At 46.5% G+C, this 106,028-nt stretch overlaps 1 protein-coding gene across 6 annotated transcripts; it reads left to right on the forward strand.

Moving 5' to 3' along the window:
- Nucleotides 1-2,265: 2,265 nt before the first annotated feature.
- On the forward strand, nt 2,266-67,530 carry CD82 (CD82 molecule). Of its 6 annotated transcripts, none has more exons than XM_037900097.2 (10): nt 2,509-2,646; nt 31,597-31,602; nt 34,816-34,897; nt 42,849-42,921; nt 46,777-46,901; nt 50,448-50,522; nt 58,409-58,516; nt 62,423-62,611; nt 64,350-64,433; nt 64,981-67,530. In XM_037900097.2, the coding sequence occupies exons 3-10, from the start codon at nt 34,835-34,837 to the stop codon at nt 65,053-65,055; spliced, it is 792 nt and encodes a 263-aa protein (XP_037756025.1). In that variant the 5' UTR covers nt 2,509-2,646; nt 31,597-31,602; nt 34,816-34,834; the 3' UTR covers nt 65,056-67,530. The 6 variants fall into 6 exon arrangements, with proteins under 6 accessions (XP_007060784.2, XP_037756025.1, XP_043404252.1 ...); XM_043548317.1 differs by lacking the exon at nt 31,597-31,602 and adding an exon at nt 13,524-13,684 and having other exon boundaries at nt 2,553-2,659; XM_043548316.1 differs by lacking the exon at nt 31,597-31,602 and adding an exon at nt 20,984-21,033 and having other exon boundaries at nt 2,555-2,659.
- The last annotated feature ends 38,498 nt before the right edge of the window (nt 67,531-106,028 follow it).

The raw sequence follows: 106,028 nt of genomic DNA on the forward strand, positions 1-106,028 counted from the left end.
ACACTGGCGATTCTGTCAGTGTAACTTACGTCGTTCAGAGGGGTGGTTTTTTTCACACCCCGAACGACATAAGTTATACCAACAAAAGTGCTAGTGTAGACATAGCTTTAAGTTGACATAAGTTTGTAGTGTAGACATACCCCTAGCGCAGACATGGCCTAAGTTGACAGCTGGACATTTATGAGGAGATTTCAGAGAGACAGATCAAAATTTTAGTTGTGACAGAAGGAGAGAAGCCAGAGACTTGTTGTCTATGTCTCTCTCTTTCCTTCTCTAGCTCCTGTGCACTTGTACAGCCAGCGGTTTTGTTTATTTGTTTGTTTTCTTTCTTTCTTTTTAAATTATGGTTGTATTTACATAGAGGTTCAAGTCAAGTGTGTACAACCAGTGACGGGAGAGAAGGGCCAAGTGTTAGTAGTTAAACATGAGTCACTGGGGAAAACAAGTTTACTATAGATCCCTATACAAAAACTGCATGCTAGTGACCCTGTGAAATGTCCAAAACTTAGGCAGACTCTTAGTCCTCATTTACACACAGATTTTGTACCAGTTTCACTATTTCTATTAGGGATGTGAATTTTTACTGACACAGTTATACCAATACAATCCCTAATATGGATGCAGTAATACCAGTAACCTGGTCTACACTAGGAAATTAGATCAGTATAACTACATAGCTCAGGGGTGTGAAAAATCCACCCCCGAGTGATGTGGTTAAACCAACCTAACCCCCGGTGTAGACAGAGCTAGGTTGATGGGAGAATTCTTCTGTTGACCTAGCTACCAACTCTCTGGGAGGTGGATTACCTACGCAGATGGCAGAACCCTTTCTCTTGCTGTAGGTAGTGTATTCACTGAAGCGTTACAGCAGTGGTGTGTTTTAAGTGTAGACAAGCCCTTATACTGGTAAGCTTATACCCCTGCCCATACAGAAATAAGCCATACACATATAAGCACCTTTGTTCTGATGTTTAACTGCAGCCACTCTGGGGATTGTACCATTTAAACTATACTGGTATACTTCAAGAGATACAATTTTTGTGTGTGCTAACGTTTACCAAATGTAGATCATGTTTACACTAGGAGCACTTTACCAGCGTAGGAGTACCGGTATACTATACTTGCAAAGCACTCCTATGTGTAGACAGCAATTATGAGGTATGACTGTAGCTCCCATAGACAGTCTCGAGCTACCTTTAGCTAGCTTGGGAACCAGTAGCAGTGAAGCCATGGAAGCATGGCTTCAGCGTGGGCTAGCCAGCCAAGTAATTACCCCGGGGTTCTGGGTGGGCTTGTACAGCCTATGCTCTGTGCTGCCACTTCACTGCTCCAGTACCTAAACTAGCTAGGTTAAAGCTAACTTGGGTATGCCTGATACTGCAATCACACCCTATGACTGCAGTGTAGACGTACCCCTAGTGTATGGGACAGAGCTAAACTGGCAAAGCTGCACTTTGTACGGTACATTAAAACCACCCTCCAGGTGTGAAAGAAGCTGAACTGGTAATCTATACTAGGGACTTGTGCAGGCTTAGCTGTGGTCAGTCAGGGATCATCCACGCCCTTAATCGACATAGCTATACCTGCAGAAGTCTGTAGTGTAGATGTAGCTGTAGAATCAGCTGTAGAGGTGGGAAGTAGGAGACACAAAGCAAACCCAGAGAGGAATGTCTCTGGTATCAATGTGACAGAAAAGATGATGAGGTGTTTTCTGCTCTGAAATATATAAGGCAAAGGGGAAAAGATATTTCTGGTAATTATTAAAAAGGATAAAATACCTTCACTAAAGAGAGAGAGAGAAAGAAAAGCTATGGTGCCAACTCTTGTGACTTTATCACAAGTCTTCAAAGGATTGGCGTTTATCTTAAAGCCCCAGCTCCTGGAGGCATGTGATGAAGTGAAAATCCCAGCTTTCCTCCCCAACCTTTTTTTTTTTTTTTTTTAAAGTAAGTTTCTAGCCCTCAGGATTCCAGTGGAAAGCCTGAAAACCTGAAGCCAGTGTACTCTAAGACAAATCAAAACAATCCCAATTATGTAGCTAGGTATGTAAGTACAACCTCCTGATTTTTAAACCAGTTTCATAATCTTGGGGGCCTGACCCAGGAGGTTTGAATGCTTGGGATTGGCAGTACTGGAAAGAGAGAGCAGCAGGCTGCCCCTGTATAGCAATTCCCCCGTCGCCCCCCTCCAGAAATCTTCATGCTAAGGGCGCCCAGACCCACGGCCCAGCAGCCCCTTTTACTAGGGATCACACTCCAAAGGCAGCCGGGTGACTGCGCGTTCTGGGGGCAGCGATTCCTGCCCTTCAAGGCACAGCGTGGCAGGGCAGGAAAGGACCCGCGCACTGAACCGGGCCGAGCTGGCTGAGCCCTGATCGGCGCCGAAAGCCGCTGGGGGAGGGAAGGGTTAAAGCGGGCTCGCAGTCGACGCGCAGCTGCCCGAAGCCACTGGGTTGGCTGGCTCGGCTCCAGCCTGGGCTGGGACGGGGAAGGGTTAAAGGGGTGAGGCGACGTCTCCGACCTGCCCCTGGGGTTGGCGGTTGCAGCTGACTCCTCCTGGTCCGAGGAACTGAAAGCAGCCGGGGCAAGCCAGTAGCCACATCGACTGCGTCTCGGCGAGGGGAAGGACCCTGTTACGCGTCGCTCGGTGCCAGCTGCAGGTGAGAGCGCGGCGCCCTTCCCCGCCCCCCAGCAGGCGCCGCTCGCTCGCTCCCGGGCCTGGGCAGAGCCGCTGCGGAGCTGGGGGAGAGCCGGGAAAGGGGCCGCGCTTTGGAAACTTCCCGGGAAAGTGACCGAGAGAGTGCATGGCGGGCGAGATGGGGAGAGGGGTCTGCAGCTGTGTAGGGGTAGGGGTACCTGCCCCCGGGGCACGGAGCTCTTCCCGGGGTTTCTCAACGCTCCCCAGCAGCTCCGGCTCCTTAACGGCCGTGAAGTGGGGTGTCCGGGCCCCGTAGCCGAATGTAAATGGGGCAGGAGCGCCGGGTCTCCCCGCTGCGTTCAGCGACCTCTCCGGCTTGTGCTACTGACAATCCTGCTGGGGCCCCCAAAGGGGGGGGTTGCTGATGCTCCAGGAGACCCCAGATTTCCCGGGGGTGGGGTCTCTGCCCCTAAGCAGAGTTTGCCCCCCTCCCGTGGAGGGGTTGGAGAGCGGTGGGCTGTGCCCTCCTCCTCCTCTCCCCCCGCCAAGTGGAGGCATTGAGACCCGTAGCGAGTAGCAGGGCTGGTTTGTTTTCTCTTGATCTGGGGCCAAACGCGATGGGCATTTCGTGGAAGGAGCTGCTGGTGTTGTAAATCAGCTCGGTGGGATCTCTTCCCCCCCCCCCCCCCCCGCCAGCTTGGGAGATTCCCTAGCACAATCCCCGCGTGTCTGTGTGTGTGTCACTGGAGCTGCAGTTGCGCCTGCCTCCCGGAGCGAGGGGGACTTTCCCAGTGGGCGAGATTGGACCGAAGCGTATCGAGGCTTTCACAAGCTGAGTGGTGGGAAACTCCGTATGAACTTTCCAGAGAAAGCGGAGGACCAGAAAACCCCGTGGACAGCCCGCCCGTCTGAGAAGGCGGGGGCCCTGTGCCTGGGGACTGTGGCGTACTTCTCTGGCACCCCTTGCACGGAGGGCAGCCCCTCCGGCTAGAATCCAGCCCGTGGGCCATTTACTTCGCAGGGCCCGAGAGCGCACTAGGGGCTGCCAGTGGGAAGGAGCGATCCCAGCCTGGAGGGGCTTGAGCTGTCCGAGGCGGCAACTAGCCAGCAGCGATTATGGCTCTTTCTTCAGCTGCCTGTTTTGGAGGAAAACTTTAAAAGATCTGCGTTTAATGGAGTTTGTCTTTCGGTGCAAGCGGGTACCATTGCAATGCTAGATCTATATATAAATAACCTCTCGCTAACGTTTAGTAAATGGAGCTAATTTGACCTGCCACAGAGGACTCTTCCTTAAGAAGGTTATTTACTTCAGAACACTTCTGTCTGACGCTTGGCCAAACAGCTGCGTCTGCTGGGAGCTGCCTTTACTTTGCCATGCTGGCTTCATTAAAAGCTGTTGTTCCTGGTGTGGGTTTAAACTCAAGGTAGCGATGGCACTGTAATGGGAAAGGACTGCCCTGAATGAAGGTGGACTTGTAGCTGCTCCAGGAGGGTTTCTCCTGCTGGAATGCAGCAGCTGCTGCCAAGTTACTAGGCCTTAGCTGTGGTGGAGGCAGGTGCTCTGATCTCATTCAGCCATGCCAGCTTATTCCAGAAGCTAGAGTTGGAAAAGTCCCATTTTACTACCAGTGCAGGATTGTTCCCAATAGTTCACAATGCCTTGTGCAGTCTGGTGTAAGGATATCACCTGAGGCTCCTCCCATCAGCCTGTCGCCTGTGATTGTTATCCAGCCTAATAAATCTTGCTTCCTGGGGTACAGAGCCGTCTAATCTCTCTCCCTTCTTGATGTTTGCCTCTCTGCTAACACAGGTGATTATCATGGTGTTTCTTCCACCAGCCAGTCTTGTTAATTGTTTCTTACCAAGCTAGCTCACTTGTTCCCCATATGTCATTCCCTCCACAGCTTCCTGATTGCTCTTTGGCCTGATCTTTTTCTAAACTCCAACTTGTGTCAATATCTTGTAATGTGGTGCCCAGAACTGAATACTGTATGCCAGATGTAGTCTTGCTAGAGCTATATAAAGTGGCACTGTTGCCTTGCTGTTCAGTGATGCTACTGTATTCTGCTGCCTCGCAGAGTACCCTACAACACTGTGTAACCTCAGAGTTGCAGACACCTCAGGAATGGAGGTGGTTCGTAATGCTGAAAAGTTTGTAACTCTGAACAAAACATTATGGTGGTTCTTTCAAAAGTTTACAACTGAACATTGACTTAATACAGCTTTGAAACTACTAGGCAGAAGAAAAATGCTGCTTCCCTTTATTTTATTTTTTTTTAGTAGTTCACATTTAACACAGTACTGTACTATATTTGCATTTTTTGTCTCTGTTGCTGCCTGATTGTGTATGTCCAGTTGCAAATGAGGTGTGTGGTTGACTAGTAAGTTTGGAACTCTGGTGTTTGGAACTCTGAGGTTCTACTGTATATACCACAGTGGCTTCAGTCTAAAGTGCAATGGAAACCTTGACCTAGTAGTCAATCTAAGCTTTTTCAACTGTAATTTTCAGTGTTGGTGCTAAAAGAAAAGGAGTACTTGTGGCACCTTAGAGACTAACCAATTTATTTGGTGCTGAATGCTTCAGAGGAAGGTAATTGTAGGATACCAAGTAGTCTGGGACCCTTTGATTTTAGAGATGACATCTGTGTCCTATCACAGTGATTAAAATCTGCTGGGATGCTCCGCAACTGTCCAGGACCACTGGCAGGACATTCTTTGAGGAAGCTTGCTTTTTGAACTTTCTCCTTATGATGACCCACCGCTTGCCCTAGTCTTAAACTATGCCTTTTAGACTGCAAGGATCACCTGTTCTTTCAGGCTTTTAGTTATCACTAAGGCAGGGGATGCGTACGCTACTTTTTTGGCATAACTTATCTGTTTAGCTACCCAGATACCTCGCAGTGGAAATCATGCAGGAACTTAAATAGTTGGTAGGTTTTTTCTGACCCAATTTGGTGATCAGCATATGGCTTAAGAAGCTGTACGTTATCCTGCCTAGTATTGCTGCACATGCTGCCTTTGTTCAAGTGAATGTCTGATCCTTCTTTTTGTCTGGAACTGTGATGAGCTTTTTTAAAAATTGCCTTAGTGTCCTGCAGCTGAGAGCTCCACAGGCCACTTTTTTTTTTTTTTTTCCCTTGGCTCAGTATGGTTATTCCTAACCCTTTTAAAATATATTTGCCTTGCCTTGGAGTCTTCCGGGGCGTAAGTGTGCCACAATTATACACTAATGGTACTTGGGTGGCTTTGTTGCCTTGATAATGGGACTCTAATGCTGTTCAATGTCCTAACAGGATCTGCAGAGATTTGTACTGAATATGACAAATTCCAGAAATGGTCCAGCCTGTTGCATCTAAAAAGGATGTTGCTAATGGTAATGGCTGAGAGCATCCATTGTAGTTCAATATATAGATGTTGGCTGTGAATGATCCACTTTGCCCTAGGAGTTGTGATGAGTCTGTTACAGTCTGAGAGAGGACTCACGGGAGTTACATCTAAATCCCACTGCAAGGCCACTGGATTCTGCAGGACTTTGGGAACTCTGTGGCAACTTCACTTTAAACAAATGGTAGTTTGAAAAAAGAGCAGCCCCTGTATATTTTGTCCTTTGTTCCCATGGTTTTCAGAGACAAGATGGGTGGAGTAATGTCTTTTATTGGACCAACTTCTGTTGGTGAACTAGAGGAGTTCTTGGATACACACAATTCTTCTACAGGCCTTTGGAATATTGGAGACTTTACAAGATATATCTTTGAATCTTTCTTTTAACTCAGGGACAGAGCTTGGGATTTTGGCAGCTGGGGCTCTGTCCCTTGCCCACAACACTGGGGCACTAACACAGTAGTGACTTCGGTCCAAGAGTGCCCATTACAGAATCACCAGTGCTGCCACTTGCAATACCACGGGTTCTTTTGGACATCTCCCATTCAAGTACTGAACAGGTCTGACCCTGTGTAGCTTCTGAGAACATAGCCTGATTGGCTGCACATGTGGATTCTGCACAAGTGCAAGTCTGGGACTGTAGGAAGGCTTCACAATCCTGGGATATGTGACAATTCCTCTCTACACAGGACTCGCACTTTGGGATACTACCATCTCCCCAGGCTGCCTCTGTCTGTGGGGGGGAAATGCTGCTTTTCTTCAATCTCTGATACTGGAGTCTGATGATACAGTGAAGTTGAATTAGTATGCAATACTCATGCTCACATGCCTTCTCAGAACTCTGAAAGTCAGAAACTCGTGGCTAGATTCCTACAGACTAGTGAGATTGATCTATTTTATAATGCCACAACTTCCATGGCAGAAATAGTATTGCAAAGAACTGTGGAGAGGAGGCTAGTGTTTCAATGACAACTTCGCAATCCCAGTAATGGGCTGGTGTTGCACATATTGGTGTATATAAGTATCTGATGACAAACTGGCTGCAAAGGTGACAGATCCTTGCTGCTTTATAGGATGGCTGAACAAGCACTGTACATGCAGATGCTAATGGGACACGGACCTGTGGAAAAGGAAGCAAATTGGCTTGGTTGTGCTCTGGGACACTTCCAGGTGGCACTCTTGTGGGTGTCCCAAGCACAGGATACTAGATTTGGTTGGAACAAGTCACTGGAATATTATTGCCATTCCTGCACAGGCACAAACTGATATAGGGGTCTGGTACCAAGTGTCTCACTTGGAGCAAGAGTTCCAGCCCTTCTGTAAAAACATGAGATTTGTGTTCCTGAGGTACCTTGATGCTTGTTCACATTGGGATGTGTAAACCGCCCCCCCCCCCCCCAAGCACTGGTTAGTCACCCTGAAAGCCAAGGTCAAGATTCAGGGACAGTCCCCCATTTAATGGAAGTGGATGGCTTTTTCTCTTGCTTCCTCTTCTGTTATCAATAGCACATGTGTAATTTCCTCTATGGGGGAGGAGTCTTTTGGACTAGAAGAACAGTTCCACTTAAGCCAGCTGGTTTAGTCCAGACCCCAACTTGACTTTTTGGTTGATCTTATCTATTGTGCTGACCAGCAGCAGTTCCTGGGAAGAACACCCAGGGCTGTGTGTATGACAAGGTCTCTACTCACATACAGAAGCAGGAAGTGTTTACACAGTGCTGTGAGTATGGGTTATTAGTAAAAAGAAAAGGAGTACTTGTGGCACCTTAGAGACTAACCAATTTATTTGAGCATGAGCTTTCGTGAGCTACAGCTCACTTCATCGGATGCATACAGTATGCATCCGATGAAGTGAGCTGTAGCTCACGAAAGCTCATGCTCAAATAAATTGGTTAGTCTCTAAGGTGCCACAAGTACTCCTTTTCTTTTTGAGAATACAGACTAACACGGCTGTTACTCTGAAACCTGAGTTATTAGTGTGAAACTGAAACTGTGGTTGGGGCTAGGGAACCTGCTCCTCTCAGTATGGGGTGAACGCAGCTGGATGGATGCCTGAGGCATTCACTCAGTTTCATACCCATGCATGTGACAGACTGAGATGAAAGCTTTGTGCTTGGAGAAAGCTTCCTCCATAGGGCTAGCCCTACACAATTGCCTGGAGTCTCCTCCCTTGTGAAGACTTCACAGCTTTAACGATGCAGCTCATCTGGACTGTTCTTGTTCCAGTTAGCATGCCACTTTATTTGGTCTCTCAGCACAGGCAGGTGCAACATAACCTGTTGCACCTGTCTGTGCTGAGATGCCTTACCAGGGCCTCTTCAAAGCTCAGTATCCAGGTGCTTGCATCTGCTCTTCTTCTCTGGGTGCCTCCTCCTTTTGTTCTAAGACTTCATACAGTGTGACTGAACTTCATGTGGAGTTCTTAGCTTGACACTAGCTGCTCCTCCTCCTCCTTGCTGTGAAGATGCTTGAATTGGGGACAGAGCTTGAGACATGTGTCACAGAGGAGCTTTAAAGTTATATCAGCGCTACAGCCTATGTCAGTAAAACTTATGTCGCTCAGGGGGTGAATATTCCATCTCCCGAGCGACATAAATTACACTGACATAAGAGCTTGCGTGTGCACAGCGCTATGTTGGCAGGAGAGCTTCTCCCACCAACATAGCTTCTGCCACTCATGGAGGTGGGATTTTTATGCTGCTAGGAGAGCCCTCTCCTGTCGGCATAGAGCATCTTCACCAGACACGCTGCAGCGGCGCAGCTGTATCAGTATAAGTTACACAGCTTGCAGCAGTGCAGTTGGAGACATGGCCTAAATTCTGGCCTGCTTCAGAACAGTCTCAGGCTTGGCAGGCATTTTATATCCTGCTCCCTTCCTGTGCTTCTGTGGGGTCCATCAAAGTGTGAAGCTTTAAAAGAGGAGGATCTGTAAATAAATCTGAGATTAAAGTGGGGGGAAGGGGTATTCAAACTACTCCTGGAGCAGATTAGTCCCACAGAAGGCATTGTTGTTGGAATGGTCTGTAAATATGTCTGTGGGACAGGTGGTGATAGGCTTGTGTCTAGGTCTTTGCATGGACCCTCAGCTTTCACTCGGCTAACACATTCTTCTCTTCCTTTTAAATATGTAAAGATCTAGTTTTTGGTAAGAAACTTAGGTCAAGGGTCTATGGTAAGACACCTCATATCTCTGCCTTTAAAGAGTTCTTCATTTGCATCTCATCAGGACCACAGGTTCACATCTAAATGGCATGTTACCCCTACACTGGCCTGCCCCAGAGCACAGTATGTTGGGATATGTAGTCTTTGTAAGACACATTGCCTTCATTAAAGATGTAAAGGTGGGGGATAAACCTGGCCCACTGGCTTCTCCTCTACCTAATTCACTGTGTTAAAGGGTAAAAGTCCAGTTGACAAAACTAGAAGAAAAAGGGGATTCTGTGGACTCCTATCCCTTTCATTTAGGGCTATCAGGAGTGGGAACTCCTCCATCAGCTGATAATTAAAGATGGATGTTTAGAGGGATAGTTATAGGAAATGTCTTCCCTTTGGAGACCTTTGTTTAATTATATGGGTCCAACAAATCTAAACCTCCAGCTCTTCAGGTAACTTGTAAATATCTCCTGAATGATGAGATTAAGAAGAAGCCTAGAGTAGATGTTTAAAGGCAGGTCTCAGCATGGTAAGAAGTTAATGGTGGGGGCACCCAGGCACTTGTGTTAGGGCTGATGGTCAATGTACTATGGAACAGGGGCTGGGTAGGGTAGCACTGGCAGAACTGATTAATACTCTGCATAGGATACTCAAGAGTAGGGAGGATTGTAAAGACAATGGCTGACTTAAAACTGGGCAGCATGATAAGTGTAATGCAAGGTACTGGGAAGAGTGATTTGAACACCCTGTGCAGACTGAAGGTTTCAGAATTCACTATAATCTCCCAGAAGAAAGATTGAGGGGTTACTGTGGGCAATTTACAAAGATGATTGCTTACTGGGCAGTGGCAGTCAGTCAATAAAACATTAGGTTGTCAAGACAGGGATTTAGAACAACATAGGAAATGCTATAAACCAAGGGCAGCCTCACCTTGTGTCCAAGTTCAGTCACATCTCAGATATGGGAGAAATAGAAAAGCCCTTAAGGAGGGTAGTTGAAACTAATTCAAGGCAAAAGAAGGGGAGGGAAGAGGCAAACAGTCTTCAGTGCCTTGTACCTTCCTAGGGAAAGAGGAGGCACAGACAATAACTGGATATTCCAATTTACAGGAGGACCTGTAGAATTCAGACAACCACACTAGAACTAAGCAAAAGAAAATACGTTACATGATATTTGTATTGAACATGTGAAACTTGCTGCCCCATGTTGAGGCAAATAGCAAATCTGGTATCTATAAAGCCTAACAGCTGGAAAGTGCCAGTTCATTAGGGATTACAGAACTTGTAATAAAGCTTCCAGGGGCCATCCATGCTCATGTGTCAGAGCATAAAGAGGTGACCAGCTGGGGTCAGGAAGAAACATTTCCTAACTACTCTGCAATATAGCATTGCACAACCGTGTGTGCTAGAGGTTTATCCCTGTTTGTGAAGGCTGTGGCCACTGTTGGGGATGGAACAGATTACTGACTTGTTCCAATATGACAGTTTCTGTGATTGAGAACTGGAGAATACCATGTCTGGCCTTTGTAAGGATATCAGGGCTGCTGGCTGTCCTGTAAAAGGAGGATCATTAGCTATTGAGATACAGGCTTCCCTATTCAGGGCTGAAGGAAGTCGCCTATCCTTTGCATATGTGACTTCAGAGCAGCAGGTGAGCAGCTTGCCATCTCTACTGCAGTTAGAATGTACTGTGTGAATTGGCAGCCTAGATGGCTGGCTTGTGAGCAAGCTAAAGGTGTTTTGGGATGGGGAGTAGGTAAATCTCCTGTGGGGAGCCACATACCTGAGCAGGAACTTCACTTAAGCTGTCTCAGCTGTTGACTGCATCCCCTTGCTTCCATACCTTAACTGCCTATACAGAAACCCTCTGTTACCTGTCATGGAGTGTGACTGACTTGAACTGCACCATGTTCCTTTGTGCTAAATCCTTTGGAATGTCCATCTTGCATTCAGCGACGCAGTAGCTCTCATGCAGGCTAGAATGAGAGCACCGAGGGGCATTTTAGACCTTCGCAATGCGAGCTATCTTGTAGTGTTTCATGGGGATTCAGTCTATTAGTGAGCTTCTGCCAGGAGCTAGTTTCCATTTGGTCCAACACTGTGGAGTGGCATAGAGATCTGAGAAAAACTTCCATATGCTAGGGCAAATCAGAGATACAGCCTCTCAGCTGCAGGGGAGTTCTGCTAATCTGGGCTCAGAAATATGAGCATCTTGTAAGTGGCCATGTTTTTTTCTGTTCAGGTAGAAATAAGCAAATGTACAGCCCTATGCTATATAGGGGGCAGGATATAGAAATAACCCATTAAACATGGATGCCCAAACTTTGATAAGATCCACGTTGGCTGCTAATTTGCATTAGGGTTTAGATTTACACAGACATTCTTCAGCCATAATGTGTGCCTCATTATTTGATGGATGACTAGAAACTTGCGTGTCTGAGATGTCGAAGGTGACGTAAAAGCTGAACTGCATGGTGTGTGTTTTTTGGCTCTACCCTCGTACTAAGCTTACACAGAAAGTGACCATAGGCTGGGTTTAAGATGCTGCTGGCTGGCTGGGCTTTGTGCTGTGCTGCAAGTGGAGAATCTCCTGGTTTAGCTATTATTGGACTCTTGGGTAACTCCCGTCGATGAGGTCACCCAGCACGCTACACACAAGGTGTGTTAACCAGGAACCAAGAAGCTTTTTCATCAGTGGCATTACTGTTATAAACTTGCCAGTTTTCAGGGAGAAATGTGGCCTCTAGTCTCTGTTCTAAGTTTCACTGATATCTCAGGCTAGCTGGGCCAGGTCTTTAGCTGGAGATGCATGTCAATTGCTGCAGTTATGAAACTACTTCCCTGCTTGTGTATAAATCAGATAGGTATGGAACTCTCTGGGTGTGAACCTGGTGATGGGCCCAGTCCCTAGCCTCACCATTGTAATTGTGCAATAATTCTGTAAGGTTTACGTGCTCTGCCTTGCCCCGCAGCCAAGACGTTCTATCCTTAACCCTCACAGAGCTGGCCATCCAGATATGAATGTTGGTATGCAAGTTGTATTGGGTTGCAAGCTGGTTTGCGGGTGTTTTTTTTTTTTTTTTTTTTTTTTGGGAGGGCTAAGTGGGACCAGCTCATCCTTCCCTGTAGGATAGGATGTGCTCTTGTGATGAGACGTATCACCCTCTTCTTCCATGTGCCCAGTCCCTGAGTCAGGCTTCCCTTTGTCCTCTGCAACAAGGCAGCATGGTTTAGTGGACTGGGTGCTGTACTGGGACTAAGGACGCTACTGACCTGCAATTACTTCACCTTTTGAGTCTCTGCTCTCCTCCCCACCCTCTTAAATAGAAGAAAAAGATCTTTTAAGCTCTTTAGGGCAGAGACTGTCTCTTACTAGCACAATGGGAGCAGTGCTACAACAATACAAATGAAGTTCTTAAACTTCATGGCTCTAGCCTTCAAAACTCTGCTCTGCAGCTCTGATTTGTCTGTTCTCTCCCCCCCCCTTCACTCTCCAAACACTTTCCCATGCTGCTCACCTGGTGTAAAAGGCCCTCCCCATCAATCTATCAAGCTGCCACCCTCTTCCTGCATTCAAGATCCTCCCTAAATACACTTTCTCTGAAAGGCCCACGAAAAACCCTTATGAACTCTCAAGTTTTTCCTCCTTCTGGGATGTGCGGTTGGTGTTCTGATCTGCCTCTTATACTGTAAGCTATTTGAGGCAGGAACTGGCTTCATTGAAGGTCCTGTGCAGCACAGAGCAAGTGCTAATCTTATAATGGTCCATATCTAGAAGGGGGTTAACTGCATATGAAACAAGGTAAAGTGTACAGCCTTTCTGGCCATTCCTTCTGTCTCTTACTGTTGCTAGTGAGAATGGGCCCTGGATGGGAGAGCTGAATGGGAATCTGCGGGAGGGGCGTGGGGTGAATAATGAGAGTGGAACAATGACTGTCTGGGGCCATGACACTTACAGAATGGGTAAGGGGGCTGGGGAGGTGGCTAGTAGCAAGATGCTGGGCCCCTGTGGGTCAGACACAGCCCTCAATAGCAAGCCTCAGTCGCTTTTTGGCATCACAAAGCAACTGCCACCCCATCCCCTCCTCTCATTAACAATCCTGACATAGCACTTGATGTGGTGCAGAATCAGATGTGGTGGCTGCCTGCTCATATGTAGAAGTGGCAAAAGACTAGCTGGAGCCATTTGACTCCTCCTTTACCCCGCACCCCCACCTCAGAGGTATGCGCTGGGGAAGGGCGATACTGTAGGAACAGACCGGAATTAGGGTTGTCAACTCTGAAGCTATTTTGGGAGGTTTTTTTTTTTCCCCAACATGATGTAATGTCATCCTTTTTTTGTTGTTTTTTTAGCATTTCCTGGAAGGTTAGCAACCCTAACCTGAATGAATGAGCTCTGAATGCATTAGAGTAAAATGGAGTAACTGAGCATCTTGGTTTGACTGTTTGGAAGATCATCTTCCTGGTTCCTGAAGAGTGGGCCTGGATGTGACCACAGCCATTCTGGATGGAAGGTGAAAGGGGTTGGCCTGTGTCCTAGCACATCTTGGTAGGCAAGGGTGCTGGAATGGTTTTTATAGGGTGCTGTGAGCCATTGAACCAAACTGTAAATCCTGTATACAACGGAAACCACTTTAAGTCAGGGGGTGCGGCAGCACCCCCCAGACCCGTAGTTCCAGCACCTATGTTAGGGATGAGGACTTTCTTTCTTTACAGGCCCACATAGAAGGGTCTAGACTAGCGTTCTTGCTCCCGTTTTAACTAGCTAATTACCAGAGTGCTCATATTAAAACACACCTAGAGGAAACACTTGTGGAGTGTCCAGGTTAGCATATGACAAGTTGTGTTAATTTGAATTAGCTGGCAGTCAATTAACTATAAACTAGATGTACAGTGGCATATTTTGCTTTCTGTTTAGGTGGAATTTCATGGTAGCACATGTTGGCTAACCTGCCACTAACTCCGTCTAGAGCCTTGTCTTAGTAGGAAAAAAGGTGTAATCTAACATGTTAAATCCTAGTGTAGACAAGGCTGTTAATTGGTTGAGGTACTGCCTGTGGGGGAGCTAGGCTCTAACTTAACCCATCTTTAGGACATGTTAAAAGTAGTGTGTCTTGATGAGCATGTACTAGAAGGCAAGGTAGACAATAGTTGAACATAACACCTCAAATTGTAGTCTAGACAAGGGGTTTATCTAAATGGAAGAGTGACTTGACGTGACTTTAACTCACTCCCCCACCTTTTCCCTGATGCAAATAAAATATATTAATTTCAATTTAGCTGATAGGCCCATACTGAGGGAGCCACAATGCATTTTAAGATTTGCTGCCTCTACGTGAGGATTTTAAAACGTTATCTCTTAAACACCTTGTACCCTAATCTAGCCATTGTTGACAGCTCTTCCCCACTTCTAATTGACTGAGAGTGGGACCTGATCCTTGAATATTTCTTGATTTGGTTAGCTAACTTCGTGCTGCTATCTGAAGATGTAAAGTGATGCAGAATCCAGGTGTGTTGGTTCTATATTGCCTGCAGATGCTGGGCCCTTACTCTCAGTTGGGAGATTACATGGCACTCTCTTTAAATGAGAGAATTTAATGGGATCATGTAGTTCCTTAGGGAGACTTCCTACCATTGAGTGTCTATGAGCAGGCAGGAAGGGCTTCAACTCTCTAGGACCTCAAATTCTGGAAGTCTCAAGTTCTGTTGAAGTGGGTGAGTCAACTCTGCCAAGCCCTGTTTCCAAGAACTCCTTGGAACACTTAATCACTACTTATTACACCCCTGACAAATCCCCATTTTTTCAAAATGGGGATACCTGGAATGACCAGGTTCTTATGGCATCAAGTTCAGGATCTCATATTGAGGGGAAGTGACATGTCACAGGTACCTTGACACCCTCCCCAGTGGTCTTGAAGATGGTATTGGTTCTGAAGTCTCGTCATTCATGCATCCCAAACACCAGGTGTTCTACAATGGAACTAGCATATGGTCTTGGCTCTTCTGAAACTCTACTTTCAGAGTGAAGTAGATGGGAATATTGATTCTAATCTGGTATCCTCCTTGTGGCAGTGGCTTATGTTGCATCCAGCACTGAAAGGCAAAACAGAATTCCCTAATGCACTGAGCAATCCTATGTGTGGGTAAAGAGGAGAAGTAATTCCTTCCTGGCACATCTGGTAACTCTTAGGCCCTGAAGGGACCTTTGATTCCCTCAGCTTTTTATAGCACGTATAACTAGAATATCAGATACACAATTATCATCCGATTGTTAAATTTAGTGGAGGCCTTAACTGTTCTGACTGAATAACTGGAATGGTGTCTTGTGCAATAATTGCTCTCTGCTTCCATTAAAGATGGAATAATTTCACTATAAGTCTTTTACTTATAAAATCACCTACATGGTGTGAAACTTGGAGCTGGAACAGTTCCCTCTCAGCCAGTGTCCTGGCATTGTAACAAATGACAACCTAAGGAGAGCTCACACATTCCTGTATTTTAGTTGCCCCTTCTGTGCCTGGGAGCTCAATGCAGAGCTGTCTGGTGGGCCGTGTACATGCATACTACTAAGCAAATAGACAGATGTGCCAAAGATGCAGTTTCTTGCAGTGGTTCATCCTTCAGCTGAAGGTGGTGGTGATGTATCCTATAGAGCAGGGGTGGGCAAACTACAGCCTCGGGGCTGCATGCAGCCCTTCAGATGTTTTAATCCGGCCCTCAAGCTCCTGCTGGGGAGCAGGGTTAGGGGCTTGCTCTGTGCGGCTCCTGGAAGGAGCAGCGTATCCCACCTCCGGCTCTTATGCTTACTGGCAGCCAGGGGGCTCCGCATGCTGCCTCCACCCCAAGCGCCACTCCCGCAGCTCACATTGGCCAGCAAATGGGGCCAATGGGAGCTGTAGGCGTGGCACCTGCAGATGGGGCAGTGCGCAGAGCTGCCTGGCCACACCTCCACAAAGGAGCCAGAGGGGGAACATGCCACTACTTCTGGGAGCCGCTTGAGGTAAGCGTCACCTGGAGCCTGCACCCCTTACCCCTGATTGCCCTCCAAACCCCTCAGTCTTCCACTCCTGCACCCCAGAGCCCGCACCCACAGCCAGAGCCCCCTTCTGCACCCTGAACACCTCATTTCTGACCCCACCTCAGAGCCCTCACCCCCAACCAGAGCTCTCACCCCCACCCACACCCCAACCCCCAATTTCATGAGCATTCATGGCCCACCATACAATTTCCATACCTAGATGTGGCCCTCGGGCCAAAACGTTTGCCCTCCCCTGCTGTAGAGGTCAGGGTAGGGACTAGGAGTTGAACTTCTGGGTTTTATTTCACAGTGCTGCTCCAATGTACTGTGAGAAGTCAGACCCTCCACTTGTGTGCCTACATACTTTAGCCCCTTCGTAGCTTAATGTCTGAATCAAACATTCAACTTTTGTACTTCACAGGGGACCCATGAAAGTATTTATCCTATTTTACGGATTCTGTTTCATCCTTTTTGAGGGGATGGGAACTGATGCAAAGAGTGCTCAAGATCATTTTGTGATGGAGCTAAAAATAGACACCACCCCCATCCCATCTCCCGAGTCCAAGTCTACTAACTTAACTACAGGACTATCCTGCCTTTGCTGACTCCTTTCTAAAATGAGGGTACTTTCCTAGGTGCTGAGGTGTAGTTAATATATGTAAAGCATTTGGAGATCCTTGGATGAAAGGTGCTGAACATAGCAGCCTTAAAGAGCCCAAAGGGCAGCCTTCCAGCCTGTGCTCCTGCTATCTCCTCTCAGGCGAGTGTTCTAAATTTGCACCACAGTGATCACTGAAGAACATAAGGCACTTCAGTAACTGGAAAAAGCCACCCAGCCTGCCTTGTTTTTGGTTCAGCTTAACCCATTTTCCAAACTGTCAAATGCATAAGTAGGACACCATATGCATGTAAATCAGGAGACTCTAAAGTCTCCCTGAAACAGATCCAGCTTTTAAAACTTACTCTCTGCTGCAACTGCCAAATTCCTGGAGAACTTATCCCATATGTCTGACAGGACTGCTCCACGCCAAGAGGAATGGTTCTCTTTATACCGATGCAGAGGTCGGTTGGAGTGATGGTCTGGCTTTCTCAGGACAGTGTTTGATCAGAGAGAGGAGTGACGCTAACTGTAGGAGGCAGGGTTCAGTATAAGGCCTGGCAAGCCTGTAATTGACTAATATTCTCATGTCACTCCAGTTAAATCTGGTAGAATCATCTGCTTGTACCACATGCAGTCTCTGGGAGAGCAAAGCGCCTGCATATGTCACTTAAGTCTTGTCACTGGGGCTGTCCCAGGCTGGGTGCAACTGAAAGGCTTTCTGACCTTGCAGGGATGGTAGGAACTTCTCTTCCAGCTGGCTTTGTATAGCAAAGGGACTGGATTGTTTGGTCTTTGCCTTCTCTAATGAGACTTTTATTGCAACACTTCATTTAAACAAATGCTTTGGCTACAAATCAAGTAGTTTCGCTGCAGCTTCAGTAACTCCCTTTGTAGTCTTTGCTGAATGGCTTGCTTCCTATAGCACTGCTCCTTGCTGTCAGTGGACAAACACCTGCAGCAGTAGCTGTGAGGTTGATAAGGCCTGATAGGGAAGAGACTGCTTTTCCCCTCCAGTGGCAGAAGCTGTTTTGCACAGGGTCCTGGTATTTCAGGTAGCTTCCATAGCAAATGCCAACAAGACTGGCTCTTAAAATGCCCAATTTAAAACATGCTGTGGCTTTGTACATGAAATTGAGGCACCCAGGAACACTCAGCACATTGGGGTGGGGGCTGGCTAGACTCTAATGTATCATGTGCAGGGGAACTGTCAACAGACTGTGCCACTCATAGTAATGGGACAGACCCTTTGGGGAGGGAAGGGGGAGAGGCTCCCAGTTCTTGAGCAGGAAGAAGGGGAGTGTCTCAGACATCCATTTTTAAAGTGATTAATATAAAGACAACTTCACTTCTTTAGAAATGGCAGGTGCTTTAAGTAGGAAGGGTCTCTATATTTCTCTCAAACTTTACCTGTGACTTATTTGATATCCTTATAATGCACGCTGCTGGCTGCATCAGGCACGATGCACTCCAAAAGTTCAGGATATTGGGTCATGCTACAGCATTTGCCTCAGTTTCTGTGACTTGCTGTCCTTATGCTCGTATCCACTGCTGCCAGGCTTATCTGCTAGTGACAGGTTTGTGAAGTTTGCTTGGGTGCAATGAATCCTGTTGCACTTGATCTCATGGGACTGTTATGAGACCACAGCAGGAAACTAAACTTCATGGATGGAAGGAAGTGGTGATGACAGATGTAGACTGGATTTGGTGGTAGCCATCTGGTGGCTCATGGATTTCAGCATTGTTCCTTTAATATCAGGGTCCCATCATACTGGAGATTTGGGATCTCTGAAGTTTATCTAAAAGCTTCCACTAAACTAGCTTGACATGAGGGCAGGGTCTCCCTGCTGAAAGAGCTGTGCAGCCAATGCATTCCTTTCCCTCATCCTTGCTATTCTGTTTATGCAAGAAAGGCCATTTTGCACTGCAGCCATGTGGCTTTCTAGGAGGCTCTTGCATATAATATCTGGTAGGTAGTATGAGTTCTGCCTACTGGGCTTAGACTTTCTGCTCTGCTCCAGGAAGTTGTGGTCCTGGTTTTGATGGAGTTGGATTCATGTCCAGGGCTGACACTGCAGTGCAGAGCCAGGAATGTGGTGGCTGTTGCCACTATAAAGGAGTGTCTCTACTAATCTCTAAGGTATCCATATGGAGCTTAAAGCCTCATAGGAGTAGGTCCATTTGAGCAGGGTACCTGCATTTCAATGCTATTACTAAGGACTGTAGAAAGTCCAACTGATCAGCATGGAAAGGGAGCAATACTGTGTCTGGCAAACTTCATAGGGAATTGTAGGCAAATAGAATGAATTCCAGCACTGGAAAGTGAAGTAAGGATATGATGATGCACTTAACAATGTGGCACTTTCTGTAAGAAAAAATACAGTAAGGTCACTAAAGCAGCAAGGGCCACTGTCCTGGCAAATATGGCATCTCTGGCTGCATGAGGGTCTATGATACTTTACTGGAGCACTGAGTCATAACTGACTTGGGGTACATCTAAACTGCATGGAACAACGCCCCCTGTGGGGCAGCAAGTCTCAGAGCCCGGGTCAACTAACTTGAGTCATGCTACAGGACTAAAATAGCAATGTAGAAATTCCTGAGCATGAGCCCTATGAGTCCAAGTCTATTGGCCTGACCTCTGAGACTTGCTGCTGTGCTGGTTGTTTTTGTTTTTCAGCGTAGAGATACCCTTTAGACTTCTGCTGAATTGCAAGCATCTCTTCGTGCACTTCTTGAGATTCCTTTCCCTTCATGCCTCCACCCTGCCACCAAACCCAGCCATACGTAGATCTGGAGCTTGCCAGTTCTTTAATGTAAGCTAAAGCCTCGGGTACTTAAGATTAAAAAAAATGGCTTGCTTTTAGCAGTGAAAGGTGTGACAAATTTAACTGGTCTTCCAGATCAGCCGCATTAGAGTTGTGGTGTTTCCACCATCCATATACAGATGACCTGGTACAGCATAACATCGTGTGTGAGTGAGTAAGACTCCTTAAATCAAACCAATGGAAAGGATAGGCAGTAGTCTGATCTAGATGATCACTGTATTAGAGATCTTGGATTATGGTGCAGTTAGAGAAGGTCACAAAAATGCATTACTTTTTCTTCTGATGAGGTAGGGGAAAAGACCAGGGCCTGAGAAGCATCAGGCAACTAATAGCCGGAGGCTTTATAGTAAAATCCAGGGTGAGTCCACCAGCAAAGTCCAGATGAACAACATGAGGATCCCAGTGCCAGAAGTGGCAGGGTGCTGGGATTTCCTATCCCTATGATGGACCGTCTGAGCAAAATCCAGGGGCATATGTCTGCCTCTGTCTAGTAAGTGTTCTGCTAAACTTACACCTACGTAACTCTCCTATCTTCTTCCCCACAACTCCAACACAGAGCACAAAGAATGCCCTTTTCTTCTCCCTGCCTTTCTTATTTCCAAGGGTCTCTTGGATAGAGGATCTCCACTGTCCTGCTTCTCCCATTGCCTCCAATGTTGGGTGGTTTGACCTCTGTGAATAATTCCAGTGATTACTGCCCTTAAGCTTCTCAGCAGCAGTAGAATGGAACCAGTATTATTTGGGTCCCCATCCTTTCTGCCCTCAGGCTTTTTGGTCACAACCATGAAACTGACCTGTTTGTAGGCTCAGAGAGGTGATACTGGGTTGGTGGGGGCAGGGAGGGTCTCTAAATTTTCAAGCTTTTCTTTCTAACCATATGTATAGAACTCAAGGGTGGGGAGTGGGGGATGCTGTGTTAATAGTTCAAATTCTGCAGCAATTGATGGCTTAGTCCTTGTTCAAATTGCCAAGGAAAGGTTCCTACACACCTCTAGGGAGTAAGACAGTAAGTTTGAGCTCCCAGCCCTTACAGCTCCCTGGAAAGGCTGATGAGAAGTCTTAAGGGAAGGCTGTAGTTCATCAAAGGTTTAAATTCTGAGAAATGTACTAGTGCGTGACTTTGGTTTCCGTTCTCTGTTGTCAGACTACTTCCCTCTTCTGGGGTGCTAAGCAAACTTTTATTTTTATTTTGTGAACAGGAACCCAACAGTGGAAAGTCCTCCTTGTCTCTTCTCTCTCTTCTCTTCTCTCCCTCCATGATGTCATGGCCTATCTGTCTCCACAGAGATTAAAATATCTCCACCCCTTCTCCGCCGCCCCCTCCCCAAAACAACCAAAAGATAGTTTTAAGTCTTTCTCCTCTTCTCAGGAAAAATTCCATAGGAAGGAAGCAAGTCTGTGCAGGCCTATCTATGCAAAGTAAGTGTCAAGCTGAGCTGCTGCAGCTTCTGAATGATGAGGGGGTTTTTTGGGTGGTGGTGGGGGAGACACTTGCGGATTTTAGGGATGAACTCTACAATTCAGGGTGGGTTTTGTGTGTGTGGGTTTTTTTGTTTTGCTCCTCTCCTTAATAAAGCAGGTTTGGGGATTGTGCTTGTGCAGTACCTAGCCCAGTGTGGACTCTATTCTGATAACTTTGTTCTGTCCAGTGCTAGGTGGAAGGTGGGTGGGATTTACATGAGCCCAATGAGTGAGGTATAGTCTGTCCCTGCTGGCCTTGAATCCTGAACTCAAGAACTCTCCTTATACAAGCCTGCCATGAGGCTGGCCTAACTGCATGTCGGCTCCTGGAGCTTGCTTCTCCACAGAGGGAAGTGAGGCGCCTCAGAACAAGTTCTATATTAACTTATCCAGCAAAATGAAATATTAAATAGGACTCTGCCTTCAAGACAGTGAGTTGTTGTACCAGTCTCTCTCTGGTATTGCTGATGAAATGAGGGAGGGAACTTGGCTTACAAATTTAAAGCCAGTAACAATAATTGCATCCCCATTTTTAAAACAAGTCTTATTTCCTCCCCGCTTCTCCCTTCAAAGCTGTTAGAGGCAATGTAGTCAAGTGTCATGGTCCCGTTCTCTCCCCCCCCCCCCCCCCCGACTTGAATTGCCAATTTAAGTGTCTGTCTCTTTAAACAGCAATATAAATAGAAATGTTTAATAGACACTCTCTATATTTACATCTCTGTCAGCAGTGTTGGGAGCATCACCCTGGTGCATGGGAACCAGAAGGCAAAACTGGCTAGTTGAAGCTATATTGTATTCCGGTGAACTAGATTTGTGGCTAGTCTTAATTTGCTATTTTTACTCAATTTCAAAAAATGAACTAAATATAGTCTTGTTGTTGCAAGTGTCCCAGTCCCCTGACAAATGCTGTGCAGTGAGTCAGTTTCCCCTCATTTCCACAGTATCTGACTACACTGTCCAGCCAGTTTCATAAGGAGCACAAACCTAAAATAACACAACTTTTTATCTCGGAATCTAAGTTATTGGTTATAGTAATATTAATCTAAACGACTTTCAGACAGAAGCCTGGTGTTAGTTTTTATTTTAGTTCACTGGCTGTTCCAGGCATTTGAAAGGTTGCAATCAGCTTTCCTCTACATTGAGCGTACTTCCTTGTTTGTGCTATGAACCCTTCCAATCTTGCCAATAACACCCGAATTCTGGTTTGTCATCACTTCTGTTTAATGATCCCGGATGGCACTTTGTGTGTCTCCTAAAGCATTTGTTACTTCCTGCCGCATTTATTGCTTGCTTATTAAAAACCAAAAGTGAAGAAACTCTGCAGTCCTAATTGGATGACTGCTGTCCCTAATGCCTGGCATCTCACTGGACACCCTACTCTGCCTGTCTGCTCAACATATTAATAAAGCTAACTTCTTAATGATGCCTCAGCTACAGGAACCAAACCAGAAAAGCTTTCACTGTTTAGCATCAAGATGGAGTGGGAACAACTCTGTCTCAATTAACCTGCTTGTCTTATTTGGTATCTCCTATCAGAAATTCAGCCTCGTTCAGGACTTTGCCTTTCATGGTAAGCATTCTTTACCTCTGATCTTGTCTAGAGGGGAGTTCAATGCCTCCTATTAAAGATGACAAGCAATGATAGTGGCAATAAAGCCACCAGTTTCCTTGGCATGTTCCACCCTCACCCCTCCACTTCAATAACAGTGAAATTTCTGCCTCATGTATGATAAATGACTTCATGTTAAATGTCTGTCAGTTACTTTCTTAATGACTTCAGGCCTGCTCTCCGGGAGCAGGAATCTTACCCCCATCATTTGATATGGATAACAGACACCCATCTGCATTCACTTTGTTGTTGGTAGGTAACCCAGCCTAGAAGCTGAAAGGTAAGTGTTGCAGCCTTAAAAGAAGGGCTGCAAGTAGGTTTTGTTTCGTTTTCCTTCCTGTTAGTCTGGACGCTATTTATTTATTTGATTGAGGCATTGCTGCTTTTTAAAGGAAGGGGTTAAATTTATGACAGGGCATATTACTTGCAATCTCCAATGTCCCTCTTGAAAAAGCTATTATCGAGTCATGGTGTCTGGTATCACAGTTGAGTTTGCAGCCAGGTTCTGTGTATAGTAAACTGTGTGTGTTGGAGGTAATGAAATGCCTCTGGTAGGGTATGTTACTCAGGCAACTTCCCATCTGCACTTAAAGTCCAAGGCCTTTGTTCATGTCAACAGTACACGCTTATCACGTGTTTTCTGCTCACGTGTTAACCTGATGATGATTCCGTAACACTAGTCCTATAGGGAACACTGTGCTGTGACAAGAAAAGGCTCATTAACTCTGTCACTATTCATTAACTGGTGGTGACATTGAGACTGCCTCTTTCTCTCATTAGAGAGACAAGGTGGGTGAGGTAATGTTTTTATTGGGTCAACTTCTGTTAGTGAGAGACACAAACTTTCGAGCTATACAGAGCGCTTCTTCAGGTCTCACTGATCAGTAGTCCTCCTGATTCCCCTTCAGAACCCAGCCTCTGGGAACACTTCCCTGCCTATGCTCTCAAAATACACTAGTGTCATGGCTAAGCTTTAAAGTGAAACTGTTCCAGCAGTTAGTGCCTGTGTTGCTTATGCTTTTGAGGTCATCATAGTGTCTTTCTCCTTCCTCCCTGCCTCCTCCCACCCCCCCCCTCCCCCCACTCAATCATATCCCTTGGAAAGGTTTCTCACCCCCTGGAGTTAAAGGCAACTCAGTTTTGAGTTTCTTTAGCTATGAGTGGCTATTAATGCACAGAGTTGTCAGCCTTGCAGTGGGAACTGGGCATGTCTCCTAGGTGAGTGAACTCCAGATGGTCTCCATCTCCTCAGACTTTGCTTTGTGGAGCTGTGCCTTGGCAGAGATTCCTGTTTTCCAGCTTTAGGGCTTGCAGTATGGAAACAAAAAGGGCAGCTGCTTCTTACAGCTTGGGATCACAAAGCAGGATTCCCAAAGTTGGGAAGTGTCTGCTGGCTCTTAAAGATTGGCCCATCAATACAACCTCTGGGCACATCAGTCTCAAATCTAATCTCTCTAGAATTATGTGCTAGTTATTTGGATAAGAACTGAGCTAGCAATTTACATGTTCCCTACCTAAACTAACCATACTTCCTTGGACCATCAACCAACAGACCATGTCCTGTGACCTGAGTGGCTGCCAGGAGTTTCAGAGGGGGAACCAATTTGAGAGTCAAGGGCTCTCCAGCAAGAATGCTGCCTCTCCCAAGGGAATTCTCAGCAAGTGGACCCTAGGTGACCTCCATAACTAGGATGGTACAAAGGGGAAGGATAGGAGGGCAAGTTACAGAAGACTTTAGAGACTTAAATCCAAGACCAGGAATAGCAGCTGGAAGCAGATAATCCAGTACAACCTACAGGGCTCAGGTACTCTTCCTCTACTGAGGAATGGTGCTGCTGCTGCAGAAGTTCCTGAGTGTTTTGGAACACTCACTGCATGGGGCCAACTGCCACCCTGGAGGCAATGAATGGCTCAGATAACTGGGGGAGCTCTACTGGAAAACACACACACCCCTCCCCTCCTCCCCCCCCAAACTGAGGGAAAGCCAGGGACAGAGTGGCTGCAAAAACAGGGGTGATCTCTAGAGAAGCCCAAATACACAGAAAAGAAGGGTGGGGGAAGAGAATTGGTAGATGGCTACAGCCACACCAAGGGAGCATGAAAAGGAATGAACGGGAAGCTTCTGACTCTGGTACCGCTGCTTTGATTTCACCCTAACCTATCATCATCATGTTCCTATTACACCTCTGGCGTTTGGGGCAGTGATGAAGCTCCTTCACTCCTGTCTGTTTCTGGCAAGTCTTTCAATGGTTCCCCAGGTTTTTCAGCTCAGCTTCCATAGCTCTGTTTTTGGGCAGCTTCATTTTAGCTTGCTTTCAGGTGTCCATCTTATTGCTACTCTGGTGATTGGAATCGGTTTCCATCCGAAGCACATGACCGTCCGATCCATCTCCAGCACCTCTTGGCTTTGATGGTGCTCAGATCATCTTGGCTGCACTGTGTCAATAGATCTTGGTTTGAGATTGTTCTGGGCCAAAAGATATGGAGGATTTTTCTGAGGCAGGCTGTATGGAATGAAGACCATTTGGACATGTCATACTTTCTCATTCCCCAGCATTCTGCACTATAAAGTAGTGTTGAAGGTATGCAGCTCTGATAAATCTTGAGTTTGGTTTTGGTGTTGTATTTTGATTTCCAGACTGTATTTAAGCTCCTGGAGGTGTTCCTGGCCTTGATTTTTGTTCCGGATGTCCTGGCTTGTTCCACCATCCTGACTGATGGTGCTGTATGTGAATGTTTCTACATTGGTGAGAACATAATCCTCTGTCTGTACTAGTGATGGTGAGGCAATATTAAAGGTCATGGTATCTGTCTTACTGTGGTTGTTTTTAAGTCCAATTTTCTGGCTGAATGCATTGAGTCAAGTTTTTTCTTGTATATGGTGTTGGGTATATGATAGGAGAGAAATCATCTGCGAAGTCCTGGTCTTCAAGGGATGAGAAGAGCATCCATTTAATGCCTCTTGGCATGTCTTCTGTTGTATGCCGCATAACACAGTCGATGGCAATGTTGAAGAGGATTGCAGACATGAGACACCCCTGATGTACTTCTGTTTTGATTTCAAAACTGAGCTCACTGTGCTCAACAGTGCATGTAAAGTTAAAATAGAAGTTTTTGATGACTGATTATACAGAAAGGAATTCCGTATGCCCACAGAATGCGCCATAGGTGGTCCTGTGAATGCTATCAAAAGCCGCCTCAGTCTACGAAATTTATGTAGAGTTGCCATTGCCATTCTAAGCACTGCTCTGTTGTGTTTCACAGAGTGAAGATCTGGTCTGTGCATCCATTCCCTTTCCAAAAACCAGCTTGCTCTTTTCTGAGAATGCTATCAACTGCCTCTGATAAATGCGGGACTATGATCTCACACAATACTTTGCTTGGCACAGATAAGTGTGATACCACGCCAGTTATTTCCAAAGGAAGGAACTCTCAGTGATTTATATCTTCACTTTAACACCATTGGTCCACTCATCTGGCACTTTTTCCCTTTCCCAGACTGATGTAAATAGAGGGGCCAGGATAGATGCTGCTAATTTAGAATTTACCTTGAACAATTCTGCATTCAAGTTATCCTTGCTAGGAGCTTTCCCATTTTTTAAAGGATTTGATGGCTTGAATGATCTGTTCCTTAGTTGGGGTGTCTGTGTTGACATCAAGATCTTCTTCTGCCTCCTGGATGTTTGCTTCCTCTTTAGATGGCTCCCTATTCAGCAATTCTTTGAAATGCTCTGTCCAGCACATTTCTTGTTGTTTTTTGGTTTTTAATAGGTGTCCTTGTTTGTTGGTGTCTGCCATTTACCACTGATAAGCCGCGTCATTTTTGGATGGTTCCTTGCTCATCATGAGCAGCTGCATCCTCTGCTTGTGTTGCCAGATTATCAATATAATGCTGTTTGTCTGCTCTCACAAGGCATTTGACCTCCCAGTGTGCCTTGCTATACTGCTCGTGGTATTTGTCCTTTAGCTTCTGGGATTTTCTGTTAATTTTTTTTCTTCAGGGCTAGTCTGGTTCTGTGGCGTTCCATGTGCTGGGTGTAATCCACTCCTTCCTTCTCTTCTGCTAGTAGCCTAGACAGGCTTCAATGCTCTGTTCATAAATTGCTATTACTTTGTCCCACTTATTGATCTCCTCATCTGCATTTCCCTCCTCTTCATCAAGGTCTGCAAGTTCTTGAAACCTGTTCTTTAACTGCAGAACGAAGACTTTCTGTATTTCAAGGGACTTTAGCTTGTCAATATAACATCTATGTCCCTTGTTTGTTTTTTGTTTAGTTTTAGTTTGATGGAGGCTGTCAGAGTGGTGGTCGCTGCCAACATCTGTACACCTTCTCACTTTCACATCTGTCAGTGAGCGTCTCCATTTGCCATTGATCAGGATATGTTCAATCTGGTTCTTATTTCTGCCATTTGGAGAACACCATGTCAGCTTGTGAATTTCACAATGTTCAGATAGGGTTCCGCCGATGACTAGGTCATTCATATTACAGAAATCAACAAGCCTTTTCTCTGTTTTCATTCATGGTGCCACACCCATGTCTTCCCATTGCTCTGTTTGTGTTGTCCTTACCAACCTTGGCATTCAGGTCTCCCATGATAGCTAGGTCGTGGCGTGGCACTCTCTCTAACGCTGCCTGTAGTGTAAGGCAGAATTTGTCCTTTACTACTTCATCACTGTCATTTGTCGGAGCTTAGCACTAGCCTGACAGCAGCTACCTATACCACGCCCTCTGCTTTGGTGTCTACATCCTGATCTTGAGCTCATGCCTTACTTCTGAAATCCTTAGTTTCAGGGGATTGGCTGTTTGGACTATGAACTTGTAAACGCCATGCAGCTCTCCTGGGTGGGTGACTCTTGCCTCCGGGGGAGGTGACGGCACCTGGCAGCCTATCCTGAGTTTTGATTAAATACAATGTTTCTTGGTCCTGCGGGGATGCATCCCCCTCGGTTTGGTTGGTTCCGTGTGCCTTGGTATCTGTTACTGTCTTGGAGCTTTCCCCATCAGCACCTGATGTGTTTCAAGAGGGCTAGCTCTTTCCAGTCATGAGCTGCGCTTTGCTTTGCGTTGTGTTGCGTTACTGTTCCTTTGTCTGGAAGGGTCACCTGTAGAACAGTCTAACAGGAATCCGCAGAGCGGCATATGTGGGAATCCAAGACTGCAATAGCAGAGCATGCTGCAGGTCCGGACTGAGGTCTGGTATCAAAGCTGCATAGCGAGAGATTTACACAGTGAGTTGAGGCTGGCTGATTATATTTGGCTCGCTTTAGTGAGCACCAAACTCCCTGAGTTTTCCATGAGCTGCTTGTGGGGTCAAGAAGAACTATTTAAAGAGCCCTGGCTTGCAATTTAACTAAAAACAAAAAAAAACCCCACCCCCAACCTTAAGTAGCCTTATCCCTCTGGCCCTTGTCTTTTCTATATAGTGTGAAGAGAATTGAGCCCTCTGTGCTTTCATCTTCCCACTTCCTCAGGACTCCTGGTTCCCACAGCATCACCTTACAGCTCACTGTTTGGGAGGGGCTAGGAATCCCCAAGTTTCCCATTGCCACCTGTGTCTTACTTTTTCCAGCCACCTTTGTGGATAGGGGGAGGTGACTGGGCTTATATTACAGACCTGAAGTGCAGCATTGAGTCATGCCAGTCCTCCTCTCCTGCCCCTAACAAAGAGGGACTGTGTTCTCCTTTCCTCGGCTGCTGGCCTCCCCTGATTATGTGCTCCAGCTTCACTGCTGTCAACTCCAAGCCTTGTGCATAATACCCCAATGGAAGAATCATTCCCCACTCCTGGCCTCGGGGGAATAAGAGAAGTGGCCTCTGCACTAATCCTTGCCCCATACAGACTGCTGCACTGTTCTTTGCAGGGGCAGGAACCCATTTGGTGAGCAGAACCCCTTGGCTCCTAGACCTGTCTGTTCAGAGCTGTGGAAATCTCCTGGGTTCAGGTTTCACAAACTTTCTTTCTCCCTCCCTCTCCTCTCTTTCCCCCCGCCCCCCGGTCTGGTTTTAGGCTGTGAGCCTGGGCCAAACTACTCAAAGGGGCCTGGGCATGACGAGTGAAGCAGAACAGCGAACTGTTAAGATATTTAAAGAATGAGGCCAATATGGTGGGAGAGGGAATGTTGTCCGTGAATGGTCCAGCCTCCCATAGAATTTTGTCTAGTCTGCATAGTCAAAAGAGTAATGCAGAGGTAGAGGGGGTGGTTCAGAGAATGGCAGTGAGACTTACTAGGAGCACAGTAAAACTCATGGACAGTTAACTGAAATTGTTAGAGAGAGGGGCTATGATGAAGCATATAAAATAACTAATCCTAGAAAGGTAAATCAGGAACTTCATAACTCAGGGACAAGAGGTCACTGAAGGAAACTAAAAGGTGAAGCTGAAACTAAAAGGTGAAACTGAAATACTTTTACATAGTGTAATTAAACTGTGGAACTCCCTGCCACATGCTAAGTGTTTGTTTGTTTTTTTTTGTCCTCGAGCATCAAGATTCCAAAAGAGAGCATTAGCTCTTGTAAATGGATATTAACAAATTCTCGTGGAAGAGAGATTAAACGTCATGCTTCAGATGAAGAGATCAGGATGAGACCTAATTTTAGGACTGGATGGACCCCAATGTCCTACAGACCTGATCCATTATGACAGTTGTCATCTACCTCCAAGTCAACAAGCCTTTTGTCACTTCTTGCTGAGTTGTTGCTGTTCAGGATTCCGCTGTTGTGAACTCTCTCAAATCTTGTGACTGTTCCTTTCCTTTAAGCCTCAACTCTTGGAGTCAAGTGACTAATAAAACAGATTTTCTTGAGGTGGATTGTTCGTTTTTTAAAGCAAGCTTTTAGCTCACATAATTGCAGAGAAAATCTTCAGCACATGATCTGAGCAAACCCTAACAGGTCAAACAAGAAATCCCAAAATTCAGTATTGTCAAAAACTTATACTTAAGCAAATCTCATGACTCTTGGTGCTGACTCATGACCTTTTTAAAAAAAATTTTTTTTGGTAAGGCTTTAGTGTTGACAATACAGGGATTTGGTTGTGAAGTAAGATCAGAAAAAGCCCTTGCAAGGACAGACTTGTTCCTTAAGCACAGAGGCCTCTTTGCCCAAGCCTGTCTCTCTCAGCCAGTACCCTCATTGGGTAAGGGAACTGCTCTCTGAAGTGTTCTATTATATGTTGGGATTTTGGGGAGGGAGTTCTTATGTTTTGGATATAAACACCTTGATGGGAACTGTTTTCTGAATTCTTTGCTTACAGCTATGAGCTGTAAACTGGGTGCCCAGAGCTACAGCAAGAGGACTGTACCAATGCTCTAGCATCAAAGTGTGTGTGTGTGTGTGTGTTTAAAAAATACTGTGCTGGGGGTGGGAGATGCTCCTTGCTATGTGATCAAGTCCCTCCCCAAATCTGTGTCTCTCCCCATCTCAAGTGGGGAAAGAATACTCCCCTACTTTACTCTGTTCTTACAACTCCTTGTTAAGTGCTTTAACATGCCCCTCTGTGCCGCCCTAAGTATTAAGAGACGCTCATGAGCCCCACTGGAGACAACTAAGTGGTCATGTGACTGCCTAGTGTCCACTGCAAAACTGCCATGAACCCCAAAGAATAAAAGGTGAATCGTTACTGGGGACACTGATGCTAAATCCCTAATGCTAAATCCCTATTGGCTTGGGCAGCAGGTTACAGTATTTGGCTTTTATATTTCAGCTAGTGGAAAGAGCTAGAATCACAACACGCATACCCCACCTCTGTCTGGGGAGCTAGCTCCCTGAGAGCTCCACTGAGACTGGCTGAGGAACGTGTACAGGACGCTCTCTTGCAGGGTTTGCAGCAATCGCACCCCTCGCTCATGATAGTGTCATGAGCTAAAAGAGTGTGAGGAGCTGTTGTATAGCTTCCCATCACCAAGTACAATCCCTCATGCAAACAAGAGTGTTCTTAGTCTTGGCAGAAATCAAGACATTTAAAAAAAAAAAAAAAAAAAAAAGGACAGTAAAAACTGAACTACTTCCTAGAGGTTGTGATGAAATGGGAGGTTTTGGCAATATTTTTATGAAGCATAGGCATGCCTCAGTTTCCCTCTGTACATTGCATTGCTACCTACTGAGTAAAAAAGTGTTAACACTGCTCTTGGAATGGTGCAGGAGAGGGGGTGTGGGTGTGACCTTGCTGTCTGGGGGGAATGAATACTGTCATTAAAGAACTGGCTCAAAGTAACCCAAATCAGCAGAGGGTCCCAGCAAGACCAAAATGTGCCCCCATGACTGAACAATCATCACATGACAGCAGGAAACTCCAGCAGGCAGGATTTGGATTGAGCTGGAGAACAAGATGTCAGGTGACTGAAAGAAGGGGACTTTTTGGAGGGACTCAGGAGCCCTGGACAAAGTGGGGAAATGGGGAAGATCACCAGAGACAGACTCCATCATAGCTTGGCTGGCTCAACGGGGCACTGGTTTGACCAGGATGGTGTATGGCTTACCTTAACTGATTTTGCTAACCTAAGGACTTTCAGATTGTGTGTGCCAGGTGACTAATAAATGGCTAACTTGTTTTGAAAAGGCTGAGTGTGTTGCTGCAAGTACTCACTGAGAGCATTATGCCCTGAAGGGTACAAGCCTCCCACAGGAGTCTGGATTTGCTGCGGGGAATCATGAAGAGAGACGGGGATTACTGGTGCTGAAGGACCAATCTCCGCATCCTGGAGGCCACAGGCCAGCCCCTGTAGAACTGTAGGTCCTTGTGGCCTGGCACACTGAAGGGGTCACTCCCAGGAGACCGGGTACAGGCTGGGGCATCGACCACACCCTGAGACTCCATGACGTAGAGGTCTTTCCAGATTCTAAGCAAGCGGCTCTTGCGCTGTTGCACAATGTAGTGTTTTGTGGGTAAGTGGAAAACTCTAACCTCTGGAGCTGCAGGTAAACTCACTTGGAACAAACAGCTTCTTTGCTGGTCCTGCAGAGGCAAACAAGCCAAACCCCTGGAGGCAGTGTGGCAGTCACTCGAAGACCATGGAGACTCTGGTGTAAAACTGGCTTCCTGCTGTAGCCAGTGCATCCATGGGGCAAAACCTACCTTTGCATAAAATGGTAATGTGGTAGTTGCTGTATAGCCTAACCTTCTGTTCTTGGCATTGTGCAGCCGAATTGAGTGGCTGGTATGTTCCAGAGAACTCCAGAAAGTAGAGCTGTGTATGTTACTGTATTTGGGGGATGGTGTTCAAAATGTTGGTATCTGGAGTAGGCCAGTCCTTGTACCACATGCTTTAGAGCAAGGTACTGGCCACTGCTGGAGATGCAATACTAGACTAGGTGAACTTCGTTAGTCTGCTCACAGATGAACAAAATAAGGTGTGTGTGATTAGCTGTTTAGCAACATGCCCATGCAAGGCTGTAATGCTGAGTTAATTCATCACCTTGGCCTCTGTGTATAGTTTGGTAATTCCAATACTAGAAACTTTCAGGCTTTGTGTATCAGGGTGACTAACTTTTTCCCAGGCAACCCTGTTTGTCCTTTCTGCCTTAATCTCTCCCAAAGTGAAAGGATGGATGACCTTTGTGGTTAAAGGCACTGTATTAGGACAAGGCTCTACCATGTACCCTGCATGACCTTGGGCAAGTCACTTAATCTGTTTGTGCCTCTGTGCCTAGTGTGTAAAATCAGGATATGTCACCTCCATAGGGGTTATGAGAATAAACCTAGCAGTGTTTGTGAGGTGCTTGGATATTCTGGTGAGTGAGGGGCCATTCAACTCCCTATCCAGGGTATGTCTACATTGCAATTCAAAACCTGCAGCTGGTCCATGCCAGATGACTTGGGCTCCTGGAGCTCAGGCTGCAGAGCTGTTTCATTGCTGTGTGGACTTCTGGGCTTGGGTTGCAGCCTGAGGTCTGGGACCCTCCCATCTCACAGAATCTTAAAGCCCAAGACCAGAAGTCTACACTGCAATGAAACCGCCCCAAAGCCTGGGCCAGCTGTGGGTATCTAATTGTAGTGTAGACATATGCACAGTGACTCTTCCCACCCAAAAATGCCTGTGCTACATGTTATTGTGCTTGTCACTTCTCCTTAGCTGGGTATTTTGGGAGTGTGACTGGGAGCTGGGACTTGGTCACAAACTCACTGTAATACTGTCCCTTCCCCATCAGTCATATGAAAATACCTACCCATTGCTTACTGTCCAGCTACAAACCTAGGACCCAGTTCAGTCTTGGTGTCTGCCTTGAAGACAGTAATAACTGCTTGCACAGTGGCTAGAGTTCAGTGTTCCCTCCCTGTAGTCTAAAAGTGACTGCTGGTTGGTGGGGGAAACTAGCCAATTAGAATGAAACCTACATTCCAGTTTAGCTCAGAATTAACCTAAATATTTAATAGGATTAGCCAAAAGCTTTGGACTGAAACAAAATAACACACTGGCTTCCAGTGATTGTTGCTGAACAAACCCAGAGCCAGAAAGCTCTCTGCTGATGTCCTAGTTTTTGTGGGTTGGCTGTTTAATTGGAGTGATGCTTTACCCCAGTCTCATCCTTCCTGTGGGTTACTTATGTCCTTTTAAAGAGACATCAGTCCTTGTTGAGTGAGCAGCTCAAACATTCTAAACTGTGCTAAGCAGCTAGCTTTTCACATTCTCCCCAGAAGCTATCCTTATTTTGGAAAGGAAAGAACAGAGCTCTGAGATGTGGGAAATCTTCCTCTTTAAATATCAGTCACTCAACCAAGGTATGCCTTTCTAGGATGAAATAAGAGAAACTAACTCAATCCCTCCAGCTCTCTTCTGAACTCCCTTCACTCTGTCTACATCTGTCTGCAGTAGGATAGTCTCCAAAAGCGTTACTGGGATGGGCTAGCCTCTCCTTGCACCAATATGTGATGCTCATGCACTGGCCTCTCTCTCTCTCTTCCCCCACCCAGCAGAATATTCTGCTGCGTGTTCATGTTAATTGGACAGACAGATATTATAAAACTTGTTTCAGGTATAGTGAAGCTGCATTGGTCTGTGGCAAAGAATTATGGCTCTGCAATGTCTCTCAGTACACAGGACAAATAGTGGAAATGTTTCACAGGATTCTCTTACCAGTCTGGTGTCTCCCAAACATAATCTCCAACACATTCTTTCTGTGATCCTCTGAAAACCAGACTACACACGTTGTGGTGTGGTCATCAAATGCCTCTTGCCCTCACTCTTGTGTTGTCTGTACTACTCTGGCCTGCATCATCAAACTGCTGCCTGAGGTGCTGGAGCCTGCGCTACTGGTACTGACATCCTGAGGCTTGTCATCCCCTTATAGTGAAAATAGAAAGGTGCTTTTGCAGGCACATCCTTGTGACAGGTTTGACTGCCCATCTTTTAAGGGTCCCTGAGCAAAGACATTCATTCAGATGCTGCTGAATTGCACAGCTTGTGGTTTGTATTGTCCTGTATGACTAAGGGTTCTCATAGTCACACAGGTGACTGGCTACTGGGTAGGGTTGTACAAGGCTGGCATGACACAAATTCCAAGGCCAGAAGGGACCACTCTGATCATCTAGTCTGACCTCTGTAGAACATGCCAGCCACGGAGCTGCCCCAAAATAATTCCTAGAAATTCTTTTGGAAAAGACCCTTTTGACATGATCTTTCAAACTAGGCTCTTGACCCCTTTTTTTGACTGTCTACAGGCCCACAGGGAGAAAGGAAGAGTTGTGGGGGAGTAAGGTAGAATGGGCATACAGAAAGAGCCGGACAAGATTCATTTCAAAGCTTAGCGGTGTCCTCTGTGGATATGGAGTTGGAGCCTCAGCTGACTACATATAAATAGTGATGGAATTATCAGGCTCCGAGCTGGTTACATCCCTTCTGTGACTGACAGAATTGCATTGTAGGCCCTCTGTCACCATCCAGGAAACTTCCACAAAGGTGGCACTTTGTCAGTGGTGGTCAGTCTGGTCCCACCCTCTTCTCGGACCGTAAGGAGAACCCTTCATCCAGCTGGCCCAAGCATGATCTCTACAGAACCAGCTATTATGTAGCTATATATCTGGCAAAATGGTGGCTAAGCTATCTCTAGTGATGACCAGTGCCCCTTTAATGCTGTCTAGAGGCTATATACTGACATGTGGATTGTTGTCTTTGTTTGTTTTTTCCCTTTTAGATCCTGGAAGTGAAGGAAGATGGGATCCAACTGTTTGAAAGTCACCAAGTATTTTCTCTTCCTTTTCAACCTCCTCTTCTTTGTAAGTATTTTTGTGCCTCTGTGGGAGGGCTTGAGTAAATTAGTAGCTTTGAATTAGGGGGTGGGCAGAAAGGACTATATCTAGCCTCCGATGTGGACCATTAAGTGACCTTTAGACTTCAGACTTAAACTAAAATTTAGTATAGGTGCCCACTCCAAAACTCCGGCCACTTTTTGGTAGGGAAAGATCAACGTCATTGACCCTGATGCCCCTTGTGGTTTTATGTGGCTTCCAGCTATAGACACTCCCATCCCCTCCCCTGCCTGAAGTAGACAGATTGCTGTGTCTAGTACCTACAGTCTCCTCTGTCAATGGAAAGGGGAAGGAGGGGAAGGTGGGCCTACTTTGCTTCCCTGGAAATTTGCCATTATTGCATTTCTTTTTCTGCCACATCTGGAGCAGCAGCAACAGGGTTGCTACAGAGCAGTGAAGCCACAAAACCTGCAGAGTCCATTGCAATCCTCCTCTTCTAAATAGGCTAATCAGGCAGGTGTCACAGAACTATCATAACTTCATTTCAAGTCCTAGTGGCTGGTTTTGATTTTGAGAAAGCTGAATCAGTCCCAAGTTTTCCATTTGAAGTGGAATTTTTGAGGGTCTTGGTGCAGGCTTGCCTGGTGGGGTGAGGAGGATTGGATTTGGGGAGGAGGACCCAGTGTGAGCTGCTTCAGAATCCTTTATTGGTGCTGGCTCACTTTGGTTTGGGTGAGGATGGGAGGCTCTGTGTCTGGCATATAGTCACCTGAGAGTTTGGCCCCAACTTCTCCTTCAATCACAGCTCTTCCCCACAAATCTCCTCTGATGTTTGGTTTAATGGCTGGGATATCTGTGCCCTTTAATGCTCTCCACAGGCTGATCTAAATTGTAGAATTCACACTAGGATTGTTCTCTTGTCTCTGTGTTTCTTTCTCTCTGTGGTGCCGCTTGTAGTAGAAAGAGCCTGAGTCAGAGGCCTGAGGCCAAAGCTTTGACCACTACTTTAGTTCAGGCCTCTGGTACAAGGCCTTATGCCTCAGGCTCTTTCTACTAAACCACTAGGGCAGGGAAGCCTCAGGCTGTCTTCTCTAGAAATGCTGTAGCAGCACAGCTGCACCACTCTCTTGCTTCAGTGTAGACACTCACGACAGTGATGGGAGGGATTCTCCCATCGCTCTAGTTAATCCACCTCCCTGAGAGGTGGTAGCTAGGTTGACAGAAGAATTGTTCTGATCTAGTGCTGTCTATGCTGGGGGTTAGGTTGGCTTAACTATGTTGCTTGGGGTGTAGATTCTTCACACTCTCTTGAGCATAGGCACCAACTTGCCAATGTACTAGAGGGTGCTCAGCCCCCACTCTACCCCATCTCGTCCCGCCTCATTCCACCCCCTCCCCTGAGCGAGCCATGTCCTTGCTCCTCCCTCCCAGGCTCCTGCAGGAAACAGTTAATTTAATTGCCATGGGTGGGAGTGCAGGGAGAGGGGGAGGCACTGAGTTGCAGGGCCTGCTGGCAGGCAGAAGATCCTGGGAATGTGGGGGGGGGGGGGGGAATTGATTTGGGGAGGCACTGCCTGTGGATGCTGAGCACCACTTCTTCCTCCCTCTCCCCCCCCCCCCCCCCCCCCAGGTGCTCCTGAGCAACATAGCTGGGTTGATCTAACTTTAGTGTAGACCTAGCTTCAGACTCCCGCTTTCCCCAGTTTTCCTGTGATGGTTAAACTCTGCCCGTTTCTCTCAATATTGCTGAATGTGTATGACCGAGAAGCCTGGTAAAAGGAGAGCTTTGCTTTCCGAGCTTATCCTCTGAGTGTGGCTTTACTCCTCTACCCCACACACTGTCGTGCCTCAAGCTGTGCTATGCTGCAGCCTCCTGGAGTGCTGGCCTTGATGTTGCAACTGGGACACATCTGGATCTGGTTTCCCTCAGTTTGCTATGCTAGCTCTTTCCCTGCCATGTGTTTCTGTTGCTTCCCTCTCGGAGTAGCCAGGATTCCAAATAAAGAATGCCAGGGACCAAAGGTCATGATGTTCTTAGTATACACAGGGAGAGTCTTAAAGGGCCATCAGAGCTTTGAGGGGACTGGCTTTAGTCTAGGTTAGTCGCGGGGGGGGGGGGGGGGATATGGTGGTGGTAGAGGAAGCCCTACAGGATTGTATCTGGCCCTTCTGCCAGTGCACACTTGTTCCCAGGCTTATCTGTAATTGCCTATCAGTTCTGAAGGGGTGAGTTAGGATTTTGTTGCTCCCTTACCCTGTTTGTTGTATCACACCGTAAACTATCCTTTACAACCCCCTACTCCTCTGGGCATGGATGGGGTGAGCTGGGGTCCAGAGGGACCCTAAAGTTATTAAGAGATTTGTGACTTTCAGCCACTTTTTAGGCAGGTTCTGGTTTGCGTTCAGCAAGAATAGCAACTTGGGGAGGGGACAGAGCCCGCCCCCCCCCCCCCCCCCCGCATCATGGGGAGAGGTAGTGAGAGATACTCTGGGACTATTATCCTGGTTACAGGGATTGGGGCATTTTGTGTATTCAGTGTAACAGTCTCAAAAAGGTGCGAGTAGGAAAATAGGGGATTAATGTGGGTTCCCCCCCTCCCCTCACTTATTTGTTTCAGGGTCTCTTCATGGGGGTTGGGGGAGCTGTGGGAGGATTCTTGGCCACAAATAACCTGCACTCCAGGAGCCCTGCTTACCATTCCTATGGAGATGGTTCTCTCCAACAGGAGAGGCTGCATGTGTCTTACAATAGCCTGCAGTGCTGTCTTGCCCTATAATAACCCTGCTTCTCTTTCCCTTGCTGCTACTGCTGCAGTGTTTTTGAGTGCAGATTGCAAAGTCTCTTTATTCCACACCCTCTCCTCATTGCCCCCTTCTCCCCCCCGCCCCCCACACTTCCCCTTCCCAGCCAGCAAACCAGTGTTCCTGGGGAGCCCCCATGGGACAGCTCTAAGTTGGCAGGGGGAGGGAGGAAGGGGCAGAGCCAAGCTGCTCCTTCAAATTGATGCACAAACTGCAAAGTATTTTCCCACATTTTGTATGGAAAGAGGTCAAAAGATGGTGAGGGGAGGAGTAGCTGGTGCTGGAATTCTGCAGCAGGGTTCTCGGGGACCTTGGGCCTCCGCTGGCTGGCTGCAGGTGATGGGAAGCAGCTGTTCTCTGGGCAACTGTCATCTGCTTCTTCTCCTGTGACCTTTCAAACAAAGGCTGTTGTTTGACTTAGCACCAGGCCTCTGCGCAATGGAAAGCTGGGCCGCAGTGCTGAACTAGGGACAATGAGTTGGGAGGGGTATTGACCAAATGAGGCCTGCACATTCCTCCCTGGGCCAGGCAGGCTCCATTGAGGGCCCCACGTAAGTAGTAAAGATGTTACCCCCACCATCTAGAGGCGTATTCACTCTGGGGTCAGCTCTGAAGCAGAAGAGCCAAGCAGTACCGCCAGCAATTTGTCCCACTCTGCAGTGGAGGTGGCGAGGGGGGAGGAGATGAGACAGTATCCCAAAGCTACTGTGTACCTCTAGAAGTGGCCTCCATTTGAGAGTGATGCTCTCCTTAACACAAGGATTCAGAGCAGACTTCTACCTAAGCTGTTGCCATGTGGGTGCATGTTGGTGGGAAGAGGGGACTTGCATTAATGCTCAATGTGCCCAAGAGGCAACATGTGGCAGCTGGAGGCTTTTCCCTTAGAGTAACTCAAGGACTGGATGGAGATTTTTTGCCTTACACAAAGCATGAATCACAGTGAGCTGGATCCACTGTGAATACTCAAGTGAATGGACCCAGCTTTCTTTTATGCTTGGGCAGCCCTATCAAGGGTGCTGAGTGCTGCTTCTGGGAGTAGCAGGGGCTCATAGTCCCAGAGACTTTTCTCTGTCCAGCTGAGGCTAGTGAATAACAGGTGACTGCCCTCAACCTGAAATGACAGGCACATGCTGGGGTGGGTTTGGTTCCAGCCAGGATGGATTTGGGGTGTAAAGCTCAAGTGGTTGGTCATTCTGCAGATCAGCAGTGGCAACAGGAAATGCCCATGCCTGTGGAGAACTTGCATGTTAATACCTATGATGACTGACTTTTGTGGTCCATTTAACCTGTCAGCTGCAGCCATGTGATTGGCACCTCCATCCTACTGACCTGGGGCTGGAGGAACCAATGCTATGAACATGTCCATGTCAAAACTATTCTCAAATCCAGGGATTGTCAGTGTGTTTGGATTTCCCCTATGAAGTCTGAGCGTGTGCATGAAATTATGAAGTTACAGGTCTCAACCACTGTAGGGCTTTAACTGGGTGGCAAAGGTCTCCAGGTCCTGGGGCTCTGAGCTCCCATTTGCTGTCTGCTATCTAGAAAGGACCAAAGGAAGGAATATTTCCTTGTTCTGGTTTCATGGTCAAGGCCTCTAACCTAGAGTCCTTGCCTGGTTGAAATGAGCTCTCTGGTCCTATCAGAAGGTGATCCCTAAAACATTAGGGGAATACTATGCAATTTTGGCTGCTGTTTAGACACTGAAATGACACCTGTCCAGTACTAGGTGATAAAGCCATAGCGAATTGAAGAAGCCCTAGGGAGACCAGGAAGGATGTGTTGTGGTGCGGGGGGAGGGGGGCTGGAGACCTGAGCAGCCAAGGCAGGTCACAAAGCTCCACTGAATAGAGAGAATTCACCTATGCTTCCTGCTTTCTCTACTTCTCCTTACAGCAAATGGGAAAGACAAAAGTCTGAGTGCTTCAGAGCTAAGGCTAAGTGGCGATGGCATTGTGGGGCTGAGTGGGGAAAGGCTGAGTCTGTATATAGTGGTATGTTGCTCTCTGGCTGTGGCTTTTTTAATGCAGTGGATAGTGAAGAGTAGACTTGCAGTCAAGGGGAGACCACCTACTTTAGTCATCTAGCTTCATCTCTGAACCAAGTAAGCTGAGCAAGTGTCTGCGGTGGCTGCTGCTGCTTTCAATTTGGAGTTCATGATTCCAGTGTGTGTGTGGGGTTCCAGCCTCAGTCAAACAGACATGCTGTCCATGTTGCAGGACCATAACTTCAGCCTTATTGGAACCCTGTGCCATTTGCAGGCCTATGCAACGTAGACCCTATGAGGATGGGGTACTGAGACGTGTGGGGAATAGAGGAGGTGTTTCCACGGCACTGCACAGTTCTCTGCCCTGCCCTCCTCTGAACATTTATGTGAGTGAGGCACAAAGTCCCCTTGAACAAAACTCAAAAGTTGAACATCAACCCTCAGACTAGTTGGTCTGTTCGGCAGAACATGACCTCAGTCCATCTTGACACACCACACTGTTATCCCAAGATAGCACTGAGCTGGGCCCTGTAATTATCCCTCTCAGGGAAGTATGGTGTGAGGCCATAATGGTCACTTTCCAGTAGGCGTGGTTTGGTGTGTCGCTGAAGTGAGTTTATTTTCAGTGCTGGGTAGCAAGGCTGACACTTTTCACTCTATCAGGAGCCCTGGCTAGAATCCTGTCCCCTCTTGTAGGGAACAGGCTTGTAGGGGACACCATTGCTTAATCCATTGCAATTCACTGATCACTGCAGTTCGCACCATGGGAGCTCGGCACTTCCCACCCGCAGACTGAATAGAGAGATGTTGAACTGGAGCTAGTGGAAGGAGTAACCCTACTAGCTGTGCTCCGTGGACTGGCATGGACATGGAGGGGATCTGAAATCCTCTCAGTTAGGGGACAGCAGTGCAGTCACAAGACAGCCTGTCTTTTTCCTTTCTCCTCTTTCCCCTGCCCTTCCCTTTTTTCTACAGCAGCTTCTGGCAAGCACAAGATTTGCAGATTAGAGCGAAGAGCAGAGTGAACAGAGATTATGGATGGTCCCAGTGCCTCATAACAAATAGCTTCCCAGGAACATAACTTAGCAGAAGTTCTGTTTTTTGTCACTAACAGTAGAACACAGGTGACACCTCAAGATCCTGGCTGCGTATGACTTCCTAATGGAGCAGTGATCACATATTTTTGTCTTGAATATTTTTGAGAAACTATGGGTTAAATTCATCAGTCCCTAGGAATGCCATGTTAGCCGAGATTTTCCTACATCCCTCTCTCTCTCTTGCATTTTAGCTGACTCCCTGCCTTGATCTGCTGTCCAACTCTGCCCTGGGATACTGCAGTGTGCTCAGGCCCACAGGAAGAGGGCCAGTATGGCATTTTTCCAGTATTGGGCTAAACACAGTCCAGCTTAAGATAAGGGTGGGCACTAATGCACACTACAAGATCCAGTCCTCCTGCCCCTTACAGTGTATAGCCTTTGCAAGCTTTCCACCACTGAGATGCAATTTCTTTCACTCTCTCCCTTGTCTGCATGTAACTTATTTGCCACTTAATTCTGTTCTAACTTGGTTGGTGTGTTTCTTATCCTTTTTGGTCATCTGCCACCAGCACAGCTACCAAGCACCCCTCCCGGCCATGCATTGCTGTCCCCTAAGCAAGGAAATAGAAGGCAGATTCTTGTGGGGTGTAATTAGTCCAATTCCATACCAGCTGGTATGAGGAGCAGACACATTTTGTGGCATTGGCAAGGACTGTAAAGTTACAACAGTCTTCAAAACATATGGCAAGGGAAACTTCAGGAGCTAGCTTCTCATTTCCCTTGTTTCTACAAACCTCTGTGAACGTGCTCCAGCTGGTCCACAATCTGCATCTTCCCCTCTTGGCTCGTCTGGCCTTCTCCGTCCCATCCTGAAGTCACTGTTTGGTTCAAGAGCCTTCTCGGCAGCTCCTGCCATCTGGAACCACCTCTCTATTTTTCCCTGAGTCTCCTTCCCTTGTGCTTCAGATCACAGCTGCAAACCTGTGTTCTGAGTGTGCCTTTTTCAGTTAAACAAATGAAGGAAAGACTGATCTGTGTGCTGCTTTGAAGGCATAGGGACCCTGCCCTCCACTTGTGCAGTGGGGTTGCGATGCTGAATGGGGTATCTGGGCACTGAAGAATTCGCTGTTAGAATTAATCCAATATAAAAGATGCTGTGGTACAAGGTAGGTATGTAAAGTGAGGGTTCTGTCTCAGTATGAGGGCCAGGGAAGCTGTGTGCATGTAACAAAATGTAACTCTCAGTCAATCTGGTGCCTCTTTAGCCTCTCATCAGGAACACACAGCTACAGAAAAGTGCTACTACTAATCCTTACCCCAGGCAGGCTGTGTCGTAGTTGGGGATGGGCTGCTGCTGCTTCTCTCTGGAACAACCAGCCCTTTCTAGTCTGTGCTATCCCCAGAGGTTGTCAGCTGGCTGATGCCAGGGGAGTGTTGTCTGTTCAGTTTCCCTGTCACATCTTGGCCCCATTCCAGGGGCTCAGCTGCCACCCGCATGCACCATAGCTTGTAGCTTTGTTCCTTGGAGATGAACTTTCTGGTTGTGCATGTTACTCATAGGAGCCTGAGCTCGGCAGCACTGATTTCTGCATTTGATGCTTTGCATCTGTGGGCCCAAGTCTCAAATGAGAGGTCTGGCATGTCTGCTGAGCTAGCTCATGCTCCCTTGGAGGGTCCCTATCGCAAGGTACCCCATCCCTGTGAAAACACAACCCTGGATCAAGCAGCAAGGCTCTGTCCAAAAGCTCCTGTAAGGTCTACCTGTGTATGACACATACCTGCCTCTTGCTGCTCTTTCTGGACAGCATTGCTCTGTACTTGTACAGCTTGTGCCTTGAGACTCCAAGCCTTTCAGAGCAAAGAGCCTTTTTACTGTCTGTTCAGCTCTCCTCCCCTGCAGCACTATGTAGAACTCAAGCACTACATGAATAATCTCCAAACAGCAGAACCTAGAGCCTGTGCTGCTAGCTGGGACTACTTCTTCCGGGAGTGACTGTTTAATCTTGCTTGATCGTGGGGAAGGGTGTGTGATGGGAGGAAGGGTGGGAACAGTGGGATGTTTAGTTCTTAGCCACCAGTCCCCCACTCCCTGTTTTGGTTTTTTTGTTCTGTTTGTTTTTTAATTAGTGACTTTCACTCTTCTTGCTTTTTTCAGATCCTGGGTGCTGTGATCCTGGGCTTTGGAGTGTGGATCTTAGTCGACAAAAGCAGTTTTATTTCAGTTCTGCGTAAGGCCATGATTCATTCTCCTTCCTTTTATCTTCTGATTTATATCCTGTGGGAGATCTGTCCCTCTGTGTGTTTTAGCTCTTTAAATACAAAGGCATGGGTGGGACTTCTACAGTATAGCAGCGCAGCCAAGGAACATCGTTCTAAGCAAAGACTGGCTTCTGGCTGGCTTTTAGAAGAACATCAGTAGTTAATGAACTTGTTTAGAGGGGCTGTTGGATCAGTCCAGGGAAAGTGACCTTAAAGTGTGCCCCATTAAGAGAAACTACTTCTAAATAAAAGCTCTTGAGAAATCCCAGAGCTGTTCCCAGACATAAGCTCCAGATAAATACATTACAAGCCATGTGGCTGGACCATTGCTACTTGCCAGGCCCCCAGTTCAAATGTGTTCTTACTTTATCTAGTCACTTTCAGTGTGCCCAGAGCTGTGCAGCGAGACAGCTTCTGCCTGAAATAGTTAATCCACAGAGGATATGGGTCTTGGGAGACAGCAAAAGGAGCAGCTGATTCTCAAGCTGTTTGCTGAAATGCAATGGATTACACATACATACGTTAATTTTGGTTAACTGGGACTCTTATTTAATTCTTAATTGGAGCTTTTTTTCCTCACAGTTCTTAAACCCACCTTCTAGCCCAAAGTCCACAGCCCCCTGCATGTATAGTAGTAATCTCCTCACTCACAAATAACCAGTCAGGAAAGGTGACCTGGGCCTGTTCAGTGGGGTCAATGCATTCTGTGCCAGCCCAAAAATTGAACTAGCTTAACCAAACCTGGGTGGGATTTAAAGGGCTTTTGGTTAGTTGGTAATTGTCACCCACAACAGAGGTCATTTGTTTGTGGCTCTCTTGTATTTAAAGTATTATGAAATAAAAATACAATAAAAAATAAGCACTTCCCACATCTCCAGGATTGTTGATCAAGGCTGTGGTGTGAGCCTAGCCTTGCACACAATCTACCATGGTTCAACTTTATTCCTGGGAGTGAGGAGTAGCAGTAGCTGCCATGCTGCATCCAACTCGCTATCCAGTGATGACTGCAGGTGGCATTGGCTACCCAGCCATGTGCCGTGAATCTGTAGAGATGTACGATTTGGACACCATGAGGAGGCTTCCAGGAAAATGTGACCTGGTTATAGGGTTCCATCCCCCTCCCCTTCACTAAATGCTAGAACAGCCCCAAATCATTGATGCTTGTATGATTTTACTGCAGCATCTGGGTTGCTACTTCATCCTCTACAAGGGGAAGAATCCTCAGGGGGCTACAGCAATGAGGTTGTGAATGGAGATGCATCCCTTTACACTTGCAGCCATAGGGGTTTGCTCAGGGCCTGTCTACTTGCAGCATTCCAGAAGGAGACACCTGTTCCTATTAAACTGGATGACACCATAAGTCTGATTCAAACCTCTGTTGGCACAGCACCATTGAATCACAGAAGATTAGGGTTGGAGGAGTCCAACCCCCTGCTCAAAGCAGGACCAACCCCAGCTAAATCATCCCAGCCAGGGCTTTGTCAAGCCAGGCCTTAAAATCCTCTAAGGATGGAGATTCCACCACCGGCCTTGGTAACCCATTCCAGTGCTTCACCACCCTCCTAAAACTAACAAAATGTGTGGGACACATTGACTTGACTCGCTGCACTTTGCTCTGCTTGGCCTCAGAGTCTTTCCGTGTCTTTGCTCTGTTGTTTTCCCATTTTACCCTTAATCTCTGCTGAATGTGCACCACAGGGCTTTAGGCTTCCTTCCTTGAGATTTCCAAGCTAAGTTCTTTCTCTGCCCTACTCCCCTCTTTCCTGTACTTCTTTCTTCCTCCCCTCTGCTTTTAGTAATCCTACCAGAGACTGGGGAAGAATTCTGCACAGCAGGGCATTCCAGCATCCTGCCAAAGGGGCCTACGTGTCCCTGTTCTCCTTTTGGCTGCCTGCCCAGAACAGGGGAAGACATGGAGCAAGGGGGAATGGAAAGCAGGAATCTCCTGCCAGTAGAGTCTGCAGAGCCTTCCTTGGAGAGCCAAGATGCTGCAAGCAAGGAGCCTGGGATCTTTTGAAGACTTTGGCTCTGGGGTTGGAAATAACTTTTTTTTTTTTTTTTTTAAATTTTTAATGTGGAAATGGCCCATCAATTGCTTCCTAGCAGTAAAGCTGTTCAACAAGTGTTCAAAAGCCCCAATCGTGCCTGCATTGCTATAGGGGATTTGTGGAGCTCTCTGCTAACATGCATGAGTGTGAGCTTGGACTTTGATTTAGGGTTACTCCCATAAACACTTCACCCTGCAAGGCAAACCTGTCCAGTCACAGGGCCGAGATGTGATGTCTTGATGCATCCAGTCCCAAAGCTGTTGGGTTTTTTTTTTGGTTTGGGGGTGGGTGGGTGGGTGTGTGGAGAGAGGGCAGGGAGTGTGCTAATGTTCTTGATAATATATGGTGTGGGATTGTCTGCCAGTCTGGATTAAGAGCTGGCTCAGGCTATTCCAATGAATGACTCTGGCCTTCGTGGTTACCTGCCTTCCTCCCAGAACATTCTAGTGGAATGTGTTTCCAGTGCCAGTTGGGTATGTGTTACAGCTGTGTTAAGGGTGGGGGAGGTTTGGGAAGGGAAAACTCTGAAGCTGTCCTGGACCTAGACTTGATTTTTAAAGCAGATTTGTTTGCTGGGACTCCCAATCTAGGAGAGGCACCACCAAGCTCTGTAAGTCATGTAACCTCCCTTACTGGTCACACGACATACAGAATTCCCCAACATCCTGAAACTCATGTGTTGCTAAATGTCTTTCTCGGGCACGGTGAGGCTCCTTATGAGGTGGTTAAACCTGCTTTTTACCTCCCCCCCACCTCTCTGTAGGGGTGGGCAGTCTCCAAGGAATAGTCCTTCTATGACCAGCATAAATGCAAGCCTCTGTTCTGTAGCTTCCGCAATTGCTATTTAAGGATGGTTGGGAAGGAAGTGAAAACTGAAATAGCAGCTGAGCCCTTCCCCATAAGGCTACACCTTCCAAATTGGGTTTAATATAAATGGAGGCAAGGGGGCAGCATCCATTCCAGGAAAGTGCAAGGACTGCCAATGGGATGTGCAAGAGGAGCTACAATTAGGCATGATCTGTATTAAATCTGGAATAATTGATCCTTGCACTCCTTTATACAGCGCTGGCTGGCAACTGGCATCAGAGCATTACATTCAAATTGTCAAGTAACTCAAATACCTCCTACCTTGGCCAGCCAACACCTGCAAGCCAGTTGGGAGTCCAACTTATAGTCTCTCTCTTACACTCACATGGAAAGGAGCATTTAGTCATCTGGTCCTTCATAGTATTCTTTTCCTGCAAACAGATGAGAAGAAACTGGAGAGAGGAAACTGGACAAGAGTGTTTATAAAGTTGGATTGTTAATGTGAAAAGGCTGATGAAAGAGAGAGTACTTAGGTAGGGAAAGGGGTAGAACTTCCCCCAACATTCAGTTATTGAATATTAAGAATTTGGGAAATAGTGATGAGGTAAAAAGGGCGTGTGTGCGCTCCTGTCCCATCTCTAGGAGTACCAGTGTCTGCTCTCTGGTCAGTCCTCCATTAACAGAGTCAGGGAATTATAAGTGAGACAAGAAGCTAAGATGTGACTAGTCTTTTACTGAGATTTACAAACAGGCTGAATGAGTGACTGCAGGTTCAAGAGCATTTGGGGGAAGGGAGGCAACCTTTATACCCACAGACAAACTTTTCTGTTCAGGTTTCTGCCTTGTGCCCCTGTCAACCCTCCTGCAGCCATGGGTTTGGGCCTTTAATGCTTGTGCAGGCACTAATCAAAACGCTTGACAGTAAGTGCTTGTTTGATGGCTGACTCTTCTCCTCCCTGTCTCCCACAGAGACCTCATCTGAATCGCTAAAGGTCGGTGCATACATCCTCATTGGAGTTGGGGCCGTCACCATGCTGATGGGGTTCCTGGGCTGTGTTGGAGCAGTCAATGAGGTCCGATGCCTCTTGGGTCTGGTGAGTGAATCACTGCTGCCTTTACTCCACGTTCCCAACTTCTCTTCTGGTTATGCCCCTGTCCTCTGCTTCTCCCTGGCTCAGTGGTCTCCTTGCTGAGAGTGATGCAGGAGTGAGTCAGTGTCTGGGGACTGGAACCATCAGCAGGGCAGCCTCAGACTGGTTGGGGCTTTAGTTTCCCATCTTGACTACCTTCTCTGCAGTGTATACATTTTTTTTTTTTCTCTCCACATCTCAGTAACCAATTATGCAGAAAAGAAATGTCCTCTGTGACCTCTCCATCCTCCTTGCAGCCCTGAGAGAACAAGGCTATGTGCCAGCAGAGATGGATAAAGGGGGTGGGTGTGAGGAGAAGACTTGCTTCCTGTTGCAGTGCAGGTGTAATGGGATGTGGGGTACGATCCAGGCTAGCAGGGCTGCCCTTAGGATTTATGGATCCCTATGCAGTAGTATTAAACTGGTGCCCCTATGCCAGACTTGGGGTACAGCCACCGCCCCCACCCGTGGACCCCCAGAAGAACCTCCCCCCATTGCTGACACACACTGAGCTTTCTACGCAGCAGATGCTGCAGCAGGCTGGAGTGGGGTTGTGGGGAGGGACAAGGCAGCAAAGGATACCAAGCTGCCCGGCCTACCTCATGGTGGTTGAGAATTACAGTTCCCCGCAGAGACCCCCGTACCGTCTCCCTCACTCAGAATGTGCCACGCTGGCACATTTGGCTCCGTGAATACGGCCCCTGCCTAAGGAGACTGCAGCATGCGTTGGGTGTGCGGGAGCTGACCTGTTCTTACGGGCTGTCCCGGTGGTGCCCCAAATTTCCAGGTGCCCTACGCAGCCACATATGCTGCATGTGCCAAAGAACGGCCCTGCAGGCTAGTAAGGGGTTGTCTCCGCTTTCCTGTAATCCTAGGTGCCTTACAGTGCTTTGCTGCTGTAGCTCACAGCTGTAGCTCACAAGCATGCAGGCCACACCCTTGAATGTCTGGATGCTGTGTAGCCAGCTCTGTCCCGCGCAGCCTGTCTACAGACCCACTCTGGCTTCCACTGGCCTTGGTTACAACCAGGAATGTGACCCCAGTTCCTCCCTCCCCTTCCCCCCCCAAAAAAAACTACCGCACAATATTGTGCTGTGCAATGCCCAGCCTTCTCCTGGACGGCTCAGATAAATGTATGTATTTTTTCCTTTTAAAGACCCAAAATCACATCACAGCTTATTAACTTACAGGGGTGAATACACTCTTCCCTTCGAACACAGCACTAAGTTGCTTTATAGTACAAATAAAACAAATACACTGGACCCTCGCTAGAATGTGTGTCTATATAGCGCAAATTCACATATAATGTGGTTGCAGCCATGGATCCCAAATTTAATTACTTTACTTGCAATTCATTTTAACACAGTCTCCGCTATAATGTGGTCCCCGTGTTCATGCGTTACCGCGCGTGGACCCAAATGCCGTGTTCTAGCGAGGGTTCGGTGTATATTAACAATAGGACATAGGTTAAGTGATGCCAAGTAAAAGGAATACAGTTAGAAAGTGTTACAAGAAAATAAAAGGGAGAAAACACATCTAAAAATCTATAACTTACATGGAGCAAGGTACAGGCTTTGTTTGAGATGGTTTTTCTCAGTTCCCAGGGACTTCAACCCCCACTTGATTGAAGGACCCATCTTTATCTTGCAAGAACTGTTTCCTTGTGTCTGTGAGGGATGCCAAAGATGGCTTCTGTCTTTTTTTTTTTTTTTTTTTTTTTTTAATATCTTCCAAAGTTCGATGCTTTTGTTTCAAGAGGCAGGATGCCCTCATGCTGTTTTTTCCCTTGTGAACTTCCCATCCTCCTGTGTATAAATGGGGCTTCCACTGTTTTGATTCCACCATGCTTAATTTACATAGGAGACAGGTAAACAGCTGCCTTCTCTCCTATTTGGGAACAGATTTTAAAGCATGATGTCACTAAGTATCCATATTTCCTCAGTGTTAATGCATATATTTCAAATGATATTGATCACCAGTGTGTCACTAGGTTTCAGAAAAGACCTCACTCTGTACCTTTTTTATAACACCATAAGTTTGTATACAATCAGTTGATTTAATTGCTTATCACCTGAGGTTCAGCCCCCGCATCTTTATAGCCCTGTAAACTTTGAAAAGGATTCTTCTGAGGGTTACCCCTTAATATAGTTTTATTCGAGCTGTGAGGAGGGTGACATGGAGCAGGTGGGGAAGGAAACTCCATGCTCTTCCTTCCACTGTTTGTTAGCAAACAGCTTTGTTTATGTAATATGTCTTTGCCTGAAGAGCCGGTTGGTCAGAGAATCAAATACACATTCCTTTGTCTGAGGCAGACCTGCTTACCAACTCCCCCTGATGTGCCTGGTTTAAAAACACTTTAGTCATAAGAGTTATGGATATATGCTAGAATTAAATCAGTGTACATACACAGGAATATTAATGATCAGTGAGTTATCAGTTTTCAAATGATACCTCCCAAGGCTCATTTTGTACAAAGATTATTACAGTAGTGTGTAAGGTGCGAATACAGGGCTGGTTAGGGTCACCCTCTCTTACAAAGCTGCAGGAGGGTTAGCCACTGGTTGACCTGGAGGCAGCAGGTCAGAGTCCTCTTTCTGGACAGGAAATCTGCCCCTCACCCTTCCCCCTCTATATAAAAGAAACCAGTTTTGTCACCTTTGTTTATGCACCATCTCCAAGACATATTGGAGGATATCTATACTTTCACCAAGAGTTAGTGCAAACATTTGAGTGACCCTAATGACCAGTGGTGTTAGATTTCTAACAATATATTATGTAACCTTTTAAACAAATATCATGACACTAGTGTGTGAGGTGTTTTGTGTGTTGGGCCTGTCACAGAGTAGTGAACCCCAAATGGGCCTCAGTCTCCTAGCAGAGCTGAGTTCTGGTGGTAAATGCAGAAAGCTTAAGATGTCCCACTAGGAATCTCTCCTTGCTGCCTTACTCTGGCTCTTCCAAATGGCTCACTGTGAAGTCTCCTCTATTCCACGGATTGGTAAAACTGACTTTAAAAAAAATCCCTGGAGCTCCTGCTCCTTCTGAGCACATCTGCTGAGGAGAATGTCCAAGGCTGTGCCACATAGCCACCCCTCAATGTGGTGTCAAGAGCAACTTCTGTCAAAAGCCATGTGGAGGATGGGAGTGGTCTGAGCACCATCATGTTCTGTCACATGCGGACACTGTAATTGGGGCTCTCCTACCTACCAGACTGGCTCATCTCCCCGCTGTGGAGTCTGCTTCTCCCCAGGCCCAGCAGCTAGCTTAGTGGTAGAGGTAGTGCTGCAGGCCATGGCTGAAGTGTATTGGGCCACTAACTCTAGCTAGTTCTGTTAGCTCTTCATTTTCATGATCAGCCAGGAATCTCCAGACTGAATGCTGCTTACTCCTGTATGAAAGGCCTATATTGTCAGGATTTGCCATGAGCCCTACTGAGGCTGCTGCCCATAGATGTAGACTTGCTTGGGGAGCCAGCAGAGCTAACACCTTCTCTTCTGTTTGTTTTTCTAGTACATCACCTGTCTCCTGCTGATCCTCCTAGCTCAGGTTGCTGCCGGGCTACTCATCTATTTCCAGCAAGATGCAGTAAGTTTCATTTCCCTATAAGCCTTCAAGAGACACAAGGGTTGGTATTGGGACAAAGACCTGCAATGCATTCCTCATCTTATCTGGTTTGGGGCTGGGAGCCCTTGACATAACCAGGCTGGGAAAGTACGTGCAGGCAATGCAGTCAGGGCCTCAACACCATACGCAGTCTGTCCCGATGTGCCTGCCAGGCCCAGCAGCACCATGTATCCAAGGACTAGGAAGTTCCTTATTTTTTCACCCACGGGTACTGTCAGAAGTACCAAACCCAACTTGTGGTCCTCATCTGGACACGGGCAAGTCCATGCAGCCAGCAAATCCCCTTTATTCCACCCACGGCTGAAACACTCCATTTTGGGCCCCTGTTGATGTAGTCAGTCCTGGTTACCCACTGCTCATGAGCTCTCTCCATGTGCTGCCATTTACATTTAGGGAATGAGCTGCATGTGTCAGGGTTTGGCTCATTCGAAGAGCTGAGTGAGAATAGCAAGTGAGACAGTCTGCCCCAGGCTTGTTTTTTATCAGAGAACAAGAGCAGTGAAGGAAGGTGGTTCCTCTGGAGGACAGTTCTTCAGGTACTTCATCTTATGCTCACTGAAGTCCACAGCAAAGCTCCCATGGATTCTAATGGTGCAGCATCAGGGCTTGAATCAGGACTTAAACTCCCTTTCTTCTCCCCCTGTTGAAATGTAGAGAATTAGTGAATTGGGCTTTTTAGTGTGTATTTTAGTTCCTTGCAAGTGGAAAAACTAACTCTGTAGCGTCCATCTGTGTGTGTGTAACAGACTATGTGGGTGCTTGGACTTGAGCAGTAGTTGGGCAGATATGGTGGGTGGTGCTTATATAAACCGTGAGGTTTGGGGCAACCGTGTTACTCACTAGCAGACCTAATGCAACCATCCCAACCTGCACCTGGCAAGGCTGTTGGTGGTAGCGGCTCCCAGACATGGTAGCTCTTCCTCCCTTCTGAGCTGGCTGGGTTTCTTCTATGGAGTATCTGTCCATAGTCCTCCTTGGCTGTGTGCACATGCCTGCTCCCTTCCAACTACCCTGCCTCCCACACTGCGGGTCCCTACAACTCTATCCTGCTGCTGTCCTGTCCCAGTCCACTTGCTTCATTTCCCGTCCCCTTCCCCAAGACCATACAGGATTGCTTTTGCATATCAAACTCTTCTACACTTTCAGTTTGGGAGTAAGTGGGTTAATAGCTAATCTCTGTATGGGAATCCATTCTGTCCTTGAAGCAGGCCAGAACCTGTAGTCTGATGGGTCTCTGTCTTTACTACCTATTGAAGCCTCATGACCTTCATCTATTGCAACTGCTTTTATTGCAGCTTTCTAGACTAGGGATCCCATCTTGTCTTGTGATCTGTGCAGCAGCATCTATATTTCTAGAGCTCTAAGGGAGTAGGACACAAGTGCTGATCCCCTTCAATGCATTGCAACATCCAGTCCCAGTCTTAGGTTCTTTCCCCAAGGCAGCTCCTCCTCTGACCTCTAGCTGGTCAGTCAGCACTTGGCTAAAAGATAGATCATGTGGCTAGTGGTGACTTATAATTGTGCTGCTCCTGGTCTGACAGGATTTGTTTTACACTGTTTTAAAACCCACATTATTAAGTCTCAGAGCTCAAGTCTACAGACTTGAGCTCACAATACATTACTAAAAGTAGCCGTGTCGATGTTTGGGCTCTGAAGCCCAGGGAGTGGGGTGGATTTCAGAGCCCAAGAGCAAATTTCTGCATAGCTGTTTTTTGCACTGCAGCATGAGCCCTGAGAGCCAGAGTTGGTAGACCTGGGCTCTGAGACTTGCTGCCGTGCTCCCACTCAGCTAGCTTGAATTTCCTGCAGTGGGCTGTGGTGATCAAGAGCAGCTGTATGAGCTGGCTTCCTAACCACCTGTGGTGCACACATGGCTTGCTCTCTGCTGTATTGATTGCAACTTGGGGTGGGGGAGGGGAGAGAAGTGGAAACAGTGACCAGCTGGTGTGGGGAGCAGAACAGGCATTTGCATGTGCTGCATCATAGAACAACCCCAGCTCTGATGCAAATTAGGGGGTGGGAGTAAGAGGAAATTACTGCTTTCTCCTGGCTGTGATCAGCTGTGGCTCAGCAAGGCAAGTGTTGTTTTCTTGCCACCCACCCCAATGCTCTCCTTAACACTCCTTCCTCTCTGCACTGTTCAACACTTCACCCCAAAAACTGCAGGGTTTTGTCTAACCTGGAATTTCTTGCAAGCGGCTGATATTGGCAGCAGTGTAGGGGACGACGCCAGGGACTATACAATAAGGGCTCCTGCAGCAAGGTGGTGCCAGTATACACCCAGTAGCAGAGCTGCTTGGATTCCTTCATCCTTTCTGTGGAGGAAAGGGGGCAGTTGGGCTCCCTAGCTGAGATTCCAAACACTGCCATGCCATCCATCCAAGGCAATCGAACTCCATGTGGGCTGTTACATTGGAGCGTTTGGGAGGATCCCTTAAACCTGACGTGCTATCTGCTCTCTGGGGTACTTGGGGGTGCTGCTCTGAAGATCTATGCAAGTGTTATTGGCTAGAATTTCTCCTGCCCCTCTGACTCACAGCAGGCCATGCACTTGTGGTGCTGTGAATGTTACTTTGTATTTAGTGCCCCTTCTCCTGAAGGAGTCCAAGGAAAGTACTGTAAAGTATGCTGAGAACTACACAAGACTCAGTCTCTTAGCATTTAGGATACTTTCCACAATGACGTTCTCTTTGGTTCAAGAAACTTGGCTAGGAAATAACTTTCAGCGATGGACCGTGAGGGATTGGGGTTGGTGATGTTTAGGAAGAGGGTACTTCAGGCCTGAAATGCGGTGTACGTGACAAATCTGTACCTCCACTTCTCAGTAGAGATGTCCGTACCCCATCTGGAAAGCTCCCAGGAAAGTACAATTTGTCCAAAAGTAAATAATACCAAGCGCTTTTCATCAGTAGATCTCACAGCGCTTTACAAAGGAGGTAATCTCACTGCCTCGGTATCCCCAGTCTGTAAAATGGAGATAGAGGGGGTGAAAAGACTTGCCCAAGGTCACCCCACTGGTCAGTGGCTGAGCTGGGAATAGAAGCCAGGTCTCCTGAGGCCCAGTCCAAAGCTAGGTCACACTGCTGCTGTATGAAACCGTTAGTTAAGAGCAAAACCTGAGTGACTTCTGAAGTTTTCTTTCCCTGCCTTCCCCTCTCCTCCAGGCCTGGTTTTGGCTAGGAAATGTTGTACCTTCCTGTCCCTTCCATCCACCTTAGTCTAAAGTTCTGGCCCATCACATGATAAAGTCAAGGTCCATTGCCCCAGGGTTGCTCTAGCAACAGGCTAATTGTGCAGACTTGAGTGAGTACCTCCCATCCTCCAGCAGTGTGTAGTGGCAACGAGGCTCCCACACCACAGTGTCCGTGGGAGGCAGGTGAAGTATCCTCTCCACTATAGATATGTCTGTCTCCAAAAAGTGTTTTTAACTTGGGTGAGCTGACTGCTATTGGTTTAGCAAGGGTTAAAATAGCAGTGACTGTATGACAAATCAGGTTCAACTCCCAGCTTAACATCAGTGAAAAGCAGAGTTGACATCTCTTCACTGCTGTTTTTTAACCTAAGTTAAGAACACACCTTTGTTTTGCAGTGTAGACTCTACGCTAGGTGTAAGGCTGTCAGCACAACCCCCCCCTTCTTCCTTATGTTTGCCTCTTGTTAATGAAACCGGTGCGGGCTCTTCGCAGCTGGAAGGGGTGGGAGACTGGTAGCTCCCAAAATAGTGATATGCATTTGACAAACTACATTCTACTCTTTAAACTGTGGGTTGCTGTTTAATGATCAGTCCCAGTTTCTGTCACCCCCTGCCCCTCCATAGATCATAGAATCCTAAACACTAGGGCTAGAAAGTCCCTTTTAGATCTCCTCTAGCCTAGTTCAGGTTGCTTCCTATGCCAGTGGCTTTCAAACTGTGGGTCATGACCCAGTGCTGGGTCGCGGCAGCTCTGGTCAGCACCACCAACCAGTCCGTTAAAAGGCCCATCAGCAGTGCTGCCCAGCTAAGGCAGGCTAGTTCCTACCTGTTCTAACACCGCACTGCACCCCAGAAGCGGCCAGCAGCAGGTCTGTCTCCTAGGCAGGGGGGCCACGGGGTTCTGCTCGCTGCCCCCACCCCAAGCACCGGCTCCGGATTCCCATTGACTGAGCTGGAGGGGGCGGTGCCTGCAGGTAAGAACCACTTCCACGCCTCTGCCTAGGAGCCAGACTTGCTGCTGGCTGCTTCTGGGGTGCAGAGTGGTCTGCGGTCCCAGGACAGGCAGGAAGCCTGCCTTAGCACCCCCGCTGCGCTGCTGAATGGGAGCCGCCTGAGGTAACCTTGCGCCCCAGCCCTGAGCCCCCCAAACCTGGAGCCCCTTCCTGCACCCCAAACCTGTCATCTCTGCCACATCCTACAACCTGCACCCCAGCCCTGAGCCCCCCAAACCTGGAGCCCCTTCCTGCACCCCAAACCTGTCATCTCTGCCACATCCTACAACCTGCACCCCAACCCAGAGCCCCCTCCCATGCCCCAACTCCCGGCCCCAGCCCTCACCTCCACATCCCAACCCTCTGCCCCAGCCCTAAGCCCCTCCCACACTGCAAACCCCTCATCCCCAGCTCCATTGCATCATGGGCATCAACAATTTTCTTCATGTAAGTTGCCAGGAAAAAAAGTTTGAAAACCACTGTCCTGTGCTATATTTTGTAGGACTTTTGCAACCTAGCTCTAAATGACTTGGGGTATAACAACTCTCCTATTCGTATTTGTCAATTGTGTAGTGTATGCAGAGGCTCGTCTCTGGCTAAGTGGCTGTAACGTGTGCCTCAGTTGCAGGATTGGAACTGATTTGGGAATAATCTCCCAAAGCGGGGATGGGAGCCCCATCACTTGATATGCATTGAAAACTGGACCTGACAAAAACATAATGTTCCAGAGAGAACGATCTAGCGTTGGTCCTAGAGAGATGGACTGGATGACCTATGGGGCGTCTTCCATAGCTAGATGCATGAATAATATAGTGAGTGTAACCGTGCAGGCCAGACTCAGATTTCTTCCATTAGTGCAGTGATTACTGTGGAAAGCTGCACAAACCAATGAAAGGGAAGTTGAGAAATTACATGGCCACTGTTACATTGGGGGGCAGCAACCTCCTCATGCAGCTAACTTTAAGCCATTTCCTACTCTAGCTCTGTATAGCACCAGTGATGCACAGCAGTGGGTTTTTTTGGGGTGTTGAAGGGGGCTGGGTTTTGAAAGTGACCTGCAGACAGTTGCTCAACATGCTTTTCCAGCTTGCTGCTCTTTCAGTTAGTTGCCTTGGCGACACACAGGGGGCTAGGTGTTTAACTGTGGATGCCTGTGTTCATTCTTGGCTTGCTCTGCCAGTTAGACTTGAAAACAGGTTGCCCTAGGTTCACTCTCCAGAACTGTACTTTCTGTGTAATTAACCACACACCCCCGCCCCCGGATTCTTTCTGAAACACCCAGTAACCCTTGGTTTATAATTATCTGCAGTTCCTTGCAATGCTGGTATAATGCCAGCAGACCCTGGTCGTTGTCGGGTGGGATTGAACCTGGGGCCTCTGGAGCTTAAAGCATGAGCCTCTACTGAATGAGCTAAAAACCAACTAGTTGTTGGCTGTAGAGCAGACTCATTTTGTGTCTCTAAGTGATCTCGGTGCCTCTAGATTGGACAGAACACCACACCCAGGATCCCTTCTTCAGGCATGCAAACATGCAATCACATTGAGACACAAACAACCACACGTGCGTGCACACACAGACACAGATTACGAGACATGACCACGTGGAGACAGGCACCCCTATGAACAGAAACATGCAGACACACGTACAGATGGACAGGTGGATAGACACCCATTTACCCAAACATACACACAGTCACAAAAGGAGTTTCAAACACTCCAACATACAGCCGAGAACACAGTGCAAAAACACACACAGCATGGGAAGGAAGGAAAATAAAACAAAGAATGCTAGTCAGTTACAAGAAAGGGGTGGGGAGGGCACAGTACATGTGCTGCATAATGTACACATATGCATTTAAAAACCCCCTAGCTTAGAACTAGAGCCACTTGAGACTCTTCTCCCTTTCCCCCCAGGCACCACTTCCTCATGTGATTTGCACAGAATTTGCACAGCAATAAAACAAGCTAGAGCTGTGCGTGAGCAGAGCTTTTCCCTGAGCTCTGAGGGGCTCAGATCTGGGGCTCTGGTTCAGGCCCACGTCATGCTGTCAGCAGTTTTGGTGTGGGCAGTAATGGAGCTGATCAAAATCTGGGACTGAAGCACTTGAACAGGGCTCAGGCTTTTTGCTAAGCTGACCTTTCTTTGACTGAATGTGCAAGCTGGCAGATGACTTCCTGGGTGGGGTTCAGGGTAGAAGAGTAGCTCTCCTTGCCTGCCTCTGCAGAGAGGTGTGTGGAAGGGGAGAAGGAAGGAGGCCCAAAGATTCAGTAACCTTTTGAGCTTACTGAAGCAGCAGAGGCCAATCCCATTAGCAGGAACCAGGTCACATTGCTGTCATTTCCCCCTGAGTTGGAGAACAGGGCAGGGGGAGAAGTTTGCCAGGAATGAAGGGGAAGAGGGTTAGAAGTCAGCTGAGGGAAGAGGAGAGGTCATGTGGCTGAACCTGGCTGTCCCCACAGAAAGCCAATCTGCAGATTCCCTAAGAACAGAGTGCTGCCTGGTGCTGGGAGTCATGAACAACCCTGGCTTTGAGATGAGCTTTGCCCTGAGGCAGCTTGTGCAGCTGCAGCAGTAAATATTGCTGAAGCTGGCTGGGCCAGGCCACTTTTTGGTATAAAGTAGATGGCTGGATGGCTGATCCAGGCAGGTTACAGTAACCTTGGGTTGGCTTGGAAATGCTGACTCCAGCACCACATGAGTGGGGGTGAAAAAAATGGGCACCACTGAACTTGATGGTGTGGGGGGGGGGGGAGAAGAGGGGGCATTTCAAATGCTTACAGTGGACATCAACTCTGCTCTAATGCAATCTCTAGTTTTCCCCCATGCTCCTTCTGACCTGATCCTTCCCCTCTCCCCTGGCAGCTGCTGCTGTATCCAGAGTAGTGACTGAGGAGGACCTGAGACTCTTTTAGGCAGTGGGAGTTGGGGGGGGGGGGGGAGGAGAGGAAGAGAGAGACTGACCATGAGGAAGGTGTCGCTGAGAGTGACTAGCTTGCTCTGCTTATCAGGCTCTGGGTGGGTATGAATGGCAATATGGTGGTGGGGTATTTACTGATGGAGGGAGATCTAGAGCAAGGTATGTTCGGAGTTTATCATTTGCATTCTGAGATGCAGCTGGGCTCTCCAGTTAGTAGGATCTGTCAGTAAATTACCAACAAGGGGTCTTGACTGCTGTCTACTGCCCTCACCCAAGGCTGAGTAGGGAAACCCTAGTTTCATGACTTGGGTTCTGATTCCCACAGTGCTGGGTGCAGATACAGTGGTCTGTCCGGGTGGGTCTCAGGGAGGAAGCTGGCCGAACTTCTACTTGCACCACCTTTCCAGTCAACTCTGGCTCCTTGAAAAGAGGCAGAGGGAGTCAGCGCACCTTCCTGTGTATAATCTTGCCCTAATGCCCAGCATCTTCATTTGAACTTGGTCAGTCACTGCGGATCTCAATGTACTTTGCAAATACCTGGGCTTTGAGGCTTCATTAGTAAGTCAGTGTGTTTAGCCTCTCTGTACTGAGAGGGGAAACCACTTGCCTAAGCCTGCAGTGTGAGTTGCACAGCCAGGCTGATAGTATCCCATCTCTAACCCTGGAGAAGCAAGTGTGAACTCTAGAGCATGGGCAGCAATCTTGAGTGACCTGTGTTTAACCCTCTTGTCTTCCATTTGCCAGCTGAAAGCAGAAGTGTCCATCGTGGTCCGTGACCTCATTCGGGATTATGACCCTTATGATCCAGACAAAAAGAGCATCCAGGATGCATGGGACTATGTACAGGAACAGGTGAGTCATTGCGTGAGGGATGGTGAGGAGAAAAGACAATGCTGTATGTGGTGGTGGGGTGGCAAACGTTGGCATTGGACAAAAGTGAGGTGCTGCTAGAGTCAGATTGAGAGTAGGGGCAGGTGCTGGGTAAACTCTAGCAACCCCTTCTCTTGACTGCCTCTCAGCCTGTCTCATGGCCCCCACTCTTCCAGTCCTATGCACCCCCCTTCAGTGATGCCCTCCAGCCTCCTTGCCAGTGGATTTCAGGAATCCCTTCCCTTCCCTAGCCAGTTGCCCTGTGTGTTGAATCTCTCTGTTCACAGATTCCAAGGTCAGAAGGGACCATTGTGATCCTCTAGTTTGACCTCCTGTGTAATACAGACCACAGAACTTCCCCCAAAGTAATTGCTAGAGCAGAGCTTTTTAGAAAAACATCCAAACTTAATTTTAAAAATGGCTGGTGATGGCGAACAGACTATGATCCTGGGTAAATTGTTCCAGTGGTTAATTACTCTCCCTGTTAAACATTTCTTCCAGTCTGGCCCTGTGGCTCTCGCCTGGCATTACTCTCACCATGCTAGTCTCCAGCTGCAGCACTTGGCTCGTGCACTAGGAAGCTGTTACTGGAAAGGACTGTTCCTTGTTCTCATTCATATTTGTAGAACTGTGCCTGTTGAGGAGGGGAACTGCACTGGGCCCTGCCATCTGGCCAAGCAGCACAGCCAGCTGTATAGGGTTTGAGTGCCTACCTGCTGAGAGGCCATCTTGGCTGCTGTTCTCAGGCAAGGCCCTGCAGCTGCCGGACCCAAAGGGGTAGGGGTGGAGAGTGGTGATTTGAGCCTTACTCTCCAGAGGCACCCCACCCCCACTACTTTGCACTCCTTTACCCCAGCACCAAGCCATGCGTTAATACTCCACTGACTCCTTTTGCTGGGATTAATTTCTTTGGTAGTGCGCTAATCTGAAGGTTTAATGCCAGGCAGCCCAGCTTAATCTGTTGCCCTACTCCCTAAGGTGTAGTATCTTATCTGCAGGTGCCAGCATTGCTGGGAGCCATCCAGCTGCCCATGGGTTCTGCTCTTGGCATCAAGGTCACTGCCTGAACAGCTGGTGGGGAAAGTGAATGTCCTGGTTCAGCATTTGGGCATGCCAGAGTCATGTTTACCTAGCTCCAGTACTGTGATGGGAGCTTTGCAGGCGAACCGGAGAATAAGGGCCCTGCCTGTGAGAGCGTGCAATCTAGCCAGGATAAATGGATGCAGTAAAAACAAGGGACACTCTAGTGCCATGGCTCTTGTTTGTTTCAATGTCTATGCTTTCTGGAAAGAGCATGCTCTAAGAGGTTTGGCTGGGAGAGTGGAGGCATGACCAGACCAAGTCAGAGAGGGGGTTTCAGGCATAGAGGGGAAGGCAATAGGACAGAGCAGGGCAAAAAGAGAAGGATGAGCTTGAGCATGTTGTGGCAAGAGGGGCAGTGAATTGGAATGCACGGGCTCCCCCGGCAGCTGAAATGGGGCAGTGTTGTATTCTCAAAGCATAAATGTGAAGACCAAGCGCTCCTGACTCCAGGTGTCTAAATCAGCCTCTTAACATTTCAGTTTTCATCCTACCTATTGGGGATTAAAACTCCCACGCACCAAAAAGCACTTTACATGGTCTATGGGGCAGATGGGGATGGAGAGCCGTATCATGTAGGTCTCTATTTGGATGCTAAAGGAAAAATCCAAGCCACAATCTGCCATCATAGTCTTTCGTCTTTGACCACCTTACAGACAACTGACTGGGCCATGGAGTTGGAGTCCCCTGTCCTCCTCAGAATCCATTTCAGCAGCAGGGAAGCTTGCATCCCCAAAGTCTATGCTGTGGATAAACAGGAGTCTAGTGTCTGGGATCCAATGCTGTTCATTAGCACTAGAGTCCCTGCGTGAGCATGGGAGGATGTGTGGCATAGTGGGTACTGTGTCTGGAGCATCTCTGGAATATCACATCATTGCACAGCTCGCTCAAGCTGTCCAGACTCCCAATCTCCTTGCATTAGTTAGCTCTTCCTGGGGACTGTTTTAGTGGAATTAAATGTTCCAATTCAAGTCTTAAATATCAGATGCTGGCTCTAAATTGGAGTCTTTTAATTGTTCAAGCACCAGCTCTGGCATTTTCAGGACTCTCCACTTCATGAAATTGTCACCTGGTTTAATAAATAAATCCAGTTTAAGCCGGAGGACTTGCTAGTAGGCCAAGCATCTGAATCCCTCCCTGGCTTCCACTTGGTGAGCTTCTGGTAACCTTGTTGCTCAGATACTATGGTGGAAGCACTTGGCGACTGAACGATGGGTGTTGTGTATAAGACAGCCGGCTAGACCATAAATTCTGATTTACGTGGCCTTGGGTAGACCTCATGGGGGAATATGCTTCCCACTGAAGCCATCAGCTTTCCATGTGTAGATGGAGGAAGATAATTGTCTGGCCCCTGGGATCTTTTTGCAGATGAGACAAAATTTCTCCCAGTCTTGTCTCCTCTTCACCACCCCATTAGCCTACACATTCTGTTTTGAAACAGCTGACTCAAGCTGTTTCCATGCATCTGAGGAAGTGGGTTTTTTACCCACAAAAGCTTATGTCCAAATAAATGTTAGTCTTTAAGGTGCCACTGGACTCCTCATTGTTTGTTTTGTTTTTTCCCCAAACTGATGACTAGGGTGGGTCCAAAGTTTTGGGTAGACATGGTAGCAGGTGGGCTCCATCTTGTGGTGGCCAGCTGTTACTGTAGCACTTAAATTTCAGGGGCTGAAGATCTGGGCAGAAGAGGATGAACCTTGCATTGATAGAACTTTTTTGCAAGTTAACTTTAAGGTTGCTACTCTGCATGTTCTCCAAAATGTTCTGGTTTCTTACAACCACGACATCTAATATTATGGAAATGGTACACTTAAGGAGAAGATCAAGTAACTATTCAGAGTCTGTACAATCTCAAGTAAAAACATGTAAAAATACTGCTTAACTATGTCCCCTACGTGGTCTACAGATTTGATTCTGGGAAGGGATTACCTTGCCAACATAAAGGCCACAAAGTCTCTCCAACTAAGCATGCATGCCTTCTGCCATCCTCCTGCTCTCACCCATTATTCACCAGAAACATCGCCATCTTGCCCTGCCTCGTTTTGTAGTAGCACCCTTGCATTCAGCACCATGGTTTTGTAATGAGCTGGGGATAAGAGGAGATAGCATCAGAAGTGTGTTCTACCTCACCTATTCCCCCCCCGCCCTTAAAAAAAAAAAAACAAACAAACAAAACCAAAACCCTCTCGCACTGATATAGAGTCACACAAGATTGTGTCTAACTCAGGTCTTCACTAGTTTCCCCTGTAGTTTTTAAAAGAGGCTATCACTCATAAAGTGACAGTACCAGAATGCCTTATCAGTGTGTGTATAGAAGCATGACTTGAGTATAAGTCATATGGTCTATGGACCTCTAAATGTCTGCCTATGCCTTCTTCCTAGAGGTGAGGCTCATATGCTCCAACACACTAGGTGCTCTGCTTGCTGGTTCTTGTAGTCTGTGTCTTACGCTTCTGGATTGAAGATGGGACGCTGCAATTTCCTCTTTTTAAGCACGTTAGGTGTGGCCCTCTAACTCATGGCTAGCTGCCAAAATGGCCCTCACGTAGGTAAAGTTTGGATTGGTGCCTCTGTTCTAAATGGTTACCCCATGCACACATACTTCTGATATGACCTGGGATGCTAGAGGCATGTTAATGTTATGGGGAAGAAATCAAAATCCAGCCCTTGCACTTCCCATTTTGTTTCCTACCTGCAGTAGATATTGCATGGAGAAAGCCTGTCCCTACCCACTGTCAGCCCCTCCCTCTCTTTTACCAGCCAAAATATCTGAATGAGAATAAATGAGAATACTTTCTTTGCTCTTAGCTCACTTGCTGTGGCTGGATTGGGCCACAGAACTGGACGGAAAATGAGATCCTCCTGAACAGAAGCCTGACTTACTACCCCTGCTCCTGCTCCAATGTCTCAGTTGACGGTCAGCATAAGAGTGGCTTCTGTGAATATGTTCCTAATAATAGGACTGTGTCAGTTGCTGACTGGCCTGTTTATACAAAGGTGAGTCTTTGAGCCTCATGGGACCTGTATGGGAAGTATCCATTGTGTGATTCCCTGGTAGTATTCTAAGAGAAGCTAGAGACAGAAAACTGTTATTGAGGTCATCTTGTCCTTAGTCCTGGAGACACTGCAGAGCCCTTCTAGGATACGTTTTCAAGGGCTTGGCTCTGAAATGCCCTAAGCAATGGGGCTTCCACCCCTTCTCTGCTGATGCTGCTCTACAGCCTGATAAATCTCACTGTCAGGAAAGTCCATGTCATTCCATGGTTCAGAAGGAGAAACAGGAACTGTTCCCTTTCCCGAAGGACATAAGAATGGTCACACAGGGTAAGACCAATGGTCCATCTGGTCTCCGAAAGTGGCCAGTAGCAGAGCTTCCAGGGGAGTATAGAGAACAGGACAATTGGAGTGATCTATCCCCTGTCTTCGTCTTCCACCTTCTGGCAGCCAGAGGTTTAGGGTTGCCCTGAGCATGGGGATTATATCCCTGACCATCTTTGGCTAATAGGTCCATCCATGACTATCTTCCATGCACTTATCTAGTTCTTTTTTGAACCCTGTCATACTTTTGGCCATTGCAGCATCGCATGGCAATGACTTCCAGAGGTTAATTGTGCGTAGTGTAGGGAAAACTACTTCCTCTTGTTGGTATTAAACCTGCTGCCTATTAATTTCATTGGGTGACCCCTGGCTCTTGCATTATGTGAAGGGGTAAATAACACTTCCTTCTTCACTTTCTCCACACCTTGATGATTTCATAGACTTCGATCATTCTTTTCTAAGATGAACAAACCCACTCTGTTTCCTCATATAGAAGCTGTTCCACACCCCAGTCATTTTTTTTGCCATTCTCTGTACTTTTGCCAATTCTAATATCTGTGTGTTGAAATGAGGCAACCAGAACTGGACACAGTATTCAAGGCATGGGTATACCATGAATGTATATAATGGCATTAATATTTTCTGTCTTATCTTCTATCACTTTCCTAATAGTTTTTAACGTTCTGTTAGCCTTTTTGACCACTGCTATGTATTGAGCTGAAGTTTTCAGAGAACTATCCGTGGTTCTCTTAAGATCTTTGAGTGGTAATAATTGATTTAGAACCCATCACTATGTGTATAGCTGGGATTATTTTTTCCAGTGTGCAATTTTGCACTTATCAGTGTTGAATTTCATATGTCCATTTGTTTCCCAGTCACCCAGTTTCATGAGATTGCCCCTGTAACTCTTCCCAGTCAGCTATGGACTTAATGATCTTGAATAATTTTGTATCCTCTGCAAACTTCACTGTTCACCCCCTTTTCCATCCCATTGAATTGAATTAATATGTTGAACTGCACAGGTCCAAGTACAGATTCTTGGGGGACCCTGTTGTTTATCCCTCTCCATTGTGAAACTGACCATTTATTCCTACTGTTTCCTATCTTTTAACCAGTTACTGATCTATGAGGTGACCTTCTCTCCTGTCCCATAACTACTTAATTTTCCTTAAGAACCTATGAGGGACCTTATTATCAAAAGCTTTCTGAAAATCCAAGTATACTGTATCAGCTGCAACACCCTTTTGCCCATATTTGTTGACCCTCTGGTAGAATTCTGGTAGCTTGGTGAGGCATGACTTCCCTTTACAAAAGCTGCTTTGACTCTTCCCCAACAAATCATATTTATCTGTGTCTGATAATTCTGTTGCACCCTTCAGATGTTTATAGACTCTTACCCTACTTCTTTCTTTCCTAGGGCTGCATGAAGAATGTGCAGAGCTGGTTACAGGACAACCTTGGCATCATCCTTGGAGTCTGTACAGGTGTTGCTGTCATTGAGGTGAGTCTCCACTACCCCTGCACTCTCTAACCTAAACATTGGGCTACTTCGGGTTCTGGGGACCTGGCCAGGGTGGGACCACAGCTCTAATGCCCCCTGGGATGGGTTCAAAGCTCCAACAGCCAATGAGAGGACCCTTCAAACAGAATGTTCAGTATCTGTAGGTTACAGATTGGAAGGTGAATCTATCCAAGCACTAGCTGCTGTTCTGGGAGTGTCTCTTTTCCATGGTCTTGCCAGCATATCTGGTAGCTGGGAATCCATTGTGTCCATAACTAAGAAGAATGTGGGTAACTAGTCTCAGTTAGTGAAATCCTAGTGATATCTGTATAAAAGGCTAAACCAGAGTAACAAAGATTTTAAGACACCTCTTTATGCAGCACAGTGCTGTGTCCTCATGCTGGCTGTTAACAGCCCATTGTGGCAGCAGGACCAGCTGTCTGCCTGTCTTGCACTCTGATCCCAGTTATCCCAAAATGCTTGCTTTTCCTGTTGAGCCTGCCTGTTTTCTGACACTCTCTTCTTTTTCCCAATGCCTGTTTTCCAGCTGTTGGGGATAGTGCTGGCCATTTCACTCTGCAAGAACATACACAGAGAAGAATACAGCAAAGTACCCAAGTAATGAGTCTTCTGATCCTAGTGCTACCCCACCGCAGAGATGCAAACAGAACATTCCTGCCTCATCCCCCTCACACTGACCATTACTCCAGTGAGATCCCATTTCTCTCAAAACACTGAGGAACTGTAGTGGCGCAATACAATATGACTCTTCTGGTGATCAGAGCCCTGGGCAGCCCCTCTCCTGTCTCTGGATAGTTCCTACTCTGTGAAGCGGGCCATTTCTCTATCTTGCATCATATGATCTGATCAACCTGGGAGGGCACGAAGTTTTCACTGCTAACTCCATGTTTAACCGTCTCCTTCCCATCTTCATTCCCTTCCAGTCCATGAGGCCAACAATAGAATAATCCTCCTCCCCATGCCACCTCTGTTCACCATGTGAGCTGGGAATCCAATGAACCAGCAAGAAGACTGAGGGCTTGGCCTACTGGTGGTGGTGATGGGTCACCCGTTGTAGTACATTGTGGGTGAAAGAATGCTTCCCTTCCAATTAGCTTCACTTTGTCTTCTCCCTGCCCTTACCCCCATCCAACTCAGACTGAATCTGAGCATACAAGGTTCTAGACAGACACCCCTGGCTCCCCAAAATCATTCCTCCCATTTTTTTGGAGTAAACCAAACACTGCCTTCCATGTAGCTCCCTTCTCCTTCTCATTAGATTAGAAGCCTCCTGGAAGGAGCCAAGCCCACCTGTTCCAAGTGTGGACCATCCAACAGCTTGTGATGTCATTGCCGAGCTGCTCTTGGAACACAGGCAGATGGGTCTTGGGCTTTGCTAATTACATAGCCCCTTCTTCCATCCCTAGTCCTCCCTTTCACTGGCTCCCTGTTGGCTCAGTGGCACTTTAGAGACTGACTAGCACAGGTGTCTGTGGGCTCAGCCCTGACTGGCTCTGCTGGCATGTTCTTAGGTTGCCAACTTTTATAGAGGTGATGACTATTTTTCCGATATGAAATCTACGATTTTTAATACTGTGTTTTTTTTAATTATGATAAGACAAAAGCATCTGTATCTCGATTGCTGGCCAGGGAGGGATGGCTGCCACTGGAGTCCTGGTCATGGGGTACAGGGAGGAGTTTGTCCGTGTTTGGATTGCTAACTAAGTGCCTCGGGGCCTGGAATCACTCTCATTGGTATCTGGATCATGGGCTTTAAGGGGAGTTGCTACAGTGGGTATCCTAATAGCTGGCTCCACACAACCGCTGATGGTTGGATTGCTGGCTCTATTCTAGGTGAGGAAATGGGGTGGCTTGGTGCCTGGACGTCTGGTTGTGTGTGCAGTGACAAGGTCGCTGCTGACTGAGACCTGGGGAAGAAGGGGAGTTACTGCTTACAATATTCAGAGTACTAGCTTCCATTCACCCTCCTCTTCAGGCCCCGCATCAAAACCCCTGAAACAGCCAGCTTGTGACTGCAGCTCTACTCTTGCCTACTGACCTTTGCCTATTGCCTTCTTGGAAACCCAAATGAGGTTGGGGTGTTCACGCTCATGGCGCATGTGCTGCCCAATTTTGGGGATCATAAAGGGACAAGTGACACCTACCAACCTTGGACATGTTGGCATCTCTATAACAAAGGGAAATGGATCTGGTGATTGTGCTGACTGTGGCCAGCAGCAAGGGGCAGCTCTAATGTACCTTGGGTGAAGAAATCCACCCCCTGCCCCCGAAAGGAGCTGTCCTGGGGTCCCTAATCTCTCTCACTGGCATAGGAGGCTTGGGGGAGGGATGCTCTTGCAGTGGTGGATGGAAGTCATTGCCCTTGCAAGGGAAGGTGTGGGCTACTTTACTTGGCCTGTGGAGGCATTTCTAGCTATGGAATGTGATCCTGGTCTTGGGTACAGGGGCCTGGTGGGTGAGTCTGCCTTCAATAGCAAGCATGAAGCCCTATGCACTGGCTCTCCAGGCATAGTCTCCAATTCCAACTAAAGGGGTAGGCTGGCTGGCTAGCTACTCCTCCCTTGGCAGAGGGTAAAGAAGTGCAGAAGCCTCCAGGGAATTGGTAGTCTCAGCAGTGGGCCAAGGACTGAATGGTCCATGGAGACTGCACTTCCCTTTCGCCCCAGATGCCATCCCTCCAGGGAAAGCTAAATCTATGTAGACCAACAGCACTGGGGAACGTTGCTATTGCATTTCTAAGGTGATTTGAGTCTTTCTTTCCTGAATCCCCTCCTCTTTGTACGGATCCCTCCAGCCTAATGCTTACAGGGGTGGCGCCTTTTTATTGCTCTGAAGTGAAGCTAGCATCCCATCCCCCCCATCTCTTGTAGTAACTAGAGGCTTGTACCCTAAGGTGGTTTATTTGTTGGCATCTGAACTGGAGAACAAGAGCCATATGCTGAGCAGAAAGGAAGTGGAGCCCCTGCTGAGCTTTTTTTCTTTGTCTTTTAGGGACCTCTTCCTACTGGAAGAAACGCATGTACAGATCTAAAACATAGAGGGTATTTCTGCAATAAAGAGATTTACTTAAAAAACATCACAACCCAACCCTTGTGCATTGCAATATTTGCTCTGTCCTTTCTCCTTTTGTATAAGAATCTCCTTGTGATGGTCACACCACAAGGGGGCTTGGTCATATGGTAAGAAGCACCTGGAATTGACATCTTAATAGTGCAACAGGGGCTGCCAGTGAGGCCTGCCTGTGAGAAATTCCTGGTGTGGTATTGTGGAAACCTCTCCTCCCACAGTTTGGAACTTTGGGTGAGGGGTGCTTTTTTGTTCACTAGAGATTGGGTGTTTTGTTTTTTTTGTTTTTTACTCCTGCCCCCTGCCTACAACTGTAATAGCACTCTTGTTTTCAAGGCAATTACTGTATTCAGGGCTAAATAAACTGGGGCTGGAGGTACTTGAATAAGCGCCACTTAGTTTAGCCCAGGGTGCCATCTGTATTGCATTAACAGAATCCAAGAGCTATAATTCCTCCAGTGAATGTGTGCTTTTTAGTTACTGACCTTAGAAGGCCTCATCACACTATGCCCACAGCAACCATGGAGGCCTGACTGCTTCCTTCTCACCCTGTCTAACCCCAGATTTCCTCAGGGTCCTTGATCCCACTCCCCCTTGCTCATAGGTACTTATTCTATGGGTGCTCCAGGGCCTCCAGGGAAAAAATAGTGGGTGGTTAGCACCCACCAGTGGCCCTGCGGATCAGCACCTCCCCTCCCCCGCCCCACCCCACCCCCGCCCCATCCATCTGCTACAGATCAGCTGTTCAGCGGCATGGGGGAGGAGCAGGGGCAAAGTGGGGGTGGGGACTTGGGGGAAGGACCTGGCGTGAGCGGTGTCAAACACCCCCCAGGAACTGAGGAAGTCCACACATGTGCTGTTGCTACACTCCACACTCTAAGTGAGGCCTTTCACTAAATGGAGACATCAAGATGAAGAGGAGGGTGAGAAGCTGAGGCAGCCAGAGTTGTGGTCTGGTTGGCGCATTCTCATTACTTCCGTAAATCAGTACAGCAATTGATCGGAGTGCTGTAGTTACAGAGAAGTAATTCTGTAGTGACTATGCAAACCACTCCACCTTGGATAATCAGAGTTCAGATAATTGTATAATTGAGAAGTATGCCGTTATGAGCAACAGGTAGAGTTCCCTGTATGAATGTTGAGACATGGCATGTCACTAAATGCACACATGCAGGCGTAAGACTGCTTTCCAGGGTCCTGTGAGCCCTCAGAGCCCAACAGCCACCTATCACATGGAAAATTAATAAATGGTAAGTATTGTAGCACTTTACATGTTCAAAGGACTGTACAGCCACAAACTTCACTAGTTGTTGACATCCCAGTGAGGTGGGTGGGTGGAACTAACCCCATTTTACAGAGGACAGTCGAGGTGGATGAAATGATGTGAAAAGGTCAAGTGACTTACCTGCAATCACACTGTGATCCCTGGCTCTGCCACCAGCTGGAAACCAGGAGTCCTGATTTCCAACTGATAGGGCCCTACCAAATTCACAGTCCATTTTGGTCAATTTCACAGTAATAGGATTTTAAAAGTAGTTAATTTCATGATTTCAGATATACTGAAAAGTTCAGTTTTAAGTAACTGTAGGGGTCCTAACCCAAAACTGGGTTGTGGGGGGTCACAAGGTTATTGTAGGGGGGTTGTGGTATTGCCACTCTTGCTGCTGGTGGCAGCGCTGCCTTCAGAACAGGGTCATGGAGAGCGGTGGCTGCTGGCAGGGAGTCCAGCTCTGAAGGCAGCACCATTGCCAGCTGCTGCGCAGAAGTAAGGATGTGATGATATAGTATTGCCACTCTTACTTCTATGCTGCTGCTTTTAGAGCTGGGCCATTGGCCAGTAGCCGCCACCACTCTCTGCCCACCTGGTTCTGAAGGCAGCACAGAAGTAAGGGTGGCAATACTGCAACCTCTGTACAATAACCTTGTGACCCCCCTCCCCAACCCCACAACTCCATTTTGGTTCAGGACCCTCAGTTTGAGGAACACTGGGCTCCCCTTTGAAATCTGTATAGTATAGGATAAAAGTACAGACAAGACCAGATTTCACTGTCCGACACGTTTTTCACAGGTGTGAATTTGGTAGGGCCCTCCCAGTCGACCACCCTCTTTCTCTTCTCTGCATATTACAAGACACAACGTACTGTTTGGAAACAAAATTATTGAACTCTAAGAGGTCTGCTTTAGTTGCACCAGGGCCAAGACTAGCTGTGTCCCTTTCCACTAGTCTGTTCTTGGGAGAGGAAAAAGAACAGTGGCACCTTAGAGACTAACAAATGTATTTGAGCATAAGCTTTCCCACTTCATAGGATGCATGCAGTGGAAAATACAGTATGAAGATAGATAGATATATATACACACAGAGAACATGAAACAATGGGTGTTATCATGCACACTGTAGCGAGAGTGATCAGTTAAGGTGAGCTATTACCAGCAGGAGGGGGGGGTGGAACTTTTGTAGTGATAATCAAGATGGGCCATTTCCAGCAGTTGACAAGAAGGTTTAGGAACAGTAGGGGGTGGGAAATAAACATAGGGAAATAGCTTTACTTTGTGTAACGACACATCCACTCCCAGTCTTTATTCAAGCCTAATTTAATGGTGTCCAGTTTGCAAATTAAGTCCAATTCAGCAGTCTCTCATTGGAGTCTGTTTCTGAAGGGTTTTTTTTGTTGGAATATTGCAACTTTTAGGTCTGTAATGGAGTGATCAGGGAGATTGACGTGTTCTCAGACTGGTTTTTGAATGTTATAATTCTTGATGTCTGATTTGTGTCCATTTATTCTATGTAGATACTGTCCAGTTTGGCCAATGTACATGGCAGAGGGGCATTGCTGGCACGTGATGGCATATATGACATGGGTAGATGTGCAGGTGAACAAGCCTCTGATAGGACCTAATCACATCAGCCACATTATGATGGTGTCCCCTGAATAGATATGCAGACACAGTTGGCAACAGGCTTTGTTGCAAGGATAGGTTCCTGGGTTAGTGTTTTTGGTGTGTGGTTGCTGGTGAGTATTTGCTTCAGGTTGGGGGGCTGTCTGTAAGCAAGGACTGGCCTGTCTCCCAAGATCTGTGAGAGTGATGGGTCGTCCTTCAGGATAGGTTGTAGATCCTTCATAATGTGCTGGAGAGGTTTTAGTTGGGGGCTGAAGGTGATGGCTAGTGGCGTTCTGTTATTTTCTTTGTTGGGCCTGTCCTGTAGTAGGTGACTTCTGGGTAGTCTTCTGGCTCTGTTAATCTGTTTCTTCACTTCAGCAGGTGGGTATTGTAGTTGTAAGAATGCTTGATAGAGATCTTGTAGGGGTTTGTCTCTGTCTGAGGGGTTGGAGCAAATGTGGTTGTATCGCAGAGCTTGGCTGTAGACAATGGATCGTGTGGTGTGGTCCGAATGAAAGCTGGAGGCATGTAGGTAAGTATAGCAGTTAGTAGGTTTCCGGTATAGGGGGGTGTTTATGTGCCCATCACTTATTAGCACCGTAGTGTCCAGGAAGTGGATCTCTTGTGTGGACTGGTCCAGGCTGAGGTTGATGGTGGGATGGAAATTGTTGAAATCATGGTGGAATTCCTCCAGGGCTTCTTTTCCATGGGTCCAGATGATGATGTCCTCAATGTAGCACAAGTAGAGCAGGGGCATTAGGGGACGAGAGCTGAGGAAGCGTTGTTCTAAGTCAGCCATAAAAATGTTGGCAAACTGGGGGGCTATGCAGGTACCCATAGCAGTGCTGCTGATTTTGAAGATATACATTGTCCCCAAATGTGAAATAGTTATGGGTGAGGACAAAGTCACAAAGTTCAGACACCAGGTTTTCTGTGACATTATCAGGGATACTGTTCCTGACTGCTTGTAGTCCACCTTTGTGTGGAATGTTGGTGTAGAGGGCTTCTACATCCGTAGTAGCTAGGATGGTAGCTAACTGCCTCTTCCCTCCCCAAGCGCTATCCCTGTTGGCCGGTATACTGAATGAACTGAAAGCTGTTTACGCCACTTCAAGTGTTTGACCACTAGAGGGCGGTGCATCACTATAGCAAGTTTAGGACTGTATGGTCCCTATTGTTGCCGTATCATCTGAACTGGGTTGTGTCTTGGGGATGGAGCTGATAACGGTTTCTTTAGCAATGAAAAGTACACAGCAACCTTGAAAGCAGACTTCTTATGCAAATTAGCCTCAAAATAAACTGCTTCTCTTGCACTGTCAACTTGTTAGACTGGAGGTGATTCCTGGACTTCCCCAGTCTCTCTCTGGTGGTGAAGGCAGCTCACAAGCATATATTTCTTGTCTGCATGCTCTCCACCACCTACTGTGTTTTGAACTCCCCTCACATCCTCCCCCTGCAGATAAAGCTGGGGGGGGAGGGTCGCATCAGCTGCTGTCTCCTCTCGTCTTGAACTTACAGAGGTTACACCATGTAGGGAAAAGAATGGATGTTTCCCCTATTGCCTTAATGCTCCCCTTTTCCCCTCTAGTCCTGTATGGTACTGATCCCATTGCAGGAGGAGTGTTGTGGATGGGGGTGGCAGCCAATAAAATTTGCACCAGCTCGGTTTCCGCTGCAGCTGGGAGCAAGTGGAAATTCCTCAGTTCCTGTGTGCACAATACCATTCTTCCTGCAGAGAGCCTGCTGCTGTTCCAGGGATGCACGTGTGCCTGGTCCAAACTCCCAGCTCTCCTCCAGAAGCAAAAATTGGCCATTTTCATCATGGTTGCTGTTGGAACCAGGAACACTTTGGCTTCTTGAGAGCTGCTCCTCCAGTCGGCCTCAGTCATTTCCACCTGCAGGGCAAAGGTTTCCTTAGTGCTGTTCCTGTCCATCCATATCAACTGGTAAATAACAGGGGAGCCGAGGTGGAATGGACCCTGGCTTTACACCTATGTGCTGTGAGGCCTGGCCAATGTGTGCTAACTCACATAGGCTGCTCTGGCTGGCCTCTAGCAAAATATCCTCAAGAGGTCCCTGGGATTGAGACAGATTCCTATGGATTGGCTGCCTCTCTTCACGGGCATAGTAGCTGGGATCTCTCTGAGCATCATCAGGTGCCTGAAGGATGCTATAACTTAATAAAACTGCCAGTGACCAAGCTGAAGGTAGCATTAGTACTACCATGACCCAGGATGGCCCTAAGTAGAGAGGAAGGTCCCAACAGTGTCCATAGCTTTATGAACTGGAAGCACTGTTGCTGCAGGCCCTGGTAAGTAAACCTTCATCTGCACAGGCACAGGGACCTGAAAGCTGATCTCATTGACCTATGGGGAGATCTTTATCTTGCAGGTTAGGCAGAGCTGGAATGGGAAGTCTCCACCTACTCATAAACCTACAGTGGATTTGAGTAGAGAATTTAGTGGGTGATTAACCCTTTCAGAACTGACTAGGACACCGCCAATGTCACCAAATCCTTAACCCAGATGGGCTACCATGTTGGGTGAAGGGTTGGTAGGAATTCAGGTAATGTTTGACCTCTTGTCCCCATTGCTGGACTGGAATAGGGCCGTGTACAAGGTGAACCCACAGATTCATTTTTTCACTGTCAGCAGCTGTCACTTTAACCCACAAACAGAAAACATCTCAATTGCATGTGGGCTGGATACCTGTTAGCCCCGAAGACTCTTGGCTCTGCCGCTGAGGTTTTGTTGCAGGGGAAGAACCACAGCTGCTAGCCAGGATTTCTGATTGGAATTTTTGGCCTGATGGATGCTAAAAACGTTTGCTGGCATCATGTTGTTTGGAGGGGGAAAGGGGTTTGCTAGTATAGCTTATTTGGTTCAGGGAAGTGGTTCAAGCTATACTCAATGGTTCTTTTTAAGTTGGTACAAGCTGTGTATCTACTAGGGGCATTTGCTGGTGCAGCTATACCCCAAAATCCTTTTTAGCGGACAAACTTTTGGGCCTTGACTACCCCTGGCCAGGCCTGTCGAGAGCCACTCTAGACAGCTGAGCTACCTGTTCTGTTTCACAAAATGGAAGCTGGTACTTTCATACTCAGCATCTCTTGTGGGCAAGCTTCAGTCATTGGCTTCCACATTCCAGGCATATGTGCTGCTGGTTCCTTCTCTCAAACTGCTCAGGATTGATGCAGAAGTCTTGGAGGGGATGGAGATCGAAAGAGGAGTGGGGGAGAGACAGGTAATGGCAAATATATATTTGTGGAAAACAGTCTTCATTTTCAAGCCAGGAACTCTAACCACCCCCCCAACCCCCTCATTCCCACGTAGGACTAAAGTGCCCTTCCTCCTTTAACTAAAAGATGAATAGTCCAAAGTGGCAGGAGTGCTGACTCCTATACTACGGTAATGCTGCAGAGGAAATTTAACTTTAGCTACTGTGAGGTAAGTTCTGTACAGGCTTTAGCTTTCATATAATGCTGGTTTAATGTGGCACCTAGATCCTAAGGTAACTAGGCCATCTATAAATGGACCATCAGTAGGATATGAAGAAGTCCCCCTCCTAAAGCATAGGGAGTGCTACCTCTCTAGATGAAAACTGGGTGCACTCCGCTTCCCTCTGGCAAATTCCAATGTGGTGGTGACAGTAACTCAGTAGCTTGAGACCATGTCATTCACCCTCTAAGTGCTCTACAGGTGTAACCTGGCCATCACCCTTCTCTACAAGGCAGGAAAGTGTTGCTCTGTGATGGGCTATCCTTCTAGACCCCCATAAGGCCCCTAAAGATATTTTTGCTGTCTTATGGGCCTTGCTTTAAATCACTCTCCTTCTAGCCTTGGACCCAAAGCATCTAATTAACTCTGATCACAGACTCTATTCATTATTGCCCAGCTCTTTCAGCACCCAGACAGCATCAACTGCTACCTTCCCCTAACCCCACTCAATGCTGCCTGCCTTGCTCTGCCTCCCCTAGCCCTTCCAGCTCTAGCCCAAGCAGCCTTCACTGGAAGTTCTTGGTTTTATTTTAACCCGAGTCAGGATGCCCTGACCGCATGGAATCACTTAAGCTGCTTGAGTGACAGGCATAGCACAGATTCATTTAACCTCCACTGCTCTTCATACTAATTGTTTTTCCCTGCCTTCCCTCTCCTCACTAGAGCTATAGGAGGCTGAGATGGGACACATACGAGCTAATCAGTCAGGTTAACGGGCTTGCTATTGTTCTTGATTAACTGGGTGACTGGTTGAGCGCTGGTCAGTGATGCATCTAGAAGGTGACACCAAAGAGCAACTCCAGCCTACAAAATCAAATGTTTCTATTTCCCTGGTGGTGGCTTGTTCTCTCCCTCCTCCCGCTTCGAAAAGTGGCCTGGACATAGGTCCCATAGCTCAGTGCTAATCCCTAAACGTGTTCCCTGTAGGAGTTGGGTTAAGAGGACCATGAGATAGAAGAACTACTGAAGTGCATCAGACCACTGCTTGTATGACAGTAACCTGCATGTGCTCATGGCCAGTACCTAAGGAAGATGAAAAACTTCATCCGTGAGGCATAGGGCCACCGGTATAGTGCTGCACCCAGGGGTATGTCTGTAAAAACTTCCACCTGCCTCCCCCCACCCCAATCAATTTGTACATTGAAGTGTGCGCTTTGAGTTTTCTTTTTAACTTTGAACATATAACTGCAAATGTTATCAACATGGAATTTTGAAGCAGGAGGGCTTCATCGAGTTTGGAAGCTGAGAGCAAACACAACTATAACAACAGAGAGGGTGTATTTCCCAACAGATGTCCAGGCATTTTGTTGCCTCCCGAGTCCCAAGAGATGGGCAATACAGGCGACCATGTGCCTTTAGGAAATATCTAGGAAGAAGCCAGCATCATGCTCCCTAAAATGCCCTCATGGAATTTGTGAGGTTCTGTCAGGGTTAGATTAAGGCCTAGTGGCCCTGACTACTGAACTAATAGGATGACATCAATCTCTGTTTCAACCCATCTCCTGGTGAGTTGAAAGGTGTGTAACCCGCAAGGAGATTACATAGATTTTTGGGAATCTGTCTGCTGGCAGCCCAGGGAGAAGCCATTTTGGAATCAGTCTGGAGCCAGCAAAGGAAAGGGCAGGACTGGCTCTGTGGGGAGCTGGTGAGTCCCAGGCCTGCATGCAGGGTTCCCCCTGAGAACAGGCCTCTAGGGACCTGACAGCAGATCCCTCAGCTGGGTTTTTCCTTCTCCACTGATGATTCCCAATTTGTAGCGTTTGCTGGGAAACTTCCCAGCCAGCTGAGTTCGCCCTCCAGCTCCCTAGGTGAGACCAGTCACCACATGGTCAGCTCTGCTCTGTCTGCTAGTCCAGGGAAGCTGCCTGCTGAGTGTGTGACTGGAGGCTGGGCTAGGAGGCTACAGTTTGGATGTTAGTGTAGTTGTGTAACCTACACCTTGAGCCCTGCACCCCTTTGTGGTGAGGGGAAATCCTGGGACCGACGCAGCCTGATTTGCGCCTGAGGAGGATCCCTGCCAGCAGAGAGTAGCCCCTCTGCAGTGACTGAGGAGTCCAGAGTCCTCTCTGAACCTGAGGATCATTCATGGAGTTTGTGAGTGCACCATCTTTTAGCTAGTTAGTCAGGGAATTTGTTTTGGGGACCCCCTACTCCCTGAACTGTGTCCTCAAGCCAGGGAGTAAGGGTTTGAGGATTTTATAACCTGCTGCATATTACACCTGTGGAGAGATTTACCAACTTCTCCCACTTGTGAGTCCTTTGGGCTGTACTGAACCCAGTCAGCCACACTGCTAAACCACTGCAGAGAAGAATTTTCTAGTTATAGGTCATCAAGAGCCCCAGCAAAGTACACGTACCAATGGGACACTAATTTTACATTTGCTACATCAAGTCACGGGTATTTGCAGTGTGGGCACTGGTGACCCTAAAAATAGTGTTTTACCCTGTCATGTTGTATTTGTCTCCTGTTTAATATAATTATTGTGTTTGTGTTGTTTCTTGGAAGTCTCCAACTATCTGGCAAGTAAGTGGGGATTACCCTGTGGTTAGAATTTTCCTCCCAAGCTGCCCTGGTGACCCTGCCAGGAAGGAGCGAGGGGGGGTGGAGGCACCGCCAAATAATTTCATAGGAAAAAAGAAAGAAGATACACCCCGCTGAGTGGGTGGTGGGATCCAAAAGAATGCAGACCTGTAAGCGGATTGGCATTAAAGGAGGTAACCAGGTGAAGAGGGGGCACTACAGGTGTAACTGATGCGGAGATGGCTGCAGGGAGCCTGAAATGGTAGCTCTGAGTTGGGAACTGCCCATTAACACCCCACTCCTATGAATGCTGAAAGACATTGCTCTGCATGTCCCCTGCCAACCTGGACATGCCCTTGCTGCTGCCACCACATCATGGCTCTGCCAGAGTGGAGTTGCAAGGCCCCCTTAGGCCCCCAGCCCCTCTAAGTCCTCCATCTTCTGGGACGTACCCTCACCCAGTGAAAGGCAAAGGAATGGTGACCTAGGGTGGCAGACGCCCTAGTAGTGGTTGCAGGCCCCAGTAGATGGCTCTCGTGTGGGTGGCCTGTGCTAGTTCATTCCAAGCAAGTTTGGTGCCATAGTGCAGGGGGGATCTTTGTTCCTGAATTGCTTTAGTTCAGCCCTGAGTTCTGTTGGAAACACAGGAGCAGCACCCTCCCCCCCACCCCGCCCAATTCCCTGAGGCCTTCATAGACCCATAGGACTCCCATAGGAGCAGCAGTTTCAGTAATTGCTGCTACCTTTGGTGGGAGTGACTTCTCTGTCATCCTTGATTTAGCCAGCCTCTGTCCAAGGGTCTTTAGTGATCAGCCTCCAGGAGTTTCTCCTGAGGCAGGTACAGTGGGGGTGTGGGGAGCAGACTTGTGCTTCCTCCCAGCGCTTGTGAACTCTGTTCGATATGCCCTGGACCATGGCAAATCTCTTTCATGTAATGTATTTTCAGGGCCCATGAGAAGCATGGATTATCCTCTTGCCCCTGACCCTTGACCTCCTCCAAGGCAGCCGCTCTGTCAATAAATCTTACAAAGGCAGATGCCCTCTTGTGCTGTGGGGAGGAGGGCAAGCTGCTCCTGCAGTCACCTGAGCGCACTGGGGAAGGAACCGTTAAAAGAAAAGCCTTATCTGTGCTAAAAACATTTTGCGTTCTAGGGCTTCTAGCTTTGTCACAGGGCAAATGAGGCAGTGATTTAACATGCTTGTACACTGAGCTCTTCAGGCCAATTCTTTGTAAGGATAATGTCTGAAGTAGCATCCATGAATGAATAAGGCTTCCATGTTCGGTCTTAACAGAATTCTATATATTTTGACGGCTAATATCAATGTGTGTTTTCAAGCTTTTTTTATTTTAACTGATTTAAAATTTCATGGTTGTGAAAACTGGGGGGCGTGTTTCAGACAATTTAATGACAGTTGATGTGATTCAAAAAGTTAATGGCCCTACTTGAATTGCAAGATGATTGTCAAAAAAAATTTGCAGCTGAGTTGTGAACAAGCTATAGAAAATTGTGGAAAAGTAATAATGGACCTTATTTGCGGTAATATAGTCCCTTATTACTTTTCCACGATCTTCTGCTGCCGGCTGCCTGAGGCTAAGTCAGGGCTCCTGTTGTCAGTGGGAACACTGAGCTGACTGAGGTCACCTTGGGCTCCCGCTCTCAGCCCCACACATGGCAGGGCTCCTGCCATCAAAACTGTGGTGGAACCCTAAAATTGCAGAATCCGCAATATCTCAAGTGAAGTAAGGCCTTATTTATAACCATTAAAACACACAGTCAATCATACATTAAAACATAGAGCATAAATAACCTTAAATCAATCTCAAAGTTCTCAAGCAGCATTTTTCTAACTGTGCCCATCTGTAAATTCTGATGATTATTGGTAGAAATATTTGTGTGTGGTGAAATTGACATTTACTGAGAATCTAGCCTCTCTCTATATAGTGAAGCTCTTTCACTTTCTCGTTCAAATATAAAAGTTGATGCGCTGTGTGTGTGTGTGTGTGTGTGTGTGTGATATAACTGAATAAATCTGCTAAAATGCCTTTCTCCACTAAAAAGTCTGATCTACTCTAGCAACAGAATAAAGATAGGGTGAAAAAGAACTTAGTCAGGAATTCAGCACTAAGGGTAGACGTGTAATCTTAACTGTATACATGTACATTATAGTACAGCTTTTAATACATGTTGACACACTAGTTTTCACAGGACCGAGTCCACATTGCACCCCTGCGAAAGGCTGCTGTGCCTTTCTCCAATCCTTATACCTAATTAAGTCACAGAAGATCCCAGTGTGGGGGTGTTTACCCTTCTGGATCCTGCTTGGGGGCATGCTCCATGGTAAACTTGTATATTCAAGTACTTCTAACTTCTTGAAAACGCCTTTGAGGTTGAAACTTGTCTTGTTAGGATTCATCCCAGAGATGGAAACCTATAGGAAAGATTGGCTTACTTCTGAATTATGACTGGGACAATAATATTTCTCCCTGGGTTTAAAATTCAGGTTTTTACCATGGGTTAGGTCCTCAGAGAGGACATGTTCAGCCTAGAAATAAAGTTATAATCATTTGAAAATCTCACACTGCATATGCATGATACATGATGTTCTGTTCGTTTTAATAATGCACCAACGTGCAGTGCTCTAGAGAGACACTTTTGTGATCAAGAATATAGCTGGAAAATCCCTTGCTGAAAGAAACCCAGCTGTGTTTGTTTGCATGGGTGACACTGTTTATCCAAATGTCATGTTTTACATTCAGACATGCCTACTGCATGTGTTTGTTTGAATGTTCAATCAGTGTTCTTTCTTTTCACCAAGAAATTAAGTGCAAAATCTGTGGTGTTGCAATATTTTAAAAGCATAAAAGGCAGGAGAGTCGAAGTTATTGTTCCCACAGTTAGGTTAATTTTTGCCCTCCTTGCATGTAAAAGCTACTGCTATATATAGAATTATGAAATACTGCAAATGTTATATGAGGCTGCACTACAGCTATGGTGAAAACCATCACCACAGCTCTAACTTGTCTATTTCCACCCAGAACTGTGTATTAGCAGAGGGGTGTCTTTGGTTTAAACCTGCACACATTCTTATACATGCAGGGGTATGTGTGTTCTTTATACATAGATGTAAATATAATATGCATTTCATATGAAAGTCTGATTTCAACCTTTAAGCAACAGGATCATGACTCTAGTTTTCAGTACATGAATGCAAAAACAGATTTCTACCTCTATATGACAAGTAGTTCTTTAATGGTCTAAGTCCTAAGGAAACAGTGATTTCAAATTCCCTGATTTATTTCAGAGCTGACCTGTGCTCATAATCACCTAAAATAAATGAATCCAGATTGTTGTGTTCAGCCCTGGTCCCAACATTCAATGATGTCTCCAGCGCCTTTGCTGAGGTGGGGGGGGGCTGGGCTAGTCTAGAACCACTTAAAAATGGGCCTAGTTTCACGATCTTCAGAATAAAGAGCTCTACACAAACAGTTCACATCCCTCCTCCTGCTGGAGTCTATGACCAAACTGAGCATGACTTTGATCTTTAATACAGATTCTACTAAGCTGAGTCTCTGTGGCCCAACTGAATTTCTGCACAGGTGATAACGTGGAAAATCTCTTAGGTGTTTCAGATGCACTCATTACTGAATGCCTATGTTGACTGTATGAAGGTTCTTTGCTTAGTATCTGCGGTTACTGTAGCGTAAAGGTCAAGCAGACTCCATACAAATGCTATTCCATAACTTTTTTCAATGGCAGAATATCCAGTAGTGAAGGGAAATGTGCTGGTGGGTCTGAGGTTAACTCTGAGCAGAAAAGTACCCACATTGCTTAGCTCACCACAGCAGACAGGGAGTAGGGTCTGTTTTAAGGAGAATCTCAGTAGCCCCTTCGTGGCTGGAATGAATTGCACTTCTGTGTCACCACCCAGGGAGCAGATATAGAGTAGTTTATACTACCACTGCCCATGAGCAAATGGAGCATGAAATAGAGGGCTGCTAGAATTCGAGAGTGCAAGCTCTTCAGGGCAGGGACCTTGGCTGGTTGCTCTAGGAGGTGCTTAACACTCCTTTGGACAAAGTAGAAATAACATCTGTATCTGTAACCTGCCCCTATAAACCTCACAGTGCTCCTCTGAAGATGGCATGTATTGGTGGATGGACATTCTTCCTGAGTGGAAGTGTACCCTAGGCAAAATCTCAATCACTCTATCTGTGTTAGCTACCTCTCTGAAAGAGTCTGGGCTTGCCAACATGCCTTGGCTTTGTTTCTCTTCCAGGGACACCGGGCAGGATTCACCTCACGTGTGCATTTCCAGAGGGTGTCCCAGCCTCACCGGCCTAACGTCCAAACTGGAGACTAACAGCTCTCTTTCCCCGTGCTGACCTAGGCATGTTACTGGTAACATCCTATCATGCCATCACCTTGATGAAGGTTGGGAGCAGCAAATGTAATTAAATCTGGTTTCACTGACGCTATTCTGCTGTACCTTCTACGCTCTTCACTGAGCTGTCTGTGGGGAAAGTCTGACCTTTGTCCCATTGGGAACACCTTGTTGTCAGGTCAGGCTCCCTCAGACAATGAGCTCGTGGTCATGGGTGAGAGGAATGTACTCTGTTGAGTTGGGACAGGCCATGGTTTCTATTTTTCCAGGAGGGCAGGCCTCTTGGGTAAGACACAGCAGGGGGGAAACTGTATCATGTCTGGTAAAGAGTGAACTGGGACCGAGAGACAGGAAAATTTGAAGGGATCTAATAGGACATGGCTGGTCACCCGTGCATCCAGCCTGGCAGAATTTGATATAATCTAGTTGCAGCCGAGGGTCAAAACTGCCTTCCAAACCATCCACTCTTCTCATCTTCACTAGTGTGACTTATGCTGCACATGCAGGATATTTCTGTTGACTTCTTGCACATACAAAGAAACACATCCACATCATCTTTCTACTCAAACTACTCTACTGACTCCCCATCTGTTTCAGGCTCCGGTTCAAACCTGCACTCCTCAGTTTATAAAATTGTCCACTGACTTCCTCTAGTGGCCTTCTGACATCTTGTCTCTCTTCTCATCCCTCCCCAAGTGTCAGCCTCCTTTCTACCTCTTCATATAGCCTCACCACTGATAGCGTGAGAGTCTTTTCCTCTACAGCTCCTGCCTTCTGCAACACCCACTTCCTGTATCTCTCCACCTCATTGACTCCATCTATCTTCAAATTTCGTCTGAATCCATCTGTTTTCTTCTTTGGTTCTGAATGTAGTCAAATGTTCAGGAAGTTTGGATCCAGAATTGAAGTTTGCAATTTGGGCCCCTATTTCTCATTTTCAGACAACAGCTGGCTCTTCAGAGACTTGGCAGTTCTGGGGAGACCTTTGTTGTGGTACTGGTGGGCTATAAGTAAGTGTAGCCCAATGCCCTTATAGTGACCGAGTGGAATATGGATGAGATCTGGATTTGCATTGAGGCTAGTTCTTATTTTCTCTTAATTACTTTCCCTTGGCTACCAGTCTGGGATTAAATGAAATGCTTGGACCTAGTTAGTATAGCAAAGAAGCTAGTTACAGCCCAGCCAGTTTTATATGATGGGAAACTCCAGCAAGCACAGCCATCTGATCAGTACTACTGCAAATTTGGCAATTTGATGCACCACTCCACTGGAAGCTAATTAACGCCAGGCCCTTCTGGGCTAGGCAATGCAGTAGCAGGGTCATGTTGTCCTCTGTTAGGCAATGGCCTCATCTGGCATGAATAGAGATGTCTGTCGATTTTGATGAGTGGTAACTGCATACAACTATTTTTTTCCATTGCTTCAATTCTCTTCCCTTTTTAACAGGAGGCCCAACGTGACTGAGTTTCTCACTTTCGCCATCACCACCTTGGCCAGAAGGATGTTTCCTTAGGAATTGCATCAGTGGGGACACTTAGATACAGCAGTGATGGGTGCATTTAGAACGGCTTTAGATTGACTAATAGTGAAAGGTCAGCTGGAATCAACCTCCGGTTTTCCTGGGCCTGAACAGCTACTCTCTGGTTTGTCAGACAGTGCAGGAACTGCCTGTTGACTCTGTTCATTGGTGTAATCCTCAGTAAGCCCTCTTCTTACCCAAGAGGCGTAAGGGTGGCAATGGTATTCTGGACTGGAGTTTAGTTTTCCCTCAACACGATTTGAGGAACAGCTCTGTCACACCATCATTGATTCTCTCCCAGCCCAGCTCCTGGGATGTCCAGACTTCCAGAGCCCTGGTTTTAAAGCCTGGGGGATTTATTATATATAAATTAAAAGTTTATGGATGGAGAAGCATGGTGACCATTGCCTTTGGCCCTTTGAGGATGCTCTGGAGCAGACGCCCCAAAGTTTACTTTGTTTTGCTTTAATCTATCAGGCTTTTGATGTTACTTGATACTTTTAATAATATTGTCCAATCCTCTAGCAACTTTCATCCCACAGGAACCCAAATGTTTTACTGGCTATGGAATGAGTCCTGTTTCCATAAAGCAAGATGTCCTATTAGCTGCAGTAGCATTACCTGAGTACGGGAAATGGCTAAGAATCAGGACTTGTATGCTTACAGCAACACTGAAATTCAGCTGCCTGTGAGAGTGAGTGAGCGCACGCAGCAGTGAGTCTGGAGAACTTTGGCCGCATATACCTAGGAAAACTTCCTCTTCCTCCAAAAAAAAAAAAAACAAACAAACAAAACCCCTATAAAATCTTAAATTTCCTTTCTGCAGGGACATTTTTAAAGGTTTTGCCTGAAAATCCCCCTTGCACTAAATCATATGGAATTCAATTCCAGAACAATAAAGAGATAAGCTGAGCACCCTGAGATGTGCAGTTGCTCCAGGGAACCCCCCTCATTTCACATCTGATGTTTAAGCCATTTAAAAAGGCCCGCTGCTGGCACCTATGTAAGTCCCATGAAATACACAGGGGGGAGCTGTATTATGGAGATTCCTGAAGTGAAGCTTTCCAGTTCAGAGGGTCCATCCTAACCACATGCTGATCAGACCTTTGGCATGGAAATTTGGCAAGATTTGTTTTTATTATGGTGTTTCAGTGCAGCAGCTTCTGATCCTGGTGTTACTTGAAGAAAGTACTACTATATTCTTGTGTCATTTTCCTAAATACTACTTATATTTTAAAAAAACCTGCAGTATTATCTGGTAATGATCCAAACCACTATGGGCTGAATTCATCCTGGTTATAAGTCTACTGATTTCCAGGGAGTTAACTTAGGGATGAGTTTGGCCCCACATCTTACATTAGTGATACTGTAGCATTTTGGTTGATTACGGCAGTATGTTTCTAATGAACTGCAGCAGAGAATAGTGGTGTTGCAGTACTTGGCGCCTTTGCTCTAGTATTTTTTTAAATAAGGGTGACTGAAAGCAGGAAGCACAGAAATGCAGCTGAAAAGAGTTTTTTTGTTTTTAGTTTTTGTTTTGTTCTTTTACAAAGTGATCATTTTTCCAACCTCCTGTAAATTTCTGACTTGAATTTGGGGGAGTTCTGCATCTGTTCTTCTCTTATCCTCCCCCAGATAATCCCATATTTAATTATAGAGTTATCACCTTGAAATGCTATTGAACATGAGGCAAGAGCCCTTGTCACTGATCTCTAGTAAAAGTCCTGGCAGGAGGATACTTTTGCAGCCTGCACCCTTTAATGCTTCTAACTTCATAAGTCCTTGGAAAGGAAAAGGCCCCCTTTCTTTCAGAAAGTTACTTTTTAATATGAAAGGGGCCTGGCTCGTGGGATACGTATCCTTAGGGATCTCTTTCTTGTACCCAGTTCCTCAGCCCTATGGGAGGACCACTTTGTCACATCACTGTACCGATGTTCCTTTCCAAAGTGCTCCAGCCAGATGGGTTATTTTGGTGAGAGGAAGGGTGAGGTGGTGCCAAGGAGGCAATCCTCCTCTAAAGCTCCTGCCAGCCCCCATTACCCTTGAGTGCTTCTTGTCATCACCTGCTACTACTGGTGGGTTTATGAACTCCTTTAATAGCTCAGCTCAAACTAAAACCATCCTCCCTCCCTCCCTCTAGAGCCTCCAGCTCACTGGCTCCTACCCAAATACAAGGGCAAGGGAGAAATTGCCACAGCTGCCAGCCCTGCCCTAGTTATAAACACACAGTGCCCTAAATCAAATACCACCCACTGGCAGTTTAGGCAGAGTGCCCCTCGCCGGGAGGAGATAAGCAACATCGATTTGTCTGGTGGGGGACACCTGCCATTACCTTCCTAGAACCTGGAAGATAAAGATGAGGGCCCAAGCAGACCATACAGTCTGTTTCCCTGAGGCCAGGGCAGGATTGTACTCTATAGTTCAACACCAGGTGTGGATGAAAACATAATTTTCCTCTGCCCACCTCCATCTGCTGGCATGGATGTCAGGTGAGTTGGCTCTCTACATTTTCTACTGCTGTGTGGCCACGTAGTCTCCTTCTGAGACAGCTTCTCCTTGTGGGTGCTGTTCACATCACATCCTCCAGTAGCCTCATTTTGGCATTCTGTGGTGTTGCTACTGCAAACCAGTCCTTGTGGCTCTTCCTGTGCAGTGAGCCACAGCTTTGTTTCCGTTGCACCACCAACGCTCTGCCTTCTCTCCCTGGATAGCCTGAGCCATGACCTTTCTTACCCTCAGCTAACCACACTCACACATCTTCCTTGACCACCTCCCCTGTCATGGTGCTAGTGTGCAGCTTTTAGACTGAAACAAATTTTAAGAGAAAACTTAATCAACAAAAAATTGGAAATCAAAACATGGTGTCCCCAGCTCTTCTCCCCTCCCCACTTTTGACAGGGTTGGGGTACTGCAAATCTGTTTTTTTTGTTTTGTTTTCCTTTCCTTTCATTGTAAAACGGAAACTATTTTTTCCCCGTCTTATGAGACTTTTTTGAGAAGAAAGTTACTATGTATATAATATAAAAGAATCAGACGGTTTGAGATTGTTAAACTTTTTCTCCCTTTTTTTCCTCCTAAATAAAAACTTGTGTAAAATCAAGCTGTTTGTCAAACACTTCAATTCTGAAGAAACTGCCTTTTTTAATGGAGAGCTGTTCTAAGTTTTTCTGAGCAGCTGTAGTAGCCACTGCAAGCCACAACCTTAGACCACTAAGAGGAGTCCTGTAACCCAATATAAATGGCCTGTGTCTGCAGGCAATAATACATCTTGCTACTTCCCTTCACCTTTAGGTCTTGAGTCTTTGTGCAGATACAATGCACCTTATTCTCCCCTTGCTAACATTAAGGTTCACAGGCCACCAGGAGGGGAACTCTATTTTCTATCTCATCTCTTCTGGGGCAAGTTAACAACAGTAAATGTTTCACTCTAACAAACAGGCAGCTAACAAACAGTTGCCCAGACTGATGTTTTCAATTGAATAGGAACACAAACATAAATACAAATACAGCCAAGCAGAATTCAGCCCATTCCAGGGGCTTCCCTGGTGGGTTACAGTGTACATTCTATTTGGAAGACATTTTGCTAAGCAAAAACATTGTGAAGGGGGTTGGGGTGCAGGCTCTGGAAAGGGGTCGGGGGGGGGGGCACTTACCTGGGGCTCCAAGGTGGGGAGGGCCTCCATGCACTGCTGCCCACAGGCACCACCCCTGCAGCTTCCCATTGGCCGAAGGGGCGCTCAGAGCAGGGGCAGTGCACGGAGGCACAGCCCTGCCCGCAGGAAGGGGCCGGCAGACAAGTGGAGCGAGTAGGCAGATGCCGCTCAGCTCCACTGCGTTGCCAGGGCCCTGGGCCCTTTTAAATCGCCCGGTGGAGGGGAGTGCCTGGGGGTAGCAGGTGGGGCCAAGGGATAGACCTGGCCCCAAAACTGCTAGAGCCCCGTGAGCCACACTGGGGAGGTTGGCGGGCTGCAGATGGCCCGCGGGCTGCGACTTTGAGACCCCTGATCTAGCACAATGTGGTCCTGGTCCATGACTAGGGTTCCTAGGCCCTATGATAATAAAAATAATACGGCCCCAACTTATTAATTATCTACCAACTGCTGCTGTGGTAGATCAGTCTGTCTGCTAGGCACCTAAACTGCTGATCTCCAGCTAGTCTAACTTTGGGGTTGTTAGTGGTAGCTGATCTACCCTTCAGTGATATTTTCTTTATCCTTCCACTCCAACCCCTGTTCAGATACCAAAATTATCCCTAGCCTGTCCCATCCAGACCAGCTATCCAGTAAATCTATTTCTAAACATTTGTAGTTTCATACAACATTGTATTTATACAAATTATTCCATGCCCTTTAATACTGACCTCCCAGGCAATGTGCACCAGCAGACTAATGCACAGCACACACGTTCTTAACCCAGATTTTCTTTCCCAATCGCATTTTTCCTTAATATTTCAATTGTGTTTCAAAAATGTTGGTATGTCCTGTCTAAAACACAAAACAATCCAACTCCTATAAAATCAATTCCCTAAATTCTCATCCTTAAGCATATACATAAACTTTGGCATGCATAGGAATTGCCACATAAACTATAGACTGAAAAATAAACAGCACTGTCATCATAGGTGTCTAGCTGAGGTTAGTTTCTCTTGCACTAATTAATATTTAGCTCTCTGGACTAAGATTTAACATAATATCTACTTACCAGAAACAGCTTATCCTAGCAAACTTACTGAGGAATTTTTTTTTCTGCTTATGGCTTCTCTATGGAACTCCATGAACTAAAATGGCAGCTCCCTGTGCATTGACATTCCCTAATTTAGTCCCTCCCTAGGCCATTATTTCTAAAGCTCAAAGAACCCACTTAGGAATTCTTTTTTTCAAGGGTTAAACTCACACTGCTCACTGCCACCCTGGACCTTGGCTGATCCCCAAGTGGACCTAGCTGACTCTTTTTCAAGTGTCAACTCTTGCATGGGCTCTGGAGCTTCCCTTGTGCCAGAACCCTTGTAAAAATACATTGGGGTTGGAGCATGTGTGTAAGGGGTGGAGGATGGGATAAGAGGACTCACTTCTTCACCCCACCCTCTCTGTCGCTGGTCTGTCTCCATGGTTTAACACTTGCGATTTGAAGAATCTGTTTCCCAGACCCTGCTTTTGGCTCAGACTGTTTGCAGCCACTGCCAAAAGTAACTATTATTAGTCTAAGATGGGATAAATCCCACTGCATTCAGCCACAGTGTTCCAATTAAATCCCCATTACAGGCCTGCTAAAGTGATATGGCTGCTAAAGGGGAATTTTCCATCTCTCCTAGCCCAGCAGCCTCTGGCTTGCTGGTCTCCCTAACGTTCCCTCCATCCTTCCCATGCAGCAAATGTGCTCTATGCAAGTATTTAAAGAGCTGCAGTTCTGCCCTCAAACAGAGATTTTCTGGGTGTTTCTTTTCTCCTGCTCTTTGTCACTAGCAATGTGATAGTTCCACTTCTTTGATCCCAGCAGATCCCAGACTAGCTGTTATTTTTCTTGTTATATAGTAGGTTTGGATCCAGATAGTCTCATTGCTAGCTCAATTGAGACTGCACTAACCTTGGCTATCATGATGCCCACCATGGCATGAGGGCACCTTCCGGCCATACACCAGAACGTGGGAAAGAACTTGATTGTGGGTACAGCCCAGAACACCTTACTGAAAAAATGCTGCTTTCCATGTTTATTTTGTAGAAAACTATGAACTAGCATGTGACCATGTATTTAGACTGTTGCTATGATGCAGAATCAAACGGGGGTAGAGTCAAGGTTATGTATGCACTCTACATCAGCATTCCCTAACTTGAGTGCTTAATGTATTTTTTTATATGGAATTTCCTAACTGTTTTTTTATTTGTTATGAAAAATTTGGAAATATTTGGGTTAGGGTCACCTAAATGATCTATGGATCAACTGTGTCCAGATCCCTAGCTGCCATAAATCAGTGTAATTCTGTTGAACCAGTTAAGGATCTGAGGTCCACAAAAGGAACGCATCTCCTGTGAAACGTAGGGGCTGCAGGACCCCTGCCCTGCTCTAGCAGAATTTAGGTGTCCCCTATCCTAGCTGCCAACCTGCTAAGGAGCAGAGAAGACAGGCTTTCATCCTGAGCTCCTTAGCAGAAGTTCAGCTCTGGATTTTTGTGACTGGCCAGAGGAGCTTTGGGCGTGGAAATGTTCATCCTTTCAGAACTCCCTAGAGCTCATGTGGGGGGAGGCCTCATGTAGCAAGGATAAAAAGCGCATACACCAAACAGGGATAACAATCAACATGCAGGCTGTTGGCAGCCACATGCATAGTGAGCATCCTGGTGCTCCCTAATATTCTCCATTAGCAGCCCACATGCATCCTGGGGAAGGAAACCGCAACAGAACAAAGCCCAGGGAACAGACAAAACAGGAAAGGGACAAATGCTCAAGACCCTTGTAAATGAAGCTAGTTTATTGAAACAAATCCCACCCTCAGTCATCAGCTTCATTATTAAGTGCTCGTATGACCCTGTGCTCCTCCATGTTGGTGCCCTGACTTCCTGTTTGGTCTGTGTACTTCCCAGCTGTGACCACCAGATGTCCTCAATAGTCATGTCAGGTTTCAGAGTAACAGCCGTGTTAGTCTTTATTCGTAAAAAGAAAAGGAGTACTTGTGGCACCTTAGAGACTAACCAGTTTATTTGAGCATGAGCTTTCGTGAGCTACAGCTCACTTCATCGGATGCATATGCATCCGATGAAGTGAGCTGTAGCTCACGAAAGCTCATGCTCAAATAAACTGGTTAGTCTCTAAGGTGCCACAAGTACTCCTTTTCTTTTTAATAGTCATGTCAATACTGCACAACCTTACATATCTGGTTTATCAGGGCAACTTATTCCTTGACCAACAGTATCATTTTCTTGAGCTCATCCAGTCAGGATGGATTTGCCTTTCTCTGGTCTCCTTTGGGCATTTCTTCTCTTTGTTGTGAGACTACTCTTCCATGCCTGTGCAATGAACAAGCCATTAGCTGAAGGAGTTTGAGTTGCTTTTGCAGTTTCTTAACTGTTTCTAGGCAGCTGGAGTTAATTTTAACAAAGGCCGGTTAAACAGAGCCTGGAACCATAACACCTCAAGCTGTGATCTCAGCAGGGTCAGCCCTGGTCAGTACGTGGATGGGAGATGTCCAGGGAAACCCTGTGTACTGATGAGTCAATGCCAGAGACATAGGAATTGCCATACCACATCAACCTAGTGAGCCATCTAAGCTACTACCATGGCCACTACCAGATGCTTCAGAGGAAGGTGCAAGAATCCCTGTAATGGTCCTATTACTCTATAACAGTCCATAATGGATAGTTTGATCTTCGTGCCCATCAACAGTGACTGGCTTATGCCCTAACTCGGGAGGATTTACACCCCTTTGTAAATGATTTGCCTTGAATAATGTAAGTATGAACGTGTTTTTCATTTCTCATTAAAATATTTACTCCTTTTCTGAATACTGCTAAGTTTTTGTCCTCAGTAATAATATGTGGCAGTGAGTTCCACAGGTTAATTGTGGTAGTAGTAAGAGACCAAAGAGAAGAATTGGAGGTAAAGGGGCTGGGCAGAATCCTTACAATTTTATTTACCTAAGGGCCTTCTGAACCATAATCCATCAGGGATACTAACCTGTGTTCTTCCTTTGGTGTCTTACCAGGCCATGACACTATTGGAGACAGTGACTGTCCTGATGGGTAAGAATTAACCCCTCTCCTACCATGAGACTTGCTTGTTAAAATCAAACCAGCAAGCACTGGCTGTGTTGTTGATGAAAGGAGGTGAGAGTGGCCTCCAAAGAACAGGAAGGTTCACAGATCAGTAACTTTCCAAAACTGTCCAGTGACCTTCCCCCAGCAGAGAGATGTACCCAGCCCAAGAGACCCCTCTTTTACAGTGTCCGGTGATAGTGAGTGAGAACAGGCTATTTGTTTTTGTTTTTCTCTCCTGTTATTCAATTCCCTTTTCCTCTCTCCATTGTGTGATATCTCAGCAGCTCTAAAGCGTAGTCAGTGAAGGGTTAAAGTCCTAACCTTCCCCCCATTCCCCTCAATTCCCCATGGTTTGTAAATGGTTTTACAATTAACTTGTAAAAGCAAGAGGCTGATTATTGCAGCGCAGAGACTGTTGTTGTCTGGACAAGCTTCTCCCACATGCAGCTCTGCTGATACACCTCAGTCCTGACAAGCAGCTCTCCTCCCCATATCCCCTCTGGGCATGTCCTGAGCAGAGACTGTCCATCTTGTTGAGCTCAGCTGTGTAGTGATTTTTTAAAAAGTGAACCAAACATCCCCAAGGGTGACAGATACACATGCTCTAGGACCCAAAATTCATTTAATTTTTGACCTATGTAGGATTTGAATCCAGGTCTTCGAAGCTCAGCCCAGGCCAAAATCAGCCTCAGAGTAAGGGGGCACAACATCCATAGAAGCCAGCCAAATACCTGCTAATTCACTGGGACAGAATATCTCCTACTGGATTCCAGCCAGCCATCCTGTCACATGATTTATGGTATTTGCACAGTGTGATGAGCATGGTAGGCAAATGCCCTGAATTGGGTGCTGATGCATGATCCTGAGGATGGGGCTGCCAGAGGATGATGTGCTTGGAAACTGTGCTTGGTAACTGATTTGGCTTTGCTGCAAGGGCTGCATTTTAATTTCCTCCTCAAGCAGAGAGCTCCCTTAGTGCAGTAACTCCTTAGTAGGCAGCTGGGGTGGGGGGATTCTAATACTAGTTCTAATAGTTCTGGGTTCTATTCCTCCTCTCCCTGGGTAAAATGGTTCTTCTTTCTTCTGTTGAGACATTTTTATTATGAGCCCCTGTCTTGAAGTCCCAAGGTGGCATTCTCCCATTCCAAGTGCATTATGGGATCCTTCACGGTGGCTACTATAAGGTTAATGACTTAATGGCAGTGGGCTGAAATGAAACCACTGCTGGTATGCAGCTATCAAGGGGCTGATGGGGAAATAGGTGCACATAAACAAGGAGCACAGGTGGTGTGGAAGGTGGATATAGAGGCCAAAGCAGATTGAATCTGGAAAACCTCATCCAGAAGAATGTGTGGTGGTTTTGTTTTTGGTTTTTTGGGTTTTTTTAACTTTCTTTTCCTGGTCTGTTACATGAGCAAAATCCTCTGCCTAGCCGCCAATATACTTCATTGGATGTGTGTGGGTGAGTCCCTGTCACAGAGTCCACTCACTGCTAGTGGCGCCGCCTCCTGACCATCCCGGGGATTAGGCCCGCCAGGTGCTGCCCTCCACTGGTGGTGTCCAAACCTGTCATCCTTTCTCAGTCTGTGGGCCCCCCTCTCTCCAGGAACTGCAGCCTCCTCCTTGTGACTCGGCCTTTTGGCCAGGTCACTGTTATCTCCCTGGAAGGGGGAATCACAAAGTCTTTCCGAAACAACTTTATTCAGTTTTTCTACCTAGTCAGCACAGAAATGTCTGTGCATCACTTTTCTGAAACCATGGTAAAGGATCTCATCCCCAAAGCAATCACACGGTGACCACGTTAGGATACTGCTGTTGGAGATGGAGAATCCCTTGACTTGAGCATTAGGGCCTCTTGGGGTTCCTCCATCATGAGTATTGAGAAAGTGAAAGAAAGTGGGAATATGATGCTGCTCTTGAAATATACACAGTGGTTTGGGGGGGTGCAAATGTTTCATTGACCTGGGATTGGGACAAGCACATGCTTCACATACAGCAAAACTATTAGTGGATTATGCAGGTCATTCCAAACTCATACTAATAAAACCTTTATACCACGCCATGCCATCATGTATTCTCTATATGTCATCAATCTGAGTGGTTTAGAGAGAGGGAGATTAAACATTTCCAGATCCCTTTGTCCATAAAGCCAGGATCTCTCCATTCCATCAGCTCAACTGTTCAGACTTCAGAGGGAGAGGAAAATTCTAATTCATAAATTTTAGAAAACTCTTAAACAATTGGTTGTCGAGGATCAATTTCTGCCATTCCAAAAACTCCAACAACAATATACTCTACTGGTTTAGCTGCATAGTGTTACCTACAGTTTGAGCATCTTTTGAAGGACATATTTGGTCCTGAGGTACTGGCGGCACCAAAGACTTCAGAACTGTTGATGTGGAGAGGGCTGCATAGGTTCACCAACCAGCTGGATCCTATTATGACTTACTGGTCCAGAATACCCTCCCTAATTTAAATTGTTCCAGGCCTACCCAATGGATAAATGCCTTTCAAAACACTACTGATCTATAATTAAGGCTGATCCAGAAGAAAAATGATATTTCATTCACACTGGTTCCCACATAGGCTACAGTGCATGGGCCTTGCCAGAACAGAGGTGCTGCTGGTTCAGATGTTTTGGGACTGTCCCAGGATACAATTCTTTGGCTAGAAGTAGGTAGGATTAATATGATAATTGATACCTCCTTTAAAAATTACTTCCCAGAACTATGTTGGGATATATCCCATCATATCAGAAATTCTCCAACTCACAGAAAGCTTGGTTCTCTTTAGCAGTGCTTGTAGCCAAACAACTTGTTATTGCTTCGATAGAAGAGCATATTGACTCCAGGGATAGAAGCTTGGATCAGCATCTTGGCTGACCTGGCAGCTGAAGAGCAGATAACACTTTGGAGAAGAGGGACCTCAGGCAAATTGGAAGATTTGGTTTAACTTTTCAGAAATCTTTGATTAAGTTTTATGGAAACAGAGATGTCCTCTTCTTTCCCTTCCTTCCCTCCCTCCCATTTCTTTCCTTTTGTTATTTTTGTCTTTTTTTTTCTTCTGTTATTCTTTTGGTGGGGAGAAAATTTCAATAAAACATAGATTGAAAAAAGTGTCTTTTGGTGATTTTTTAAAAAATATATTGGTCCCTACACAGGCTAATGTTAATGTGTCCAATACATTTCCAACAGGGGCCAGCATTTAACACCCTTGGTGCTACATTAGCTCATATGTTTTAGGAGTGCCACTTTATCAAGAATTTCTTGTATGAGGTGGGTCAAAGGACTGGTTAGATATTGGGTGCTAAGTTGGAGCCCTCCCCTTTAAGTTTCATTCTTGGCTATAGGCCTGAGACTTGGAGGATACTTGATAATGAGGCGGCATTATTCCAACGTGCAGCTTTGGTCGCTAAAAAATTAATCCTGCAAAAATAGAAAAGTCGATCTCCACCAAACATTGATGCCGGGCTCAGTGATTTGGCTGACCCTGCAATTAACAAATGATCGACATTCCACACAAGGGAGATACCCAAAAAATTCAAAGCAATTTGGGCTGACTTTTTAGAGGGCTATGATTAATGTGGATCCCCAAGACAGACATGTTTCCCCTTCCCTCCCCTCCCTTTATCCTACCCCTCTTTACTTACTTTGTGTATTATGATGGATCAAGTATTTTGGTATAGTTGTTGTATTTGGAAAAAAAATTATAAATATCAAACAAAACAAAAAGCCCACCTCTTAAAAAGCTGAAATGCTTTTCTATACGTTGTCACATAGGCCAGGTCCACTATCTTGCAAGAGCTAGTAGCAAGCGCCTTAGCCCAGTGAAAAGTAGGGAGATCCTGGTTTTCTGAGCTACAAGCCTCCTTTTCTAGCCCTGATATTTCCTGAAATAGCAAACCTTAAACCTGCTCCTTGTCCAAGATTGAATATTGTCCATCCTAGGCCTTGTCCCAATGTAATATAGTGAGAGAGATTGCATACTTATTGGGGGACTATTTAAAATAAATAGTCATTGTTTGAAGCTGCATAGGAGTCTGCAAGGTTAGTCAGTAGCAGTCCCAGCAGAAATGGATTACTAGGCAGAATGAATGCATGGGGGTCAAAAGTGTTGGATGGATCCAGTTTATGACATGGCGTTGCAACTTCTCACTTTATAATACGGTTAAATAGTGTATCACAACCCCTCTTTCCATTGTAATAGCTGATGATAGTTGAACCTCAAAAGACCCTGCAGTTCAGCTGGACAAATTCTTCACCACACCAACAAGTGGTACAGTTTACACTGGTCATCTTGTCTGTGTTTTGGGCTGAGTCCTTAGAAAAGTGTTGTACAGCTGTTCCTTTATTCCAGGCACTCTGCCGAGCCACTAAAAAACTCCTACAGGCCAGTAGAGGATACTGGGAGAGGCTAGGTTGGGAGGAGATTTTTGGCTGCAATTCCCTTTCATGCTTCTAAAGCTCTTAGTGCATGCAGACCTTCCTCCTCTCCAACAATTCTGATACAGTCACCCATCATGCAATTTACAGAGCCAAAAGGGCCTCTTCCTACCAGCACAGGGAATTTGTTGGTTGTTGTGGATGACCGAGTTTGACTTGGGACTCTTTGCTCAGAGGATATAGCATTTTATTGCAAACAGTGATCATGTATGAAATCCCATCTCTGGGTCTAAGAGTGAAGCCAGTGCCAGCAACTCAGCAGTGGTACATCAGTCCAGCTGTCCCCAGACATCCAGCGTGCATGCAAGAATCCTAAACCAGGGGAATGACCTTTCTGCACTTCCCTGAGACCCTACAATCCCTTCTTTGTGTCCTCTTCCCAGACAGGAACTAAATGAGACAGTAATCAGCCTGTATGTTTAATTAGTCAATTTCCAGGCGTATTGCTTATAGGCTGTGTATAATATGCATGTCACAGATAGTAGAGATGGAAAGATTCTATTACAGTAGGCTATCTCATCCATCCCTAGCTGGCCAGTGAGAGATTGTCATCTATAATCAAAATTAGACTGGGAAAAATCCTGGAGATTATAGCAGGCCAAAAGATAGATTTTCAGCACTTCCACAGCCAAACAGGTCTTTCTGCTAGGAATAGCCATTTTATCCCATCACTCCTCATTTGTACCCTCTTGGGCCAACCCAAACAATTCCTCTCCATTCTATAAAACTGAGAATCAGAGTTTCGCTGGATTATACCACCTCCCTCATGTAGCCTTTCCTGCAAAAGCCTGCTGAGATGTTTCTCTCCTGCCTCTAATGCACAAGTCACATACCCCCAAATCTTTCAGTAGCTGCAGCTCACCTGCTCCCTAGGCGATAGATAATGGGACTGGAGACATGGGATTTTAGATATTCAAGGGGAGAAGGTGCCTCCATGGATGCTTTAGATTCCTAAAGATTACATTGTAGAAAACAATTTAACTTCCAGGATAATGAGACAATAGGCCAAGCTGCCATGTGAGGGAGTTGGAATCCACATCACTGGAGAGAGCCTATTTTCTGTCCTGGAAGCCCAGGTGTTATACTTCTGTAAAGGGGATTAAAGACTCTTAGGATTCCCCTGATTTCCCACTGCTACTCTTAAGGAGGGGTTAAGAATCATGGAGCCCACCTTGCCCACAGATGCAAATAATCCAATGTTTAATAGCTACATAGCTTGATTCAAACTTGTTTCTCTTATGACAAGATAACCACTACCTACCCACCTCCCTCACCAGCAAGCCTGTAATCGGTACTCTAAACCTCATAGGAACATCCCTGTGTGGTGATTTCAAGCTCTGTGCCACCCCTCCACTTGTCCCTATGAGAATCAGCATCTGCTAAGCAGCTTGATTCCGCACTTTGCATTCAAACTGGGCTTTGTCCTGTTCTAGTCTGTTGACCAATGTTCACAGCAGCTTGAATGTATCCATCTCCTGTCAGTTAGATACAGATGCACCATACAGCTCAGCCAGTGAAAGTGTCTGCCCTGCAATCAATGGTGAGCTCATCGGGGGCTGACTGTTTCAATTGAGCTGCACAGGAGAAAGTTGGTGAAGCATAATAGATTCTGACTCAAAAAATTTACCCCCACATATTCACATAGGTGCATTCGAATTTTTTTCTGGAAGCACTTGCAGGTGGGTTGCAGCCAGAAATGCAGTGGGACAAGCCAATGATAGACTTGTTTAAATTTGGAACTCTAGTATTTGATGCATCCGATGAAGTGAGCTGTAGCTCACAAAAACTTATGCTCAGATAAATTGGTTAGTCTCTAAGGTGCCACAGGTAATCCTTTTCTTTTTGTATTTGTGTGGTGTTCAGCATTTTATACAGGGCACATTTCTGTCCATTCCCAGCAACATGCTTACTCCCATTGCAGGGTGTATCGGTCTCTCTGGCACTTCTTTTGTCCACCCCAGCCCTTCCTATCCCTGTTTCAGAGAGAACACCACCTCAGCTCTGCTGCTGGTTGTCCATCCCAGCTGTTCCAGTCTCATGCCACCATGAAGACTCCTCCTGCATACCTTACTGAAATGTTTGGCCATGTTTGGCAAGTCCATATTGGTAAGAGGCTGGTAACTCTCAGTTAAGCTAGCTTGTCTTCTCACCAATGCTCTTCTCTTACCCCATGCACAGACAAATCTCTCAGGCTTTCCCAGTCCAACTGTCATCAATCTAGGATCTTTTATGACTTGTTGCCACTTATACTGAGATGGGCTACATTTTAAATCGTACTACCCAGGGGCAGATCCTGTAGGGCAGTGGTTCTCAAACTGTGGGTTGTGACCCCCAAAGTGGGTTGTGACCCAATTTTAATGGGGTCACCATGTTTGGCAATAGATTTGCTGGGACCTGGAGTGAAAGCCGAAACCCGAGCCCCATCTCCTGGGGCTGACACCCGAGGACTTCAGCCCTGGGTGGCAGGGCTCAGGTTACAGGCCCCCCACCTGGGATTGAAGCCCTTGGTCTTTGGCTTTGCTCCCCCACACTACCCAGGGCAGTGGTGCTCAGGCTTTGGCTTTGCTCCCCGTTTGTTCCCCCCCCCCCCAATCGCCTGGGGTGGCAGGGCTCGGGCAGGCTCAGGCTTCAGTCCCCTTCCTGGGGTGGTGTAGTAACTTTTGTTGTCAGAAGGAGGTTGAGGTGCAATGAAGTTTCAGAACCCCTGCTGTAATGGGTTAAAGAGCCACCAATGCCAAAAGGGAACTTCCATAAAATCTTTCATTTAGAAATAAGGCATATTTGTGGTGGGGAGTTAGTATTTTTCTTCTCTTGTTCTTTATCACTAGGCACATTTTCAAACATATTGGATGTATTGATGCTTGGAACATTATGCTATGATATTTTCAGATAATTTGTTCTTGCTTGGCCAGTACTTAGATGAGAGCCCTCTAGGGGACATCTAAGTACAGATGATTCTCTGGTCCGTATTGCCCCGGCATGATGCTAGAGGACATTGTGCTGTTGAATATATTGGATTTGGATCATATGTAAAAGATGAGATCTGAACCATTTGTGATTTGAAGATTCCACAGTACTTTTTGTAAGAGGAGAAGAGTTAACCCTAGTGCCCTTGCCCTGGCCTGGCCAAGTTCTAACCCAATTCATTACATTCTTACTGTCTTAAACTGTGGTCTAGTCTACACCTAAAACTTAGGTCAACCTAGCAACATTGTCAGGGTTGTGAAAAAATTCATGCCCTGCGTGACTTAGCCTCCAACTGTAGATGAGCTAGATCATCAGAGAAAGTCTTCTGTTGACCTAGCTACTGCCTCTCAGAGAGGTGGATTACCTCTGTAAACGCAAAAACCCCTTCCGTTGATGTAAGATGTGCCTACACTACAGCAGCGCCATAGATGTTCTGCTGTAGCCACTGTAGTGTAGACATAGCCTTGCTGATTCTTTGTTGCCCTGCACCTTTGTAGTGGTTTACACAAGTGCAAAATGAGTGTTAAAGGCTGGCATTCTGAGTTAACAGCATTTTACACTCACTTTTCTCTGGTGTGTAAATGACTACGTGTGGCACAGGACAACAAAGAATCAGGCCTATAATGTGTTAGCATCTGTGTAATGCTTTTGTTTGCTTGTACGGGTATAACCTGCAGGCAGGAGCTCTACCTCAGAAAATATTTCTCAGGCAGAGATTCAGATAGAACAGCATTGCAGCTGATAGAATAGCATTTCACCAAGCTCTAATCCTGTATCTTCAGATAAACAGAGCTTAAAACACATTGTAATAGTGTTGTTTTCTAATAAAGTTACACAACTTTTGTGCATCTCTATGATTTTAAACAGCTGCCATCTTGTGCACTGGAAGTTGCAACATATCACTATTGAGTGATCTCTCCTTGTTCCACCTACTGTGCAGGGTTGTTGAGTGGGGCTGGTTGAAGATTAGGGGAGGTTGGTTTATGCACAAACATACTTTTTGTAAAGAACACTTTTTATTTTTTTCAAAACTTTCATGGTATTTTTGTTTATATTTGACAATTTTTTCAAGACACTTCAAAATTTGTTTTGAATGTTTCTTTTATTTCTCCTGTTCTCTCACTTTAAAAAAAAAAGAAAAGGAGTACTTGTGGCACCTTAGAGACTAACCAATTTATTTGAGCATGAGCTTTCGTGAGCTACAGCTCACTTCATCGGATGTAGCTCACGAAAGCTCATGCTCAAATAAATTGGTTAGTCTCTAAGGTGACACAAGTACTCCTTTTCTTTTTGCGAATACAGACTAACACGGCTGTTACTCTGAAACCTTTAAAAAAAAAACATTTCGTACTGGAAAAAGAAGGGCAACAGTAAAAAAAAGTGAGAGAGAGTGAGATTTTTACCCACCATTTTGAACCAAAAATATTTTTTTTAACAATTCGTTTGAAATTTCTTCCCAAAAAGCCCCAAAATTTCAATGACAATGACATTTTTCCACCGAAAAATTACTGCTGTTGAAACCCCATTTTTTTTCAGTGAAAAATGTTTTGCTGAAAGGGGTTTAACCAGTTCCATTGTTGGGCTCAGATCCTATGTAAGAGGCTTGAGAAAGGCTAAGGATTATTATTGGTGATTTCATCTGACCTTGCTGTTGCTTTCTTTACTAGAGCATCAGTCTTCCACTTGTGACATCATGACTGTTTCCATAGCAACCAAATCATGTCATGGAGGGCAGAACCAGGGCTAGGCATAAACAGACTCAGCAATTGCTTAGGGCCCCAAGCAGCTCAACGGGGCCCCCCGATGCGCTTGTTATTATAAGAACTTGCCTGTTTTAGTATTGGGAGGGGACCCAAAAATACTCCTGCTTCAGGCTCTTAATGGGCTGGCTGCAGTGGAGGGTTCTATATTTATATGTCCTCAGTTTGTGCCTTGTGTAGAAATCCACAGGGTTAACAGATCTCTAGGGCCTGCTGGTCAGAAGGATTCTCATCTGCTTTTCCTGCTGGGGAAGAAACACGATGGGAAACTGCTTTTTGGCAGCTTCTAGAAAGGTGAGGGTGGCCCTTGGAGGGACAAGGCCACTATCCAGGAGCAGTCAAGGAACAGCGTGGGACTACAACTCAGGGGAAACTCACAGCTGTGAGGTGAGGAGCCAAAATTGACCAGATGCTGCTATAAAAATAACAGTGAATAATTTTACTGCAATTTTGTTTTTTCTCCTCTAAATTGTGGGAATGAGCTTGGAGGAAAAAGGATCTCTCTGGAGAGCTGAACTCTCCAACATCGGTTTGTCCCACTCTGCATTACATGAATTCCATCTCCATTTTGCATGGCTGTGGGAACCTTCATGGCATCAAAGGAGACATTCCCAGACACCTTTCTCCAGTGCAATTTTTGCTTGGCAGCCACTTGCTGTTTTTCCTGCTCACCCCTCTTCTGTGCAGTTGTGATGCAGGCAGATATCTCTTGGAAAGAATCTTGCCGCTGGCCTGTCCTATCATGAGAACGAGCTATCAGTGCTGCTCTGCATCCTTTTCTTCCTCTACCTTCACTTTCCCATCTCTCCTCCTCTTCCCCCAGATTCTTCTGGCCACCTTTTTTCCTCTTGTCATTACTGCGGCTTTGTGAACTATGAATATTGCTGGGTAATACCGAATTGTGACATCAGCAATAAACAGGCCAATCATTACCCTCCACCTGATTTTTCCTTTCTAGTGAGATGATTAAGTCAAACATGAAGTCAGCTAAATAGGAAGCCTCCGGCTATGTCTACACTATGCAGCTTTTAGCGACATGGCTTTGCCACGCCAGCCGTGCCACTAAAAGGCGTGCAGTGTAGCCACAGTTTGTAAGCAGGAGAGAGCCGACAAAAACTTCCACCCCCAACGAGTGGTGTTAGCGTTGTCAGCAGGAGAGTGCTCCTGCCAACAAAGCACTGTTCACACCGGCGCTTGTCATCGGCAAAACTTTTGTCTTTTGCAGGGGCGGATGGGGGGTGTTAACACCTTTGAACAGCAAAAGTTTTGTGTTTCACTTGACAGTGCAGACAAAGCCTCAGTTAGGCCAGGTAACCGTTTCTGCAAATACTGTTCATCTCAGCACCCTCTGCCTGCCTGCCTCCCCTACCTGCAACTCACCACTTTCCTGGTTCATATATTCTCATCACAATTTAAATACATGCTTCTGGGTGCCACTTCATGTCTACACTTTAAAGTAAGCTGTGAAAAGAGGGCAGACATGGGACAGCACACAGGGAAGCAGTGGTTTAGAACGGGAAATAGACAATTAGAAGATCAAAGTCAGGGAAATTAAATTGTGAAAGGAAAGGGCAGGCAGGGGGAGGGGCTGAGAAAAATGGTAATAATAGCCCTCATGGGAGACAGAGACTGGGAAACAGGGCTGGAATCTGAGAAGCACAGGGACATAAAGCAACCTCTATCCCTTGCAGATGCTCCCTTTGGGAATAGGGAAGAAGTGGAGGAAGAAGATAGAGTAGAGTACTAAGTCCAAAGGCCGAAGTCCACAAAATTATTTAGGTTCCTGACTTCTATCAATTTCAAGGGAAGTTAGGAGTCTAAATACCTTTGTGGAGCTGGGCCATAGTTAATTAATTTTTTTTAAATAATGCGACCTTTGGAATTTTCCCCTTTTAGAGTCGAGTGGCGGAACCAGAATTGCTCAGATGTGTATCAGAGGCCTTAGATGGCTAACAGAGATTCTACTTTAGCTCAAATGTTAAAGGTTCATGTGCTTTTGAAGTAGAACGATTTGAATCCTAGCCCTAGATGCCAGCACAGTTCCAAATGGTTGCAGTGTGCATTAAAATGGCAACTGGGGAGGATTATAGCTGATCATAGAGTTATTACAGTACTTACCTAACTCAGCAGAGGTAGGTGGTAATTATTTGTGAAGCACTATGAGATCCTTAGACACTATAGATACATGTGTTATAATTATCATGCTTTACTTGTTTATTACATTATATTCAGGGAAGTGGAACTTGCTGTGTTAGTGTCTGAGGTGAGACACTGGGCTTCAAGCTGACTCCTATGCAAATCATCTAAAGAGCAAAAGAGCCCTTTTCTGAGCTGTGGAGTGATGTGCTCTTCTACCGTTTGCTGCTTGTTGCATGCCAGGACAGGGGTGAACGAGCCAAACACATTGCCTGGCAGATGTTTATTGTAGCTGCAGATACAGAAGGAGAAAAAGCAATAGCAAAAGCACTTTGATCAGTGCCCTGAGCTTATAGTTACCTTTACATTTTAAACATGCAATGGAATATTAGGTAAATTGTCTAAATGAGGCTACAGAGAGCTTCCTTAATGCACAGAGATTATAAAGGTATTTGTGGCTGCTCAAGTTACAAGTGGCCATGAAAAGAAGAGGAGTACTTGTGACACCTTAGAGACTTGACTATTTTCAGTCAGACCCTCAGCATTGGTAACCCCCTCCACAGCAAAATGGGTTCAGACCAATTACTGTCCAAGTCTATTTATTTTGCAGTATACTTTGTGCTGATCAGCAAGTATTAGAAAGCAGAATTTAAGGCAAAGATAGTGCTCTATTTTGTCATGCACATTGCAAAGCAATGAGGCCACCTCAGGGTCACACATACAGGAGGCGTATCTCTTCCACCCCCGCATCAGTTGGTGGAGGGGACTGGGGGGTGAGGGGGGAACTCTATCCTCTTGCTAGACAGCAACCCTGCATATCTTCCTGGTTTTCCCATTGCCTTTTTGAACAGGATCTGCCTCAACGTCACATCCTCCCCTGTAAGGAGAACCTGCAAAAGTGCACATGCAGTTACTAGCCTTCCCCTTGGTAACTTTGTACCTTGGGATATCAATCCAGAATGCTTTGCAGTTGTTTAGAAAAAGCACAGAGCTGTGTGGGCCCAATGATTCACATGGGAAGTAGCTTAAGTCAACATAAACAGAGTGGTGTGGACACATTCTTTCGGTATAGCTATAGCAGAAAAACATATACTGAAAAAACTTTCCCATGTAGACAAGGCCTTATGCTCATCATAGCATCAAAACACATACTCATTGGCTAGCCATCTGCCTACCTGATGCCATTGGGAGCAATGGCCTTGTACTTCACAGGAGTGCCAAGTTACCCCAGTTGTGCACATAGCTTTATTAGTTTCAGTGAAATAATGTACTGAGCATCCCAAGAGGCACCTGGGCATTGCACATAAAATAATTAGTTCATTTAAAAATCATAAGTCAGACCCAGAATCCTGGTCACAAGACATGGAAGTGGGTCATAGAGAAACTTAACAAAACAGGGATAGACCTGCAGAGTATCTCTGATGAAAGCACCATGGATGAGGCCCTGCCATTAAGAAGAACCTGTCCTTAGCCATAGGTAGTTACAATACATCAACAATTTAGAGTTACCTGCTGGGACCAAGGGACTTCTAGGTGCCAACTGGCAGAAGGCAGAGGGCATGCATGCATAGGGTTTTACAGGGATCCCCTGGGTTGGATATCTATATAATAGTTCCTCAAAGGGTGGCATGTGAGGTCTCTACCAAGAACCAGTAGCTCTTGGTAGAGACCAAGACCAAGAGTAGCCACTTCTGGTCACATTATCATTGCAAGATGTTTGTACAGCAAATAGATGACTGAGATATGTAAAATGGAAAAGATTGGATTCCAAAATTGTTAAAGTTAAGTTTGTCAACTGAATTGGGGCAAGCCTGAGGGCTAACTCAATCAGCAAATAGAACAATGGCCACCCATAAAGACAGGCTATGTTTACTGTCTGTGCCAGGCGCGGATCTGAGGATTTACCAAGATGCAAGGAACCCCAAGATCAGGCTCCAAAGATGGGGGGGGGGGGAGAGAAAATAGTCTGTACTGCATCAAGTTGCAGTGGGGGAGGTTTAGGTTGGATATTAGGAAAAAAAATTTCACTAGGAGGGTGGTGAAACACTGGAGTGCGTTACCTAGGGAGGTGGTGGAATCCCCTTCCTTAGAAGTTTTTAAGGTCAGGCTTGACGAAGCCCTGGCTGGGATGATTTAGTTGGGATTGGTCCTGCTCTGGGCAGGGGCTTGGACTAGATGGCCTCCAGAGGTCCCTTCCAACTCTGTTATTCTATGATTCTATGAAAAAAAGGGGAAAGAGGGAACAAGATTTTATCCTGCAACCCACCAGCTTGGTTGTCTCATGAAAATGGAGCACAAGCAGCCTGGCTGTAAAGCACTGGAGAGCAATACTTTATTAGACATGAGCATATCTTGTTAATTAAGTCTAAGCTCTAGAATGCAGGTTGTGATTTTATTTTACAGGTAAGCATTTGGCTTCAATACTTCTAACTTGCTATTACATGACTCTCTAAACTTTATTAAACAAACTTATACTTGCTTTTGCTATAAACATAGCTAAGTGCTGTGTGTTAGACGGCACAGTGATCTGCTATGGAACTTGTAAGCTGGTGTGTTCTGTTTCTTAGGAAGCAAGTGCCCAGCAGAACACGGTCTGGATGCTTGAGGGAGAAGCTCAAAGGGCTTGGGGGTTGAGGTGTGCCTATCGCTAACCTGTAGAGAGCCAGCGGGGCCTGCATAGGCCTAGAAGAGAGTGCTTGTTTTGCCTGGGTTAGGGAGCTGATCCTTGGCAGCTAGATACAAAGCTTCCTCACCTTAAGGGCAAGTGTTAGCAAGATCCTTCACAACCCCAGGTAACCAAGGGAAGCGTCACACATACCTATACCACTCCTCCAACGGAAATATTTGGGGGCTTAGTCTGCTAAAGCTGCAACCAAACCATGCACTGAATTTAGTGAAATATATATTATACATTATATAATCCAATGAAGAGACATTTCTAATGTTGATAGTCCTTATCAATTCATAATGCACTTTTTTTGTTCTCCCACTGGCCATGAGGGGGCATACCAAATGACTTAGCTACGTCATTTAAACCCGAGGAAATAAATTCTGCTGTCATCTCTACTGATGTAATCCTAGTGAAATCAGTGGGCTGGAATGAAGTGTACAATTTAGCCCTAAAACGTTTATTACATTAAAGATAAATATTTCCATGCAGAGTGGGATCCCACCAGTCCAAGCCGAGAGAACTTGATTTCAGTTTCACCCCATTTTCCATTGATTTCCATTATATTGCCATCCCCTTTCCCAAGCAATTAGCAGAAGATGTATCTGCCTGAAAGGTAGAGCATGGATGGGGTATGCCACCTTGGCATATCCCCTGGGGTGGTGGGAGAGGAAGGAGAGAGCCTGTGCTCAGATGTTGAGCTTCTTTTCCCTCTTCTACCACCAAAAAGAGCAATGTACGGTTTTAACTCAAATAAACAACCTGACCACTGCTGACATCAGCTGTTTGTTATGCTGAAGTGTAATGTAATTCAGCAGCTTCTGGGACAACAGCTCTAGTTCAGCATCCATTGGGCTGCATTACTGCCCTGGGGGACCTGCTGTTTGCACAGGAGTGCTATCAAGAGTAACCCACAAGCGTGTGGTCAGGAGAAATGGCCTTGTTGAAAACAGCTCCGCAAAGCCAATGTAAAAGCCACAAGCGAGGCCTGTGCTGACTGAGAAGCCCAAATGAGTGCACTGTGGGATCCTGGCCACTGCTCCCCATGATGGAAATAATGGAGATGCAAACCCAGAGCCTGCATGATAAAAGGGACCAAGCCAATATCAGAAATTTCCTTCACTGCTACTTGGTGAGCAAAACACTTCCTGCATGTCCTAGACCAAAGAGGTCATACACAGAGCCCATAGGCCAGATCTGACCTGTCTGATGTACTGATGTTTCCCACCTGACATATTCAGAGTGAGCAGAATCTCAGCTTTCATAAAAAAAAAAAAAAAAAGTATGTTTCTAGCCTTTTGGTTGTGAAGAAAACATTCCGTAGGTGAACCGAAGGTAAACTGATGTAGTGTTGCCTTCCTGAGTCTGCCAACAGCCTCAGTTAAAGGCTCAGAGAGGCATGAACTTCTCAGTCCCATGTTCAAGTAATTGGAGCGTCAACCAAAATGACACCTTAATGTCGACATTAACTACTACATTGCTGCATAGGTGCCAACTTCATGGGTGCTCTGGGGCTGGAGCACCCACGGGGAAAAATTGGTGAGTGCTCTGCACCCACAGGCAGCCAAGCTCCCAGCCTCAGCTCACCTCACCTCCACCTCCTCCCCTAAGCGTGCCACGTGCCCGCTTCTCTTCCCAGCGCTTGCCTCCACAAAACAGCTGTTTCTTGGCGTAACAAGCTGAGGGAGGGAGTGGGGGAGGAGCGAGAACACGGCATACTCAGGGGAGGAGGTGGGGAAGAGGCGGGGCCGGGGTGGGGATTTGGGGAAGGAGTCCAATGGGGCAGGGAGGGGGCAGAGACTTTGGGGAAGGGGTTGGAATGGGGGTGGGGCAGGGGTGGGTGGCACAGGGGTGGGGGCAGGGACGGGGGCAGAGTGGGTTGAGCACCCACCGGCGCCAGGAGAAGTTGGCGCCTATACATTGCTGAAAATGTAGCAAATAGAGTTGGGGAGCGGTGGGAAAGAAGCCCAGAGGTGGGAGAGAATTGG

This window comes from Chelonia mydas, chromosome 6, assembly GCF_015237465.2.
Source record: "Chelonia mydas isolate rCheMyd1 chromosome 6, rCheMyd1.pri.v2, whole genome shotgun sequence".
Taxonomy (NCBI): domain Eukaryota; kingdom Metazoa; phylum Chordata; order Testudines; family Cheloniidae; genus Chelonia; species Chelonia mydas.

What these genes read in the sequence shown, in the direction of transcription:
- CD82 (XM_007060722.4), top strand. Translation starts at nt 34,835, where the DNA reads ATGGGATCCAACTGTTTGAAAGTCACCAAGTATTTTCTCTTCCTTTTC. An exon ending in TTTTCAACCTCCTCTTCTTT is followed by an intron (nt 34,898 to 42,848) that starts GTAAGTATTTTT and finishes TGCTTTTTTCAG; the next exon opens with ATCCTGGGTGCTGTGATCCT. An exon ending in CAGGTGTTGCTGTCATTGAG is followed by an intron (nt 64,434 to 64,980) that starts GTGAGTCTCCAC and finishes CCTGTTTTCCAG; the next exon opens with CTGTTGGGGATAGTGCTGGC.